This window comes from Meles meles, chromosome 12 (assembly GCF_922984935.1).
Source record: "Meles meles chromosome 12, mMelMel3.1 paternal haplotype, whole genome shotgun sequence".
NCBI lineage: Eukaryota > Metazoa > Chordata > Mammalia > Carnivora > Mustelidae > Meles > Meles meles.
In genome coordinates, this window is record NC_060077.1 from 25,012,990 (window position 1) to 25,136,651 (window position 123,662).

Below are 123,662 nucleotides of genomic sequence, written 5' to 3' on the forward strand. Positions count from 1 at the left end.
AAGACTGAGACTCTGAGAAAGGCAAGGTTTTGCTCAAGATCACTTACCTTATGAATGTTAGAGTCAAAACCAGAACTGTAAATCCAGTCTAGCACTTGCTGCCCTTTGGAAATTCCGACTGGAAGGGTTAAACCCAAGCGCCTGCACGGAACTTTGATCCAAGAGGAACTTCATAATATCCCATTTTCCTTTTGCTGGGTCTGCCAGGACGTCTTTGATTCCTATAATCTCCTCACTCCCGACTCTTGTACTATTAACTTTCTCCTTATAGATAATTTCTGATCATTCCCCTTAAAACAGTATTTCGTTACTGCTCTTTAAAAATGTCTTACTGGGAATGAGTTTAACATGACAAGCTCATATTCTAACTCTTAGGGCATTTTCTTCTTGCTCTGATAGTGATTTCATTGGATTTGGGCACATTTGTAATCAGGTATGAATGCCACCTCTGTCAAAGGTGTTTCAGCAAAGATAATAATTAAAGGTTTATAAACTAAACTTCAGGTTGAGAAAAGAACACCTATTTTTTTTTTTTAAGTTGCTTATTACTAGGGGCTCCTGTCTGTTTCAGCCAGTAGAGCATGCAATTCTTTGTCTTGGGGTAGTGAATTCAAGCCCCACCTTTGGGTATAGAGATTACTGAAAAATAAAATCCTTAAGGGACGGCTGGTTGGCTCAGTCAGTTGAGCCGCTGCCTTTGGCTGGGGTCATGATCCCAGGGTCCTGGGATCCAGTTTCGCATGCAGCTCCTTCCTCAGTAGGGAGCCTGCTTCTCTCTCTGCCTGTGTCTGCCACTCTGCTTGTGTGCTCTCTCTCTCTCTGACAAAAAAAAAACAAAAAAACAAAAAACAAAAAACTTAAAAAATAAAAATCCTTAAAAAAAGTTGCTTATTACAACATTATGAGACCATTAATGTCAGGCTGAAACACTAGTCAGTTACAATGATTTAGAAGTCTAAACATTTCCCGGTTTCTTCTATGTAAAAGGTGGCTTTACTGCTTCCTCAATTCTTTACAGGAAAAGTAAAGAACATCTTGTTTTTGCATGTGGGGAGAAAGTATTTCAATTATGAACTATAAATATATATATGAACTATAAATATATATAGCTGGAAAGTGTTATTTCTAATGTTTTAAACCACTCTGGTTAGATAAAGACATATTTGTGTTGTTCTTGAGTACTTGTACAGGGTTTTTTGTTTTTTTTTTAATATTTTATTTATTTATTTGACAGAGAGAGAGGCCACAAGTAGGCAGAGAGGCAGGCAGAGAGAGAGGGAGAAACAGGCTCCCCACTAAGCAGAAAGCCCGATGCGGGGCTCGATCCCAGGACTCTGAGATCATGACCTGAGCCGAAGGCAGAGGCTTAAACCACTGAGCCACCCAGGTGCCCATTTTTATAATTATAAATTTAGTGAGTGCTTCATTTGTGTAAGGCACTACTCTTACAAGTGACGGGCTTCACACTCTTTCTTACATTATTTACCTAAGTATTAGAAACCAATGCTTTTACTTTTTTATTATTTTTTTTAAGATTTTATTTATTTATTTGACAGAGATCACAAATAGGCAGAGTCAGGAAGAGAGAGAGGAGGAAGCAGGCTCCCCGCTGAACAGAGAGCTCCATGCGGGGCTCAATCCCAGGACCCTGAGATCAGGACCCCAGCTGAAGGCAGAGGCTTTAATCCTCTGAGCCACCCAGGTGTCCCAGAAACCATTGCTTTTAGATACATCACTATCACCAGATTATAAGCCAAATATAAATTTAAAAAAAGAATTAGTTTCATCCTCTAGATTATATAAGTAAATATGAAATTTGAAATATGTGTTAATTCAACTCCAGGGGAAGGATGAAGTTAAACATTAACCTAATGAAATTTTTTTTGCTTGTGATAATATGAAAACCTGATGATGGGGTTCCTAGGTGGTTGTTGGTTAAGCGTCTGCCTTTGGCTCAGGTAATGATCTGGGATTGAGCCCTGCATTAGGCTCTCTGCTCTGGGGGCAGTTGCCTTCGCCCTCTCCCTTTGCTCCTCCACTCCCCCCACCCCTGCTTGTGCTCTCTCGCTCTCAAATAAATAAATAAAATTAAAAAAAAAAAAAGAAAAGAAAATATGGGGGTGACTGGGTGGCTCAGTGGGTTAAAGCCTCTGCCTTTGGCTCAGGCCATGATCCCAGAGTCCTGGGATCAACCGCACATTGGGCTCTCTGCTCAGCGAGGAGCCTGCCTCGCTGCCTACTTGTGATCTCCGTCTGTCAAATAAATTTAAAAAAGAGAGAGAAAATATGAAAACATGAATAACAGCAATGCTTGCTTGCTTAGCCTTTGCTTATGTTTTTCACATGGCTTAAATATTAGATATTAAAAAGCCAATCATGGGTTCCTTTGTACCGTGATTGATATTTCTTTTCTTTTTTAAAAAGATTTAATTATTGGGGTGCCTGGGTGGCTCAGTGGGTTAAACCTCTGTCTTTGGTTCAGGTCATGATCTCAGGGTCCTGGGATCCAGCCCCGCATCGGGCTCTCTGCTCAGCGGGAGCCTGTTTCCTCCTCTCTCTCTGCCTGCCTCTTTGCCTACTTGTGATCTCACTCTCTGTGTCAAATAAATAAGTAAGATATTTTAAAAATAATTAAAAAAATAAAAGATTTAATTATTTCCCAGAGAGAGAGAGGGAGAGCCCAATCAGAGAAAAAGGCTCCCCGTGGAGCAAGGAGCCCTATACAGGGCTTGCTCCCAGGACCTGGGATGAAGACCTGAGCAGAAGGCAGACACTTAACCGACTGAGCCATCCACGTGTCCCTCGACTGACATGATTTCTTAAGGTATGTCTGACCTTTGTTTGCTTATCTTTGTGGCATATAGCCTGATTAACAAGGTAATAGTAAAAGATACATTTTTTTAAGATTTTATTTTTAAGCTTTTTTTCTCCCCCAAACTCTATTTATTTGAGAGAGAGAGAGCACAAGCAGTAGGAAGAGGCAGAGGGAGAGGGAGAAGCAGACTCCCTGCTGAGCAGGGAGCCCACTGTGGGGCTCAATCCTAGTACCCCGGGATCACAACCGGAGCCAAAGTCAGGCGCTCGACTGACTGAGCCACCCAGGCTCCCCCAAGACTTTATTTTTAAGTAATCTCCCCCAAGACTTTATTTTTAAGTAATCTCTACACCCAAGGTAGGACTCAAACTTACAACCCTGAGATCAAGAGTCTCATGCTCCACCAACGGAGCTAGCCAGGTGCACCAAAGATACGATTTTTTTTAATATGGTAAGATAAAGGCTTTTGAGTCCCTGCTTTGCTAACCCAAGCTGTTAAGTTACCTGAAGCTTTTGTCAAGACGAGAGAGAAGTATATGGCATATGTGTATAGTTTGCTTCTGTATGATTTGATTGGCCTATTTGTAAATTGAATCATTACTTAAGAATTGAGAATTATCATTTCTGGGATGCCTGGGTGGCTCAGGCTTTGAGCATCTGCCTTCCGCCCAGGTTGTGATCTCAGGTACTGGGATCGAGTCTCAGATGGGGCTCTAGTCCTACATTGGGCTTCCTGCTAGCTTGCTTTTCCCTCTCCCACTCCCCCTGCTTGTGTTCTCCTCTCACTGTGTCTCTCTCTGGCAAATAAATAAATAAAATATTTTTTAAAAAGTAAAATAATAAAAAAAGAAGGATCACTTCCATTAGATAGTAAAGTACAATTGAATATGATAATTTCTAATATTCTCTTAGATGTACCTAATTTACCAAAGGAAAAAAATATATTTACCTGATGCTCTAATAAGGAATTATGATACTGAAAGTGTGACGGCGCTTAGTTTCTTAGTCTGTTTCAAAACACCAACATTTTTATTTGGAATGATCATTGCGAAGAACAACGGTATGTCTTTTTTATCCAAGAACTTGAAATGTACCTGGAATTTACCAGTTCACGGGCCCATTTTAGAATGTCATTTCTTAAAATAATCCACTAATGTTTTGAACATTTTCATCATTTGGTTTCTCTTTCTGCTAAAGAACAATTAAATCCTAATTTGGCAGAGGATCCCTCTGGGCTGAAATCTGCGTGGGGCCAATAGCAATTAAACAGTTCTTTAATGCTCCTTCCCCACCCCTGTAACAGCACCTAGCAAGACGCCAAACTTATAACATATCTCATTAGAAATTCACAGTTCTGGGGCGCCTGGGTGGCTCAGAAGGTTAAAGCCTCTGCCTTTGGCTCAGGTCATGATCCCAGAGTCCTGGGATCGAGCCCCGCATCAGGCTCTCTGCTCAGCCAGGAGCCTGCTTCCCTTCCTCTCTCTGCCTATCTCTCTGTCTACTTGTAAACTCTGTCTGTCAAATAAATAAATAAAATCTTTAAAAAAAAAATAGAAGAAGAAATTCACAGTTCTGCCCTGTGCCTAGATATCTTCTGTGGTTTAATAATTTTTTTTTAAAAGAGTATTTATTTATTTATTTATCTGAGAGAAGCAGAAGGGAGAGGGAGGAGCAGACTCCTCGCTGAGCAGGGAGTCTGATGTGGGGTTTGATCCCAGGACCCTGAGATCATGACGTGAGCCAATGGCAGATGTTTAACTATCTGAGTCACCCAGGTGCCCCATGTTTAATCATTTTAAAAGGTGGCTGTACATGCAGGTTTTGTCGTACATAACCTCTCTGGTAAGAAAGATAATCTTTGGTAGCACCTTTCGCTTATGGTAGTTCTAGATGGTTTTGTTACTTATGGGTAACTAAAGGTAGCTCTCTTAGGCTCAGCTGAGAAACAGAATAGGAGCTTTTTTTTTTTTTTTTTTGAAGGCCAAATAGATCACAGAAGTTTCTAGGAAACTCGAGAAGGCAGTGCATATTTGCCATCGTCAAAATACTTACTTGCATTTATGGAATGTGTGTTCTGGTTTTTTAAAAAATGTGTATTTTCGTTCTTTTTTTCCATCTTGGCAGTGGAGAGTTTCATTCTCAAAGAATAAAAAATGTTTGAGTTAAGGCCTCTGCCTTCGGCTCAGATCGTGATCCTGGTGTCCTGGGATCGAGCCCCACATCTGGCTCTCTGCTCGACAGGGAGCCTGCTTCCTGCTCTCTCTCTCTCTCTCTGCCTGCCTCTCCATCTACTTGTGATGGCTGTCTGTCAAATAAATTAAAAAAAAAATTTATAAAAAAAAATTCTTGGGTTAGGGGATCCTAGCTGGTTCAGTCAGAAGAGCATATGATTCTTAATCTCTGGGTCATGAGTTCAAGTAGAGATTACTTAAATAAAACAACAGCAACAAAAATGTTTGGAGGACACCTGAGTGGCTCAGTCAGTTAAGCATCTGCCTTCAGCTCAGGTCATGATCTCAGGTCCTGGGATCACCTTTGTAGGGCTCCCTGGTCAGCAGGGAGTCCGTTTCTCTCTCTCCCTCTAACCCTCCTCCCCTACTGTGCTCTCTCTTAAATAAATAAAGTCTTTTTTTAAAAGTTTGTGTTATATGCAGTAAATAGGCTGCTCATTCACTGATGACCTGCTTTTAACTTGTCCCTTGGGTAGAAGCAACAAAGCTATAGGTATAGATCCTTGTCTGATTTTTTTTGGAAACTAGTATTTTTCTTACCTCAGGAACTATTAGTAGACACGTGGTTGTACTTAATATCCTTATATTTACCTCATACTTCCATTGCGAATAAAGTTTGAGTTCCATGCCCCTTTCCCCTTTTATTTTGGTCAGTGACAAAATCAGTATATACGTATTTTGAATGTACTGGAAAATGCAAAGATTGGTAATGAGACCACTTACTAAATGACAGGCGTGGATAATAATTAAGAATTTGTGTTTTCTCAAGTATAAACTCAAAATGGATGAAAGACCTAAATGTGAGACACGAATCCATCAAAATCCTAGAGGAGGACATAGGCAGCAACCTCTTTGACCTGGGCCATAGCAACTTCTTGGTAGACACGTCTTCAAAGGCAAGGAAAACAAAACCAAAAATAAACAATTGGGAATTCATCAAGATAAAAAGCTTTTGCGCAGCAAAGGAAACAGTCGACAAAACCAAGAGACAACCAACAGAATGGGAGAAGATATTTGCAAAGGACATATCAGATAAAGGGCTAATATCCAAGAGCTATAAAGAACTTAACAAACTCAACACCCAAAAAGCAAACAATCCAGTCAAGAAATGGGCAGAGGACATGAACAGATATTTCTGCAAACAAGACATCTGGATGGCCAACAAACACATGAAAAAATGCTCCACATCACTCAGCATGGGGGAAATACAAATCAAAACCACAATGAGATACCACCTCACACCAGTCAGAATGGCTAAAAGTAACAAATCAGGAAACAACAGATGTTGGCGAGGATGTGGAGAAAGGGGAACCCTCCTATACTGTTGGTGGGAATGCAAGCTGGAAAACAGTATGGATGTTCCTCAAAAAGTTAAAAATAGGGGTGCCTGGGTGGCTCAGTGGGTTAAAGCCTCTGCCTTTGGCTCGGGTCATGATCCCAGGGTCCTGGGATCAAGCCCCAGGTTGGGCTCTCTGCTCGGTGGGGAGCCTGCTTGCCTTCCTCTCTCTCTGTCTGCCTCTCTGCCTCTTGTGATCTCTGTCTGACAAATAAATAAATAGAATCTTTTTTAAAAAGTTAAAAATAGAGCTATCCTATGAACCAGCAATTGCACTACTAGCTATTTACCAAAAGGATACAAACAGAATAATTTTATATGTACCCACACGCTATGCACAGCTTTCTGGAGGAATATCTTTCCCTAATGATAAATGTTGGCAAATGCTATCAGCCTCACTGGGGATGTAACATGGAAAGAAAAGACTATCCATGGGGCACCTGGATGGCTCAGCGGGTTAAGCCTCTGCCTTCAACTCAGGTCATGATCTCAGGGTCCTGGGATCGAGCCCCGTGTTGGGCTCTCTGCTCAGCAGGAAGCCTGCTTCCCTCTCTGCCTGCCTCTCTACCTGCTTGTGATCTCTGTCAAATAAATAAATAAAATCTTTAAAAAAAAAAAAAGAAAAGAAAAGACTATCCAACAAAACAAACCAGCAAACCTTTAGGTAACCAGGGTCACCTGGGTGGCCCAGTCTTTGGGCATCTGCCTTCAGCTCAGGTCAAGCCCAGCTCAGCGGGAAGCCTGCTTCTCCCTCTCCCACTTGCCCTCCTTGTGTTCCCGCTCTCACTGTCTGTCTGTCTCTCTGTCTCTCTCTCTCTGTGTCAAATAAATAAAATTTAAAAAAAAAGAAAAGAACTTTAAGATTTCTAAGAAGACAAGGGTGCATGGGTGGCTCAGTCAGTTAGGCCTCTGACTCTTGATTTCAGCCCCAGTCATGATACAGGATTGTGAGATTTGGCCCCAAGTTGGGCTCTGCAATATGGGTGGAACTTGCTTGAGATTCTCTTTCCCTCTCTCTCTGCCTATCCCCTGCTCACTCACCCTCTCTCTCTCCAAAAATAAATAAATATTAAAAAGAAAAAGATTTCAGGATGGCTGGAAGCTCAGTCGGTTGAGCAGGTGCCTTCGGCTCAGGTCATCATCCCAGCGTCCTGGGATCGAGTCCGGCATCGGGCTCCTTGCTCGGCAGGGAGCCTGCTTCTCCCTCTGCTTCTGCCTGCCACTCTGTCTGCCTGTGCTCTCTCTGACAAATAAATTTTAAAAATCTTAAAAAAAAAAAAAAAAGAGAAGCTGAAGAAAAGAAAAAGATTTCCATGAAGACAGAAGTGACAGTGTTCGTTTGTTCAGGAGGGACATCCTAGGGGAGGTGGTACTGGTGCTAGGTTTCGCCCAGGGAGAACAGAGCCTCACAGGCTGAGATGGAAGGACAAAGTAACCCAGGGACAACAGAGCCAAGCCAGGAAGGCAAGAGACCCCGGCATCTGGGTCCTTCAGAAAGCATTTCACGAGTCCCTCCTCCGAACCAGGTCCTGAGCTGGGTGTTGGATAGTCACATGGGAGAGGCAAAGACCCTGCCTTTGTTGACCCTACAGTCTCTCTGGGGAGGGAGACAGAGCAGCAGACCCCGTATGATTGGTGCTGTGCTATGGGATGCCCGAGAGGCGGTGGGAGTCTAGAACAGGAGCTGAAGCTCCCTGGAGTTGGAGGGACCCAGGGAGGCCCAGACAAGTGGAGGGCATGTAATCCGGAAGTACAGAAAACAATGGATGTTTATGGAGCACTGTGGTATGCCCAGTGGTGTGTAGAGGGTCTCATTTGCCCCTTACATCAGCCCCATTTTATCTGGGGTAGGGGGGGTTCAAGGGCATATAACTCCAAGAGTTTAAGTCAAACAGTGTGTGAGTGTCAGAGCTAAGGGCCTGGTCCTAAAGCCCCAGGATACGTGCTCTTATAAGTCCCAGTCATTCACCTACAGTCTATTCATCACTCCTACCTGAGTCAGCCATAATGAAGAGACACGAACAAGAGCTGGCACAAGCCCTCCTTGGGCTACTGTTGAGTGTGGGAGACAGAGACAAACAAAGCGGCAATTATAATACATCCCAGAAGGACCACGGATGCCCAGGAGGCTCAGGTAGGAAACTCGTCCTGGGAAAGTCAGGGAAGGCTTCCCGGATGTCGTGACCTCCAGTCCAACCTACGAAGGATGATATTGCTACTATCTATAGTTGCCATTAACAAGGCACAGCACTAGGCTCTTCCATGTATGAAGTCACTAGAACCTTCCCAACAATTTGAGGTTCCATGACGGTCCCCGGGTAAAACTGAGAAAACAGACCAGTGGGCACACTTCCCTGTGGGCCTGGGCCTCCTCTCCCACAGCTCAGCCTGGCAGGAGAGCTAAAAATATAATACTACTCTTTTAAGGGCCAGCTTAACGTCAAAGTCTGGATACTTACGGCTTGCCGAGGTGGAGCCCAGCTCCACCCCCAACACCAAACCCAGCTGCCACTCTGCCTGAGTCCCATTCACCATCAAATCCTGACAGCTGCAGCTAGAACAGTCACACCTGGGTCTTGTGCACCTCACCTGGTCCTCTGAGACCCCGGGCCCAGGAGGGGACCCTTGCCTCAGGAGGGGGGCGCAGAGCCAGGTCCACCTGGATAGAAAACTGACTTCTCCCAAAATACACACTATTGCCAACACTAACATCACCTCCTGGTTGGAAGAGGGCGTTTTAAAACTTTTCTTCAAGTCCTATCCACTTTCCACCCTGCCCTGTTGGGTTGCCTGGTGTGGAACTGGTCTGTCTACCTCTTTAAGCCTCAGTTTCTCCTCCTGGAGAACCCTGCACTCAGTTATGGGCCAAGTGCCACTGTGTGCCTTTGACGTCCACCTCTTCATGTAACCTTCACCGTTCTCCAGAGGTGCAGGCTACAACAACCCTCACTTTACGGGTGAGCATGCTGAGGCCTGGGGAAGCCAAGAACTTTCCTCCTTTCACAAGGCAACGATGGACTGAGCTGGCAGTCAAGGCTGGTGACAGCAGGGCCCATGTTTCCCCTTCCCCACCCATACCGGCCTCACGGGATTTCACCCAATCAGAGGAAGGCCAGGAGTTCTTGTAGTCTCATGAAGTGACCCGGGACTGCTGCTGGTGCTGTGTGCCCTTCAACAAGTTCTTCCCTCCTTGTGACACACAGAATCTCCCAGCTTGTCCTTCCCCACCCTCCCACCACAGTGGTGCCTAATAAACAAATGTTGCACAAATTAAATGTTCTTTCCACCTATGCCCACTAGAGGGCCCCCAAGTGACACTAGCAGCCACCGTTCCCTTCCTATGTAGTTGTTAACACAGAAGTGGTGTTGTAGGTCCAGGCGCCACCAGTGACAGTTTTCCTGCAGGAGCCACAATGCCAGATCCCCAAGCTCGTCTTTTCATCTTGGTTTTGCCACAGAAGGAGCAAGTGTACTTGGCGTGCTGGCTTATCTTCATCTTCTTCACCCTTTTCCCGAAGGAGGCACCATAATGGGTCCTCTATTTGCCCACGATTCTGACCTTCTTGGTGCATTCAGCCATGTCGCCACAAACTAGGTCTGAGCCCAGTAAGGCTTCCTCCATGGCAATTTCTGTTTGCTGGCTGTTTTTATTATTTTTACCCTAGAAATTACTAAAAGTTACCTCCAATCCTTTCTGGAAGGAGGCAGGAGGTGAATCTGTCCACACTCTCATTAATAATACCAGCACTGCAAGCTGCTGATGGTTAGCTGGCTCGCTTTGTTGGGGGCGAGGGTAAGGGGCATCCCACAGGACCAGGAGAGAGGGTCCTTGGCTTCGCGAAGGATAGAAATCACATGTAAGCCAAGAAGAAGTGAGAACAGACTTTATTAAAGATATATAGAGAGGCGGGGTGCCTGGGGGGCTCAGTGGGTTAAAGCCTCTGCTTTTGGCTCAGGTCACGATGCCAGAGTCCTGGGATCGAGCCCTGCATCGGGCTCTCTGCTCAGCGGGCAGCTTGCTTCCTCCTCTCTCTCTGCCTGTTTCTCTGCCTATTTGTGATCTCTATCTGTCAAATAAATAAATAAAATCTAAAATATATGTATATATATATATAGAGAGAGAGAGAGAGAAGAGAGAAAGAGGGTAGATACATACAAGGTGTCCACAAGACTCAGGAGGGAAAGAAGAGTGAGTCTCACCTTTGCTGGGGGCCATGGGTTTTTATGGAGGATTGTGGTCTGGTACCCGTGTGCTCTCAGGAATTCAGAAACAAAGACAAGTGCTTAGGTGTCCTCCATCACTTCTGCCCTGGATCCAGGGGTCTTGGAAAATGTTCCTGACGACCCTGCCCAGTCACTCCTTAGATGTTATTTGTGGTGCTGGAAGATTCCAAAGAGATCAACTCCTTGACCTTTCCAAGAAGGACATACATTACCTGTACGAGAGGCATGTGTAGGGTGGGGGCGAAGGTCCTAGCAAGAACAGAAACAGGGAAGAGAGCAAAAGCAGTTGTTTGTGGGGTCCCCTCAGTTTCTCTGTCCCAAGGCAATGGCCGGTGTGCAACTGCCCCACCTCCCCTGGGATCCTGCTAAGCCAGGTGCGTGTGTTCACACATGTGAGAAGGGTCCAGGCTTCTCCAGAGCCCCCATGTACACCATCAAGGTTGGCAGCAGCAAGAACCAACCAGGGTTCCAGTCTGCCTACATGGGTTCCAGCTCATTCCTGTGGATCCTAGAATGTTCTGGTCCTCTCCTCCATTATCCTCCCCCTGCCCTTCCCGCCAGCCTGCCTTGCGTCTGTGAGCTCCAGCATCAGACTCAATGACAACATCCTTCCAGAGACCTCCTGCTTAAGCAGCTCCCATAACAGCCCAAGTTCAAATCCCTGAGACAAATCTCTTACTCTCTATGGTCCGGTGTTTCTGCTTGAACCCTGACTGAATCAGAGGAGGGATACTGGTTCAGAGCAGGCAGGTTCTTAGAGCTCAGGGCCTTCAAAGGCTGTCAGTGTGAGGTCCTCCTAACAGACCCACTCAAACAGAGTCCAACTTTCCTAACTTCCCCGTAGCTATGTGTGGCAGGAGGAGGAGAGACTTTTGCCAAGCTGGCACTGACAACAGAAAGCTGAGGTGACCTGCCATCCCACCGGCCAAGCAAAACAAAAGGAAACCCAGAATCCTACATAAAAACCAGATCCCCTGCATCACCTGGGGTACCAGGGTAAGTAGTAGAACTGGGACACCCGAGGGACAAAATGGGTGATGGGAGTCTGTGGGTGGGTATTAACAACCTCCACCACGAAGGAGTCCTGTGCTCCCCAGGGCAGAGTTTGGACCTCAGGGTCCAGGTTGGGACACTCTTTTAGAATTCAGTTCGGTAGGGGCGCCTGGGTGGCTCAGGGGTTAAGGCCTCTGTCTTCAGCTCAGGTCATGATCCCAGGGTCTTGGGATCGAGCCCCGCATCGGGCTCTCTGCTCAACAGGGAGCCTTCTTCCTCCTCTCTCTCTCTCTCTCTGCCTGCTTCTCTGCCTACTTGTAATCTCTGTCGGTCAAATAAATAAATTTAAAAAAAATAGAATTCAGTTGGGTAAAGAGACACGTGTGAGCCGTGCTCCCAGCTGGGGCTGAGCTGGCCTTCCCATGATGCCGACTCTGCAGCTCAAGCCCTAGATGGCCACCAGGAGGGGCTCTCAAGCTATGTCCAGGGAAGCAGTGATTTCTCTAGGCTGTGAGGCAGAGGAAGAATTCAGAGTAGAGCAGTGGGGTTCTCCAAGGTTACGCAGGTCATGTTCCATGCACAAGACTGCCAGCCCCATGTGTAGGAAATCTTGGTGCTGTAGCTCGTCTGATCCACCTTGGGTAGCCGGGGGGTACAAAGCTGGGTTAGTGCCCCTTTGGGACTCCCATTGGGGCTAAACTCATGGAAAGGCCTGAGGCTATCATTATGCAGGGTAGGAAGGCTAGAAGGTGGCGGACCTCAGACTCAGGAGTATTTCTTTTCTTTTCTTTTTAAGATTTTTTTTTTTTTTTTTTTTTTTTTGACAGAAGAGGAAGCAGGTTCCCTGCTGAGCAGAGAGCCTGATGTGGGGCTCCATCCCAGGACCCTGGGATCATGATCTGAGCCAAAGGCAGAGGCTTTTACCCACTGAGCCACCCAGACGCCCCTATTTTCTTTTCTTTTTTAAGATTTTATTTATTTATTGGAAGCAGTGTATTTTTTTTTTAAAGATTTTTATTTATTTATTTATTTGACAGAGAGAGATCACAAGTAGATAGGCAGGCAGAGAGAGAGAGGGAAGCAGGCTCCCTGCTGAGCAGAGAGCCCCATGCGGGACTCGACCCCAGAACCCCGAGATCATGACCTGAGCCGAAGGCAGCGGCTTAACCCACTGAGCCACGCAGGCGCCCCTTATTTATTTATTGGAGAAAGAGCAGAGTGGGGCAGGGAGGGGGCAGAGAGGGAGAAGCAGACTCCTCACAGAGCAGGCAGCCCAACAAGAGGCTCGGTCCCGGATCCCAGGACCCCAGGAGCATGACCTGAACTAAAGGCAGACACTTAACTGACTGAGCCACCGAGACCTCAGTTTCCCCATCTGTACAATGAGGCTGGATCAGATGGTCATTCAGCTGGCTTCCAGCCCACCAGTAATACTGGTGATGATGGTGGCAATGATGAGAACAGTGCCATTTGCCAAGAACTCGTTAACGTGCCAGACTCCACACAAAACTCATTTAATTCGACTGCCTCCCTTAATATGCGTGGTGTAGGCACATCTGTCACCCCCATTTCATTGGTGAAAACACAGAGGCTCATATGGCTGAAAAAGAGTTGGGCTAGGAGAGAGATAAGACATCTGGGAAGAGCCCAGCCCAGGTTCTGCTGTTTCTAGCTGTGTGACCCTGGACCAGTCACTCACCCTCTCTGTGCTTCTGTCTCCTCAGATCCATGAGGCTGCCACGAGGACCACAAGCAGCAATGCCAAATGCCTGGCATGCATTTGGGAGCACAATGGGAGCACAGCACATCAATCATTGTTCTGTTTTAAATGCATTATTATCCATGACTGGGATGTGAACCACAATCTACTTGGTCCCTCAGCACCGGCTCTCCACCCTCTGGGTAAATTCCTGCTGAAGCAGGAGGTGAAATGCTGCCGGGGTTGAGGACTCGGATTTCAGGGCAGGCTCAGGTCGCCTCAGCCACAGACCGGGCTTGCCAGGTGCCCAGAAAATTGCCCCGGCCCCACTCCTGAGCCAGATGGGGCTGCCCCATCTGTGGGGGGCTACACAAGCATTCTTGCTCACCTGGCCAGCAGCCTTCTGCCACCCCATCCCAGCAGGCCCACAGCCAGCCTCCGCCCCCAGGAGCTTCCCATTTGCTCCCCACTAAACTCTCCAAGCCTCCTCTGCAAGGCTCACCCACTAGATAATGGAACACCTTCTAACCTCCCATGGGCTGCCCTTTGGAAGCTATCGCTTCACTGCCCCCCCAACTGGGTCTCCTACCTGATCCCTTACCTAGTAAGCCCCAAGCTGGCTGATTCCCTTGACCCCATCTAGCTCACCTGCCTGGGCCCCAAGCAGATGCTGTTCTCGAAGAGGACATTCTGTATCTGTGTTTGGTAGATGCCATCAAGGGATTGCGCTGGCAGAGTTCCTGGTCTCCCAGGTCCCTACCATCTGGTTCTACTGAAGTCGCTGTTCTTTGCGTACAGGGTAGTGCCCTGGGCGTGGAGGGGCTGCTGCTTCTCAGTGCCTGACAGAGCCAGGCACACAGTAGGGTCGTGAGAATGGGAATGAATGAATGAATAAATAAAGAAGAAATGATGCAGGGCCAGGTTTGGTCTTTGGATGTGGGGGACTCAAGGGCTCTCAGGAGCACTGGGAGCCCTGGATCTGCATTTAGGCTCTGCTGCCACCATTCTGCAGCTCTGGGACCTTGAGCAAAGTTCTCAACCTATCCCAGACTGTTTCCTGTTCTGTAAACCAGGGAGAGTGCCGGTCCCGGCCTCCTGGAGCCAATGTGGCGACACCACGGAGAGAAGTGAGCACAGCCCGTTAAGATCACCCACCCTATGAATGCCCACATCCTGAGCCACCTGGGAGCCAGAGGTAGGTTTGGAAATCGGGTGATGCTCAGCTGGTTGGAGGGTGCTGGCGTGAAACCTGGGTGCTGAGCTTCTGTCGGCCCAGCTGGGGCAGGACGTGGGGCAGGAAGCCAAAGGTGTGAGCCCCCTGGCCGGCTGGGGGTCCAGCCCTGTTTACACTCCACCCAGTGTGGCACATGTCGCTGGGGTGGCCTCCCCACCACCCTCCCATCCCCAGCTTCCCCACTCCAGCCTCCCGTCAGAAGGAGCCTTCAAATATTGCATCTGAGACATGGTCAAGCCCCTGCCTCGTGTCACTCTGCTGGTGCTAGTCACTCTGTCCTTTGCCCCTTCTCTAGTAACTTCTTGTTACTAGCACAGTCACAAGAACCTGGCCAGGTTCTGTGCTCAGCATCCTCTCTCCAGCATTGGGGGTCTGATACAGCTGGGGAAGGCTCACTGGTGGGGGGGTTCTGATCCCAATAGCGCCTTCCAACCCCACCCCATCTCCATGCTCTAGGCCTGAATCCTGGAGGGCTTTTCTGAGCCTGGCCCACTGCAGGCACCGCGGGCAGCGTCCTCCCCAAGTTCTGCACCAAGCTCTTTCTCTGTAACCTCGAGTTCCTGGTGGCTGTAAATCTCCCGGCAGGGACTGCAGAAGCCGTGCCTGGTAGCTTGGGCAAGGCTGACTCCCTCACCCTCCTTCTAGCTCTGCACGCAGAGTGCAGTTCCTCTCCGGGCTAGGCATGATGCCCAGGACCAAGAAACCGCAGCGTCCTCACTGTCCCCCTTCAAGGCCATCCCTAGGGGCTGGGCTCCCCACTCCCCTGCCCTTCCCCTCTCAGCTTCCCTTCATCCATCAGAAAAACAAGAGGCTTGCATCTGAGTCTTTTTAAAAATTCTGATGACGCTCATAGCTACTATCCCTCCACAGTGCTCACTGCCCCCCTCCCCAGCACAATTTTGCATGAACCTTTACCTACCAATAGTTTCCCCTACCAGATTGGCCCCACATCTGCCTGGTTGGGAACCTCCGCATTTCAAGAGCTACTGTCATTTGCAAAAAGCAAGTTGCAAAACAGAATGTATCATCTTCTTTAAACCTAAATGTCAGGAGCAGCCAGTTGGCTCAGTCCATGAGTGTGCGACTCCTGATCTCGGGGTTGTGAGTTTTGAGTGCCACACTGGGTGCAGATATAACTTAAAAATAAAATCTTTTTTAAAAACCATAAACATGGGGCGCCTGGGTGGCTCAGTGGGTTAAAGCCTCTGCTTTCGGCTCAGGTCATGATCCCAGGGTTCTGGGATCGAGCCCCGCATCGGGCTCTCTGCTCCGCGGAGAGCCTGCTTCCTCCTCTCTCTCTGACTGTCTCCCTGCCTACTTGTGATTTCTGTCTGTCAAATAAATAAATAAAATCTTTAAAAAAAAACCATAAACATTAACATTTACTGGTAAAAACATAAAAGGATCTGGAAAAATATATAGAATATATATAAAACATATATATTCTCTCTATATAGAATATAGAGAGAATAAAGAACATTCCAGAGCTTATCTCTGGAGAGTAGGGTTACGGGAGTTTCACTGTCTACTTCAAACCTTTTTGTAACTGAGTTTTTTTTTTAACAAGCACAGGCTACTTTGAGGGATTTTTTCCCCCATTTAAAATATAATCCTGGGGCGCCTGGGTGGCTCAGTCGTTAAGCATCTGCCTTCAGCTCAGGTCACGATTGCAGGGTCCTGGGATCCAGCCCCTTGTTGGGCTCCCTGCTCAGTGGGGAGGCTGTTTCTCCCTCTACCCCCTGATAGTAATCTCTCCCTCTCTCTCAAATGAATAAATAAAATCTTTTCAAAAATAAAACAATAAAAATATAAAAAGGGGGAATGGGGCACCTGGGTGGCTCAGCTGGTTAAGTGGCTGACTCTTGATCTCAGCTCAGGTCTTGATCTCAGGGGTGTGAGTTCAAGCCCTGCATCGGGTTCTGCACTAGGTGTGTGGAGCCTGCTTGATTCCCTCTCTCTGGGGCGCCTGGGTGGCTCAGTCGTTAAGCATCTGCCTTTGGCTCCAGTCATGATGATCCCAGTTTCCTGGGATCAAGCCCTGCTCGGCAGGAAGCCTGCTTCTTTCTCTCCCACTCCCCCTGCTTGTGTTCCCTCTCTCGCTGTCTCTCTGTCAAATAAATAAACAAAAATCTTTTAAAAAAATACATAATCCTATAGGGGCGCCTGGGTGATTCAGTTAGTTGGGCGTCTGCTTTCGGCTTGGGTGGTGGTCCCAGGGTCCTGGGATGGAGCCCTGTGTCAGGCTCTCTGCTCAGCGGGGAGCCTGCTTCTCCTTCTTCCTCTGCCTGCAGCTCTGCCTACTTGTGTTCTGTTTCTCTATCAAATAAATAAATAAAAAACCTTAAAAAAATGTAATCCTATAATATTATTGCCAACAATCTCCAATTCTCCAGACCCCTGATCTTTTTGTTGAGCGGAATGATAATGAGGGCTCAGGGTTTTGAAATTCTGAGTGACAAGAGAGCAACAGGATTAACACCATGACTTGACCCTTAACCACTGGGTTCCTCTGCGCACGAGGTAATTAACCTATCTCAGCCTCACTTTATTCTCAAAAATGGGGTTCGTAGTAACTCCTGCACCTTGGAGGGTTTTCTTACATGAGCAAGGAGGAAAATGTAAAATGTCTTTTTCCTTCTTTCCTTCCTTCCTTCTTTCCTTCCAAAGGAAAGAATCCTGAGTGAGGGAGACTCTTAAGACCATGCCCGGGGCCCCAGTGGAGGTGCTGTGCCTTGCAACTGCTTCCATTGGCCCTGGTCAATGTCTTCCCAGCTGCTGGGTCTCACCCTGGACCCCTGGAAGGTCCCCACAGGGCCAGGAGCCCATAGGACAAATGTGGCTAATGGAACCTGGCCTGGGCTCTTGTGTCTGGCTCCAGTTCAGCAATGGGGATATAAAAAACCCAGACATCACCTCATCGCTGTTTCATCAAAAAAAGGAGACTTTCTCCCAGCCCATCCCTGCAGAGGACAAATTCTTGCTGGCTGTGTGGCCTGGGAGGGAGCAGGAAGAGAGGAAGAGGGAAGCTGGGGAGTTCTCCCCATCTTGGGGGTCACAGGGCAGCCTGGTTTGTCATCATAGGCCTGGTGCTGGCTCCTTGGTAACCATGACCACCCCACTTCCAGGCACTCTGTGGGCCCCTGACAAGCATAAGCTCCTCTCCCTCCCCCACCCTCTGAGGGAGGTACTGGATCTCCTTCTAAAAGGGGTGAGGGGCCTTGTCCAAGGTCACTGAGCTACAGCCAGGATTTGCCCCCCATCCAACTGACTCCAGAGCCAGTGCTCCTGGGAGCCAAGAAGCCTGTGGCAGAAGCACAGCTCTCCTCAGATGCCATGGGTGACCTTGGACAGGTCTGAGACCCTTCCTGAGTATCCCCTTAGGGATTTTCAGAGGAAAACTCCAGGTCAACCAACACCTTCTCCAGGATAGTTCTGCCAGGAGCTTACATGTTGAGCTTTCCTGGAAGATTTGGTCTGAACACAGGGCCTGAAAGCCTCAGAAAGAAAAGAAAACAAAAAGTCGGGGCACCTGGGTGGTTCAGTGGGTTAAAGCCTCTGCCTTCGGTTCAGGTCATGATCCCAGGGTCCTGGGATGGAGCCCCACATTGGGCTCTCTGCTCAGCGGGGAGTCTGCTTCCCCTCCTCTCTCTCTGTCTGCCTCTCTGCCTACTACTTGTGATCTCTGTCTGTCAAATAAATAAACAAAATCTTAAAAAAAAAAAGTCAACAAACAAAACCACCACAGGACCAGAGAGTCTCCAAAAGCTAGGACAGGAAGGTTCGCATGGCCCTAAATACCCAATGTGTTCTTTCTAGAGGCTGATCTAGCCCCGCCCTCTCCCCTGGCCCTGCTTGCTCTGTTCCCGTGGCTCAGGGTCTTCATGGCTTCTCCTCTGTCCCTCCTCTGCTCTAGGGGACCTGGGGTCCATTCATGCCATATCAAGTGCCAGTCAGAACACTGGAGACCCTCAGCAGGCTGCCCAAGGCCAGTGGCCCAGCATGACTAAGCAGAGGTGGACCTTACTGACCGCCATGCCCTGTTTTCCTTTCCTTTCCCAGTCTTCAGGGTCATTGCCAGAACAAAGGCCCAAAGTGTTTCAGGAAAAGCTATGAATCCAGATTTTTACGTTAAATCACCCAGCTGTTAAGTGTCAACAAGTGTACCTGCCATTTGCTATGTGATCTCAGACCCATTCCCTGCCCTTCCTTTGATTTGCTTGGCCTCCCAGGTGTTTGACCATGTGAACTACATTTCCCAAGCTCCTCTGCAAACTGACTCTAGTTAGGTTCAGCCAATGGGAGGCACTGAAGAAAGACTGGCAGGTGGGAAGAGGTCAGGCTATTCCCCATCTCTCTGTGCAAGCCAGGGTCTCCTCCAAAGCTTCAGTGCCCTCCAGACAGCCCAACCTCCATGGGCCCTGGCCACAAATTTGAGTAACCACCCCTCTACTGCCTCCTGTTTGGTCTTTCAAAATTGTCCCTCATGACTCCTCTAAGGTGGGCTCTGTTTTTCTGACTGATACAGCAATTAATTCAAATCCTTTTTTTCTTTTTTAAATTTTATTTACTTATTTGGAGGGGAGGGGGAGCAGAGAGAGAGAGCACACCTGGGGGAATGGCAGAGGGAGAGGGAGAAGGAGACTCCCCTCTGAGAAGGGAGCTTGATTCAGAACTCTACCCCAGGATTCCCGGATCATGACCTGAGCTGAAGGCAGGTGCCTTCACTGACTGAGCCTCCCAGGCGCCGTCCAAATCCTCTTTTTTTTTTTTTTTTTTGCACATTTCTTTATCATAGTAAAGTACATATAACATAAAGTTTGCCATTTTAACCATTTCTAAGTGTACAATTCAGCAGTGTTAATTACATTCATAATGCTGTGCAATGGTAACCATTTTTTCTAAATAAGATTTTTTTTTTTTTTTAATACCCTTGGGTCGGGGAGGGTCCAAGCCAAGCCAGTCCACAGGCCACATCAGCCTGAGGGCTGCCTGCTTGTGACCTTCACTTTGCAGGTGGCAAATATTCTCTCATGTATTCACCTGCCTGAGCATCCCAAATCCCACGATATTAATAGGAGAGGACAGACCACCTCCTTCCCCAGAGGAGACTGGAGCTCAGGCAGGCATGGCTACTGACCAAGACACCTGATTCCCAGCTAGCTTCCTGTTAGCCGCCTTCCTCCCAGTCTTCAAACCTGTGCATGTGTCCCCTGATGCTCTGCCCGCCCCCAACAAGGTGAACTCCTGCCAGTGGCTCCCCCTCAGTGTCACCTGGGGAGTGGGGAAGGGGTGGGGGGGTCCTTGGGGCTTTCATACCCAAGGACACCATAGAACTGGGCACCAAGTAAGAGTAATAATAATGCCAACAACAACAACAAGGCAAACTAATGTTTATTCACATTCAGTTCCTTCTGCACGTGGGAAGGAAGGAGGAGCCAAGGGTCTTGCATCCTTGCCTTCCAGGGGTCAGATAGAAGAGTGGAAAAGCTCAGAGCAGAGGCCTTCATAATTAAAGCAAGCCAATGACCAAACGAGCAGGGGCCTACTACATTTCCCGAGCAACTTCAGGTACTTTGTCTCTTAATCCTCGAGGATCCTGAGAAAACAGAGGCTCCGTAGGGAGGTCCACAGGGTTCCACAGCAGGAAGGGGCGGAGCCAGGACTCAGACCCAGGTGTCCTTGTGTACAAAGACCACAGCACTTAACACCCCTGTATTACGCGCTCACTCTGCCTCCCTGCTTTTGCCTGGGCTGTTCCTCCATGCAGGGCTGCCTCTGCAAGGGATCATAAAATGCGTGTCAGACTGGGCTGAAGGGGTCCCCCAGGGCCTGCCGCAGTCCTTCCGCCATTGCTGGGCAGGGCCCTGGACCGGTGCCCAGACTCTGCTGCAGCCTGAGGAGAGCCAGGCAGGCTCTCAGCCAACTGCTGAAGAGGCACAATGGCAGCGGGGAGAGGGGCCTGGGGCAGAGGACAGAGGCTTCTGGTGGCTCCAAATCTCTGCCAGGGCATGGTGAGCATTCTGTGTCAAGCCCTGGGCCTCAATGGGTAACAGGGCATCTCACAGGCATGGGTTTAAACCTGGCTCTGAATAACACAAACCCAGGTTTGTCTGGGAATGTACAAACCTGCTCTGAAGGACACTTGAGAATCATCCTTGTGGCCCCCAAGGGAGGGACTGGGTGGCTGGGGACAGAGAGGGGAAGGGAGACTTTTCATTGTCTACCCTTTGTGCCTTTGGACTTTTAAACCATTAAAAAATCATTTAAAAACTTTAAACTCGGGGTGCCTGGGTGGCTCAGTGGGTTAAAGCCTCTGCCTTAGGCTCAGGTCATGATCCCAGGGTTCTGGGATGGAGCCCCGCATTGGGCTCTCTGCTCAGCAGGAAGCCTGCTTCCCCCTCTCTCTCTGCTAGCCTCTCTGCCTACTTGTGGTTTCTGTCTGTCAAATAAATAAATAAAATCTTTTTAAAAAAAAAAAAAGTTTGAACTCTGGTTTGGTAAATCATTGCTGTGTGACCTTGAGCAAGTCACATAACCTCTCTGAGCTTCTATTTCCCCAAATATTAAGTAGGGTTAATCATAGCGCTTACTTCACAGGGAAAGAGTAAGGTATACATGAAAGTATTCACACAAAGTGCTTAGCATGGCGTCTGAGACACAGTAAAAGTTCTTAAAATGGGATTACTACTATCATTATTATTGTTATTTTTAAAGATTTTATTTATTTATTTGACAGACAGATCTCAAGTAGGCAGAGAGGCAGGCAGAGAGAGAGAGAGGAGGAAGCAGGTTCTCCGCCGAGCAGAGAGCCCAAAGCGGGACTCTATCCTAGGACCCGGGGGCAGTGGCCCAACGGACTGAGTCACCCAGGCGTCCCACTACTATTATTATTAATGCCATTATTATTATTATTGGCCATCTGTCTGTCAGACCCCAAGCAACGGCTACTATCACAGTCCTCCGACACCTCCCAGGATCTCTTCCTGAAGACTGAGGCCATTCTGGCAAATTCCAGCTCTTACTATTAGGTCTGTGACTTGGGTAGATCATGTTGTCTCTCTGTGCCTCAGTTTCCTCCTTTGTGAAACAGAGATACTAGAACTTGCCCACTATTCACAAGAAAATTAAAACAATCAAGATTTAGTTATTCAACATTTCCCAGTGATCTCGATCTCTGTATCACATATGATGGCAGGCATGGGGGGTGGGGGGTCGGTGGGCAATGCCAAGGTGAGGCCAAGGGGCTCACAGTCCGGTGGGAGGCAGCTAAGTTAACAGATGCTTACAACAAGGAAGAGAAGTGGTAGGTGGGGGAAAGGGAGCTAAGAGAGGCCAGACGAGGAGCCTAACCCAGCCTGGGGTAAAAACAGCACCAAGGAAGCCTTCCTGGAAGAGGAGTTGCCATAGCTAAGCACTGAGAGATGACTAGGGGTTGGTCAGTCAGATGAGAAAGAGGGTCAGAAAATGCCTGCAGGCAGGGGTAGCAGTAATAACAAGAGCTGGGAAGACCCAGCAGATTGTTCCAGAACCAGCAGGAAGTGAAGCCAGCCCCAATGAGGCCAGTGGGAAGGGGAGGAAAGTCTTTCCTCACTGACCTGAGAGGACTGCCTGGTTTCAGACACCAGGTCGACCACTCTTCTGCTGTGCAACTTGGGCAAGTTCCTTAACTTCTCTGTACCGAATGAGAAGAACAGTGTTTATCCCACTGTTGTTGGGAGGATAAAAGGGAGTTAATTCACATAAGCTGCTTAGAAGAGGGGCTGGCACACAGCCCTGTTCTGTTCTGTACTCCACAGGCCCAGGCGCACTGTGGCCTTCAGGGAGATGATGCTGACATGCGCTGAGTGGATGAATAAGTGAGCAAACAGGGCACCAAGCTCTCAGACAGCCCCATGCCCCACTTTACGCCGACCCCCAGGGTTGGAGCCTGCTCTGACCTCTCCACCTGCTCACCACTGAGCTGGGATCACACACATGGCCTGGAGGCAGCAAAGCTCCTGCCCTTCTGGCCCCACTGGGAACCCTCTCTGCCATAAAATGCCTGTCACAAGTTCATCCCCCATCTCTGACACTGTCCTCCCTGCAGCCTCCCTGGGGGCCTCAACTTGAGAGCCCCAGGCTTGGAGGGCTAGGCTGGACCTCGAAAGGGAAGGAGAATTCTATTGATGGTCACCAGTTAGTTCTGTATCTGACACAGGGGTCCACCTCCAATAACTCAGGTCTGACTCCCAATTTTACGGATGAAGAGACCGAGGTTCAGGGAGGTGAGGACTGGCCTGGGGGGAAAGGGGAGTCGTGACCAAGGTCCCAGTTTCCATAGCTGGATATCTCCACTTCTCTACTACCCCCGTCACCCAGTCTATCTTAGCTCTCTCTTGTTTGCCTGGCCTGGTTGCTGAGATCCCTGTTCAGATGCACAGGAGACCCGGTTCCAAGGTGAAAGATTCAAAGTCGGGGAGAGAGTAAGAGAAATCAGAAGGACGGATGGCAGTGCTGACACTGTCAAGATCATTCACACTGTACAAATGGGGAAACTGAGACCCAGAAGAGATTCTGTAAGCGTCTCTAAGCTGCCCAGCCCATTCATGGCAGGGCTGTGGTGGTACCTTGTCCTTCCTCTCAATGCACAACATGCCCCAATACCCCGGGTGCCCAGGGAAGCCCAGCAGACTGGGCACACTGTCTGCAGATAGGAACCAGGAAAAAAGGGAGAAGGAGTGGTTGGCAGGCACTTTTGGTGAAGAGCGCGCAGAGGGAGCTACGAAGAAGGCCCAGCGGGTCTGGAGCGGGTCGGAGCAGGGACTAACAACCATTGAGGGAAACAACACCCCTTTCTCTGTGCGCTCTGCCCACCACAGTGACAGGGATACTGCGGATGCTGCTGCAGCCCTGGCTGAGTCCCCAGGCGTGCTCACAGCTCTGCAGGGGGAGAGATGGGGGAGGAGGTGCTAAGTCGGACTCAGCCTGCTCTAGCTCCAGCTCCTGCCGCAGTGAGAGCAGAATGCCCAGAAAGGCCTGCTCAGGGGTGGTCCCGTGACTTTATCCAGCAGCTGGGCAGAAGGAGAGGCCAGACCCGCAGGCCCAGAGAAAGGGTCCTAGAGAAAGGGGGGCAAGAAGGGGGACTTGGGGCTCCCACCTTGTCTGAATTTATTCCTCACCCCATACACCTTCCTTCTAGATTCTCAGGTGGCCTCAGGAAACCATGGGCTCTTACTCTATTAATATCTAGATTATTGGCAAGTGCTTTCAAATTGAATAAATGCTATGCACATATCATTCTAAGCTTGTGGGGAAATCTTGACAAATCAAAAAGGCTCTCTTATGCAGTCAACAACCTGCACAACAGTGTCCAGCAATCTTGTTTTAAGTTCTGCTCAGCCTTGGAGTGAGAATGGTGTGAGCTAGTCCTCAACCCAACCATAGAATCATAGTGGGAAGGAAATGAGGTCATCTAATCTGGTAGATTTGAAAGCCTGACTTCCTTCATCTCCCTCCAGTCCTCCCCCCTCCCCCCAAAAAAAGAAACAAAAAATTGGCAGAAGAGAAGCTTCTTCAGGCCCCAGGGCTGGGTCTGAAAAGGGCAGTGCTGAGAAGGGGCAGCCAGGCCCTGCCCTGGGAGCAGCTGATGGTCTGGGAAGGGGACAGGAAAATGGAGCCCTGACACCATTCACTGTGTGACAAGATAGCTGAGATGGGGTGACAAAAGGCACTGGATGATCCTGATATTAATGAAAGCAACAATAATACTAACGGTTCCCACACATTACGTGTAGATGTGGGGCCAGTCACTGTGAGCCTCAGTCCAGCCCCACCTGGGGGACACGATTTCCCCCCATTTCACAGATAACTGAGGCCCAGAATGACAACATGATGACTTGCTCCATCCCAGCCCCAGAGACCCTTAGTGTGCCCCTCCTCCCAGGCTCCTCCCAGGCTCTGAGGTCCAGGCAGGCAGGGCTCTGTCTGTTATGGGCCTGCTCTGTCCTCTGCCCTGTGCCTTAAGTGCATTCTGCACTCAGTACTTAGGATCAGTGGATGCGTGAAGCCAGCACCACCCCAGGGCAGAGAGAGGGAACATCCAAACTCCTGGCCTTTCTCTGTGTAAGTGGGACACATCCAACCTCGTGTCTGTACCCAGCAATATCCAGGATCTGATCACACAGTGTCTCAAGAGGTGGCCAAGGCTTGGAAAAGCACCCCCATTTCACAGATGAGACGACTGAGGCTCAGAGAGTCACTGTACCTTACTTGGGGCCCCCCAGCCAGCCAGGGGTGGACCAGCCTCCTTCATCTCCTCCAGGAGCCTGTCAGCTCTCTCCGGGAGGGAATAAACAATGCAAGTGACAGCTAGGGCTCAGGCAGCACTTCCAACATGTCCCGCCTTGTAGCCTCTCAGCTGAGCCTCCCAACAACCTTTGTTTTTTGGTGACAGTCTATTGAGATGTAATTCACAAATCGGCCGTACAATTCAACCACTTAGTGTATGATTCAACATTTTAAGTGTATGATTCAACATTTTTTAGTATATTCAGAGTTGTGCATCCATCAGCTCAGTCATATTTAGGACATTTTCATCCCCACGGAAAGACGCCCTGTGCTCTTTAACCACCATCCCTCTATCTCCTCATCCCCTCAGCCCTAAGGCAACCACTAACCTACTTTCTTCCCCGTAGATTTCCCTATTCCTGGATATTCCCTATAACTGGCATCATATAATATCCCACATCCTTTTGAATGGGTTGTTATTTTACCCCCATTTCCCAGATGGCAGTAACTGAGGCTTAGATAGGGTAAAAACTTATGGAGGGCCTTATTTAAACGTTGTTTTTTTTTTTTTTTTTTTTACAATTTTATTTATTTGAGGTGGGGAGTGGGGAGCTCACGCAAGTGCTGAGCAAGGAGCCCGATGCGGGGCTTGATCCCAGGACCCTAAGATCATGATCTGAGCCAAAGTTGAAGGCAGACTTGAAGGGACTGAGGCGCCCAGGTGCCCCCAGGGGTCTTTAATGAAGCAATGGTGGGTAACCTTGAAACCCCAGCCCACCTGACGCAGAAGCCGTGCCCTTCACCATTAACACCACCAGTTAGTGAGTGCTGGAGCTCAAGGACTACCCCACTCCTCTCTTTCCTTCTACCTTCACCCAGGGCCTCACCCCCAAATTCCTCCATCACACGCAGGGGTTCTGCCACGAAGCCCTCTCAGCTCTCTCATGATCCCTGTTCTCCTTCCTTCGGGCCTCGGGTACGCCATCTCCTTTGGGAAGCTCTCCCTTATTGCTCACCTTTCTTGGAGCTCCCAAGCCTATGTGTATTTGCCCATGGAAAACTGAGCTGCCAGGCTCCCTCTCTGTGTGGGTAGGACACTGAGGCCCTGGGGAGGTGTCTGGGGTGACCCAGTGAGACCAAGCAGAGAGGATACTGGGGCCAGATCCCTGACTCCCACACCAATTCTCTTCCCCCTGACCTGTTCCCAAGGGGAATCCTTTATCTCCTCCATCATCACCCCATCCTGAAAGTGGCGCCATTGGGCATATGGGAAAGGGGGAAACTGAGGTTTAGAAAGGCTAGTGATCTGCCCAAGGCTACAGACAGTGAACCAGCACTCCCCTCCTGTCTCCCACAGCCTCTGGACTTGCCCTTCTATCTGCCCTTATAAAACTGGCTCCTTATTTGCTCCTGGTAAGAGGAGCTGGGATTCCCGAGTGCAGGCCTGGGCCTTGAACAGGTCTCAAGAAATGTGTGGGGGCGCCTGGGTGGCTCAGTCCTTAAGCATCTGCCTTCGGCTCAGGTCATGATCCCAGGGTCCTGGGATCGAGCCCCACATTGGGCTCTCTGCTCACTCCCACTGCTTGTGTTCCCTCTCTCACTATGTCTCTGTCAAATAAATAAACTAAAAAAAAAAAAAAAAAAAAAAGAAAGAAAGAAAGACATGTGTGACATGTGTGGTGACTGGATGATGAAAGAAGGGAAGGAAGGGAGGGAGTTTGAGGGGCGAGGGTGGGCAGTTCAGCCACTGCCCAGTCACACAATGCCATTTACTAGCATGAGGGTGTCTTAGACCAATTCTTCTGACTTCTAAACCTAAAACTTCGGCGGTGGGTGGGGGTCTTGCACCTTTTGGAGAATCACTCACACAATCGTGCACAGTTGTGGGGGCTCCTGACCCCTGGCAGCTCACCCACAGGCACCCAGGGGTAGCGTCTCCGTACCGCAGGTGGAAAATCCTGTCCTGTGTCACCCAGCCCTGTCCAGGGGACATAGGACAGATGTGAACGTGCTTCATTAAAGCCTGACACACAGCACGCACTTCAGCCGTCTCTTCTGGAACCATGAGCCTGCACCTAGCCGCAGCCCCTGGGCACACAGTGCAGCCGTCCTGACACAATTCCTTTGCCTCTTCTGTCCTCAGATGGCCTCTGCCCCACCCTGGGGCCTGCTGCCAGCCAGGAACGTGCAGGAATGCCCGTTCATGCTCCTTTGGCCACCATCAGGGCTGGTAGCCTATACCAGCCGCCTCAGGGGTGGGGGCTGTTTCTCTTATCTGGGTCCCCTGCTGACTCAGTGGGACTCTACTCCTCCTCCCTCACTCCCAACACCACCTTGGTTCCAGGGGGGCAGAGGGTGGCAGGGTCCAGACTCAGGAACTCTCCTAGTCCCTGGGACAGCGCTGTAGACACAAGCGATAACAGTTGTTTATGGAGGGTTTCTAGGCCAGAAATGGGGTCGGGTGTATCTGCATACATTTTCCACCCAATCTCCAACAAAGCTGGTATTATTAGCACCCCCATTTTACAGATGTAGAAACTGAGGCACAAACAGGAGAGGTGACTTGCTCAAAGTGCGCCGATGGGAGGTGGGGGGGCTGGCGGTCAGCCTTGGGTTGGTCTGACCTGAGCAGAGAGCTCTGAATCACTGGAGGAGTGAGACTCCCCCAGCAGTCACTGCTGATCCACTGGAGGTCGCTGTTCCCCTTCACCCAGGTAGAGGATCTGTCCTTGGAAGCCTACTGCCAGGGATGTTCTGAGTTGAGGTGGCAGACTCACATTCATTAGAAATTCTCAGGGGATGCAAGGTTTGCTGAACCTCAACTTGTCTCTTCCCCCGCAGTCATAAAATATTAAAGCCAGAAGGTGCCATTGCAATTAGGATGGTCTAGTCTCTATATTTTATGAAGGGGGAAATTGAGGCTCAGAGATACATGGAACTTGGCCAAGGCATTCCCAAATCGCAGATAACTGGGAACAAACCAGGACTCCAGACATCATGTCAATGCTACCTAAAAATCAAATTATGTGAGCTCCAGAAACAATGTCCAGGGTCTTTCTACCCAAGCCTCCCATTTTACAGAAGGGGAAAACTGAGACTGAGAGAAGAGTCAGGTCTTCTTTTTATTCGTCTTCTTCTTCTTCTTTTTTTTTTTTTTTTTTTTTTTAAAGAGTGGGATCTTGGGCGCCTGGGTGGCTCAGTGGGTTAAAGCCTCTGCCTTCGCCTCAGGTCATGATCTCACGGTCCTGGGATCGAGTCCCACATCGGGCTCTCTGCTCAGCAGGGAGCCTGCTTCTCCCTCTCTCTGCCTGCCTCTCTGCCTATTTGTGATCTCTCTCTCTCTGTCAAATAAATAAATAAAATCTTAAAAAAAAAAAAAAGAGTGGGATCTTCCTAAGAGCAATATACAGGTAGGCAGAATGCTCCACCGATGACCCAGCTTTTTAGTAGCAGTGAGACCTATGAGGACCTCTGAGCCTCATCGGTGAAGTAGAAAAAACGAAACCTATAATGTAGGGTCACTGTCAGCAGTATAAAGGTTGTTGGCCCTTAGGCCAGCACCCAATACATATTTCGTGCTCCATTCATGGTAGATATTATTAATACTGGTAGGCCACTGTCGTTTTTCCCAGTATGCCATTCTGCCTCCCAGGTCAAACATTTCTCAGAACAGTATAGGGGTAAACCTGTGGACTGCTGCTGTAGCCACTTTTTAGCTGGGAAACCTTGGACTGGTTACTATTCTGTGATTCTGGGCCTCAAACACCTCCTCAGTCAACTGAGGGTGGCAAGAACAGTACCTACCAGACAGGGCTGTGGTGAGGTGGAAATAACATGTGTGTTGGGCTTCATGTAAAGCCAGGCACACAGTAAGTGCTCAATAAATCTGAGCTGGCACTGATACTTGTTAATGGCATGGCCATGTCTCATGACTGTCACATCCTAGGCTGTGGGGCGCCTGTTCCACATGGAAGGGGCTAGTCCCCAACCGCTAGGGCTCTCCAGTCTCAGGAGTACTAACGCAGCAAGAGAAGGCGATCCCAGAGCTCCGCACGTCCACGCGGGAGAGCCTGACCCAGCTGATTTCTCAGTGCCTGCCTGGGGGAGGGGAATTCTGAAAAGTCTGGACGAAATCCCTGCTTTTGCAGTTATGGAAGTGTCGCGAGCCCCATTTTACAGGTGCAGAAACTGAGGTCTAAGGAGGGGGATGCTGCTGCTCAAAGACGCACGGACACAAGCCCAGAGCTTGACGCGCGGTGTCCTCGCTTGTGGTACTGTCCCCCAGGGAAGAGCCTCTGCCGTAGGAGCCCCTCCCAGAGCCCCGCCTCCTCGCCAGGGTGGGCGTCGGGCCCTCCCGGAAGCCCCGCGGCGTCTATCTGGGCGTTACTCACGACGAAGGAGACGACGGCAGCGAAGGCCGCCTCCACCTTCCCGCGGTCCCCGGGGATGGTTCTGACCCGAAGCCGCAGCGACTAAGGCTGCCGGGAAGTCGGGTCCCGGCTGAACGCTCTGCGCCGGGCCTCTCCGCGCCCCGACCTTTGGAGGAGCGCTCGATAATCTTCGGAGGCGGGAGGGAGAATTCGGGCGTTTCCGGCGCCGAGGGGCGGGGCTGAAAGTGGCGCAGGCGTGGCCGTCGCCGCCTGCAGGGGGCGCTGTTGCCAGCGCGATTCGTTCAAGTCGGACTGGGGGCCCGGCATTCTGGAGGCACAGGAATTGGCTCTGTAGTCCTGGGGCCTCGGGTTCTTGCTCCGGAAAATGGGTTTGATGACAAATTTGGTGAGACTTCAGTGGAACCTGGATAAATGTATGAAAGGAACTAGAAGACACATGGATAAATAAGCAGTTACTTACCTTGCCTCAGTTTGTTCATCTCTAAATGGGGATAATTGCACCTTCCTTTCCTGTGTACACTTTCCTGTGTAAACTGTGGGAAAAAAGCATGTAAAGGGCTTGGCACCTTGTAAGCACCTGGTAAATGGCAATGTTTGTGATAATAGGCAAAGCGCCCTGCCAAGCCAGGAAATAATGTCCAAGTCTTGGTTCCTGCCCTCAAGGAGCTCCAGCCACAGACCCAGAAACAAGGCAGCTAGGAGCTACAGTATATCGATTTGTTGGGAGTCAGACCGGTCACCGGCCACTGAGCCTCAGTTTTCTCCTTTCGCTGAGGGCTTTAGCTTGGCTTCCTTGGATTCTGTCTGGCTTGTGAAATACAGTCCAAGATGGATTTTAAGTATTTATTTATTTGAGAGAGAGTGTGAACAAGCACATAGAAGGGGAGGGAGAAGTACGCCCCTGCGGAACAGGTAGCCCCACGCAGGGCTTGATCCCAGGACCCTGAGATCATGACCTGAGCCGAAGGCAGATGCTCAACTGACTGAGCCACCCAGGTGCCCTAAGATGAATTATAATTAGATGCATAAGGTGGAGTAGAGATCATAGGAAGTCACCATCAATTGGCATTTATTCATACAACAAACTTTCTGGTACCAGATCTTAGGGAAGCAACATTGAATAAGAGATGGTTCTTGCCCTTGTTGGAGTTCACAGTTCCATTAAGAGCAAATAAGTAGCCCTTTTATTAGGGCTAGAATGTCAGAAAGACAGAGAGGTTGTGGGAGCCTAAAAGGAATCAGCTATCAAAACTTTGGGGGATAGGGAAAGTACCTGAAGGAGTGGGTAACATGAAGTAGCTGAAGGATAGGAAGGAGGGGTAAAGCGTGAATACTGGAGTGAGGGAAAGGGTTTCAGACGAGAAGCTCAGGGTGAAAGAGAACATGGCAGAATCAAGAACTCCATGGAGGCGACCCTGAAGGGCAGAAGAAATTTGGGCAGAGAGGGATGCGGGTGGGGGAGGGCATACAATTTCTCTCTGTCCATTCCATCCAGTCCTACCTCCACCAAAGCCACTAGCAGGGCACATTCTTGTGCCCTCCTATCTGTGCCTCACGTGTTTATGTCCCTACAGTTGGCTTGCCCACTGCACACATCCTGAGCCCCAGGTGCAAAGACCATTACCTGCACCCACAGGTCAGAAGGCATGGGCACCAGGGACCCAGGTCCATTATCTAGGACCCAGGACATACACTTAAGTAATGTGCAGGGCACAAGGCACATGGAGAAGGATGAAGGCATTGCTGGGAGAGATCCGGTCATGAGCAAAGACAGGAAGGGGGGATAGGGTAGCTTTCTAGAACCAGGCTGTGAAGTTTTGTGTTTGGTGGGTGATTTAACCTCTGCAGGCCTCAATTTTCTTACCAGAGCTTATCAGAGTGGCTGTGACACCTAAATGAGAGAATGTGTTTAAAAGGCAAGAGCGGGAGCTCAATCAGTGAACTTGGAAGATTGGCTGAGAACAGATTTGGAAGCAGTTCTGCTCTAGCAATACTGGCTCAGAATGCATCTCTCCAAACCCCTTCACCAGAGATCCTGATTTGAGGATCTGGGTGGACCTGGGAACATGCATTGGTGACCAGCACTGAGGCAGAATTTTTTAAAATTTTAATAAAAAGCATATTATTTCCACTAACTCCCCCTAAGAAAGCAAAGACCTCAAGGTCAGTTCTGTCTCTTCCTTCCTCCACCACTAACTTCCCCAAAAGCCAGAAAGCAGTCAGGTACCCAGCAGAGATTTTTCTGGTATGCGTGACTGAATCCCCAGTCCAAGTCCAGTTTGGGGTCCTGCCATGTTCTGTCTATTGCAGGTGCCTGGCTCAGGGCTGAGGAAGAGGTTTCAGAAACTTTCCTGGCATGTCTCCTCCCTGCTGGCATTTGCTGCTCTTGGATGGTCCCTTGTGTCTTCACACAGCCTGACTGCAGAGTGACAGGCTGAGTAAAGCAAGCTTCATGTCCACCAAGCCCAAGGACATGCCCACTTGCAGGATCCTCTTTTAATGCCCAGTAATACCTCATTTACCTGACAACACTGACCATCAGGAATGACTTTAAATTTTTATTTTAAATTTATTTGACACAGAGAGAGGGAGAGAGCACACAAGCAGGGGGAGTGGCAGGCAGAGGGAGAGGGAGAAGCAGACTCCCCACCAAGCAGGGAGCCTGATGTGGGGCTCAATTCCAGGACCCTGAGGTCATCACCTGAGCCAGAGGCAGATGCTTAACTGACTGAGCCACCCAGCCATCCCAGGAACGACCTTTTATCCAACTGATTGTTCTCCCCTCAAGCCCCAAAACACCCAATTTAAAGTCATTGACATATAACTTCCTAAAATTATCTATTTACTGCTTTCTCCTCTGGAACAAAGAGATAGAACATCACTGAAACCTCCCCCACCCCCCGCCCCAGCCATTGTGGAAACTGGGAAGTATAGGAGGCCTAAGTGTGAGTGACAGCCACCCCCCCCCCCAGCATTGCTCTGTGACCTTGGCAGGTCACTTTCTTTCTCTGACCTAGACGATCTACTCTTTACTAGAAGATACCCTGCAGATCTAGTGAAATTGTTGCAGATTCCACATAGGTAGGTGGCCAGGCAGGTGATCACCATGTGGAGTTTGCCAAAATCGTTTTCTGGATGATTCCAGATCAATTATGGCTCCATGGCCACTTTCTACTTAGCAGTCTCTCCTCAGGTCAGATCATCCAGAAAGCTGAGTTGGCTGTCATTTTAACTTCCTGACTGTATTGCCTGGAAATCCTCCTCCCCCAGACACAATGCTGGTTCCCAACAACCCTTTCTTCCACCAAAGTGATGAAACAGTCCCCCTGAGCAAAGCCCCAACCTGCCTGATGAAATTGGGAAAGTGTTGGGTCCATTTCTAAGACAGTGATCCTAGGGAAACCTAGCTGGGCCTTCCCATAAATGTGAAAGGTGGGAGGAGAGTCCTATAGTTCAGTATACCTGCTGCAATGGATCCATTGGACCTGCATTCCAATCCCAGCTCTGCCACTTTCTAGCTGTGCATCCTAGGGCAAGTCACTCAACCTCTCTGAGCCTCCAATTCCCAGACCACAAAGTGCAAATACAACATAGGGTTACAGGGATAAGCAAGGCCAGGGCTAAAATCAAAGATACCTCCTCCCCTCCTTAGCTGAGAACCCTCTTTCTTATTGTTGCTTAGCCCTTTGCTCTAGGTAACAAGAATATGACAACTCTAGAGCATGCGTAACACAGCAGACCTCACCTAGTTGCTAGAACTGGCCCCTTAGGAAAGACCAATGAATCATTTCATTCCTACTCTCAAGAACTGCAGCCCCAAATCATTCATTCATGATTACCCACAAAGGGAGTTGGAGGGGGGGTAATTGGGAGATCGGTAAATCCACCCACAAGCCCATGACCTTTGCTGCAGAATCCAGCTTCCCACCTGGTGCCACCCCAGGGCACAGATAAGTGGGCAGGCAGACAGGCATGCTGCAGTCTTTCATCAGCTGTGGGCCAGTCTCCTGGGGTTAACCTGTGGGTGGATACTAGGAGGAGGAGGCTTATGCAAAACTACATGTAGTTCAGTTTTTGCTGTTTCCTTCATTAAGGAAGCAGGAGAAGGGAGTCTGCCTCCCTTTACTATAAATCAAGCCCTGCAAAAATAGGACATCTCTAAGGAGGGAGAGGAGGAGGGGAAAGATAAAGAGGACAGAGAATTTGTGGGGAAAGGAGGAGGGATGTAATACAGGGAGAAGGAAAGGAGAGAGGATGGGGAAAGAAATGGAGAAAGGACAGGGCAAGGGAGACCGAGAATGTGGGGCACAATTTAAGGGAAGAGAGACAAGGAGAAAGAGAAATGCTCAGTTCTTCATAGATAGATAACACTTGATCTTAGCCAAAAGGCTGAGAAGCAATCTTCATAGATACATACAAATAATTGCTGAAGTCCAAGAGGAAAAGGAATACTAGGGGAGTCTGCAGACAACAGAGTGGACAGGCCTGTAGACCCAGCAAAACTGACCACACAGCGGGGATTGGGATGCTCCAAGCTTTGGTGGTGGGGGTGGGGGGGTGGGGGCGGGTTAAGGTGGCTCACTTTCAAGCCTTTCCCAGTCCTTCTGCAGTGGCCTCCCTAGGGGTCCACAGGGCTGGGAGCTGTCCAGATACCTGGTGCTGAAATGTCCAGGAGCTCACTGGCAAGACTGCTCAGCCATTGGACAACTACTTGTTAGGCACCTACCATATGCCACCTATTGTTCCAAGTGCCAAGGAAGTCAGCAGTGAATCAAACAGACAAATATCTGAGCCCTTATGAAGCTTACAACCCCTGGGAGAAGAGAACACAAGAGAGATAAGAACTATCCATGTTAGAAAAAGGTGACTTCTAAAATAAGAAAAAAAAAGTCTCTTCTTTTTTCTTGAAAGTTTCAATGTTATAAATTGGTATTTTCAAGCAAGTGTCGTTTAATAAAGTGTAGTCTTAGTTAAATAATAGCTTGTTCTGGACTTATACGTATATGTATATGTATATAAGTATGTATAAATATATGTATATATAAATATGTATAAATATATATAAAGAACACTTAGATATATAAATGTGTGTATATATATATATATATATATATATATATATGCTGAAGACACAGAATGTTCTATGTGATTTGTCATTTCACTTTTAACAAAATGCTAAATCAGTCACAATTTTCATACAATATTTAATGTGAGAAAAGGTCACATTTTATGAAGAAAAATAAAGGAGGAAGAGAATGAGCAACTCATCAAAAGCACCCTTAAGCGCCTGGGTGGCTCAGTGGTTTAAGCCGCTGCCTTTGGCTCAGGTCATGATCTCAGGGTCCTGGGATTGAGTCCCGCATCGGGCTCTCTGCTCCACGGGGAGCCTGCTTCCCTCTCATTCTCTCTCTGCCTGCCTCTCTGCCTACTTGTGATCTCTCTCTGTCAAATAAATAAATAAAATCTTTAAAAAAAAAAAAGCACCGTTAAACTGTGGTCACATGATGTTCCCCAGAGAGGAGACACAGTGGTGCAGGATGCCAAGCCTGGGAGTGAGTCCTTACATAAAGGATATGCTGACATTGGGTCACAGGTCACAGGGACTCTCAGTCAGATGACCCATCAGGGGCACCTTGGTGGCTCCATTGGTTAGGTGCCTGCCTTCAGCCCAGGTCATGATCTCAGGGTCCTGGGATTGAGCCTGTGTCGGGCTCCCTGCTCAGTGGGGAGTCTGCTTCTCCCTCTCCCTCTCTCCCTCCCCGTCTCTCTCTCAAATAAATAACATTTTACTTTCTTTTTTTTTTTTTGTTAAGGAGGATCCATTAGAGGCCAGACTCCAACCCTCACCTCTTCTCCCTCTGGGTGCATCTCATTCCTTCACCCTCAGGCCATCTGCGTCCACTGTGCCAGAGAAGTGGGTTCCCACTCTGGGTGTCCAACATCACTTTAGTCCTGGAAGATTTGAGACACTGGACTCACTTCTGTTTTATCAGTGGGTCAACTCAGGCAACCCACTTCCTCACTTTATTTCCTCGGTTTACTCATCTATGAAATAGCAACTATCATCCTTATCTAGTAAACATGGTTTGAGGAGGTACCAAGGGGAAAGTGGTGGCTGAGTTCTCTCTACTGTACACATGTGGCTGGGTGGATGGAGGATTTCCCCTCATTGAGGTCGCATTCTTTAGAGTTCCCAGTGCTCAACACAGGGTCTAATCCCATAGCATTGAGTAAATGAAGTGAGTGACAGCAACGTTTGGTTGATGTTCATGGAGAGCTGTATATTCCTTTATCCTTCACACTGCAGCCCTGTTCCCAAAGAGCACTGACCTTGGGGTCCACCAGAGTTCTAGAAGTTTTGCCATAAGCGTCTTTGTTGCAAGTGTTTTCACCACATCACTAATCGGCTGTGAGGTAATTTTCCCTTAAAAGATTAAAAAAAACAACTGGTTGATAGTTTGGTTTGATAGTTTTTTGGTCTCATCAACTGACAGTTTGGCTTAATTTCTCCATTGACATAGTGCTCCCATTTATATATAATATAAACAGTAGCCATTATGATGGTCTATACAGTGGTGCAGAATTTTGAACCCAGACCTCCCACAGAACTTTGGAATGTTTATTAACAACATGTGACATTATACCAAGAACAAGCAACAGTGTAGAGAAGGCTTTCACAAAGCAATACAAAACCCAGTTACAAATATATATCCTAGTGTTTGGAAATGGATACCTGTCTTAATGATGGAAGAATTTTTAGCATAAAAACGAGAAAGCATGATGTTAAATGAGAGAATCAGGAAGCCAAAGAAATGTGTAACTATGAACAATTATTTTTGAGACAAGTACAAGTACAATCCACAAAATAAAGTGAGTTAGTTGCACAGTACTGTCATGAATCTACACATAGTTAAAATGTATTCAAATATTTTGTATTTTACAACAATCTTTAAAATTTTGCTATTCAGGGGTGCCTGGCTTGCTCAGTCAGGAGAATGTACTCCTTAGGTATCAGGATCATGAGCTCAAGCCCCACACTACATGTAGAACTTACTCAAGAAAATTGTTATTCATGTTTCATTATGTCCTTTTTAATGAACACCTTTCATTTTTCATGATTTTGTCTCTTATGAGAAAAAAAGACAGATCCACAGGAACCCAGATAGCAGCCCAGGGAGAACACAGGGTGGAGCCCAATTCTAAGAGGGTCCTTCAGTGTGGGCCACTATGGGAGACACTTGAGGGCAAGAAAGTCCTATGATCAAGTATGTTTGGACAACACAGCACACTCCAATTACCTCTGGAGGATTTTCAATGTCCATTGCCAAGTCCAGGGTCCAAGAGCTGCTTCACGAGCCCTATTTAACTTCTTCACCCATGAAACTCCTCTCTTCCTCTCCTTTTTTTTGGAGGAACTCTTCTTATCCTCAAGCAGGTGCCTTGGGAAATATTGGACTACGATTTGGGAAGTATTTGAGAATCCTCATCCCAGGGACAATTTTAGAGGTTTATGGGATTCTGTAACCTCAGTGTTTTGTATGTGTCTATCACAAAGCAGGTGCTCAGTAAACAGGTAATAGATGGATGGATGGATGGATGGGTGGATGGATGAATGAATGAAGGAATATGTTATTCTATGAATGAATGAATGACTCTGTTATTCTTCTCATTTCCAAATGGTAATAATTGAGGAGAGGAAGGTGAAAGCGATTTGAGACCCAAGGACTCAGGACAGAACAATTTTTAATTTCCTCTAGATCACAAGTTTGGCTGGAGAACTGATGGAATTTATTCACCCATTCATTCATTCAACCAATGACAACAGAGTGGTTAAGGGCAGTGTAGTGGATTAGCATTAGAGAACTTGGGGGGGATAATTACGAAATGTGGAGGTAAAGGAGGCTAGAAATGGCTTCCTGGAATGGAAGTGAGTCAGAAGGGCCCTTTGGGAGAATGAACTCAGGGCTCCCACCCTCTTGCTATTTTTCCAGCCACACAAATCATGCTTGGGATTTCTTGCTTGGAATTCACAGGGATCTGTGATCCCATGGTTGTGGCTCCCTGACCTTGACAGAATTCATCTTGGCCCCCTGGCCCCCAACCCTTAAGGAGCTCCCCTCACCGCTCTCCCTGTCAGCTGCTTATCAACCATCCCACACCCTGAGGAGGTATCTGCATTATGCAAATGACTGAAAAGACCCAAAGGAACAAAGCTCTACTGGCAAAATGCCAAGCAGAATGACAAGTAAATGGGGAGCCACATGAGAGCACAGAGGCTCTGCTTAAGCCCCCCTAGAAGCCATTCTCAGAAGAATCAGACCAGACACTCACCTCCTTCCTCCCAGCACCGAATGCAAATCAGCCCTTCTGCCCCCTGCAAACTGGCTCATGACTGGATCTTTAAATGGGGGGAAAATGCTTCATCATGTTCTGCTTCTCCATTCAGAACCAGAAACTCCCTTCCCCCTCCTTCCTTCTCCCAGCGCACTCTCCTTCCAGTAAAATGTGGTTAAAGAGACAGTACCATCACTTCCTCATCTCTGAGGGTCTGTTTAGGACCAGGGGTCCTGAAATGAGGCAGAGAGCAAGGAGAAACAAACTGGCAGAGGTCTTTTCTGGGGGAAATCTGTCTTTCCCCATCCAGGGAAGCCTACAGAAGGAAAACAGTATAAACTGGAAGTGTAGTGGGGGTTGAGTAACTGCCTGAGGGGAGGCTTAGATCTGGGAGGGGAGTCTCAAGGCTCCTTCCCAAAAAAAGACGGTGGGAGTCCCAAAGGAGGAGCAGGAAAGCCCAGATGTGTATGTGGGAGAACTCCATAGAAAACAGGGAACTGGACCCCCTAGCAGAAGGCCGAGGGGCTGGGTCCCCAGCTCCCAGAGTAGTCCTACAGGATCATTCATCACCCTCCTCAGTTCCCATCTACCTGGCACATATACATACATCTCTCCTCTCCTGCTCCTAGGTAAAGGCAGAGATTAACTGCTTTCTCCCCAAAGGAGCAGGCCCTGTCCTCGGTGCTGAAGCACCAGACACAGCCCTCCCCCACTCCCAAGGCATTTCACATGAGAATGAAAGCCCAAGGAAAACTGGTATAACACCAGCATAGCACCCCAAATCCCAGGAGCCCCTTTATCTATCTGACCTCCCATTCGAGATTATGGAATAAAGGATTTTTGTGCCCTGAAAGCATCCCACCACTTAACTGGGAGCTAGAAGAGATGCCTATCACTGCACCCACTTCTCTGTTGTTGAGGTGCGGGGGGGATGGATGACAGATGACAAGTCAAAGTACAGGAAATGAGGAGGAAAGGGGGAGAAAGGACTTCCTAGTTGTGGGAAAGTGGCTGCTGCGTCCACAGGCAGTATATGGGTTCCCTTTCCCTAGTTCAGCCAGAGACTCCCCCCAAAGCAGATGTTGCTGGTGGGTCTCTAGTTGCAGCTTATCCCAGGGCAAGGTACAGATGGGGAAAATGGTGGGGGGAGGTACAACTTCTCCAAGGTCATTTAGCCAGCAAACTGTGAAGCTGACCTCAGACCATAGATCCTGACTTGAATGATTCCTAGGACACCTGTCACTTCCCCCCACCCCACACAGGCGCTAGTCCCCCCAACTTCATGCCCAGCCTCCACAGAAGCTCCACTCTGGGTTCTCTGACCCTCCCACAACCCACGTTCCTCTGGCCTATTCAGAGACCCTCTGCCTCCTTCACTGAGGGCCCTCCTTGCTGTGGCCAGCTTCGGGGTCTCCTTCCTATACTGCAGGGACCACTGTGTCTCCCATCCTGGCTTCCCTCTCTCCATCCTCTGAGATGTCTCTCATACCCCAATTCAGAGTGCCCTTGCCGCCCTTCCCAACTCCAAGTCCCCCTCCCCTATTCCGCACCGGGCTGCATTTCTTCCTAGCGGCTTCCTAGGTATTAGGGAAAGAGTATTTCTATTCAGGAGTCTTCTATCTCTACCTTCTGTAGCATCCACCATGAGTCCATTTAGGATTACTTTGCTCCCTCCCCTCTTCCGGACTGGCTCCAGACACGCTGCACCCCCTATCCTGAGTCCTAACTTTCAGGAAAATTTTATGCCGCACCCCCTCATTCAGGGGTCTCTTCATCCTACTGACTACAGAGTCATCCATCGCTCCATCCCAAAGGCACCCGGCTCCTATTCCCACCAGGACTCCTTGTCCTCTCCCTATTTTGGGTCCCTTCTCTATTTCCGAGCACAGTAGCAGGGTCTTCTGACTTGCATCCAGGGGTCCCCACCAGTCCACCCCAGGAGTCCTGTACCTCCTAACCCGACCTCGGGGTGCTCCACTGACGCCGCGTTGATTCCCCTTCATTCCTGAGTCCCCCCCCCTGCCCCGCCCCTCTCACTGCGGCGGAGCCGAGCGGCCCGGCCCGGGCAGTGGGGGAGGAGGCAGAGAGGGCGGGGCCCTCCTCCCCTGCCCCCTCCCCCCCACTGCCAAGGGGCTGGACCCGACCCGGCTGCTATAAAAAGGCCGGCATCCCGGTGCTGCCGCAGTGCTGCCCGCCCCGTCCTGGCGTTGGGTATTCCCCTTCGCCGGCGGCCGCACCTGCTCCCGCCATGATGAGCTTCAGCGGCGCGGACGCGCTGCTGGGCGCCCCGTTCGCGCCGCTACATGGAGGAGGCAGCCTGCACTACGCGCTGGCCCGCAAGGGCGGCGCGGGCGGAGCGCGCTCTGCTGCGGGTTCATCCAGTGGCTTCCACTCCTGGGCGCGGACATCCGTGAGCTCCGTGTCGGCCTCCCCGGGCCGCTTCCGAGGCGCAGCAGCCACCTCAAGCACCGACTCGCTAGACACGCTGAGCAACGGACCGGAGGGCTGCGTGGTGGCAGCAGCAGCGGCCCGCAGCGAGAAGGAGCAGCTGCAGGCGCTGAACGACCGCTTCGCGGGCTACATCGACAAGGTGAGGCAGCTTGAGGCTCACAATCGCAGCCTGGAAGGCGAGGCGGCGGCCCTGCGGCAGCAGCACGCTGGCCGCGCCGCCATGGGCGAGCTATACGAGCGAGAGGTGCGCGAGATGCGCGGCGCTGTGCTGCGCCTGGGCGCGGCGCGCGGCCAGCTGCGCCTGGAGCAGGAGCACCTGCTGGAAGACATCGCGCACGTGCGCCAGCGCCTAGACGACGAGGCCCGGCAGCGGGAGGAGGCTGAGGCGGCGGCGCGCGCACTTGCGCGCTTTGCGCAGGAGGCCGAGGCGGCGCGCGTAGAGCTGCAGAAGAAGGCGCAAGCGCTGCAGGAAGAGTGCGGCTACCTGCGGCGTCACCACCAGGAGGAAGTGGGCGAGCTGCTCGGCCAGATGCAGGGCTGCGGCGCCGCGCAGGCGCAGGCGCAGGCCGAGGCGCGCGACGCCCTGAAGTGCGACGTGACGTCGGCGCTGCGCGAGATCCGCGCGCAACTTGAAGGCCACGCGGTGCAGAGCACCCTGCAGTCGGAGGAGTGGTTCCGAGGTTCGTGGGCGCGTGGGGGAGGGGGCGCCCCCTCCTGGCCGGGCCGGGTGCAGTCTGTGTAAAGGTGGCTGGGCTGGAGGTGTGTTGTTCAGCTTTCCCCTGCAAAGTGCATTACCCTTCGTTAAATAAGAGTTTCCCCCCGGCTCTCTGGAGACACCCCTCTCATTTCCTTGAAATTCTGGGTTGTCCTTTGGCTGCCCTCCTCCAGGGTCCTTATGTCTGTCCTGAGACTCTGGGTCCCCTCTGTTGCCCCTGCCTAAGATTAGAGAGACCCACTCTGAGGCCCCTTTCCATCAGGTTCCTTCTACAGTTCCAAAGCAGTGCCAGCTTCCAGTTACAGGCACTGGGGAGCCTTTGCCCTTCAAAGTAACATGCCTTTCCTGCCCAGCACTGCTCATCCCTCTTGCCTGCACTCTGCAGGGGACCTCATTCTCCAGACCCCTATCAGGCTCCTCCCCAGTGGGGCATTCTCACATCCTTTCTCCCGGGAGATACCATCACCTCAGCCAATGGGTGCATGACGCTGAGGTGGTGCCTTAATGTCCTCTCTCCCCTTGAGAAGCTGGAAGCTTCTCAAGCTCCCCCCTCCTCCAACTCCATGGTGCTCTGAGTCAGCTAGATTGCAGCTGCAGCAGCTCTGAAGCTGTGCCCAGCAGCTGCAGGGTGACCTTGGGCAATGCTTGCCTTCTCTGATTTTCCTTTCTTTGGGGGTTGAAAGGGGAGGGGGTTGACCCACTGAGCCTCTTACTCAGGGAGAGCTACATGATCCTTCCTGAAACTGTGTAAAACTTCTGCATTTTCCTTGGGAGAGGGTGCAGAGGCTCCAGCGATTTTCAGATAGGTCTGTGGTCCACAGGCGTAAGAAGCCTCACCCACCTTGATGGTTTCTAAGTCTTTGCCAACACTAGCAGGGAAAACCAGGAAAGCCGGGACTCAGATGCCTGGTTTTCCCCATTTTCCTTTCCTTTGCAGTGGCAGTACCTTCCCTTCCCCCATCTCTGCAGCAAGGCACCTCCCAGAGCAAACCTCTCTGCTCTCTTGGGCTTTGCCCTTTACACAGACAAACCATCCTAGGACTTCTATCCCACCCAGCTGGCTTCCTTTCTCCCTTCTTCACCTTCCCAAGACTCAAGCCCTGGCTTTTACTATCTTGGGATTCACGATATTCACTTTCAGGAGATGTGGACTAGTCTCCAGACCTCCACCGGTCCTAGAAGTTCTTCTGGGAACCAGCAGCCCATTGTTCACAGGGCCCAGGGTGTGGCTGCCATTGACACAAGGACTCCTGTGCTAGAGAATGCACAGCCAGGTGGGGGAAGGGACAGAGAAGCTGGCATGTGGGCCCCAGGCTCCACAGTGACCTTGGGCTCTGCAGAAGCAAAACCTGCAAGGAAGGGGCTATGACTTCTAGTGGCTCACAGCACCTTCACGCCTCTAGAGATCACAGGCTCTTTACCTTGTTCCACCACAAGCTCAGAGTTAAGCCCTGTCAGCCAAGTTTCACATCTGAATTCCCAGCATTGACAGCTGTGTTCAACCCAGCTGAACTGGTATTAGGACCAGAAATGGGAGCGTCCTCTGTCCTGTGGGGTTTCAGATCTTGAATTTGAGGAGACAGTCTGACTGTTGGAAGCAGACAGACACTAGATTTGAATCTACTGCTTATTACTAGCTGTCTTTGAACAGTAGTAATTTGCCTATCACAAAGGAGAGTGTAGGTTAAGAATCCAAGATGGCACTGGGCACTCAGTAGGTCTTCAAGCCATGAGTGTCACCTTTGGGATCTGGGCTCTAGAATCCAAATCCGGGTGTGTCTAACTCTGTGCCCTGTCTCCTTCTCCCACAGTGAGGCTGGACCGACTGTCAGAGGCGGCCAAGGTCAATACAGATGCCATGCGCTCAGCACAGGAGGAGATAACAGAGTATCGCCGCCAGCTACAGGCCAGGACCACAGAGCTAGAGGCTCTCAAAGGCACCAAGGAGTCACTAGAGAGGCAGCGCTCTGAGCTGGAGGACCGTCATCAGGCTGACATCGCATCCTACCAGGTGGGCAGGGATGGGGCAGATAGACTACCTTCCCTGCTGAGGTGATCCTGAACAAGTCACTGTCCCTCTCTCAGCACGGTTGTGGTGGTGAAGATTGTGGGTGGGTCTTGGAGTCAGACATGCAGTGGGTACCAGTATGTCTTTGTAGCTGAGTGGCCCCAGGAAAGTTATCTGCCTTTCTGAATCTGAATTCCTCCAGTGCAATGGAGGAAAAGAAAAGGCATGTCCGCTTGCCTGTAGGTTAAAGAGATGGACAGACTTTCCATGAGATGAGTGTGAGCCTGCTCAGCGGGGGGTGGGTCATGGTGGGCATTTGGTAAACTATAACCAGCATCTGCGAATGTGGGTAGCCTAGGGAAGGCCTTGGCAGATTCCTTCCATTAAAGATAGCTGGCAAAAGAAAATGACTCTTGTATTTTTTTTTTTAAGATTTTATTTATTCACTTGAGAGGGAGAGAGCATGAATAGGGAAAGAGGCAGAGGCAGAGGGGAAAACACACTCCCCACCGAACAGGGAGCCTGATGTGAGGCTCAATCCCAGGACCCTGGGATCATGACCCCAGCTGAAGGCAGACGCTTAACCATCTGAGCCACCCAGACACCCTGAAGATGACACTTCTAAAGACCTTATGCGAGTTAATATGTGGGGACTGTGGATAAATTAGGAAATGGAAAAAGCAACAAAGAGGCAACAAAAATCAGCCTTAATGGGTCACTTTCAGCAATGGCTAAGTGAGCCTGGGGACAGGGGAGAAGTTTCCATCGCTATTTAGCGGGTTTCTGTGTATGGCTTCGGTCGTCAGCCACAGGTATTTCCTCAGCCCTTACTGTTCAGTAGGCACTTAGGAGCACCAGGAGCCAAAGCAGACAAGGCTCTGCTTTGTCTGTTCCTGCGGAGCGTTTTCTAAGTTCAAGAAATCTGTAAAACTTCACCTGTCATCCCACTGACCGTTGGTAACTGTTGACCATTGATAAACCACTCCCCAGGCTGAGGTTGTATAGACATGCAGCAGGATTTTTGCTCCAGGTGGTTTTCACATAGCTTTGGCAGTGTGGAGGTTGGCCCCAGTGAGTCTGGCTAGATGGGACTTCTTTGGGTTTGCATGGTGTGCTCCAGCTTCTCCGGTGCTGAGGGCCAGGCACTGGCTGGTGCGTGATGTGTGTGTGACCTCACCTCCCCAGGAAGCCATCCAGCAGCTGGATGCTGAGCTGAGGAACACCAAGTGGGAGATGGCGGCCCAGCTCCGAGAGTACCAGGACCTGCTCAATGTCAAGATGGCTCTGGATATTGAGATTGCCGCTTACAGGTGGGCTGGGGGGCCTTTGGGATGGTGGGGAGCCCTTGTGTTCTTATGAGAAGCTTTGTACTGAGTTTCAGGTTCCCAGCAAGATGACCTGCTTATCTTAGAGACAAAAAAGAATTTTTTTTTTTTTGGGGGTGGTAAAATGTATAGGATATGGAATTTGCTATTTAACCATTTTTAAGTCTACCATTCAGTGGCACTAAGTACATTTACCTTGTGCAAACGTCACCACCAGCTACCTCTAGAACTTTTTCCATCTTCCCAAACTGAAATCCTGTGCTCACTAAAGAATCACTCCCCACTCCTTTCCCTCCTTTCCTCCGGCCCTAGCAACCATCATTCTACTTTCTGAAAGAAGTCTCGAGGGTGGCTTCTTTTCATTCTGCCAGTGACTTAGAGAATAAACGTTCCTCACCCCTCACCAAATCTGGCCAGGGAGAGGCCTGCTTTGGAGGGAAAGGAGGTACCTGAGTTGTCAGAGGGACAACTCACTTAGCGCTTTTTTGTTTTTGTTTTTTTGTTTGTTTGTTTTTCTTTTTCTTTTTTTAAGCTCCCTGAGCTTTTGTTTCCCGGGGAAATGAAATGGAGATGGTAACAGTACTCCTGTCACAGGGCCATGGGGAGGAGGAACTAATCCAGTTCTGAAGCAAATCTGGGTACAGCTGGGTGGCCGAAGAGAAAGCCCTCAGTAAATGGTACCCAAGCGATGGCCCTGAGACCTCCCAGTGTAGCAGTTTGTTGCTGCGGAGCAGGCTGACCCAGTGATCTCTCCCAGTTGCTGGCAGGTGACCCTTCATGTCCCACCTCTTGGGTCTAGTCTGTAATCTTGCTGCTTAGAATGCAGTGGGTGAACCAGCACAATCGGCGTCTTCACAAACGTGTTGGAAAGGCAGATTCTCAGGCCCCACCCCAGACCTACTGAATCAGAATCTGCATTTTAACCAGATCCCTGGGGAATTTGTATGCTGTTAAGTTTGCAAAGCACAGGTGTAAGGTAATCCCTACACCTATTGTGAGCCAGACACTGCTGGGTCCTTTTTATTTATTATCTAATAGCAATTTTTTTTTTAAGATTTTATTTATTTATTTGACAGAGAGAGATCACAAGCAGATAGAGAGGCAGGCAGAGAGAGAGAGAGGGAAGCAGGCTCCCTGCTGAGCAGAGAGCCCGATGCGGGACTCGATCCCAGGACCCCGAGATCATGACCTGAGCTGAAGGCAGCGGCTTAACCCACTGAGCCACCCAGGCGCCCCATTTTTATTTATTATCTAATCAAAACAACCCTCTGAGGGAGGGACTCTTATGACCCTCTTTTTGCCAATGAAGAAACTGAGACTTTAAGAGTCAGAATGGCTTGGTTGAGGTCACATACCTGCTGAGTAGGAAAGGGCAGACACTGTTGTCCCCACCCTATTGCTAAAACTCAAAGGATGAGAATATAAGTGACTGGGAACTCTTGAAATTCCAATGGGAATTCTAAGGCCTCTTAATCCCAAATTTATAAATGTGGAATTGTTTGCTCAGGCTCCCACCTTCCTCTTGAACATTTAAGTTGAGGGACAGTTACTGTAATTTTTGCTAATACAGGTGTTCTCTCTTGAGGGCCATTTTGGGGTGGGGGCGTTGTTAGAAGTTGCAGCCTTAGCTGCATAAAACAAGAGCAGTGCCATTGGGGTACAGATTCTGGATTGTCCCTGGGATGATTTGCTAAGTGACTTTTTCCAGACTCAAATTGGCCAGCATTCACATTCGTTCCTCCACCAAAATCCATATCATTGGATTCTGTGGATCTTCAGAGTAACTCAAGAAGACCCCCAACTCATCAATCTGCTCTGAGTTAATAATAGTAATGTGTTCTGTAATCCATTCTGCAGAAAACTCCTGGAGGGCGAAGAATGTCGGATTGGCTTTGGCCCCAGTCCTTTCTCCCTTCCAGAGGGACTTCCCAAAATCCCCTCTACATCCACTCACATAAAGGTCAAAAGTGAAGAAAAGATCAAGGTGGTAGAAAAGTCAGAGAAGGAAACCGTGATTCTGGAGGAACAGACAGAAGAGATCCAAGTGACTGAAGAAGTGACTGAAGAAGAAGAGAAAGAGGCCAAAGAGGAGAAAGGCGAGGAGGAGGAAGCAGAAGGGGGAGAAGAAGAAGCAAAATCTCCCCCAGCAGAAGAGGCTGCATCTCCAGAAAAGGAGGAGGCCAAGTCACCAGTTGGAGCCAAGTCCCCAGAGAAGGAGGAAGCTAAGTCCCCAACTGAGGCCAAGTCCCCAGTGAAGGAAGAGGCCAAGTCCCCAGAAAAGGCTAAGTCCCCCATGAAAGAAGAAGCAAAATCACCAGCTGAGGCCAAGTCCCCAGCTAAGGAAGAGGCTAAATCTCCAGCCGAGGTGAAGTCCCCTGAGAAAGCTAAATCTCCCATGAAAGAAGAAGCAAAATCTCCAACTGAGGTCAAGTCCCCAGAGAAGGCCAAGTCCCCAGCTAAGGAAGAGGCGAAGTCACCTGAGAAGGCCAAGTCCCCGATGAAGGAGGAGGCCAAGTCTCCAGAGAAAGCCAAGTCCCCAGAGAAGGCCAAGTCACCGGTGAAGGAGGAGGCCAAGTCTCCAGAGAAAGCCAAGTCCCCAGAGAAGGCCAAGTCACCGGTGAAGGAGGAGGCCAAGTCCCCTGAGAAGGCCAAGTCCCCAGTGAAGGAAGAGGCCAAATCCCCAGAGAAGGCCAAGTCACCAGTGAAGGAGGAGGCCAAGTCCCCAGAGAAGGCCAAATCCCCAGTGAAGGAAGAGGCCAAGTCACCTGAGAAGGCCAAATCCCCAGTGAAGGAGGAGGCTAAGTCGCCTGAGAAGGCCAAGTCACCTGAGAAGGCCAAGTCCCCAGTGAAGGAGGAGGCCAAGTCACCTGAGAAGGAAGAGGCCAAGTCACCTGAGAAGGCCAAGTCCCCAGTGAAGGAAGAGGCCAAGTCCCCCGAGAAGGCCAAGTCCCCTGAGAAGGCCAAGTCCCCAGTGAAGGAGGAGGCCAAATCCCCAGAGAAGGCCAAGTCCCCAGTGAAGGAGGAGGCCAAATCCCCAGAGAAGGCCAAGTCCCCAGAAAAGGCCAAGTCTCCATTGAAGGAAGAGGCTAAGTCCCCTGAGAAGGCTAAGACTCTTGATGTTAAGTCCCCAGAAGCCAAGACTCCAGCAAAGGAAGAAGTAAGGTCCCCTGCAGACATCAAATCTCCCGAAAAGGCAAAAAGCCCTGTCAAGGAGGAGGTCAAGTCCCCAGAGAAGGTCAAATCTCCTGTGAAAGAAGAGACCAAGGCTCCTGAGAAAGAGGTCACAAAGAAGGAAGAGGCAAAGTCCCCCATAAAGGAGGAAGAGAAACCCCAAGAAGTGAAAGTCAAAGAGCCCCCAAGAAAGGTAGAGGAGGAGAAAGCCACACCAAAAGCTGAGGAAAAGAAGGACAGCAAAAAAGATGAAGTACCAAAGGAGGCTCCAAAACCTGAGGTCCAGGACAAGAAGGAACCAGCTGTGGAGAAACCCAAAGAATCCAAAGGTGAAGCCAAGAAAGAGGCTGATGATAAGAAAAAAGCAGTGACTCCAGAGAAGGAGGCTCCTGCCAAGGTGAAGGAAGAGGCCAAACCCAAAGAGAAGGCTGAGGTGGCCAAGAAGGAGCAAGATGATGCCAAGGCCAAAGAACCTAGCAAAGCGGCAGAGAAGGAGCCAGAAAAGCCAAAGAAGGAAGAGACGCCAGCAGTACCTGAGAAAAAAGATGTGAAGGAGGCCAAGAAGCCTGAGGAGAAACCCAAAGCAGAGGCCCAAGCCAAAGAAGAGCCCAGCAAAGAGGCCCCCACACCTGGCAAAGCCAAGACAGAAAAGGCTGAGAAATCCTCTAGCACAGACCAGAAAGACAGCAGGCCTGCAGAGAAGGCCATGGAAGACAAAGCTTCCAAGGCGGAGAAGTAAGGCAGGGAGAAAGGACTCCAGAACAGCCAAAGAAACTCAGGAGGGCCCAGGAGCTCAAGGGTCAACATAACAAATTTTCATTTTTTTCTCCCTTTCTTTATATAAGAAGAAACTTTGCTTAGATGATGGGGCCCTTCTTCACCAAACAGGAATTTCTATTAGCAATAGGTTAGCAAGAGAGGGTATTCCCAGTCCCCGGCCCTACACCCCAAACTCTCCGCAGGCGATGGACAGTTATGTTATGATAGCTTATGTAGCCGAATGTGATATATGCCGAATGCCATATGTAAACTCTTGACTATAAAAACTGACCCCCTCCTTTCCAAGTAAGTGCATTTATTACCTGTATGTGCAATTGACGATGATCGCAATAATGAATGAGCAGTTAGAAACACATTATGCTTGAGATGTCTTAACCTATTCCTGAATGCCTTCTGTTTTCCAAAGGAGTGGCTGAGCCCTTGCCCAGAGCTCTCTATCCTGGAAGAGCTGGAGCAGGTGGGGCTGGGCACTGGCCACTGGATCATGCCAGGGCGCACTTTTCCACTGAAGTCCACTTTCAATTGCTTCTGTGCAATAAAACCAAGTGCTTATAAAATGAATATGTTTCTGCTGTTATTTATTCTCTTCTCCCCAGCAGGCTGGGGGACAGGGCAAAGGGAAGTCTAGATGTCCTACTCAAGGCTGCAGAGGACTGAGTGAGCATCAGAGGTCCCGTGCAGGTATGGGACCAGTTAACATGGCCTCTCTCGGGCTGATTCCCGGACACAAACCATGTGCCAGGCAACGTGCTAGGTGTTTTATCTTTGTGATTTTATAGCTAGGTGGCCTGGCACATGGTTTCTCAGTGTGGTTCATGGATCACCTATATTTACATCATCTGGGAGCCATAAGAAATGCAGATTCCTTGATTCTGCCCTAGACAATTGAATCAAAATCTGAGGCGTAGGTCTGGGAAAGTACATGCTTTACCAGCTCCCGCTTGATTCTGATGCACACTGAAACCTGGGAATGGGTGAGGTCCTGTGGCTATTAAACAGTCTATTTTTTAAAATATTTTATTTATTTGACAGAGAGAAATCACAACTAGGCAGAGAGGCAAGCAGAGAGAGAGGAGGAAGCAGGCTCCCTGCGGAGCAGAGAGCCCGATACGGGGCTCGATCCCAGGACCCTGAGATCATGACCTGAGCCGAAGGCAGAGGCTTTAACCCACTGAGCCACCCAGGCGCCCCTAAACAGTCTATTTATAGAGCTCTACTATGTCCTCTTTTGTAAGGAGGGGTGAGCCTTCTGAATGAGGGGCCATAGGTGGCTAATTCACCTGTTGTGAAGACTACTACAGTCATCACCATTGGGAACAATGTCAGTAGTCCCTTAATTGGATTCTAATATACTTAAGAGACGATTTTGGAAGCTGTATTCTTGTGAATTTACTCTAAAATTCTTGTGTGGTTTCCAACTTTGTGTTTGCTTTTAGCACTTTTCCTGGGAATTGCTTCTTTCCCTGCTCCAACCAGGTGGTTCTCAGAGTCACCATGTTTCCTAATTGCCCTGTACCACTGGTCACTGGTGATTGATCCAAGAATGGCCACTCGATTCTAGATGAGCCAATGAGAACTCTTGGGATTTCAAACTTAGACCAGATTGACTGTCCATTTCCTCCTTGTCGGGGGTAGGTGAATAAGGGAATCAGTAGCTATAGGCCACCATTTTTCCATCCTTGTGGAAAAGTTAGTCTGTGAGAAAGAGAGATGGACCGAGAAACGATACCTAGAGAATTATTGTAGATTTCAGGTCCTTGATCATGATGTTCCTCTTCATGGCTTATTGGCCATTCTTTGAGCTGATAAAGTTTTGCCAAAGCTCATTTAGGATATGGCTCTGTCATATGCAACTGGAAGGGTTCTGAATAATGTAGTGACTGGGGGCACCTGGGTGGCCAAGTCGTTAAGCGTCTGCCTTTGGCTCAGGTCATGATCCCGGGCTCCTGGGATCGAACCCCCCCATCGGGCTCCCTGCTGGGAGCCTCTCCCACTCTCCTTGCTTGTGTTCCCTCTTTCACTGTGTTTCTCTCTGCCAAATAAATAAAATCTTTAAAAAAGTAATGAAGTGACTGAGGGGGGCTCGTAACTATGCTGGAAACCAAATGGTCTACTTGGGACACTCTCTGGCCCTCTCCTTCCCTCCCCCATTCTTTCTCCGTCTCAAATAAATAAATAAATCTAAAAAATAACAAAAGCATGGATTATATGGATTATACCAAAAAGTAAGACAAACATAAGGGGAAGATGGGAAAAGGAAAAATTGAGTGTGTAATTGATCAAAACCACTCATCTCTCATACCAGTCTGGAGAAAATGCTTAAAATCGATGAAAGGACTGAGAAACTACCAGACTAGAGGAGACTAAGGAGACATGATGACTCAGTGCAATGTGGTGCCCTGCATTGACTTCTAGAACGTCAGTGGAAAAAGCAGTGAACTACAAATGCAATCTGTCATTCAATTAAGAGCAATGTACCAGTATTAATCTCTTGGTTCTGACAAATATACCATGATCACACAGGTGTGAATATTATAAGGAATTGGGAAAGGGTATTCAGGAACTTACTATGCTGTCTTTGCAACTTTTCAGTAAATTTAAAATTACTTCAAAATATAAAATCTTAAAAAAAAAAAAATAAGGGGGGGCGCCTGAGTGGCTCAGTGGGTTAAGCCGCTGCCTTCGGCTCGGGTCATGATCTCGGAGTCCTGGGATCGAGTCCCGCATGGGGCTCTCTGCTCAGCAGGGAGCCTGCTTCCCTCTCTCTCTCTCTGCCTGCCTCTCTATCTACTTGTGATCTCTCTCTGTCAAATAAATAAATAAAAATCTTTAAAAAAAAAAATAAGGGAATGGGGGCACCTGGCTGGCTCAGTCAGTGGAGCATGTGACTCTTGATCTCGAGGTTGTGAGTTCAAGGCTAATGTTGGGTATAGAGATTACTTACAAATAAAATCCTAAGAAAATATAAATAAAATTACTTCAAAATAAAGTATTTTAAAAAATGATGTATCAATCAATGGATGCCTAGGTGGCTCAGCTTTCTGTGTCTGACTCTTGGTTTTGGCTTAGGTCAGACATAATCTCTGGGTCTGGGATGGAGTGGGCATTGGGCTCTGTGCTCAGCATGGAGTCTGCTAGAGATTATCTCCTTCTCCCTCACCCTCTGCTCACACTCTCTCAAATAAATAAAATCTTTTTTAAAAATTGATATGTCAAGAAATTGCACAGGAATAAAAACAAAGTAAGTACCAGATATCAGAACCTAAGACCTGGAGTTGAAGATAAAGTAGACGAAGGTCAGGGAAAGGCAGAGGCCCCTATGTGTCATTATAAGCAGATCCTTACCAGTCAAAGCCAACAGGCCCCAAACAGCTTCCAGCCCAATCTCCTTATACAGATGAGGAAACTGAGGCCAGAGGGGCAGGAGCCTGCCTAAAGCCAACTTGGTTGCAGAGTTTACTTTCCTATTTGTTCTATACAGAAAATATGAATAACCTGGATATTAATTTTTTAGAGTCTGATTTTTAAAAAATTGCTCTCAGTGACCCTTATTTAGAAAATTTATACTTTCTCAGTTTTGAAATCACAGGGAAGACATGATAAGCAGTAGAAATACAAGGGCTCTTAAATATCTCTGATTCAGCCAATGTCCACAGGAGAAAAGGAGGGGCTTGTCTAGATTAGAATCCAAGCCATCAGCTTTGGTACCATCATATCAGCACTTTCCAAGGACTAGATGCTAGGCTGCATATTTTATATCCATAGTCTAACAACAGCCTGATGAAATGAACACTATTGAACCTGCATTTCTCCATCGAGAAAACTGAGGTTTGGAGAGTGACTTTGCCTGAAGTCCCAGAGCCAGGAAGATGTGGAGGCTGGATTTAAATTTGAATCTGTCTGAGCACGGAGCCCGGGCTCCCTTTCTTTGGCATTCTGCCTCCTGACATATTCCATGGCCACCCCAGACCAGATGTTGTAGGTATTAGGAATGCGAAAAACCCCAGCCTTCCACAGTGATATCCTTCTCATGGTGACCCCACGTGGCACAGGGAGGGTAGGAGGATCTGACCCAGACATTTCTCCTCTATGCCCTAAGTGGGCATGCTCCTAGGGCTGTAGGCAGGATTAACCGGCCAGATACCAACTAGGACTAACTTTAACTATCTGCCAAACAAAATAATTCTCCCTCTGGGAGGATAACAAACCTTAGGAAAAACGAATAGAGACAATTTGCTAAGAAATTGCTTGTCAGATGTCAAGGGCCTGGGGGATACAGACAGTACATGGAAAGGAGCTGACTGCTTTGGGATGTGCCCTTCCTGTGAACTAGTTTTTGGCTCAGCAAACTTAGTTGGGTTGATGAAAAACATCCTTCATTTTTTTCCCCAGGGGAACTGTTTCAGAAAGGCTAGGTTAGGCTCTTTCTATGATAATAAACAACCATATCTCAGCGGTTTAATCCAAAGAAAGCATCTTTCTCATGCACGCTACATACCCAGTCTGGGTTGGCATGGGTCTCTGTTCATAGTGGTCACTCAAGAACCAAGTAAATAGGTGATCCATCTGGATCCATGTTTCCAGGCTCATGGAGGCAGGGGAGAGAGAACTCGACAAACCGTGCCCAGGCTCTTAAAAGTCCTACCTGGAAGTGAGGCAGGTCTCTTCTGGCAACATGGCACCAGCTAAAGCAATTTACACAGTTAGATATCTAACGTCAGAGGAGACAGGCAGAGCAGTCTTATTGAAGTGCTAGAGGGAGAAGAGGGGGGACCTTTTTTAGGGGGAGCACTGATAACTCTACAGCAATGTTCCAGAGAATTCTGACCAGCAGCTCCTGAGGCAAGGCCTTGGAGGTTCCCATACTCATCAGCATTACTTCTGCTGCAAGTAGTCAAAACAGAATCAAATGAGTTTAAGCAAAATACTATTGCTACCGATAATTAATAATGATAAATATATCAGCTTATACAAGCAAGGAGTTCAAGAATGTTGACTGGCTTCAGATAAAGCTAGACCCAGGGGAATTCTCAAATGATGTTCCTCAAGATGCTGCCAGTCCTTTCTCCCCTCCTGGCTGTTTTCTTTTGTGTAGGCTTCATTCTCAGGCAGGACCTCTCCCTGTGGTTTATGTGCCAACAGTTGAGTCAACTCAGGGTGGGAGGAGTGGGAAGAGAATCCTTGTTCAATATTTCAGGAAAAGTCCAGGGGTTGGTTCTCATTGGGCTGGCAAGGTCATGTGCATGCCCTCTCTGGGCATGCACAGGACATTGATGAGCTAAGCTGTGGTCACTTGCCCGTGCCGAGCTGGGGAAATACATCAGGCTCCTCAAACTGAAACAGAGAGTTTGGGAGGTGTGGTTCCCAAAGGCAATTAGAGGTACTGTTATCAGAAGAAAAAGGAATCGATGCTGGGCAGTAAGAATGATAAATGTCCACAATACCTGTAGCAGAAGATCCAAACGAGCAGTAATACCCAGTGTTAGAGGGTATGCAGAGAAACCTGAATTTTCTGGAAATAATGGTTGGAATGAAAATGGACAAAACCTTCCTGAAAGGCAATCTAATGAGATGCATCAGAAGCTTAAAAAGCTCAGATACTCTAACCAAAGTTTGCCACTTTGGGGAATGTATCCGAAATTAATAACCAGATCTATTATAGAAATATTTAAATACAAAATATATTCACTTCAGCTTTCTTTATATTTTGGAAAAATGGAAAGTACCCTGAATATACAATAATAGGAAAATGGCTAAATAAAATTACATTTATATTAGTAAACATTCTGCAGCAAAAAAGAAAACTAGTTTTTTTTTCACACTTGATCTTAGCCAAAAGGCCAAGAAGCGACTAGTTGTTTTTTTTGTTTTTTTTTTTCAATTAAAAAATTTTTTTGGGTGGCTCAGTGGTTTAAAGCCTTTGCCTTTGGCTCAGGTCATGGTCTTAGGGTCCTGGGATCGAGTCCCGCATCCGGCTCTCTGCGCAGCGGGGAGCCTGCTTCCTTCTCTCTCTCTGCCTGACTCTGCCTACTTGTGATCTCTGTCTGTCAAATAAATAAATAAAAATCTTTAAAATTAAAAAAAATTTTTTTTAAATTTATTTGAGAAAGAGTGAGAACGAGAGAGATCACAGTGGGAGAGGGAGAAGCAGACCCACTGCTGAGCAGGGAACCCGAAGCATGGCTCAGTCCCAGGACCCCAAGACCATGGCATAAGCCGAAAGCAGATGCTCAACTGACTGAGCCACACAAGTACCCCGAAAACTAGTTTTTAATGTTAAAAATAATTTATATCAATGGGACCTGGTAGACATCTATAGAACATTCCATGCAAATGCACATGAACTGTTCTCCAGGACAGACCATATATTAGGCCAAAAACAAGCCTCAGAAAATTTGAAAAGATTGAAATAGGACAAAGTCTATTCTTGACCACAATGGAATAAAATTAGAAATAACAAAAATTTATTGAAAGAAATTTAAATAAAGAAATTTAGAGGGTGCCTGGGTGGCTCAGTAGGTTAAACCGCTGCCTTCAGCTCGGATCATGATCTCAGGGTCCTGGGATCGAGTCCCGCGTCGGGCTCTCTGCTCGGCAGCGAGCCTGCTTCTCTCTCTCTCTCTCTCTCTGCCTGCCTCTCTGTCTACTTGTGATCTCTCTCTGTCAAATAAAAAAAAAAAAATCTTTAAGAAATTTTAAAAATTCACAAATATGTGGAAATTAAACAACATACTTTTTTTTTTTAAGATTTTATTTATTTATTTGACAGAGAGAGATCACAGGTAGGTAGAGAGGCAGGCAGAGAGAGGGAAGCAGACTCCCCGCTGAGCAGAGAGCCAGATGCGGGGCATGATCCCAGGACCTTGAGATCATGACCTGAGCCAAAGGCAGAGGCTTTAACCCACTGAGCCACCCAGGCACCCAAACAACATACTTCTTAATTAACCAAAAGATCAAAGAAGAAACCATGGGGGAAATTGGAAAAAAAACTTTGAGATGAATGCATATAAAGACACAACATATGGAAACTTATGGGATGCAGCTAATTACTTAGAGGCAAATTTATAGTTGCAAATGCCTACATTTAAAAGGAAGAAAGTTTTCAAAATGATAACCTAATTTTCCACTTGAAGGATAGAAATAGAAAACTAAACTCAAAGCAGGATTAGAGTGGAACTTAATAATGTAAAAATAAAAAAATAAGAGAAAAATCAGTGAAACTAAAAGTTGGTTCTTTGAAAGATCAACCAAACTGACAAAACTTTAGTTAGACTGATGAAGGAAAAAAGAGAGCATTCAAATTGCTAAAATCAGGAATGAAAGAGAGGACATTAATATCAAACTTAGAGAAATAAGGATTATAAGGAAATACTGTGAACAACTGCATGCCTAATAATTAGATAATTTGGATTAAATGGACAAATTCCCCAAAAGACACAAACTACTGAAATTGATTCAAGAAAAGAATAGCACATCTGAATAGATCTACCACTAATAGAGATTAAAATAGTAATTTCAAAACTACTCACAAAGAAAAGTTCAGGCCTAGATGGCTTCCAAAGTGACTTCTACCAAACATTTTTGTTTGCTTATTTTTGTTGTTATCATTTTTAAAAAATTGTTTTAAATTTAAAAAAATTTATGTATTATTAGCCCCGGGGGTACAGGCCTGTGAATCACCAGGTTTACACGTCACAGCACTCATCATAGCACATACCTTCCCCAATGTCTATAACCCTACCACCCTCTTCCACCCCACCCCACAACCCTCAGTTTGTTTTGTGAGATTAAGAGTCTCTTATGGTTTGTCTCCCTCTTGATCCCATCTCGTTTCATTTATTCTCTAACGAACTTTTATTTATTTTTTAAAAGATTTTATGTATTTATTTTACAGACAGAGATCACAAGTAGGCAGAGAAGCAGGCAGAGAGAGCCCGATGCGGGCTTGATCCCAGGACCCTGAGATCATGACCTGAGCCAAAGGCAGAGGCTTTAACCCACTGAGCCACCCAGGTGCCCCTCTAACGAACTTTTAAAGAATTAATGCCAATCCTTCTCAAATTAAAAAAAAAAAATAGAAGAGAGAATAATCCATAATTAATTCTCAGAGGTCTCTATTACCTTAATACCAAAACCAGACAAAGAACAACAAAACCACAGAATAATATCCCTTACGAATGCAGATGCAAAAATCCTCAACAAAATACTATGCAAATTCGATTGAGCAATATATTAACAAGATTATACACCATCATCAAGTAGGATTTATCCCGGAAATGATGGTAATATAAGGAAAGCAATAAATCACTGAATGATTCACTTTAAAATGGTTAATTTTATACCATGTGAATTACAACTCAATAGATTTAAAAAACTGTGGCAAAATACACAGAAAATTCACCACTAGTGATATTTAGTATATTCATAATGTTGTGCAACCAATTACCACTATCTAGTTCCAGAAGGATACCCCTTACCCATTAAGCAGTCTTTCCTATTTCTCCCACCCCTGCTTCCTGGTAACCACTACTCTGCTTTCTGTCTCTATGGATTTATGTATTCCGGACGTTTATATAAATGGAATCATACAATACATGACCTTTTGTGCCTGGCTTCTTTCTGGGAATAGTCTATCCTGAAGGTTGTAATACCAACCACAAGGAAGATAGGGGGAAGGAGGTGTTTTTGCTCCTTGGTTTTCACTAAAGCCTGAATATTCTTTAACAATCATATATGTCAGCCTTATAAAATGCATTAATAATGATTATAAAAATAGCTTTCTGCTTTTCTTGCTGTCCCAAACAGCAAGTTTACTTACTAAATTTAACATTTAACTGTAAATTTAACATTAACGTTTCACTTTAATCTTCTCTTAACAGACTTTATGTATTGAGCACCTGGGTGGCTCATTGGGTTAGGCCTCTGCCTTTGGCTCAGGTCATGATCTCAGGGTCCTGGGATCAGGCCCCACATGGGGCTCTCTGCTCAGCAGGGAGCCTGCTTTCCCACCACACTGCCACACCCCGCCTGCCTCTCTGCCTACTTGTGATCTCTCTCTGTCAAATAAATAAATAAAATCTTAAAAAAATAAACTTCATGTATTAATTCATTCAAGAAATGTTTATTGATCTCCTGTTGTGTATCAACCTTGTGCAAGGCCCTAGAGATGTAGAGGCGAGCAAAATAGAAGTGTGTTTCTGCCTTTTCTGGAGCATGCAGTCTAGTGAGAAAACAAGCACTGAAGAGTAAAACACAAATGGTTGCATAATGAAATATGTTACATGTTCCATCTTAGTGGGTCTCCATTAGCTTTTACTTCTCTAGCCTCCATTCTTTTTCTGATGAAAAGAGAAACCACATCTTCCCCACGGAGGCCATGCAACAGGGTGAATAATGGACCTCCAAAGATATCTATGTCCTAATCCCTGGAACCTGTGAATGTTACCATGTATGGCATAGAAGACTTTGTAGATGTGATTAAATCAAGGATTTTGAGATGGGAGATTATCCTGGATTATCCAGATGGACCCACTGTCATCACAAGTCTCCTTACAGAAGGGAGCAGGTGTCAGAGTTGGAGGGGGAAGTGATGTGATGACAGAAGCAGAGACTGGAGTGATGCACTTTCAAGATAGAGGAATGAACCACAAGTCAACTCTGGAAGCTGGAAAAAGCAAGGAAATATTCTGTCCTTGAGACTGCAGAAGGAACCAGCCCTATCTGTACCCAAATCTTGACTTTAGCCCAGTGAAATTGATTTTAGACTTCTAGCTTCCAGAATAGTTAAGGGAATCAAATTGTGTTGTGTTAAGCCACCAAATTTGTAGTAAATTGTTACAACACCCACAGAAACCTAAGATAGGCCATGTGGTTTGGGTGTCCATGGTCCCAGGACCCAGAGATATACATGTGTCAGACATGGCCCCTCATATACTGTCCCCTGGCCTCTGTGACTAGTTCAGAGATTTATAAGTGATGCAAGTCTATCCAGTGAAATTCCAATACTGTTGTAGAAGCTACTGGTAGAGAGAAGTTCTGCCAAAGGCCACCCTGAGAATAAACAATAGTGAAGAAAGCACCTTGGAATTACTGCTAGTGTTTAAGTCCTGATGACACCATTTAAATAGCCACATTAGGAGCACCTGGGTGGCCCAGTTGGTTAAACGACTGCCTTCGGCTCCAGTTGTGATCCCAGTGTCCTGGGATGGAGCCCTGTGTCAGGTTCCCTGCTCGGTGGGGAGTCTGTTTTTCCCTCTCCCTCTGCTGCTCTGCCTGCTTGTGCTCTCTCACTGTCAAATAAGTAAATGAAATCTTTAAAAAAAATAAAAAATAAACAGCTGAATTCAGTTGTGCCTGAAGTCATCCAGTGAAATTCTTAGTCACTTGAGTCAATAAATTCTTTTTGTTTAAAAAATATGTATCAAGGAGAGCATGGGTGGCTCAGTCTGTTAAGCATCTGCCTTCAGGTCAGGTCACGATTCCAGGGTCCTTGGATCGAGCCCTGTGCCAGGCTCCCTGCTTAGCAGAGAGTCTGTTTCTCCCTCTCCCTCTGCCCCTTCCCCTGCTTGTGCTCTCTGTCAAATAAACAAACAAATACATAAAATCTTTTAAAATAAACCTCATAAGTTATGGTACATCCATTGAACGGAATAGTATGCAGCCGTAAAGGATGAGGAATCTCTTTATATCTGTACTGATACAGAAGAATGTCTAAGATATGAAAAAATTAAGGTGCAGAACAATGTATGTAGTATATTTTGCAAAAAAATGGAAAAACCATTTGTGTTTGCTTACAGAATTTGAAAGGATACAAAAGAAAGTAAGCAAGTTGGTTGCTTATTGAGGGAGATAGGAACTAGGCAGGTCGGGATAAGATTGACAGTAAAACCTTTCACTGTACTTTCACTTTTCATGCTTTCTGGTTTTATGAATCTTTTGAATGAGTTATTATTCTAAAAATCAAATTAAGAATTTTGTGCACTATGGTCTAATTTTTGTGAGACAACAAATAAATACATATGAGATTGGAAAATACAAAACACCCAGCCCAGGAGTGTTTATTCTGTATACAGTAGGAAATAAACACTGTACTGGTCCTGTGATTGGTTTTGGGTCCTTCGTGTAGGACTTTATATCTCAACTTGTTAGATTGGGTCTATCCTTTTTTTTTTTTTTTTAAGATTTTATTTATTTATTTGAGAGAAAGCAGGAGGGGGTAGGGTCAGAGGGAGAACCAGACTCCTTGCTGAGCAGGGAGCAGGATGTAGGACTCGATCCTGGGACTCCAGGATCATGACCTGAGCCAATGGCAGTCACTTAACCAGTTGAGCCACCCAGTCACCCTAGATTGGGTCCATCTTTAAAATGTTTTGGGATACTCCCATCCATTCACTCATTGCACAATTATACTCTGTGGGTCTTCCACCAGCCTCCAAGGTAGGTGGAACACTACCACCAGGTAGTGTTGCTGTTTCCTTTCATTTAGGTCATCCACGAAGGTACTGAGAAAGCCAAGTTAGAAGAGGGTGTGGCAAGAGCCCAGGAAGTTGAGGTGACTCTCTGGTGGGAACCAGGACATAGGCCCATAGACAGCAAGGAACAGATGTGTGGTTAATGGACTGTGGTTAGCCCAATAACAGGTAATGAGAACACGGCTCCAGTTGAGGAAGAGGTCTCCATTGGCTTCTACTTCTCTAACCTCCATTCTTAGCCACAACTGATAAAAGTGCTGCTGGCAAGGAGGGACTGGACCAGAGAGAGTGGATTCCACAGTCTGGGAACCCTCTGGCCAGGGAATGGCACACCAGGCAGCAAAAGTCTTCCTCATTTAAGAGGCCTTTTCTCCAGGCTGAAACTGGGAGGGCAAGGGTAAGAATCCCTCTCCTTGGGGCGCCTGGGTGGCTCAGTGGATTAAAGCCTCTGCCTTCGCCCCAGGTCAGAGTCCTGGGATCGTGCCCCGCATCGAGCTCTCTGCTCAGCAGGGAGCCTGCTTCCCCCTTTCTCTCTCTGCCTGCCTCTCTGCTGACTTGTGATCTCTGTCAAATAAATAAATAATCTTAAAAAAAAAAAAAAGAACCCCTCCCCTTTGGTGAGCAATGCTAGGTGCTGGGCATGGTGCTAAATTGATGCTTAATCCCTACAACCACTCCCAGCTGCACGCAGGGACCCCCAAAGCTTAGAGTCAAGCAACCTGCCCAAGTTGCTCAAGTGTGGAACAAGGACCTGATAGGTTAGCCTGACACTAAGTTGTACCTTTTTTTTTTGTTTTAAGATTTTATTTATTTACTTGAGAGAGAGCACAAGCAGGGTGAATAGCAGAGGGAGAGCAAGAAGCAGGCTCAACCCCAGGACCCTGAGGTCATAACCTAAGTCCAAGGCAGATGCCTACATGACTGAGCCACCCAAGTGCCCCTAAGCTGTAACTCCTGACCACCACAGTGCTCTTGGTGTACTTGTGTTGCTGAAATGGACAAATGGCCCAGCAAGAGTGCCAGTCTGAAACTGTGCTGGGCCTAGAGCTGTTCTTAGAAAAAGGAAAGTCTTGGAGGCAGATAGACCTGTTGAGAGCTCATCTTGGGTGTGTAGCTCAAGAAAGCCGGTGGGCATGGACACGTCATTTAACCCTCTGAGCCTGTTTTTTCTTCTGTAAAAACGAAGGGACTGTGTATTCTTGGTAGTCTGTTGTAATTAAATAGGACAGTGAATGGAAAATTGCGACTAGCACCAGGTTTGACCCAAAATAGATGCTTAACACCTGGTCTCAACAGAGTCTGCTGAACACCATGGAAAGGACAGAGGTGGGGCTACAGACCTGGAGAAAGTTCCTTTGGCAGTCTGGCAGCTCTGCTCCTTCCCATGGATAGGACTTTTAGCCATTTTCCCCACATTGATCAGCAGGAACACCCTTAAAATAAAAAGAGGCTTTTAGGGTGCCTGGGTGGCCAGAGGGTTAGGCCTCTGCCTTCGGCTCGGGTCATGGTCTCAGGGTCCTGGGATCGAGGCCCAAATAGGACTCTCTGCTCGGTAGGGAGCCTGCTTCCCCCTCTCTCTCTGCCTGCCTCTCTGCCTACTTGTGATCTTTCTCTCTGTGTCAAATAAATAAAATCTTAAAAAAAAAAAGAGGCTTTTAGATTTATTTGTAGAGAAAAGAGGAGAGAGCAAGTTGGGAAGAAAATAAAGGAGAGACTAGCATATACTAAGAAACCAAGAACATGAATAGTAGCTTTAAAAAGGCGAGGAGAGGGCGCCTGGGTGGCTCAGTGGATTAAGCCACTGCCTTCGGCTCAGGTCATGATCTCAGGGTCCTGGGATCGAGCCCCACATCGGGCTCTCTGCTCCACGGGGAGCCTGCTTCCTCCTCTCTCTCTGCCTGCCTCTCTGCCTACTTGTGATCTCTCTCTCTGTCAAATAAATAAATAAAATCTTTAAAAAAAAAAGGCGAGGAGAGGGACACCTGGGTGGCTCAGTTGGTTAAGCAGCTGCCTTCGGCTCAGGTCATGATCCTAGCATCCTGGGATCGAGTCCCATATCGGGCTCCTTGCTCGACAGGGAGCCTGCTTCTCCCTCTGCCTCGGCCTGCCTCTCTGCCTATTTGTGATCTTTCTCTGTCTGTCTCTCTCTCTCTGACAAATAAATAAATAAAATCTTAAAAAAAAAAAAAAAAAAAGGCGAGGAGAGGGGCACCTGGGTGGCTCAGTGGGTTAAAGCCTCTGCCTTCGGCTCAGGTCACGATCCCCCGGCCCTGGGATCGAGCCCTGCATTCGGGCTCTTTGCTCAGGGGGGAGCCTGCTTCCCTATCTCTCTCTGCCTACTTGTGATCTCTGTCAAATAAATAAAAAATATTTTTAAAAAAAGGCTAGGGGAAGCACCTGGTTGATTTAGTCGGTAGAGCCTGTGACTCAAACTTGGGGTGGTGAGTTCAAGCCTCATGGTTGGGCATAAAAATTACTTTAAAAAATTTCAATTCAATTAAAAAATAATAAAAAGATAAGATAGATATGAAACATAGGCTGGGTCCTAGGTGTGGAAGGATGACAGAACAGGACTGCTCTCTGGGGTGTGCCCCAGGGAAGGCCAAGGCCAATTCTGGTTGAGGAGGAAGCTTCAAGGTCTTCCCAAGCCAGAATCTTCTAATCTGCTGACTGGAAGCACAAGTGCCTTTTAAGTAGCTCAAATGGGCTGGACTGTCCTGGGCTTCTCACTAGTTTGAAAACCCTTCTCCTTACAGCCAAAGGATTCCTTTGTTCAGCCAGCTCCTTTGAAGAAGGAAAATTTCTTCTGGAGGGTGACAGACTCTGACATCCCCAGCCCAGAAAGCAGAGCCTTTCCCCACTGCTCACAAGCCATCTCTGCAACCTTGTCCCAGCTGTCGGAGACAAGCTTTTGTGCTGAGTCAGTTTGGCTGTCTTCCAGCCAAGAACAGTGGAGGCTGCAATGCAGGGCCATTAAAGGAACTATTTTTAGACCCTATTTCAATCTTATTCAGCACAGGCGGTGAGACACAGGGCCTGAAGGTGGCCAGACCAAGGGGATGCTGGCAGGGACAGAGTCCAGGCAAGTAGGTCAGGAAAAAGACAAAGAAATCACACCATGTGGAAAGAAAGAAGCACACAGAGGGAGGTTCACACTGCTCCCCAAGGTAGGGAAGACAGAAGATGGGGAGCTGCTTGCAAAGAATTGGGCCCTCTGCGTTCTATGAGGAGTCACCAAGAAAAATGAGAGAAGGGAAGAAAGTACAACCACTTCCAAAAAGAGACTAGGGCAACGTGCACCTGGGGAGCTCGTTAAAAATATACTTCCCTTCCTGTGCCCATCTTAGTTCAACGGAGACCGAATATTATAGTGAGGCATGAGAATCTGTAAATTTCTTCCTGGGATTGGGGATTCACATACTGAAATTCAAGGATCACTGGGCAGAAGAGTCTCCACCTCTCTGAATTCAAAAGAATGACGTAGGCTGAGAACAGGGAGAGGTAGTGGCAGTCATTAAAACAGCCACCAGAGGTGACATTTTCCTTTTTTCAAGGGCTCAGGCTTCCATCTATAAAATGGAGGGCCTGGCAGTCCCAGGAGTCTCCTAGTTCTTTCTCGGGAAATCCTTATCACTCGGATGCTCAGTGATCAGCCACAAGAACAGGAGGAAACAACTCTTATACCAGATGCCCATATTATCCAAGGAAAATCAGCAGAAGTCCAATAACGGGGAACAAAGTTCAAAGTATACTGTGGGAGAAAAAAGCCACTTGATCAAAACTATCACAAAAACTGGGACGTCTGGGTGGTTCAGTTGGTTAAGCATCTGCCTTCGGCTCGGGTTATGATAACAGGGTCCTGGGATTGAGTCCCCCATCAGGCTCCCTGCTCGGCGGGAAGCCTGCTTCTCCCTCTGTCTGCTGTTCCCCCTGCTTGTGCTCACTGGCTCTTTCTCTTTGACAAATAAATAAGTAAAATCTTAAAAAAAAAAAAAAAGACTATCACAAAAAATAAATTTATATACATTAAAAATGGCTGCAAGAGTAGATTTTGTAGATTTTCATCTTGTAGTTGAAAAACTTTATAGGTTATTCTTAGAAGTATGTAATAATTTCTTTTTAAGATTTTATTTATCTATTTGACAGAAAGAGACATCACAAGTAGGCAGAGGGGCAGGCAGAGGGTTCGGAAGGGGAAGCAGGCTCCCTGCTGAGCAGAGAGCCCATTGCAGGACTCTATCCCAGGACCCTGAGACCATGACCTGAGCCGAAGGTGGAGGCTTAACCCACTGAGCCACCCACATGCCCCTATAATAATTCTTTTTTAGGTTTATTATTTTTATTATTATTATTTTGGTAATCTCTACACCCAACTTGGGGCTCTAATTCATGACCCTGAGATCAGGAGTTGCATGCTGTTCTGACTGAGCCAGCCAGGTGCCCCAAGTATATGGTAATTCTTTTTTATTTTTACTTTTATTTTTTTTTTTAATTTTTTTAAAAAGGTTTTATTTATTTATTTGACAGAGGGGGAGAGAGATCACAAGTAGGCAGAGAGGCAGGCAGAGAGAGAGAGGGGGAAGCAGAGTCCCTGCTGAGCAGAGAGCCCGATGCGGGGATCGATCCCAGGACCCTGAGATCATGACCCAAACGCAGAGGCTTAACCCACTGAGCCACCACGCGCCCCATCTTTTAAAAATATTTTAATTGAGAGAGAAAGGGAGAGAGAGGGAAAGAGATAGTGGGGGGGGGGGGGCAGCAAGGGAAGGGAGAAGCAGGCTCCCTGCTGAACAGGAAACTGGACATTGGGCTCAATCTCAATAACAACCCAAGCCGAAGACAGACGCCCAACCGACTGAGCCACCCAGGTATGCCTGTAATAATTCTTGAATATTTTCCAGCTTTGTGTCTTATTTCTTAAACAAATAATGAATTGAAAACTGACTTTTTTTTTGAAGAGACAGGGAATAATTTTTCTGACAAAACTGTCCAAGAACACTTTATGCCTTCCTTCACTTTGACTTTTGCAGAATTATAAAGGAGGTTATTTTGAAAATATTTTAGAGGGTTTTATTGATTTTCCTAGGACCTCTCTTAATTCCCTGAAAACGAACCATTATTTTTGAGGCACTTATCATATCCTCACCATGAAGATTCTCCTCAAATGGCTCCTGGTCTCACTCTGCCAGAGCCTCATTAGATGGTGGCTCTACGTGTGATTTTCCAACACCATTCTCACTGACTTCACACAACGGTGCAATATTTACAGTTACTCCTTGTACCTGTCTTCTCTTTGTGCTGCACAGTCAGATGTTTATAAAATCCAACAATCAGAGAGAATCTGGCCAATGAAGGTACTGAAGTTAGTGGAGGGAAAGAGGAGAAGGGAAAGAACTTTTGTTTTTTGGGCTATGCTCACTTGGGCTTTCCCTGCCACCTCCTAACGGCATGGACTTAGGGTAATAAACACCAAAATAATGAGGCCCTCCCAAGGCAAGAACAAGAAAGATGAATGGGGATAAGAGGGCAGCATCTTTCTACAGACTCAGAATCTTCTGCACTCTGCTTTTCTTGGCCACCTAGAGAAAGCCTGTCCACAAAAACTCTTTCACACTCTGCTGTGGCCCCCAACTGCCCTTCCAGACTGCAAATCCACCCCCGTCGTCTACAGGAAGCCACAAGACAAAGGCCACTTGGTCAAGTGATACTTTAATAAGCTAGAAATAAAAAAAAAAAACCTGTCTTTGGAGACTATCAAGAGCCACATGTGGGCCAAAGCAGAAGGTAGAGGCATAGCACTTTGGTCATGGGTGGGAACAACAGGCTGAGTGGAAGGTCAGCGATGGCTGAAGAATCCTTGAGGATGGTTATATTTAAACGGCTTCATCCTGCTGGGGCCCCTAAAGAAACAGGAGAAGGGAGATCAGTTAATACCATGTCCTTTGGGCTGACAAAATAAATTACAATTCATCCACACAAGGGAAAACTATGCAGCTGTTGGGAGGTGAAAAACGAACGAAAAGCAGACTGTAAAACAATATGTGTCATACTGTTTTGGCGAAAATGTATGCTTGCAAATGCATGAACACAAACCTGGAAAGGCCCTCACCAACAACAGCCACTTCGGAGACCCTCACTTTTTAGTGTTTTTACAAAACTGCTCACTGATGTTTTTATGTTTAACAACAAACATATTTCTTTCTCTCGCTCTCTTTTTTTAAAGATTTTGTTTATTTGAGAAAGAGAGGAGAAAGAGAGTGAGTGAGCGCACAGGAGCAGGGGGTGAAGCAGAGGGAGTAGCAGGCTCCCTGCTGAGCAAGAAGCCCGATGCGGGGCTCAAACCCAGGAGCCCAGGATCATGACCTGAGCAAAAGACAGATGCTTAACCAACTGAGCCACTCAGGTGCCCCTATTTTATTTTTATAATAAGAAAAATAAAGAAAAAAACTTAAAATCCTCCTTTGCAGGGAGATTCCCATGTAAACAGGAGTGAAAAGAATCAGCACTAAGTGTCTGCCAAGAGCCACGTGCTTTATACTTACTACCTCTGAGATACTATTTCTCCCATTTTATAGATTTTACTGATGAATAAACAGTCTCGGGGAGGTAAATTGTCTGCCCGAATGTTATCGTCAGAAAGCACCAGGCTCAACTTCAAAACCGGGACTGACACTAAAGCCTATTGGCCACAGGCAGGCTGACAATCATGGCCAAAACCTCAACGCTCTGAAGCTAAGGTGCTTCAGCTATAATGCTAGGGATTCTGGGATCCCAGGCAAAACTTCACAAAGGGGCCTCTTCTACCCAACTCCACAGTGAACGATTATCTGTCTAAAGGGCCACTTTTGTCTGCTATGGTTGATATTCAGTGGTAACTTGAAAGGTGACACCCTGGATATCAGTCTGAAGGGTGTGTGTGTGTGTGTGTGTGTGTGTGTGTACAGAGATGAGAGATGAGAGAAAGAAGGTTTTTATTTCAACACCGATGCAACCACTTACTTAATGCGTGCCATTGTATTTGGCATTTCACACACTACATCTCGTTTAATTTCATCTTCCCTATAGTACCTGAGGGGGATGCTGTTTTGCTTTGTTTTTAACCAATGAGGAATCTGAAGCTCAGGCAGTTAAGTGTAGACCCTCATCACACAGGCTGGAACTGCAATGTGAACCACATCTTTTTGGGCCCAAAGTCCTTGCGCATAACCACAATGACATATACCTCCCAACATCACAAGGGCACAGAATCACCTGGGCAAGTCTAGGCATATGGCTAATGGAGAACCCACAGTCTGAAGGTAGCCAGCTTCAGGCAGAACTAGACCTCCTGTCTCCTGCTGCCAGGCCAGCACTTTACAGCCCAGCCCCTTGGCCTGATACCAGTGGTCAGCTGGACTCTAGGCTGAGAAACTTGCATCTCCCCAGTCATGGGGTTAACTGGATCTAAGTAGCCAAAGGAGCACCAACCCAGAATGCCCTGATGGAGGACCTCTGCCTGGGTGACACAAAGCACTACAGGAAACGGATCCTTCGGGAACCATTAGATAACAGAAAATAAACACTGGCCGTGTGAGAGCTCCCACCCTGGAAATGTGTTACAGCAGGTAGGGAGGGTGGGAAGAACGGAGTTCTCACACAGACCCACTAGGGAAAGCAAGTCCTAGAAGCTACCAACATCTAGCCACCAGCTCCGCCTCCAAGCAGCCACTTGGGGACTGTAACTGGTTATTATCAGATAACAGGAAGAACCAGGCCAGGTGGAGGTGCCAGATGGAGGCGGGAGGATGCTGGCACAGCTTCCAGGTGCTGGGACTGGCTATCTAAGGTGAGGGGCAGGTAAGGGACCTTTAGACTGATAGGGAATACAGGGATGCCCCAATTAGAAACAGATTATAGCCCTTCCTCTCTCCGGGCCACCATTCCTCCCTAGCTGCTTACTCAAAAGGGAAGGGATGCCTAACAGCACGGACTCTGGAATTTAAAACTGATTCTTTAAGAACAAGAACATGTGGGGTGCCTGGGTGGCTCAGTCAATTAAGGATCTGCCTTTGGCTCTGGTGTAATCCCAGATCGAGCCCCATATCGGGCTCCCTGCTCAGTGGGGAGCCTGTTTCTCCCTCTCCTTCTGCTTGTGCTGTCAAACAAACAAACACAAAAGAACATGTGTTAGGGGATAAAAGGGAAAGAAAGAACCTCACCAAAGTGAAAGGAAAAGTAGCTAAAAATGCCATGAGCACAGACATACTGAACACCAAGTCATCAGGACCTAATGGCATTTTGTGAGCCCTGTCTGTGCCAGGAACCATTCTCATAGTTTATATGAACTATGTCTAATTCACCATGAGCCAGACAATATACTTCCATGTCAGCCTTTAGGAAATAGGTCCAGAACTAAAGTGATTCTGACAAGATCACACAGCTGGTGAACAGCAAAGCAATGATCTGTACTTGTTATTTGTCTTACTTCAGAACTGGTTCCTTCCATGATGCCCAACTGCCTAGAGCTGCCATTCTCATAGACTTGGGAGCATCCCAGGAAGAATATGGCAGACTCTGGGACTGGTGCGGCTTTATGTAGTTTTAAAAGCTTATTTGGACGATAAAAAGCAAACCCTGTTGTTTTCCAAAAGCAGCACAGGAAGTTCTTCACAGGAATCCTTTTGGTTCTGGTGGGGCTCACTCAGTGGGTAGCCCACCTTCAGGGGTGCTCGAGAAGAACAGCTGGACCGAGATGGTAGGAAGTGGGTTTCAGGAAAGAGGGAGCAAGCCCTCCTCAGAAAATCTGGCTACAGAATTTTTATTTCCACTGTGAACAGAGACAAGCACAAGTTGAGTACGAGCACGCCCTCTATGCCAGGTTCTGATCTCTGCCCTGAGTCCCTGAGAGAGGCAGGGCTGGACACCTCCAGAGCCCCAGTGTTCCCACCTGTCGCCTCACCTGAAAAGCCGCAGACACATCTTCTCCTGGGGAAACTCCTTGGGCCCCTCCACACTGTCGTCATGGCTGTCAGTCTCCAGGTAGACATCCAGCAGCACACACAGGCGCTGCAGCTGGTTGGTCAGGAGCTGATGGCTGGGCCGGGGACCACATAGCTCCTTGTAACAAACGTTGACCTCGCTCTCCATGGCCTAAGGAGTGGGAAAGCCAGAAACTCAGCACTACCTTCAGACTGCCTGGATCTGACAGCTCCACAGGAACAGTAGCCAGACCTCTACAGGAGCTAGGTCACACCAGATCAAACCAGATGGGTTTATCCTGAGGCTCAGGACAACAGCGTCTTCCTGATTCTGACCTGTAACTTTCCCTAGCCAACATTATCACGGCCAAGAAGATGGAGGTGTGTGGAGAAGAAATCTCAAGATCTAAGTCAGAAGGTATTTGCATTAAAAACATGATCCATGGCCAGAAGGCCACTACAGAATCAAATCAGCAAGTATAATGATATGTACTAGCTATAATAATCTCACACACCACGTCATTCCAATACTTCCATGCTTCCCAGTTTATTCACATTTCCACCGAAGCCACAAGACAGCAACCTTTCAAGGCAAGGATTTATAGTATCCCCATTTTAAAATGGGGTGACCCCAAGCTAGGTAACTGGTTAATATGGGGCTAGGCTTTTTCTTCTACTATACCAAAAAGCCTCCGGCAAATTCTACAAATCCTGGCAGGCCCCTCTGTCCCTGGAATTAGACCAGTGGCTAAGCTCTCAGTTGCAGCAGGTCCTGCCACCGCCCTCCCTCCCTCAAAGAGGCTCTCCCTGCTCTTTCCATCACCTCCAGCAGGGTCTTACCCGAATGTTGTCATCATTGCTATTGGTTTTCTCCCCTTTCCAGTTCAGACAGAGCTGGAAAACAGGTGGGATGGAGGAGTAGCCAGGGTTTAGCACCACAGCAGCCTGGAGTTTGGCTGGGAAGGGAGTAAGGAGGAAAAATCAGTTCTGAGACTAAGTTTGCCAGTCATGGACCCTCCCCGCTGGGCCCCTGAAAAAAGCTCTGTCTTGTATTAATCCGAGTGTTGCACAGCACATTCTGGTACTTTTATTTTTGTTCTAAAATCTCATAAGTAGAACTATCAGGTTGCAGAATGTGAGGTCCTGTGACTCTGGTCCCTCCAAGGATGCAGAGGTGTGTGGACTCCCCAGAGTCTGGTCCATACCGGGTCTGCCCAAGAGTTTTATTTGCTCCTTTGACAGAAGTTTGTTTTAACTGGCATTTCTTTCTCTGCCAGCAAGTTAAGGATTTTCCCATGTGAAAGCTATCTGTTTTTTCTTTCCAGCAATATTGTGTATTAGCTATTACATCAAATATATTTTCTCTACTCTATTCCTTTTCTTTTTAGGTATTTTGTTATGTGAAACTTTTTAATAGCCAACAGAGAGAGTACTTACTGTATTCCAAGCACTGTGTTAAACTCCTGACACACATTTTATTTCATCCTACCAATGATTCTATGAGATGGGTACCATTATTACATGCCTGTTTTATACATAAAGAAAATGAGGCTCTGACAGAATCTTCCTTAGTATCAAACAGTTGCAAAGCAGCTGTGCTGAGCTTAACTAGAACAGTCTGATATCAAAGCTATGTTTGGACTCCTTATAGGAAATAGTTGTATTTCTTTTTTATAGACTTTAAGAGAGAGGAGGAGAGCAAGCACGAGCAGGGAGGAGGGGTAGAGGGAGAGGGAGAAGCAGACTCCTCGCTGAGCAGGGAGCTTGACACGGGGCTTGATCCCAGGACCCTGACATCATGACTTGACACCTGACTGGGCCACCAGGTGCCCCTAAAAGTTATATTTTTTAATATATTCATTTTCTTCTCTGGTGATAGCCTTTGCATTTCTCCACAGGACATTTACCCTTTCTACCGATGGGTTAAGTATGCCATTCTTTTTTCATTATTTATGGGGGGAAGAAAAAGAACTGTGACACACCAGTAATTCAAACAACAGAGAATAAGAGAACATAGATTAAGACAATTCTTCACGGTGCCTGGGTGGCTCAGTGGGTTAAGCCGCTGCCTTCAGCTCAGGTCATGATCCCAGGGTCCTGGGATTGAGCCCCGCATCGGGCTCTCTACTCAGCAGGGAGCCTGCTTCCTCCTCTCTCTCTGCCTGCCTCTCTGCCTACTTGTGATCTCTCTGTCAAATAAATAAATAAATAAATAAATAATTAAAAAGACAATTCTTCCCTGACAGCTGCAAACACATTTATTAGAAAGTGAGTCTTACCCAAAGGATAAAAACACAGTGATCTGAAGAGGCACCTGCACCCCAATGTTTAGCAGCAATGTCTACAATAGCCAAACTATGGAAAGAGCCCAGATGTCAATCGACAGATGAATGGAAAAAGAAGACGTGGTATATATATATATATATATATACATATATATATATACACACAATGAAATATTACTCATCAGAAAGATGAAATCTTACTATTTGCAATGATGTGAATGGAACTAGAGAGTATTAGGCTAAGTGAAATAACTCAATCAGATAAGGAAAATTGTATGATTTCACTCATATTTGGAATTTAAGAAATAAAACAGGGTCATGGGGAATGGGGGAAAAATAAGATGAAATCAGAGAGGGAGACAAACAGTAAGAGACTCTTAAGTATAGGAAATAAACTGAGGGTTGCTGGAGAGAAGGTGGGTGGGGGGACAGGGTAACTGGGTGATGGACATTAAGGATGGCCTTAATAAGCACTGAGTATTATATGTAAGACTGATGAATCACTGAACTCTACCTCTGAGACTAATAATACACTATAATTAATAGAATTTAAATAAAATAAAATGAAAAAATTAAAAATAAAAAGTTTAAGTCCTTTCTCTGCTGCCATATTGTTTGTGTCCTAACAGCATATATTCCTGGATTTATCTCTATTCAATTTTTTTAATTCATCAGTTTTCAAACTGATCTGTTGTAAAGTGATTTAAATTTTTTGGAACTGCTGTCCACTTACTCATTTAAATTTCACTCTTAAATTTTCAAATTCTTCAATGCATCTTAGGAAAATTTTATTTATCATATTCACTCTGATGAATCTAGGACACTTACTATCTTCCAAGCTTTCATCTTGTTCAAGCAAGAAACAGAGTGATATCTACCAGTGACTTTTCCCACTTGGGGCTTTATAAATTTCTTGGACTCGGGGCACCTCAGTGGGTTAAGCCTCTGCCTTCGGCTCAGGTCATGATCTCAGGGTTTTGGGATCGAGCCCCACATTGGGCTCTCTGCTCAGAGGGGAGCCTGCTTCCCCTCCCAACCCCGCCTGCCTCTCTGCCTACTTGTGATCTCTGTCAAATAAATAAAATCTTTTAAAAAAATTAACGTCTTGGACTACATATTTTGTGTCCTTTTATTTAAAAAAAATTTTTTTTAAAGATTTTATTTATTTGACAGAGAGAGAGATCACAAGTAGACAGAGAGGCAGGCAGAGAGAAAGAGGGGGAAGCAGGCTCCCTGCTGAGCAGAGAGCCCATCCCAGGACCCTGAGATCATGACCTGAGCTAAAGGCAGAGGCTTAACCCACTTAGCCACCCAGGTGCCTTTTTGTACCCTTTTAAAACAGTATTCTATGTTATTTAGGGACAAGGTAAAAGTATTTTCTTAAAGGGAGAAGAATGGGAAGCAAATGTACAAATTCCAAATGTACAAAAAAGTGGTCAAATTCCAAATTCCTATTCCAAATAGCAGTCACCTATCCTGAGGGAGAGAGAGAAGTATAAAGCAAAGGGACCTCAACTATATCTAAAATATTTAATTTCCTCAGAATATTTTAAAACCATACAAAGGAAAAAAGAAGGGAAGAAACCACAGGGTAGAGAAACTCTAACATCAGAGAGTGCAAACTTTCCTTATGTTTCTCCCACTAGCTTATAATCACAGACAATCCCCTAGCTCTGCAGCCACAGAACCGAGCCGCAGGGGTCCGATCCTATGGGCAGCGCCAGGCTCGCCAGGGCAGGAGCCAGAAAACAGCTCCAGAGGCAGCACCTGGTTGGCTCCACGGGAAGCCTTGGCAAATTAGATGCCAGGATAGCTGTGAGAAATCATAGCTTGCGATGCCTCCAAAGTGAGTATAGAAACAGCAGACAGGGAGGAAGGTCCTGCCACCTTGCGCTGCACAACCTGAGAACATGTCAGCCCTTCTGTGAAGAGGAGGAAGAACAGGTATCTGCTTTTAGAGAATGGTAAAGAAAAGAGCCAAGAGCTCAGGCTCAGAGGTCACACTGCACTTGGGACTGAGCCTCAGTGTGCTTTCCTATAAAGTGGGAATACAGGTTTCTCCTATTATCCAAAAGCAAAACGTTCCTATGAACCCTTTCTTAAGCCCAAAGGGCATAAATAAAAGGGCATCCCCCACATCCTGAGCATTAATGCCACTTTACTTTTACAAAAGACCTACATTAGCACAGTAATGACTTTTTTGGTAAAAGTGAAAATCCTCCTTTCTTTCAGTTAATGGAAACAGGTATTCATGTAGGTTTTTTGTAAAAGCAAAGTGGAGGCATGCAAACTTAAGGAAAACGGGGGCTACCTTTATTACCACTCCCAGCACTGTCATGAGGATTAAATGCGATAAAATATGGATGTGGCTGTGTTACATAGCAAGTCCTCACCGAACAGTGGTTCTTCCAATCATTACTTTTGCTAAGTCACCCTGGCAGGATCCTAGGATCTTTTGCTTTTCTTTGGGCAACCCTCAGGAATGTTCTATTCCTTTTTTTTTTTTTTTTTTAACATTTTTGTCAGAGGGACAGAGACTGGCAGAGGGAGAGAAGCAGGCTCCACACTGAGCAAGAAGCCTGATGTGGGACTTGATTCCAGGGCTCTGGGATCAAGACCTGAGCCAAAGGAAGACGGTTAACTGACTGAGCCACCCAGGTGTCCCAGGAATGTTTTATTCTTACTAGCTCCCCTTGTCTACTACCATGATCAGAAAAGAGATTACCTGTGCCCCTTTCCACGAGTGCCATGTAGTAGAGATTTGTGTCCTCGGCCAGTCCTGCCTCCACAATGTCCTTGGTGAAATGCAGCTCCTAGAAGTCACCACAGCGGAGTGAACTCCTAGATCCTCCAGTCAAGTCCCCTGCTGGAAGGGCAGGAGCTGAAAAGTGACAGGAGTCTTTGGGATGGCAAGGGTGATCTGGCCCTCCTCCACTTACCATGTAATCCTCATGGGCAATCGTCACCCACTTCACCAGGCGGGAGACAACCTTTGCAGGGAAGAGGTACTGGCAATCACTAGTAACTGGTACGATGCCATGTTCTAAAAGACAGCAAGATATGTGGTATCGCAGGTAGCAATCAGGCGCCACACCGGGTAACTAGCATCTGGAGGGCTCAGACTGCCCTGCCAGCTGTGCAGGTACAGGAGGCATTTCATAGATACCCTGGTCAACGTGTGCTAGGATTGCAGGTGCACTTCTTGACCTTCCCCTGGTGCTAAGTGCTTGTGGCCAGACCTAGCACCAGCTTTCACGGTGCTTTATCTTTAATGCAAATGATGGTCAGCAAAACAAAACCCCGCTGGCAGCCAGAACCAGTGACTGTCTCTGCAGCAGGGACTGTTAATTAGATCAAATAGCCAAGAGGGCTGTTTTCATAGCTGACCTTGATGGAGGAAACGACTGAAGTGTTCTGTGTCAGTTCCTCTAAGGGAGGAGAGCTAGAGAACTGCTCCAGGGCAAATTCCTGCTGGCACTTCAATCTGCAAATATGCCAACACAGTAAATGCTGTCCAGGATGAAAATCATCCAACCTTGGGACAAAACAAGTGGAGCAATGCTGATGGGGAGCAAGCCTGCCACAAGCAATGCTGCCCTGGGGACACTTGGGTCCACGTAGATTGCAAGACGTCCCTGACAGGGGAATGATCTCTAGATGGGTCCCAGAAACCCAATGCCTTTCCTGAGAGTGACTATTTCAGATCAGAAAGATCTTAACTCTCACTATCCTACAAGTGCCTTATGCATGGTAAGCCCTTGACAAGTATTTAGTGAATGAAGAGAAACATCCAACAGGGCACCACTATGGTCAATGGCTCATCAGAATCACCTGAGAGCTTATGAAAAACACGGGTTCAGCCTCACCATGGAAGACGTTAGCTCAGGAGGTCTCAGGGGAGGGGTGAGGGCATGGATACCTAAACAGCTATACTCAAATAAGCTAAATGTAAGAATTGGGCTTCTACTAAACTAAGTATCAGTAGAATGGACACCAAAGGCTGACATATGCTAATCTAAAGTAAGTTGTTCCTGACCAGTCCACTATCTTGGCCCACCAAGACGGTTCTGGGCCTCTTTTGTGAGCTAGGACAACCATGATGACCCTGAGGGGAGCTCAGACCTCTGCGTGGATGGGCCTGTAGCTCTCCCTAGTGGCCCTGCCACCAGCTCTGCTCAGCAAGAGCCAGGAACCAAGCCCTCTCTGATGTGTCATCAGAACTGGAGAAATCTGAATGAAGGATAAGTCATCTTTGTCTCTGTGTTGTCCAAGTGGCTCTTAAGCCACAGACCTAACACCAGCTTACCCAGGGATGCAAACTGTTTGTGAAGGGCCAGACGGGACTGCACCCTGGTCTTCAGCAGTTTCATGGTGGTCTCCATGTGGCTGGCGCTCAGCGAGTGGTCAGCAATCACCGTGTGCTGTGGACGACAGAGAGCAGCACACCTGGGTGCTCTGTCCCTTCCTCCAGGCACTGCCTCTCTCCTAGGCCCCGCATGTCTATGGCAGCCGGGACCACCCACACCGAGATAGGTTTCTTACTGAAATTGCAGGAATTGACTGCTGTGACAAGCCTGATGCTGAGTTCCAGCAGGAACAATATAAACTACTAGGTTCTTGAGAGGCTTGGCCACCTCTTGAGAAAGACTTCTGCTAAGATGCCACATCCCCTGGGGTTCTGTTGACACCTAATTTTTGGCATCTCTGTACACAAAACTGAAGGGTGGCCAAGCCTGGAGCCCTGCTGTACCCAGGGCAAGGATTGAAGTTATGATCAAGAGAGATGCTATGCTCAGGGAGAAGGCAAAAGGTACCAAAACACTTGTAGGCCTCAGACATTTTAGTATCCTGAGTGGAGGGAGGACAGATCATAGTCTGGAGGGAAAGCATTCTGATCATTCAAAACCCCCAAAGGACATCAGAAGCCTTTCTGGAGTCTGCACAGGATATGAGGAAGTAGAGATCTTCAGCCAAGGAGAAGGGACTAGTGAACACACCTGGGGCTGCTCTTTGGGGAAGTGGAGGCCACCCAGCTTCTGTACCCACAAATAGGGGTGACCTAGGTCCAGTACGTAGTCTCTCAAAGTCAGGATGCTGCAGAAAAGAACACAGCATAAAAAGATTTTATAGGGGCACCTGGGTGGCTCAGTTGGGTTAAAGTCTCTGCTTCAGCTCAGGTCATGATCTCAGGGTCCTGGGATAGAGACCTGCATCAGGCTCTCTGCTCAGCTGGGAGTCTGCTTCCCCCCCACTTCTCTGCCTGCCTCTCTGCCTACTTGTGATCTCTCTGTCAAATAAATAAAGGACTTATAACTTTTTTTTTTTTTTAAGATTATTTAAGTCCTTTCTGCAGTGGTCCCAGGATAAAGCCTTTCCTATCCCCCCACCCCCCAAAATGGGCTGGTCCTGCAGGCTCAGCCACTCACAGCCAGGATCTAAACTGCATCACCCTCCCTACTATGAATTTCAGCTCTCCCATGTTTGCTTTTCTCTTCCCCCCCTAACTCATAAGCAAATCTCAATAAGAAGGCAGTGCCTTTGAGCTTTTCACCAGCCTACCAATTTTTAAAATTTTTTAAAGTTTTTAATCCTCAGAGAATTAAAATGATAAACCATGTTATTGTATCATATGTTATGTCTTCCAAGTTTGATGCTTCCACCCCTCCTTACCCTTCGATGACCTCCATTTGCCCCTGCGTTCCCTTCTCTTGAAACCACACTCCCACCCCACCCCATGGTCTCCCCTCCCCACTGAGAGGCCTCTTGCCCTAAATGGTGAGCTGCCAGAGGCACTCCAAAGCAGAGAGGCTGGGAGAGGAGGAGACACTGCTGACTCACCCGACTTTATCAAACTGATACTGATTGGCTGGATTTGGAGTTTTCTTTCCGTGATCTCCTGGATACAAACAGCTCAAGACTGAGTCAGGAGACAGCAAGTCACTGGCAAAGGGAAAAGACCGCAGTGAGAATGCTGGCCAATGCCTTGTCTCAAGGCAGACTTGGTGATCTGGGGATGGTAATGCCACCTATCACTGACGATCATGCTACTATTTCCAGAATGCTTCCTATGGACCAGACCCTTTATACCTGAGGTCACCAGACCCCTATAACCCTAAGAGGGAGGGAGTATAACCATTTCTATTTTACAGAGAAGAAACTCAAAGCTTTGAACAATATGGCTCATCTAAGATCATACTACTAATAAGTGCTGGAGCTGGGATGTGCACTATCTGATCAAAGACAGTAGTTGTTCTAAGCACCGAATTTTTTGAAAATCCTATCCCTTCGAGGTCATATAGTGACCAGGGCCTTACCTCAAAGGCAGCAAAGTCCTGTGACACTGGAGATAAAATAATCACAATTTTCTTAAGAGCAGAAGAGAATCCTTTCTACCCCAAAAGAACAAGTGTGCAGTTTTGATGGTGTGTCTATCTTACTCTGGCCAATTTTTGTGCTATTTACAGAAAAAGGTCCCCTTTTATGTTGCCAGAGAAAGACATTATCGCATGTGCTGGAGACAAGGTGACCCAGGGCTATAAGCAGAGAGACGCCATTGCCACCCACCTGGAATGGTTAGGGCACAGCCTGTAATTAAACATGACAAGTGGAGAAGAAATGGGAAGGGAGAAGAGGATAATGGAGTAAACTAATCGCAAAGGACAAGGCTCGTTCTTTCCCTCAACCAGTGTGGGGGGCAGAGAGGGGTCCTCCTTCTCCTTCACCTTTCCAGGTATAGCAACAGGAGCAACTCAATTAGCAGAACAGGCTAATTCTGCTGCTCAGAGCCCTGGCACACCTTCAAGAACTTAGCAATGGGACAGTGGCAGCTTCTGACTCTTCCCTGTTCCCTGTCTCTCCTACAGACTCTCTGCCCTCCTCTAGATCTCTGCCCCTTCACTGCCTTTCATGTAGGACTGACTAGAAAATACATAAGAATTGTCAGTCTTTTGGGGCAACTTGGTGGCTCAGTTGGTTAAGTGTCTGACTTTGGCTCAGGTCATGATCTTGGGGTTCTGGGATTGAGCCCTGCATCAGGCTTCTTGCTCAGTGGGGAGTCTGCTTCTCCCTCTCCTTTTCTCCCTCCCCCTACTTATGCTCTCTCTCTCAAATAAATAAAATCTTTAAAAGAAATTTGTTGGGGTACCTGGGTGGCTCAGTCGGGTTAAGCGCCTGCCTTTGGCTCAGGTCATTACCTCAGGGTCTTGGGATCGAGCCCCATCCTTCTCTCTCTCACTCTCCCTCTATGCTCTCCCCTCTCAAAAAAATAAGTATCTTAAAAAATTTTTTTGTTGGGGCACCTGGGTGGCTCAGTTGGTTGAGCCTCTGACTCTTGGCTTCAGCTCAGGTTGTGGTCAAAGGTCATGAGACTGAGCCCTGCACTGGGCTCCATACTCAGCAGGGTGTCTGCTTGACATTCTTTCTCTGTCTCCTTATGCCCCCTCCCCACCTCCAATAAATAAATATATCTTTTAAAAAAAATTGTCAGTCTTTTGGCCAATATTTAATAACTATTACTAACAGAATGAAATAGCTAAAGCTGCACAATAAAGGTTTCTAATTAACAAAACCTGATGGAAGAAACAAATCTTCTTGACAAAATTATATCTGAAATATGTGGTTCAGGCTAACAAAATAATGGACATAAAAGGGGAGGTTATATATAGTCATAAAACTATAAAACCAAGGGGCTCCTGGGTGGCTCATTCAGTTGGGGATCTGACTCTTGATCTCAATCAGGTCTTGATCTCAGGGTAGTGACTTCATGCCCTGCAATGGGCTCCATGTGGGGCGTGGGGTCTACTTAAAAAAAAAAAAAAAAAAAAACAAAACAAAAAACACTGGGATGCCTGGGTGGCTCAGTTGGTTAAGCATCTGCTCTCAGGTCATGAATGGAGGGTCCTGGGTTCTAGTCCCACATCAGGCTCCTTGCTCAGCAGGGAGCTTGTTTCTTCCTCTGCCTGCTGCTCCCCCTGCTTTTGGGCTCTCTGACCAAAAAACAAAAACAAAACAAAAAACAAAAAAACCCCACAACACTGAAACAAAAAATACTCAATTACTCAAATCTTTTTTATAAAATAATAATAAAGGACTAAAAATTTGGTAAAATAAAATTGCAAAATAATTAAAAATGGTTTAATGGCTTAATGAAAAACTGATCAGTCAAATGCCCTAATGGAAATCATTCTGGAAAATAATTTCTCGAAGAATATTCAGCAAGGTTGGTTAAACGTTAAATTGTTTGTATTGGGGCGCCTGGGTGGCTCAGTGGGTTAAAGCCTCTGCCTTCGACTCAGGTCATGATCTCGGGGTCCTGGGATCGAGCCCCGCATCGGGATCTCCGCTTGGCGGGGAGCCTGCTCCCCCCACCTCTGCCTGCTTCTCTGCCTACTTGTGATCTCTCTCTCTCTCTGTCAAATAAATGAATAAAATCTTTAAAAAATAAATAAATAAATAAATAAATAAATTGTTTGTATTAAGAACATCAATTCCCTAATGAAACAGATTCTGGCAATGGTTGTCAATGATGCTAATGCCACAAAAACAAAGAAGCACCTATGCCTCCTGATAGAAATACTCCACATCTATGATGCCGTCTTGCTTTCCTGTCTCCCCAGCCAAAACAATCAAAATAAAATCTGATCAAGCCTCTAAATCTAATTTACATGAAATACACAGGGAGGAAGTAACTCATTAAACTGTGCTGCAGGGATGCAAGCATAAAAATCCAGACCAGGGAAACCTATAAACAACCCATTCCCTTCAACAAATAAACAGATGGCAGGGACATTCAGTTGAAAAGGAGCTTGAGAGAAGCCTCACCCAATTGCAACATTTGGACTTTATAGAGATCCGGATTCAAAACTCAATACAAAAACAAAGCGACAAAACAAAACAAAACAAAAAACCCATAGAACCACGACAAAAAACATGTACGCGAATATCAAGGTAATTTGAACTCTGACTGGATATTGGGTGATACTAAGGAATTAGTGTGAGACTGTGATTATATTGGGGGGAAAAAATATCCTTATGTTTTAGTAGATAAATAAATAGAACCATACACCAGCCTGGTTTCAACCGGGGCCAAAGTAGCCTGTACTTGAGCAAAGGCCTCTAGGCTGGAAGTCCAGAGCGCGAGGCTTGGGGCTTCCATAACTGGTCACATACTCTTTGGACCTCAGTTTCTCCATCCAGAAAACAGGGGGATGAGCTAAGCTCATCCTGAAGGCCCATAAAGATATAATCCTGGTTTCAGGGTGGTGCTTTCTTTCTCATCTCCTCCCTCTTCTGGGGCCACAGCCCATCTTTCACTGACAGTCACATAGGCCTCAGTTTCCTCCCCTTGTAAAGTTACTGTGAAGAGCTAAGCAAATTCATGATAAACACAGCTATCATTTATCAAGTGCTTCACCTATGCTGAGCACTGGACCTGGTCCTTCACAAACACCCTTGACGGAGATATTACAGTTAAACAACCAGAATGAGGAAGCCGACTCAGAGGCCAGGAGACTTGGCTCAAGGTGCACACACAGCTGTAAGTGGCAGACAGGACAGGCTGGAGTTCGGAGCCCAGCTGGTAACCAGTCGGCAGCACTGCCCCCATTGTGGCACATGTGGAGCTTTATGAGGAGCTAGAAGTGTGCACCGAGGCCAGCCGGCAGCCCTGTTCTTACTAGGTACGGTGTCTGAGAGGCGGGCAGGCAGAATGCTGGTGACAAGGAGCTCCACCATGGCCTCAAGCTGCCAGACTGAGAGCTCTAGCTGGTCAGTGTAACTGGATGCTCTGGGCTCCCTCTGCTGGGGTCTGGTGAGAATAGGGTCAATTTCATCCAGAGTGCCGTAGGGTAACCAAATAACACTCTCAAGTACAGGGACCAGGGCTGTAGCCTGAAGAGGGTGTGGATTTTAAGTGCGGGGTAGAGAACCCAGGGACAAGGCACCAACAGACAGCCATGGGAAGAGCCCCAGTCCACCAGGCACCAGACCTGTGCTTCCTCCCTCGGTCTCTGTACAGCCAGCATGAGCACTCAGTGTGCTAGAGTGCCAGGCCAGGCTAGTGCTTTTGTAAGTGAGGCTATCTGAACCCCAGGATCTCTTGGGTCCTCCTCCGTTCTTCCCACTCCTAGCTGTGAAACAAGACAGCCGCAGTAAGTGGCTTCCTGGGGATCCCTGACCTGTGTCCTTGATTACTCTGCTTCCACTCACCCTCCTCAAAACCTTCTCTCATCTCCAGGTAAGAACAATCTGGGACCCAGCTAAGCTGTCAAGCAATAATCCCAGCACCCTGGGGCAGAAAAAGTAAAAGGAGAGGGCGGCCTAAATTTGTCACCCTAATAATGTCTGCCAAACTCCATTTCTCCATTAATGCTTTTCCACTGTTCATAAAAAGCGGAGCTCTGCCCCACCTACTCAATTTGCCATACATTGTAGTCATTTCATCATCTGCTGTGTAGCAAGAAGACCAACTAAGTCAGTTAGTGCTTCCTAAATACCAGTGACGTGCCAGGACTCCTAGGCCATGTGGACACGATAACAGAAATCAACACAGCCGTGCACCTCCTCTGAGTGTGAGGAACCAAGACCAGCCACACTGAGGCTCTTCTCACACCCACCCCATGCCCCACTCTCCACCACGCCTGCCCAATACCCTGCACTGATGGGGGTGATCAGCTCCGTGGCAGTCGTCACTTTGGCTTTCACTGTCATGATGTTGAGGTTCATGAGGTAGTAGAAAGTCAGGTGAAGCACGCTGTCATCTGGAGGGGGAGGAGGAAAAGAAGACCATGTACAATCTGAACATGAGAGCAGAGTTCATAATGTTAGGGAACAGAAAGTCAGCAAGGCATTTAAGAGCTTTTACTGTAAAAAAAACAAGAACTCAATGTTAATTTCATACTGAGTTGAAAAAGAAGAACGTCTACAAATTCTTTGCAACTCCTCTCTCCAAGACGGGGAGATTCATTTCCCACCTCTTGAGTGTGGGCTGGACTTAGCTGCTTCTAACACATACAATATGAAAGGAAGTGATCAAACGGATCCAGGTTCATATGATCGGTAATAAGACAGAGTGACACCATTTACCCCTGATATGATGTGATGATGAACACCACGTCTATGGTATTCCTCCCCCAAACCCATTAACCTCAGTCTAATCAGGAGAAAGGACCAGATGAACCCAAACTGAGTCTTTCTACATAATAGAACTTGTCTGCAAAGGTCATGAAAGATAAGCAAAGACTAAGGAACTATCACTGCCTGGAAGAGACTAAGGGGCAAGACAACCAAATGCAATGTGAGATCCTGCACTGGATCCTGGAACAAAGGACATTAGCGGAAAAATCAGGGAAACCTGCATAAAATCTGTAGCTTAATTAGTAACATTATACCAGTGAAATTAACATTGGTTTGGATCCTTACACGGTGGTTAAGTAATATGCTGACATCAGGGGAAGCTGGATGAAGAACATGAGAACTCTATTACTGCAACTCTACTGAGTCTAAAATTATCTCAAAATAACAAGTTGTTTTTTTTTTTAAAGTAAAGAGAGGACCAGTGAGTAGAATATGTTTCCACCTGAGAAAAACTAAAAAGAGAAGGGGATATACAAACACTAGTATAAGAGCTTTCAAATGCATAGAATAGTTCTAGAAAACACATAGAAATCTATCACAATGGTTGTCACTGGAGGTAAGACCAATGACCACAGTCTGGGAGTCTTAGGTGAGAGGGCAACTTACATGTAATGGTTAACTCTTACCCTGCTAGAATGCTTTATCATATGCTTCTTTATCCAAACAAAACTAGATTCAAAACATGCATTCTCTACAGAATACAAACCTCTACTTATATTTGTTATATTAAGCACATTGGTCATATTACTCAAAACCTGCATACTCTTGCAACTTGTTCTGTGTATCTGATTTAACAAATTCAGAAATTGGTCCAATTTTACTGAGCATCCATTATGTGTCTAGTTTTGTACTGAATTGTTATAGTTATGACTTAGGGGGGCGGAATCAAACAAACTTCATGCCAAACAATGAGGCAAAATAGAGAAATATGAAACCAGAATCTTTTCTCGGTCAAACAGGACTTGGCTTGCTGGACCTTGGGCACCTGCAGCTATGGGATCGCCCAGAACAAGGGAAGCCAGACCTTTGCACTTCAGGTCCAGCATGACAGACAGTGGGTGCCTCTTCAGCATCTCCTTGCGTTTGTCATCCAACTGAACTCCCAGTGTGGGTCGCCGGCGTTTCTGGATAAAGGAAAGATCAAAGCAGATAAGCACTGGTCATACGAATTTCCCCCTTCCTTCTCCCTATAGGCCAGGGACTGCTGCCTGGGACCTGCTGCTTCAACCATCTGGCTGCCAGGCCCCTAGTAGCCCTTTCTTTCCAACCTCTTTCTTCTGCTTCTAGGGATCATAGCACCTGCCAACTAGCAGACCCCGGGGGTGGCTGCATGGCACACTCATGTGGGGCAACAGCTCTCACCGTGGTCTGCTCCTCCTCAGCGTCTGAGTCGCTCTCATCATCTGCAACCACAAAGAGAAGGCATCTAGAGGCGAGGGGCATAAAGGCGCCAAGACTCTGTGTCATTTGTAAATGCGTTTCTTTAGAATACACAATGAACTGATTTGCTGCTGTTTATGCGGTACAGAAAACATGGTGGCCCAAGGAAAAAAAAAGGAGGAATGCCTCATAATCTCACTACCCTCTTCCTCCCATTTCTGAAAGTGCTTTTTAATGTGGTGGTAGCAGTAACAGTAATATAAGTAATAACAACAGCGGCAGCTCATACAATTTGAGGGGCTGCTATGTGCCCAGAATGATGCTTAAGGACTTTGCACACATGACTTCATCACTTAATCCATGTACTAATCCTACACAAGTAATTATTATCCTGTTTTGACAGGTGAGTAAACTGAGGCTCAGAAATGGTAAAAAGCTTTCCCAGGATCAGTGAGCTAGTGAGTAGCAGGGTTGAAATCCACAAGCACTGTTTTTTCTTGTCTATCCGGAGCATAAGGACGTTAAAGTTAAGCTCCATGATACTCAAAACTAGTACAGCTAATTTCCAAAGACCCAGCACTGCCTGTGAGTGGTGACCCTGTGTCCTGGGAACCAGCTACGGAAAACTTGGGGAAGAATCTGACTACATTACCTTGGGAGTCTTCAGGAGGCTTAAACAGAGCTTTGGCTTCATCCACACTGCCTTCGATTGCCACAGACAATGTCTTATCTGTGAGCAAGAAAAAGCTTCATATGACAGCTGCTGAGGGAAGGAGCTAAGCTATACAAACAGGCTAGCTCTGGGAATGCATTTCTTCTGCGTTTGTCACAGGTCCTTACTGACTGGGCAGTGGAAGGGCAAAAGCCCTTTCTCCAAATGAAGAGGAACATGATAGGATACTTAAGTCTTTTTTTCCAGTGTTTACTGAGAACAAAGAACCCAAAGTGCAGATTTCTGGACCAGCACCACCTGAAACTACGGGGAACTCCTCTCTTTTCAGGCTTATTCCAATGCACAATACCAACCTAGGGCCTAAAGCTACAAAATACTTTGTTGCCAACTGTCTTAAAGATTCTCATCCAGAACCTATCCACTGTCCACATCCTGGAAATGACAGCTCTCAGCTAAGTGCTTAGTCTCCATTCTGTACTAAACCAAGCATCTCGCTGGTACTGTCACATTTAACTGGGAGCCAAGACAGTGGATAGGAACTTGGACCCTGCAGTCTAGACCCAAATCAGAGTCCCTGCCCCAATTTTTAAATATCTGGGAAGTTACATCACTGCTCTGAGCCCCACTTTCTGCAACGATGAAGTTCTGTCTTGACAAACAGCAGCTGCCCAGTTGGGTGGTGAGGACCAAATGAGCTAATCCTTATAATTATAAAATTATTTTTTTCAAATTAATGTTTAAAAATAATTTTTTCAAATTAATGTTTAACTTTCCCAACAACCCTATGAAAGCCATACAATTATTATAACCATGAGATGAGAAAATTAAGGCTCAGAGTTGTAGGCTATAATGGGCGGAAGTCGCTAAGCTAGGATTCAAGACCAGGTCTACTCAACTTGAGCCCAGTGTCTCAAGCACAAATATAAGTGGACTGTTCTGCACACTAGGACTGACAATTCCCTGGCTCACGCCTGGCCTGCCTTTGTGGAACTCCAGAGGTCTAGTGCTGGGAGATCAAGACAGCCCACCACCCGTCTTGCTCCATTCAAAAGGGTATACAGATTACAGATAGTCACAGGAGCCTGAAATGGTTTGCCCAACTGTACTAAGGAGGGATGGCAAACTTCCTCTACCTGGCAAGCCACTGAGATAATCCTCCCAGGTGGCTGGCTACTGCTTTGACAGCCCTTCATAAACATACCTCACCCCAAATAAGGTGGTTGCTCCCACCAACCACTGGCAAATGCCTAACTGTTCTTTTGGGTAACTTAATCCTGAAATTCTACAGTAAAATGGGAAAGGAAACACGATGGGTTAAAACACAAAAGAAAAGAAAATTACTCACCCTGTCTAGGGGGCTGGGAGGATTTCATATGAGCTGATGATGGAAACAAGGAGGAGAACAAAAGGGAGGGAGCGGACCAGAAGGACCAGGAAAACACAAGAAGAGAGACAGTAATGTGTTGGTGCCCATGGCTGGGAGGAGAGGCATGCACTGGTGCAATACATATCTGCCTGATGCGATGGGGTGAAGAAGAAAAGTTTAGGTGCTGGGTAAAACTGCAGTAAGGCAAAAGTTAGGGTCTCCAAAAACTCTTCAAAATCCTAGTGAAGTAAAGGGCTGCCCTTAAGCTTAAAGCGGAGACATCCTCACACTTAGTAATCACTATAATAGCATGCAGCTTGTTTGGGCTTGGTGAAAGTCTGGGAAAGCTGCCTGGGACCTGCGTTCACCAAGTCCCCTCTCTGAAGCAGAGCAAGAGGTGCCGATCCCCCTGCCAAGCGTGCCTCGATGGAGTGAGTGTCTGGGACCCCAGACAAGCTGCCTGGGCACTGCACCCAACAGCTGCCCAGCCAGGCTCATCAAAGATTCAAAGCCATCCACTCTGAAATGCCCACCAGGTTAGTCTAGCCTCAGGCCAGCTGGTCAAAGCAGCCATGCTGGGTGGTGTGGCAGGGAGGCAGCATCTGTCACCTGTGGGCTTCTGGGCAGGACCAGGGAGCCTTCCTCAGCAGGCAGGGCTTCCAAATGACTCAAACGGCCAAGACTGCTGCTCCCACAGCCCCCTTCCTTACCCACCCCCCATACTCACCACAGGCCTGACCATATGCAGTGGCTTGGACAAAGAGGACATAGAGGGGAGGTGGCAGGTGTCTAGCTGTCTCATATTGCTTGTGAGCCTGGTCGAACGGCATGAACAGGTACTCTTGAACGGGGAGGGAAGCCTGCATGCAACGAAAGAAGGGTTTTTGTTTTCTCTTCTTAGGCAGTCCACATGTGAAGAGGTGGCTTTTTATTTACTAAATAGCTTTTTATTTACTAAAAATATATGACAAACTAAAATAGGTAGACAAAAAGTCAGTACCAAAAAAATCAATTTATACAAGCAGCGAACAGTAAGAAAATGAATTTAGAAAAAGAGCCATTTCCAATAGCATCAAGAAAACATCAACTACTTATGAATAAGTAACTGAAAGGTACGTAAGCCTCCACACAAAGGTCTGAGAATGAAAGATCTAAATGAATGGAGATACACGCCATGTTAAAGGTCTGGAAGACTCAATATTTTCTTGAAATCAATTCTCCCCAAAGCGATCTACAGATTCAATGCAATCCCAGTCTAATCCCAGCACATGAAAATCGACTCGCTGATTCTAAAATTTACTATGTTAAATGCAAAGGGCCAAGGTGCCTAGGTGGCTCAGTTGTTTAAGTGTCTGCCCTTAGCTCAGATCATATCCCGGGGTCCTGGGACTGAACCCCACATTGGGCTCCCTGGTCAGTGGAGAGCCTGCTTCTCCCTTTCCCTCTGCCTCTCCTCCCACCCGTGCTTTTTCTCTCTCACACTTGCACTCTCTGACAAATATATGAAATCTTAAAAAAAAAAAAACAAAAAAAAAAACCTATGGTAAATAAGCCAGTGTGGTACTGGTGCCTGGATAGACAAACAGACCATTAACAAACCTACAGGGACATTTGATTTAAGACAAAAGTGGCACAGCAGAGTGGGGAAAGAATGGTCTTTTCAATAAATGACCTTGCTAAATACCAACACGGGGGAAAAAAAATGAATCTGACCCTTAACTCACACTACGCACAACATTCCCTTCCAGGAAGCCTAGAGATCTAAATGTGAAAGACAAATAATAAAGCTTCTATAAGAAAAGAAGAGAGTATCTCCATTACCTTGGGACAGAGATAAATTTCTTAAATAAGACACCAAAGCACTAACCATAAAGGAAAACACTGATAATCAGATCATATAAAAATTAAGAACATCTGCTCATTAAAAGATACCATTATGGGGTGCCTGGGTGGCTCAGTGGGTTAAAGCCTCTGCCTTCAGCTCAGGTCATGATCTCAGGGTCCTGGAATCGAGCCCCCTCGTTGGGCTCTCTGCTCAGCAGGGAGCCTGCTTCCCCGCTCCCCCACCACCTGTCTCTCTGCCTACTTGTGTTCTCTGTCTGTCAAATACATAAATAAAATCTCAAAAAAAAAAAAAAAAGGATACTATTATGAGAGTGAAAAAGAAAATCAGAAAATATCTGCAAAAGATTCATCTCCAGAAAATATGAAGAAGTCCAAGCAAAAGATGTGAACAGGCCTTTCACAAATGAGGTAATCCAAAAGCTAATAAGCATATAAAAGGGACTATGTGCAACATCACTGGTCCTTGAGAAAAGGGAATTGAAAACCATAAGCAATGCTCTCCAGAATGGCTAAAATTAAGATGACTGACAATATCAAGTGTTGGTGAGGATGAGGAGCAATTAGAACTTTCATCTGGTGCTAGGGGAATTTTATAAATCAGTGCAATCACTTTAGAAAACTGTTTCAGTGTCCACCAAAACTAAATATATTCCTAGCATACTCTATAACCTAGCAATTTCATTCTAGGAACATATTCAACAGAAATATGTACACACAAGCAGCAAAGGACAAAGAATGCTCATAGCAGGATTATTCATTAGCCCCAAACTAGAAGGGAAACACACTAAGTATCAATGAAAATAAATGAACTCCTGGTGCTCACGACAGTACAGACGTATCTCACAAACATAATGTTGAGCAAAAGAAGCCAGACACAAAAGTATAGGGCACCTGGGTGGCTCAGTTAGCTGACCAGCTGCCTTCGGCTCAGGTCATGATCCCAGGGTCCTGAGATCGAGTCCCATATCGGGCTCCCTGCTCAGCAGGGAGCCTCCTTCTCCCTCCCTCTGCCTGCTGCTCTGCCTACTTGTGTTCTCTTGCCATCTCTCTAATAAATAAATAAAGTCTTAAGAAAAAAAAAGAGTATATATTATATGATTCCACTTGTTTAAGTTCAAAAATGGGCCCAACTAACCTATGACATTAGAAGTCAAGATAATGGTTCCGGGGGTGGGGTGTGTGTGAGAGGAGACAGTGACTGGAAGGGGAAATAAAACTGCTTCTGAAAAATCAATGTTCTTTTTCTCAATCTGGGTGCCTGTTACAGAGATGTGTTCACTTGTGAATATTTTTTTTTTTAAAGATTTTATTTATTTATTTGACACAGAGAGAGATCACAAGTAGGCAGAGAGGCAGGCAGAGAGGCAGGCAAAGAGAGAGAGGGGGAAGCAGGCTCCCCGCCGAGCAGAGAGCCCGATATGGGGCTCGATCCCAGGACCCTGAAATCATGACCTGAGCCGAAGGCAGAGGCTTAACCTACTGAGCCACCCAGGCACCCCCACTTGTGAATATTCACTGAGCTATACATTTATGCTTTTCTATGCACAAAATTATTTTTTTAAATGTCATATATGTTCATTGTTTTAAAAATTTGTATCTGGGGCACGTGGGTGGCTCAGTCAGTTAAGTATTCAACTCTTGATCTCAGCTCAGGTCTTGATCTCAGGGTTGTGAGTTCAAGACCTGTGTGAAATCTACTTAAAAAAAAAAAAAAAAAAAAAAAAGGTTGTATTCAAGTTTATAAAGCAGAAACCCTCCAGAGGCACCTGACTGGCTCAATTGGTAGAACATGTGACTCTTGATCTCAGAGTCAATACCCCACATTGGGCGTAGAGTACTTTAAAAACAAAACAAACATCCCAGTTCCCAAACTCCAAAGTAACTGTTAATGATCTGGTATAAATAATGACTCTTCTAAGCATACACTGGACTCACACATGTATATATGCATCTGAATACTTTATAAACAAAGGTATACAATCAAATAGTACTTTATGTCCTACAATGGGCATTATTTTGTTTAATTAGAAGATAAATCTTTGTTCTGTCCAATTATTTCATCAGTGATATGATATTCTCTATTTCCATAGAGCTCCTTAGCTATATGACTGTACCATGCAAAAATTTATTTAACCTGGGGCGCCTGGGTGGCTCAGTGGGTTAAAGTCTCTGCCTTCGGCTCAGGTCATGATCCCAGGGTCCTGGGATCTAGCCCCGCATCGGGCTCTCTGCTCAGCAGGGCGCCTACTTCCTCCTCTCTCTCTGCCTACTTTCTCTGTCAAATAAATAAAATCCTTTAAAAAAATTTTTTTTAAACTGTATCCTATTTAGGCATGTTTAGAGAAACTCCAATTAACAGGAAAAATTAAGGGGTGCCCAGGTGGCTCAGTCCATTAAGGATCTAATTCTTGATCTGGGCTCAGGTCATGATCTCAGGGTCAAGAGATCAAGCCCTGCACTGGACTCTGCAATTGGGGTAGAGCCTGGTAGTCCCTTTCCCTCTGCTCCTCCTCCCCCCACGCTCTCTCTCAAATAAATAAATAAATAAACAAAATCTAAAAAACAAAAACCAACCAGGAAAAATTAAGTACAACCAAAACTTTCCATTTTCTTTTTGTCCTATTATGAAGTGCTACTGAGAATATTTGTTAACAATTCTAATTCTATGCTGAGAGTTGAAGGGAGGAAATGCGGATCTTGCCAAATCCTAGAAAAGGGAATCTCTGATTTTTCTAAGGTCCTTTTGCAAAGTTCCTCCATGTTAACCATTTACTCTGCTACATAAAACTATGAGGATTTAGAGGGGTGCCTGGCTGGCTCAGTCAGTAGAGCCAATTTGTGACTCTTAATCTTGGCGTCTTGAATTCATGCCCCACATTGGGTATAATGTTTACTTTAAAAAAAAAAAACAAACAAACTACAAGAATTTAGAGCAGAGGTGCCTGGGTGGCTCAGTGGGTTAAGCCGCTGCCTTCGGCTCAGGTCATAATCCCAGGGTCCTGGGATCGAGCCCCATGTCAGATTCCCTGCTCAGCGGGGAGCCTGCTTCCCTTCCTCTCTCTCTCTGCCTGCCTCTCTGCCTACTTGTGATCTCTGTCAAATAAATAAAATCTTTAAAAAAAAAAAAAAAAAAAGAATTTAGAGCAAATCTGGCCTCACGGAGCAAATAGAAATCAGGTCACCTATACAGAAAGACATGACATTTTACATTACATTCTAAAGTGGGGACTTTTCCTCCCAAAGGCACCTAACAGCTTTCAGATGTGAATAAAGTTCTTTTCAGAGAGAGTACCTCTACTGAACATCTGCCCCCAAGGCATAGTCAAGAGTCTAACAGACAACCACAGAAGCAGGCTTAGAGGCTTGTGGGGCTAGTGGAAACCATTCTGGGTAAATTAAACCCAGAGTTTGCAAAAGTATTTTACCTGGAAGCAGCTGTGGGTGAAAAGAAAAAATTCCAGATAAACGTGTGTATATGTTCCTGAACCCACCTGGCATCTCTTCCACCCAGGACACAACCTTACCGTACTGGCTTGGCAGAAGCTCTAAACAGGACCATCCTTGCACTGGGCTCTGACACCCACTAGGGTAACATACCTGGCAAACCCCAAACGGAGACAAGGCTGCTGGAGGCCTCAGGTTAGCAAGGTCTCATTGGGTGCTGAGGGCAAAGCAAAAGGTCAATGTTGGGGAGGATGGGGGAGAGTCCTACCTGCATGATGCTATTGAGGCGAGGCTGGAGGCTGCTTAGGTACTCCTTCTTGACCTCAATCTCCTTAAGGATCTTCTCCTTGTTGGACAGGCACTCTCGGTACTTCTCCGCCAGCCTATTGGGGAAGGACAGACCACTGTCACTCGAAGCTCCTCAGAGATCTCCTGACACACTTACTGACTGTTACAACCCACCTAATGACAGTTAGTCATGAATAACTAATGTTTACCTAGTACTTACTATGTGTCAGGCACTTTGAGAACTCTTTATAAGCATTATTGCATTTAATCCTTATAAAAATCCTGGAAGATAGGTATGGACCCTTCTTTTCCCCAAAGGAAGAGACAAAGGCTCAAGGAAGTAGACAACTTGCCCAAGGTCATTCAGCTAAAAGCAAGTACAAATCTGGGCTTTGAATCCATGCCTGTCTGGCTCCAGAGGCTCTGCCCATTAACCACTAGGGAATATCCCTGTGTCATTTCCTATTCCCTTTTTTGCCTCTAGGGTCTACAGCCAAAACTTTCACAAACATGTGGACCTAGCAACAACAGAATCCAAATGAGGCACATAAACTGGCCTGAGTGAGGCAGAGTGGTGATGGACTCTGGACTACAGGAATAGAACACTCATGATTTAGCCTGTGCCAAGGCAAGCCATGTACTGGACAGGGAAGTGATGGGCCAGCCCCATCTGCTCAACACCTGACACTAATTCCATAACAACCACACTTAGTGCTTATTAAATTCATAACATGGACCAAAAGCATAAAATACATTTTATAACAGGAAAAAGAAAAGAAATAAAAACACCTGCTTCTTCAATGGAAAATAGAGCAAATGTGTCAACAAAAGCCCTAGAATTCTCATACAAATATGGGGAAGAAAGTCACTATTAATGAAAGGAATACAGTCATGAAAGATCTGATATGAAAAATACACTATCCCCTTAAAAAGACCTCAATTAAATTACACAGTATATATGTTCTATTTACAATTAATAAATAAAAGATCTTTATTAATACAGGATTTTTTTATGTAAAGGTGTACCTTGAAGCCTAATTTATGATAGCAAAAAAATAACTGAAAGTCCAATCCAACAGAGGAAAGATTATGTAAATTATCATTTGTCTATGCACATGAATGTTGTATATAACCTTCTAAAATAATGTCTGCAAACCTTTAAAGTACCACAGAGGCAGAGGAAAAAGAAAAAGAAAAAAATTAAATTTACAGTACAAAAGGTATTTAGGTCTCAGGTGTTAAAATTTTAAAGAAAAAGTTACTCCAATCTTCTATTAACAGCCTTAATTCCAGCCCCACCCATTATACTGTTGGTCAAGTTTGAATTATCAGGTGCGAATTAATTTGGTCTTAAACCAGTCTACTGGTTCCACAGAACTCTGCTGTATCATTGTGGGTCATGCATCACAAAGCACCGTCCCCATAAATGTCTGTGTCGGCACAGATTAACAAGGTCAGGAAGGATACACAACCTTTTTCGCTGTTCCAGCTCCCAGTCCAGACGTGCAAGGGTTTGCTGGTGAGGGTCTCCCATGGTGACTTCAGCCTTGCTAATATCTGGAGGAGCCTCCTTATAAAACTCCTCTAAACTGACCAGATCAATTTCTTCATGCTTTGACCTGCAGGGAAGAACTAGATGTCAGATTGATCTTCTCAGGATCCCAAACCATGGATTAAGTGGGCCCACAGTTCCCTCCACATATGCTTACTCAGCCCTGTTTTACAACTACCCAGGAACCTAGAACCCAGTCTTCTCAGCAAATGCTCATTAGTAAATGTTTCATTTTGAAGAGATGTAGTTGGTGACATACGATAGGATCCTTATCCATCGTGTCCAACGTTTTTATCCATGAATTAGCTGAAGACCTGGAAGGGATGCTTATAAAACTTACAGATGTCCAAGTTTAGCAAAAGAGGTTAAGAACTGAAGAGTGAATAAAAATACTATAGGGCGCCTGGGTGGCTCAGATGGTTGAGCATCTGCCTTCAGCTCAGGTCATGATCCCAGGTCCTTGGATCAAGTCCCGTATCAGGCTCCCTGATCAGTGGGGAGCCTGCTTCTCTCTCTGTCGCTCATGAATAAATAAAATCTTCAACCAACAAACAAAAAACACTACAGTCTAGACCTAGACTGCCAGGTTGAAACCAAGAATTGGAGACAGGAAAAAAAAGTAAGGGTCTGCATTTAAGTTCAAAATATTAACTGCATTAAGCATAGGATGGGGAAGATTCAGCAGGGTATAATGATTTAGAGGCTTCAACTGGTGCATATACAGTGACTCACAAGAAAAGAAACCCAATGCTTTCTCCTGCATTAACACAGTAGTGCACAGGCTGTGGACAAAAGATGACAGTAACAACAGTTACCAGGTATTAAGCACCCACTGTATGCCAGCCTCATCTCACTTATTTCTCATGATAACTCTTATCAAATGGGGATTTCTATTTCCATACCTCAAATGAGATGAAGACTTCTACAAATGAGCATCTTGCCCAAGGTCACACAGTGAGTGGCAGATCTGGAATGTGAATCCAGGCTGTCTGACCGAGGCCAAGGGTGGTCACCTGCCTCTCCATAGGCCAGGGTTCTACTGCATTCTGCATTTGTCAGTTTTCATCTGAGTGATGGTTATAGCCTGGGGCATCACATTCTTTTGTATTTAATACCTTTTTATTTTTAAACAGTTTAAGATACACAGGAAGTTTCAAAAATAGTACTGAGAGTTTATTTCCTCTGTGTACCCTTCCCCTGGGTTCCTCCAATGATAACATCTATACACAGTACATTATGAAAACCAGGAAACTGACAATGACACAATACTATTAACTGAGGTACAAACCTGATACAGATCTCACCTCTATTAATATTTAACTATTATTACATGATGAATTTGTACAGCAGATAAAGATACCTCCCCCAAATCAGCATAATTATCAAAAATACACCAGACTCAATGACTGATATGCCTCTCTCATCCCAAGTTTATTATAAATAAAACCTACCTCGGGGGTCTGGGTGGCTCAGATGGCTAAGCATCTGCCTTCAGTTCAGGTCAGGATCTCAGGGCCCTGGAACCAAGTTCTGCATTGGGCTTCCCACTCAACAGGGAGTCTGCTTCTCCCTCTCCCTCTGCTCCTCACCCCCACTCTTGCTTGTCCTTTCTCTTTTTTAAAGATTTTATTTATTTATTTGACAAAGAGATAGAGAGCAGAAGTAGGCAGAGTGGCAGGGAGAGGTTGAAGCAGGCTCTCTACTGAGCAGGGAGCCCAACTCAGGGCTCAATCCCAGGACCTGGAACCATGACCCTAGCCAAAGGCAGCCACTTAACCTACTGAGCCACCCAGGTGCCCCCCCCAAGCAAAAAACAAAAACAAAAACAAACCCCCCAAACACCTGCCTCTTCTCAATCTGCACAAATAGGTCTGACCAAGCAAGAATATATTCCCTTCTCTTCCTCTGTCTACTCCTTCTTCCTTCTCATCTCTCAGTTTGGATTTACCAAGAGTCATTACATTTTAAGGCAGACACTGACAGATTATAGTTTGTTCACCTGAAGGCAGCTAAGTAGCAAGAAGTTTAGCTTCTGAAGAATAAAATCCAGTTGCAAAAATGAATGGCTGGAACTTTAGAGAGGAAAAAATGGGCCAAAAGGTTAAAAGGATTTGACTGGAGAGCAGCTGCTCCTATGCAAGGTGCCCAGGAATCAGACCGGTAATGTAAAGGCCCCTGCTGGAGAAAGACAACTGCTTTCGACCAGGTGCAGAGCTCAAAACTTTGAAAAGTCAGACAGGCTTCCGAGGTTCTTTATGGCATTGATGGTTCGGTGGTAGAATTCTCGCCTGCCGAGGTTCTTTGTGCAGCCTGAAAACACTGCCTCCAATTCTCCCAATCAAAGTGATCTACTCACCCTTGTCCCAGATCCTGCAGTCTCCAAGCCCATCTGATTTTTTTAAGGAGAGTAGTTCACACTGAGCTACGTAAGAAAAGCAGTTACTAACAGACTATTTTGCCAAAGGCTATTCTCTGAAACTCACTTGAACTCCAGACACTTGGTGATCTCTTTCTGCAGGTGCATCACCTCATACAACAGGTTCTGCAGCTGCAGGTGATAGGCGTCTACTTTCTGCTTGGCCTGAAAGGAGGACAAGGTCAGAGGAGAGGGGGTCAAGTCAGGTCAGACAGAGCAGAAGCAAACTCAGGGAAGAGATAAAGGGGATTAAGAAGGGAATGTGGGGAAAAGAGAGGAGGAGGATTAAACCTCTCAATTTCTACCTCATGGGTCTGATCTCTTCCTTTCTTCAACCTGATGTGGGCTAATCGATTAAGTTTCTTCAGGGTCATGAAATGCACACAGCTCTGGATCCTCCGATCTTCTATCTCAACTGCCTATGGGCAAAGAAAACTGGTAACAGTCCTGTCAACAGGTGCTGGTTTAGCTTCCTTCAGCACCTCACTTCTGACCCATCCCCATCCAGGACCAAAAACAAATACTGGAAGGAACTCAGAACCAAGAGAAATGTCAGTGGGAAATGGAAGAATGACTGTATAAGGGAAATCCGGGCCAAAAAACAATTTCTGCTTGGACTGAAGTAATAGGAATTGAAGATGGAGCAAATACAGCCGATGCACAATTAATCTGCCCCTACGTATGACTACAGAGATCCTAACGATAGCAACACCCTGCATACCATCGGTCTCTGAAACATTGCAGAATAACATAAATGAAAAGTTTGGCTACATTAAAATATGATATAATTATCATAACAATACTGGCTAGTATAAGCACAAATTGGTGAGATTCTTGGAAAAATATGGGTTTTGTTTTTAGCTACTGTTTAGTTTCTTTGCCCCAAAGTCTGTTCCATTCATTTAATGTAAAATAATTTCATTTCTGAAATTATTGTGAAATGACATACTTGTACATATTCATCCTTAAAAAGCAAAGAAATTTAGACATATCATTTCTCAAAACCTAGCAAAATGCCCAACACGTAATACCAGTTAGATGAATTGTCAAATTACAGTTATGAGAGAAATCAGTTGTCCTGTACTTCTGTTACTATAACTGGTAGTTGGGTGGTGATGACATGTTCCCGTAAGTTAACAGGCACGTCTCTGGAGCCCCCAGACTCCAACCCCCTGATCACAGCTAGGACAGAAGACCAAGATGAGGAAGGGCTTTGATGGGTGCAAAACAAGGCCACCCGTTCAAACCCACCAGGTTCTTGTCTGCCCAATCCCAGTCCCACTCCTTACCACATCCTTGCCTCCTCTGCTCTTCAGGTCCTGGATCTCAGCCATGAGCCTCTGCAACTCCTGGCATGTGTACTTGTACAGCTCATAGTCTCTCCCAGGGTCCCGCAGGTCCACTTCAGCCTCCTCACTATAGTATTTACCTTCCTGTGGAGGGAAGGAAACAGGCCTTGGGTGGGGAATAAAAGTCTCCCTGTTGGGACCAGGGACACTGGGCTGAAATCAGTAACGATGAAACCCCAAATCAGGTGTCTAAAAAATCTGGTCCTCAAATCAAAGGTTTTTGTTCTTTTCAAAATGGAAAAGAATTCATTCCTCTTTTCTTATTTCTAACCATAAAGTAATGTGTGCTTGGTGTCAGAGACTCAGAACACAGTGAGAAGTATCAAAAGCAAAATGAAAAGTTGCCTGTAATCTCACCTCCCAGCCTGAAACAACTATTTTTAATACTGCGGATAAACACAAATTTTATTTTTAAACAAAATGGGATCATACTGTTCATGAAATTTCTCATCCCAATAAATTTAAATATCCATTAAAATGGCTGTGTTATAATCCACTATGTAGATGAACTAGAATTCATTTATCTAAGTTCCTACTGATGAGTGTTTAGATGGTCAAATAAAGCTTTAGCAGAGGTTAAAATTAAGAAGGGAATGTGGGGAAGAGAGAGGAGGAGGATTAAACCTGTCCATTTCTACCTCATGGGTCTGATCTCTTCCTTTCTTCAACCTGATGTGGGCCAATCATAATTGGTCACTCAGCCTTCGAAGTGAACAGAATGCATTCCTTAAAGAGGGAGTCCACTATAGTTAATAATACCGCACTGCATATTTACTAGTGGCTAGGAGAGTAGATCTTCTAAGTTCTCATCACAGGGGTGCCTGAGTGGCTCAGTGAGTTAAGTGTCCAACTCCTGACTTCAGCTCAGGTCTTGCTCTCAGGTTTGTGAGTTCAACCCCCATGTCAGGCTTGACACTAGGCGTGGAGCCTACTTAATTAGAAAAGTTCTCATCAGAAGAAATAAAAATTTTAACTATACATGCGGATAGATGTTAACTAGACTTTTGTGGTTATCATTTCACAATATATACAGATACTGAATGTTGTACACCTTAAATTAATATAATGTTATATATCAATTACATCTCAGTAAAAAAAGAACCAGTGCCTGCAGTGGATAAGGTATTTTTGTTAATCTAGAGTTCCTAAATCTGAGGAAAACATCATTTTCTACTTAAATTCAAATTCTTATGTTTCTCTATTCTAGTTAGGAAAAAAAAAAAAGTAGAGTGTTGGGGTGGCTGAGTCAGTTAAGCATCATCTTTTGGCTTAGGTCATGATCCCAAGGTCCTGGGACAGAGCCCCGCATCAGGAAACCTGCTTCTTCATCTCCCTCTGCCTCTCCCCTCATTTGTGCTTGCTCTCTCTCCTGTACTCTCTCTCAAATAAATAATTAACATCTTAAAATTAAATAATAAAGTAACCAACCAACCAACCAAAACAATTAAGTCATAAATTAGCTTGACAGAGTCAAGGAGAGAGAAACAGTAAAAGGAAAAACCTGCTGACCACATGAGCTCTCAGGCCACAGAAGAGATTCTGTGGGGATGCTGTTCTGATACTAATTCAGCAGCAGACCAGGGATGCCACATCTCCAATCACACCAGTGGTGTGCTGCAGATCCTGGCTTCTTCTGACCTTCAGGAAAAATGGAGACATACACCATACTAGAACGAGGTCTCTGTTCACACACTACTTATGTCTAATACAAGCTGGTAGGTTCTTGGGATGCTGCAGCTAAACCAGATGTAAATACTAAGGTCTGTAGAACCAAGGGAAGTCCCAGCACCCGGTCAAGCAGAGGCCACCTGGGCGGTAGTCCCTGTGACCCTCAGCTGCTGCAAACTCACAGCCAGGTGCTTTGGCCACAAGCTATAATTTCTCAGCAGTGTGGCAGCCCTGGCTGATCTCACCTGCTCTGTATCAGAGCGGGTACGCTTCCCTTCAGCTGGAGCTCCATCACTTCGGATCACTTTGGGCTTCCGTTTTTTGCTCGATTCTGATGACATGGTTGTTTGATCACGTCAGGAGGAAATAGCAGAGACCTGTTAAAAGGAGGAAACTTTTAAGATTTTTCAGAGCTGGAACTGGGAGATTTTCCTGGAGTCAGAATACTGAAGTCTAACTAGTAGTTCTGGCCATGTATGCCCTTGTTACCTCAAAAAAAAAAAAAAAGTCACTTAACCCTCCAAAGCCTCAGTTTAATCCTCTATAAAAGGGGAGAGGGATGCCTGAGTGGCTCAGTCAGTTAAGGTGATGCCTTCAGCTCAGGTCATGATCCCAAGGTCCTAGGATCGAGCCCCTTGTTGGGCTCCCTGCTCAGTGAGGAGACCACTTCTTCCTCTTCCCGCTGCTTGTAATCTCTCCCTCTCTCACATGAATGAACAAAATCTTTTAAAAAATAAAAAGGGTGGGGGCGCCTGGGTGGCTCAGTGGGTTAAAGCCTCTGCCTTCGGCTCGGGTCATGATCCCAGGGTCGTGGGATTGAGCCCCGCATCGGGCTCTCTGCTCAGCAGGGAGCCTGTTTCCTCCTCTCTCTCTGCCTGCCTCTCTGCCTAGTTGTGATTTCTCTCTGTCAAATAAATAAAATATTTGTAAAAAAAAAATAAATAAATAAAAAGGGTGAATGAGGCACCTGCATGGCTCAGTTGGTTAAGTGGCTGACTCCTGATCTCAGCTCAGGTCTTGATCTCAGGGTTGTGAGTTCAAGCCCTGCATCAGGTGTGGAACCTATTCAAGATTCTCTCTCCCTCTGCCCCTTGCACCCCGCCCCCAGCACCCCATGGGAACACTGTCTCTCAAAGAAAAGGGGGGAATCATCCCTCAGCCTGTCCAAAATGAACTCATCTTTTCCAGCTCTACCTTCTTTAAAAATACCACAACCGCATCTCTGACTAAACTCCTCAGCCTAGCATATATACCCATTCCCAGTACTACTGATTGATCACTGCATGCTGGACCTGATCTAAGCACTTTAAGGGTATGTTCTCACTTGATCCTTATATGAAACTTTTCAGATAAAAACAAGTACCATTTTATGGATAAGAACACTGAAGTTCAGAAAGGAGAATGAGTAGGGGTGCCTGGGTGGCTCAGTGGGTTAAAGCCTCTGCCTTCAGTTCAGATCATGATCCCAGGGTCCTGGGATGGAGCCCCGCAGCCGGCTCTCTGCTCAGCGGGAAGCCTGCTTCTCATCCTCTCTCTCTCTCTGCCTACTTGTGATCTCTGTCAAATAAATAAATAAAATCTTTAAAAAAAAAAAAAAAAAAGAAAGAAAGAAAGGTGAACAAAGTGTTGAAGCTCACACAGCTGATATGCTAAAGCTTGGGTCCATCTGACACCACATCAGTGCTCTTGACAACTACATTATTGTGACACAAGTGTGTCTTGCTGCCATCTCACTGGGCAATGCCATCAACTCTCTGGTTGGCCCTACAGCTCAAAAGAATAGAACCTACACTTCATGGAACTTGGGTCCCAAAGCATCCTCCCTCTGCTACCTCTCCTGGTTGTCACTACAGCCCCAAGGTAGGCAGCACGATCTCTCTAACCCCCCAAAATCAGTCACAAACGCTTACTGAAGGAACCAATGGCTCACAGTAGTGAGTCAGAGAAGCCCAGAGTTGGGAGTCTCCACTCTATTTTACTGCTATGAGTCCTGGGACTCATAGTTGCTTCACTGTTCTCTGGGCAGGCTTCCTTACGGATCCAATGCGAGTAACAGTCCCTACCTCCGGGGTTGCCCTGGTCATTGACACAGGAGGCACTCCACCAGGGAAGGTGATGAAGATGACTGGGGCTTTAGGTGGTACATGGGTGATCTGAAATAATGCTGAACACCTAAGGAGAAAGTTCATCCCTTTCCAATTATTTTTAGAAACTTCTGATTGCTTCAAGGAGAACATCTCATTTTCCTAGCTTGTCTTTAACACCGCTGAACACCAATGTTCCTTTGTTAACAAAAGGGCTCTGAGAGCCTTAGACAATGAAATCTAGCCAGAATTTAAAATGTTTTCATGTTAAATCCATTAGTTTTTATCATTATCTCCTATATCGGACAAATCTCCATTTAGGGGAGAGACTTAAATTTTTCTCCTAAAGGAAATTCACGTTTAAAATGTAAAAGGTGACTCGATCGAAAACCTTTAGCAAAGTCTTAAACGATAAATTGTACAAAACCCACAACGTTGGGACGCGAAAGGCTGGATTCCTGACTTCGGAAACCCAGTAAAAACAGCCTGGCACATGTAAGCACACAATAAATGTGAGCTATCATCACCACCACCTTCGACATCGACATCGTCACCTAGAGGCTACCCTGTGGGGCCCGACGCTGCGGCAGCGAGTATTTTCACCTGAAGAGACTGAGCGCCCCACGCCCAGCGGCTGGAGACTCCGGAGATTCCGGAGAATGAGCACGGAGAACTCGAGTCAGCCCCCAGCCTGGAGACGCCCTCCGGGAGGTCTGCACCTAGTCCCGGAGCGACCAGCCCCGCTCCTCCAACCCGCCCGGCTGCACAGCACCCTCCACACCACTCCGAGCCCTGAATCCACGACCGCAAGGCAGCCACTTCCGGCGGCGGAGAGGAGTCTTCCTGCACACCATAGAGAAGCGGAAGGAGAGAGCGGCTGGCCGGAAGCGAGGCACGGAGGCCGGAAGCAAAGCACAGAGGTCCCGCCCTGCCGCTGGCGCGTGGTGACAGCTACGACCGACTGTCGCGGCTCTGAGGTCGTCAGGGCGGGAATCAGCGGCGAGCACCTTCGCGCTGCCCTCTAAACTAGGAAACTGAGGCTTCAGGGGACGATTCTTTGCCTTGTTTCCTCCTTTCTCAGCGCCTAAAGCAACGTCCAGCAGCTAGTAGGCGCTCTGCCTACTATTAGTTGAATGAGTGTCGTGTGCCCAAGATAACACGAGGGCGTGGTAGTGCCAAGACTTGAAACCCTGTGGATTTACCTTCATAACCTGTATATTTAACCACTGTCATATTCACCCAGACATCCCACACTACTGAGGGCAGCAAGTTAGGGAAGCTATTCAATTCCCTTACAGTTTTTTTTTCCCCATGGATGCATCAGTGGTTTCCCCATTTGCCTAGAGCAGAGTCACAATTCTAATGCAGCATTTGACAGCCTCAAGTGTTTTCTACCCCTGGCACGAATTCTACAGAGTTCAGGGCTTTTGGTGTAAATTCTGCTTATCTGGAGGTAGAAACACTGATGTCCCTTAGTCCTTCTGCCTAAGGGGGAGGCCCTCCGTGATTGTGGCTCAAGGAACACAATACAGGGCAGGGGAGGTAAATCAGCCAGGTGGAACTAGGAACCTGGCTCTGCTTAGCCAAGGCTAAGTTCCTTGCAGATGAAGAAAAAACATCATGGTTTATAGTAAATGTTTAATTGGTTCCATCCGTGACTCTGGCACAAGTTTTCCTGAAAGGGAGACAGAATCAAGCAACCTAGAGGTTCATGAGGTGTAAGGATCACCGAGGAGCCTCCCAAAGTCACTATCCCACTCCAGATACCCAGTGGCACAGTAGAATGGGGGTTCGGCTCATAGAATGTGAAGAGAGAAAAGGAATGCTGGGTGAGGGAAATAGAGGCCATGGCCTTTTACTTCGCCTGCAGGAATGAAAAAGAAAGTGCAGGAGATTCTCCTTACACCAAAGGGCTGAAACAAACAGTCAAGTTCTCAGTCTCACGTAGGGAGAAAGAGATGAGCCTTTCCAACCATCTTGTATTAGGAACCTCTCCCCAGGTGGTCTTCTATAACCTCTGTTCTGTATTCCTGATTCCGGATTCCAAATTCTGTAGTTCAAATCCAAGTTCTGAATTCTACCTTCTAGGTTCATGTCCCATCCCTTTTCCCAGTCTGAGTGGAATATGTAGGACCTCATCCTGACTGTGCTACCTTGACAGTTTTCCCCTTTTCTTTTTGAGGCAGTTTTAGGCTTTTCCCTGACAGGAGGGCCTTGGTTCAGGAGGGACTTGGCTCAGACTACCCAGCAAGTGAATGGTCCAGTGGAGACCAGGGAATTCCAGAGAGCCAGGCCTGGTCTGACCTCCCTTCCCATCTCCTCCCTAACCACTCAACATCCTACCTTTTGCACAACTAAAGCTAAACAGAGGGCTTCCATGGTGATAAATGGGGACTGGTGGCCTTGAGATGAGGAATCTTAGGGGGGAATGTAGGAAGACATAAAAGGTTGCTGTTCTTCATTCAGAGAAACTAAACACTGCTTCCAGCACAGGGGAAGGGGTGAGCAGGGAAGTTGGGAAGGGTCTGGGCAGAGCTGTAAGTCCTCAGAACCCTGTCATCCTTCAGCTTCCCCTTGTCTGAGCTGAGCAAAAACCCCCAGAGTCCTCCCAATCCGAGAGAAAACCAAGACAGCAGGACTGGGAGCTCTGCTGTCCATGGTGGCCCTGAGGGAGAAGGGGAAGGAGGCAGAGGCAGCATCACTGGAGAGGTGAGATCTTCAATGGGATCATGATCCGAGACTCCATGTGTCGCACCAGTGGGACTGTGGAAAGAGAGGCAGAGGTCACAGAGGGTGCAGTGGCAAGCGAATCCCAAAAGTGAACATTGAAGGAGGAGGCCTGGGATGCTGAAGTGGGGAAAGCCCCTCTGCCCTCCTAGAATGGAGAGCAGCCAACTGTGGGATAAGAGGGGACTTGGGTGTCGCTGAGATACAACATTTTTAAACATTCATTGTTATCTGTTTATGTTTCTATGATGTGAAAGAATAAGTAGCATAGCAAAAAGTGATTTCACAGATAATATTGCTTAGGACAAAGCTAGGTGGAGAAGAAAGTAGGAGGACTTAAAGAAAAATATCAAGAAAAGAATTACAGTCCTAGTATACCAGTAGGACAAAAGCTATGAGGGTGTCCTTCAAGGGGCTAAGATTTGAAAAATACTGACTTAGTTCAAATTATTCATTTTACAGATGGGGAGGCTGCAGCCCATGGAAGGTCAGCCCAAGGTCACCCAGGAGGTCAGACTCTTCACTCTTGCTCAGAGCTGTTCAAACATTACCACACATACAAATTACCCACAGCTCTTGTTAAAGTGCAGATTCGGATTCAGCAGATGGGGTGGGAGTTGAGAGTCGGCATTTCTAACAAGCTTCTAGGAGATCCTGATACGATCATTCAACATCACGCTTTCAAGAGTGAGGCTCCTGCTAACTCCTTCAGGAAGCATTCTCCCCCACACCAGCTGGCAAGTGCAGACGCTTAACTGTAAGCTCCTCAAGGAGCTCCTGTTCATTCTGTGTCCTCTAGCCACCCACCCACTGCAGTCAACACCCGCTGACTCCAAGCGGTTCTCAGGGGTCCCAGCAAGGTGGCAAACACAAGACAATGAAAACCTTCTCAAAAAAATGCGCTGTGTACTTCCTCTGTGCCGGTCCGGGTGAAGCACTTTTCCTAACTTAGCTCCTAGAATCTTCCCTTCAGCTCTCTGAGGGAGGCACTATCACTGTCACCATCTTACAGATGAAGAAACAGCCTTGGTGTGGTGAAGAACCATGCCTGAGGTCACAGTGCCTGGGGACCACCTGTGTTTTCGTCACTTTGAGCACCTACCTAGACCCACTGCCTAGATCATGTGGAGCGTGACACCAGACAGAAACCCACTCATTGTCTTAAGAGTAAGTTCCCCATCACTGGAGGTAATCAAGTAAGGCTTGATCCCATTGCAGAGGGGATTCCATCCTCAGACTGGGCTCTGGGCAGATGACCTCCAAGGGCTAGGCTGACCCCTCAGAGGAAGCACTCACCTGTGTAGTAGACATTTTCGTCCCAGCCCCTCTTCCTCCAGGCAGCATTTCGAGTCTCTTCCCGAGACTGTAGGTCTTTATAGGCTGTGGGAAATGCATTGGCTCATTCCGGGGAAATAGAGGATCTGATCTTATACCTAGCACAGGGCCCTCCTATCATTACCCCAAACCTTGTCCCTCTATCTCTTCCCAAAGTCTCGAACTGTTAGCCAACACTATCTGCTTTGACAATCTCTTTCCATCAGTACATTTGTTGACAACTCCCAGCTTTCTATTTCCAGCCCAGAATTCTTCTTCTGCTCCGTACCCATGTATCCAGTGCCCACGTGACGTCTCCACTGGATGTGTCAGCATCTCAAATGCAACATTTCCGAGGGCCAAAATCACACTCCTGACCCCTTCAACCTGCTCCACCTAGGGTCTCAGTAAAAGACACACAGCTGCTCAAGCAAGAATCTGGAGTTCTGGGGCACCTGGGTGGTTCCGATGGATAAGCATCTGCCTTTGGCTCAGGTCATGATCTCAGGGTCCTGGGATCAAGCCCCACATTGGGTTCTCCGCTCAGCAGGGAGCCTGCCTTCTCCTCTCTCTGCCTACTTGTGATCTCTCTCTCTGTGTCAAATCAAAAAAAAAAAAAAAAAAAGAATCTGGAGTTTTATCCCTATCTAGCCTCACATAGACAACTCATCCACAAGGCCCACTGGTTCCACCTCCAGATTAATGAATCTATCTGTGGCCTTTTCAGCATCCTCACTGCCACCACATTAGGCCAGGCCACCATCCTCCCAAACTCATCTGCCTGAAAAAGTTTAACCATGCTCCACTTCCTCTCTTGCTCCCCTACAAAGCATTCTTGGCAAAGCACATGGCAAGCAGAGGAATCCTACTGGAACACAAATCAGGTCATGTCATGCTGCTTAAAATGCTACATCAGTCTCCTGTTGCATTTAGGATAAATCCCAACTCATCCCCACAGCCTGCAAGGCCCAGCCCAATCTGGTATGTCCCTGCATCCTCACGCTCTTCACTCTCTCCACACTGGCCTCCTCTGTACTCTTCAAAGGCCTTTTCTCCACTTCAGGGCCTTTGCACATGTCCCCTCTACTTAGAATGACCTTCCCTGGCAATTCACAAGCTGGGGCTTATTTAGCATCTTTAGCTTAGTTAACATTTTACCTCCTCAGAGAGGCTGTCTTTGTCTATCCAAGCCATTCCCGTGTATTTCTTTATCATTTTTCCCCTGTCTTTTTATTATTTGTAGTAACTGGAAATTATGTTTCTGTGTTAGTTTATACCTGAGGTGGTATCTCTCCCTACTAGAACGCAAACTCCAGAAGGGCACTAATGTATTTGCATTGTCTATACAGAGTGACAGTGGGGAAATGGGCTAGCAGAGGGCCCCTGGAGGGTCCTCAGCCTACCCCAGAGATGATGCACAACGTAGAGCTCTCCTATCTGTGAGAAGAAGCCGCCCACCGCCTCCTGGTTCTCTTGCCGGTACTTGATGGCCCGAGCCCTAGGGATGGCAAGAAGAGTGTGGAACAGAGGCTGGGGTCGGTGCAAAAGGCTCTCTGAGGTGTCCCCAGACTGATTTCTCAGCCACACTCCTCCCCAAGGGAGGAGCCAGAGGTAGGACCCTCAGCTCTCAGAGATGATCAGGGAAGAGGATGACAAAGGTACAGCCAGGGGCTGGGTATTCTGCCACTAGGGGAGGCCTCACAATCGTCTAGGAGGTCCTCACCTCCTGGCTGGATCCTTCTCCTGGATCCATGAGGGGCAAAGGATGCCAGGCTCCCTGCCATGTGGCCCTGGGAAAGGTGGCATGCCAGGGAACTGGGCAGGGCAGGTAGGCAGGGTCCCCCAACCCCTGGCACTGCCACTCACCAGTTGTTCCCCCACTCAATCATGGTTCCTGGCTGAAAGAGAACCAGAGGAAAGAATGGAAATGAGCCCCCATCTCAGATTCCAAATGTCAAGCTAGGTGGAGATGGCAAACTGTTCTGTCTCCCCAGCCCCGGGAGCCACTTGGCCTCATTCAGGGGCCCTGGATCACACCTGGGTGTGCATGTGTACACATGGATGTGAGTGCATAGGGAGGGAGAGGCCAGAAGTCCCAGTCCAGGTGCTGGGGCACAGGACCCCCATACCCCCCAGGTCAGGGTACCACAGCAGGGAAAGCAGGAGGCAGGCAGGGATACGGTGGAGGGAGGCACCTTGAGCTTGTATGTCCTCAGCTCATAGATGTTGGGGCCTGCTCTGGGCTGTGGCTCGTTCCAGAAGCTGAACTCAAGGAGCATCTGGTTTCTCCTGGACAGCAGCATCTGGCTCCGCTCCTTTCGGAACTCCAGGTACTCCTGTGGGCACGGCAGTCTGGCCGTGGTGGCCATGAAGAGCACCCCCTCCCAACGGCTGTCCCCATGGGGTAGTGCTGGCAGCCCCCGGCACAGGGCTGAGCCAGAGCCAGTGTTCAGAGAGGTTTGTGGAGCAGAGGCTAACATACCTTGTTGCTTTTGAGCTTGTTCATGCAGTCCATGAGGGCTGGGTAGCCGCCTGAGAATCGCCACAGGTGTACTGTTATGTGGGGGAGAAAATAGGAGGTACAGGTCAGAGGGCTGCTGGGACTCTGTCCCGCATACCCCAAGGCCAGCTAAGGGCATATGAAATGGGGCAGTCTCCAGCTAGATCCTCTTAGCCCCAGGACTCTCTTGAGTTCCCTTTGCCCTGGTGGGAGATAGCACTGGGCAGGGGATAACCCCAGACACAAACCCAGGAGGCCTGGGTTTGAGCTCCAGGTCTGCCAGGTGGCCTTTGACCCCCTCCAGGCTCAACGTCCTCATCTTAAAAATGGCAATAATATTTCCACCCAACCTTCCTTAAATAGCACAAGAGGATCAGATGTGTCCTTGTACCCAAAGTATAAAAGCACACATGAACCTGACCACAAAGCTTAGGATGGATAGGTTGGATAAAAGGTGAGTAGAGGGGCGCCTGGGTGGCTCAGTGGGTTAAAGCCTCTGCCTTCGGCTCAGGTCATGATCTCAGGGTCCTGGGATCGAGCCCCGCATTGGGCTCTCTGCTCAGCAGAGAGCCTGTTTCCTCCTCTCTCTCTGCCTGCCTCTCCGCCTACTTGTGATCTCTCTCTCTCTCTCTGCCAAATAAATAAATAAAATCTTAAAAAAAAAAAAAAAAAGGCGAGTAGATCTGATAGGCTAAGATGGAACATTCTAAAACTGTGAATTCAAAACAAAACAAGGACCAGAAAAGGACGCACAGTGTGCTAGCACATCTGTCTAGGGGTAAGGGGGCATATCCAGAGATGCTAAGTAAGCAATGCACCATCTCTCAATGGAGACCCAAGAGATTGTAACAGGAGATGCCTCTGGGGGAAGACAACTGAGGCCTGGGGGCTCATGGGAAGGAGGGAGGCCCGTTTTTCACTGAAAATTCTTTGTGTTGTTTGAATTCTCTGTGCTGCTGGGTCAAATGGTGTCCCCTTCCCCCGAAGTTCATGCCTACCCAGAACCTCAGAATAGGACCTTATTTGGAAACAGAGTCTTCATGGATACGATCATGCTAAGATGCCATCCTACTGGGTGGGCCCAAAATTCAGTGACTTGTGTCCTCATATGAAGACAGTGATTTGGACACAGACACCAGGACACCATGTGAAGACAGAGGCACACAGGGAGAATGCTCTGTGGCAACAGTCTGATGATGGGAGGATGCCTCTACAAGCCCAGGAAAGCCAAACATTTCCAGCAACCGCCAGAAGCTGGAAAGGACAAGAAAAGATTCTCCCCTAGAGCCTTTGCAGAGAACATGGCCCTGCCAACACCTAAATTTCAGACTCCTAGGCTCCAGAACTTGAGAGAATTGATTTCTGTTGTTTTAAGCCACCCAGCAGTTGGAACTTTGCTATGGCAGTCCCATAAACTACTATTCCTTACAATAACCAAGGGGGAAGAGAAGAAAGGAAACAGTCTTGCCATCCCCGGGAGAGGGAGGAAGGTCTCCAAAGGGTGCGTCAGGCAGGCTAGAGCTGACCAGCAGTTTGGAAGCCCAGACGTCTCTTCCTTCCCATCCCTGTCCCTTACCTACCTCTGATTCCATCTGTGCCTTGATTTTCCTACCTGCAAAATGGTCTGACCCTAGAGCTTAAAGACTTCTTTCCCAAGGGAAACAGCAAAAATACTGTATGGATGGAAGTCTACCAAGACCATGAATGCTGGCGGGTGGCAAAGGGATAAACCTCATACTGAGGACCAATAGGGGAAAGTTACAGGCAGGGAATCCTAGGCCCTTGACAAGAAAGAGCAGTGGAGTGAGCTAATGAGGATTGCATTTAGAAAGATTCCTCTGGAGGGCGCTGTGGAGAGGGAGAGGAGGGTGGCCAGGCATGAGGGGTGCCAGAGACCTGGGCTGGGTGGCAATGGCATTGGGAAGGTGGGCACCTCACCTGCCTGGTCCTGCTCCCCGTACCATGTGTTCCAGTTGCCCACGAGCGAGCAGGGGTAGTCCTCATCCAGGTGCAGCTTGGGCAGCACAGCCTCCCTGGGGTAGGGAGAGGGCAACAGAGAAGGTGGGGAGGGCTCGCACCAGCCACCAGGGCCCCTGAGATAAGAGTTCCAACTCAGGCCCTCAGGGCTGGGCCTCAGTCTCTCCATCTCTAAGATACAGAGACTGGACAATTCATCCTTAGGACTTTTGGCTCTGAAATCACGTCTCCTAGATTTCTGCAAGGAGAATGGGACTGGGACGGAGGCTTGCGCCCAAGCAGGGGGTGGGACCAGCAGACGGAGGAGGGTGCTCACGTCAGGCTGTTGTAGGCATCCAGACACTCAGGCTTCACATTGTGAACTGCAACAGAGGAAAGAGAGTGGGAGGTGAAGCAAGGGGCCTATGTACCTGTGGGGAGCTGGGATGGGAGGTTGTCCCCCAAGGGCCAGGGCTCCCAGGAGAGCTCAGGATGTCCCAGCCCTTCTCGTGTCCCAGCGGAAGCCTCACATGCCCCTGGAGGCTCCAGGAGGGCGGACTGCCTCAGCAGCCACTCACACTGGATCTTGTAGAGGTTGCTGGTCTCCTTCTTTGATAGCAGGGTGGAGTGGGCATCCTTCCGGGGATCCACCTTGTGCACAAAGAGGGAGCGGAACCAGCTACCTTCATTGTCCTTGGAATAGAAGCTGCAGGGCAGAGGACAAAAAGAGGTGGGGATAGCCCTGGCTCTTCCACCTGCTCAAATATCCTGCTCCCCCATCCCTCAGATAGCCGGATGACCCACATCTCTAGGAATGGGGTCATGGAATCCAGTGGCAGCTCCTGGGTGTAAAACATCACTGGAGGGCGCCTGGGTGGCTCAGTCATTAAGCGACTCTCTTTGGCTCAGGTCCTGCCTGATCCCATCCCTGCTCAGTGGGGAGTCTGCTTCTCCCTCTCCTGTTCCCCCTGCTGTGTTCCCTCTCTTGCTGTCTTTCTGTCAAATAAATAAAATAAGATCTTTAAAAAACAAAACAAAACAAAAACATCACTGGAGCCAGCTGAACAGAGTGGTCCCTTTTCAAGATCATGGCTGCCCAGTTTGCTTCCTGAAGCTTTGCAAGGGCCTCAGGAGGCTGGAAAAAGCAGCCCCACCTCCCACCTCTCTCCAGCCTCCCTGCCTCCATTTATCCACCACATCTGCTCCACTTGGGGCACATATTTGCAGCCCTCTGCCGAGAGGCTCAACCCTAAACCCACCTTGCCTGATTTTCAAAATCCCTAACAGCCCATCCGATCTTACCAGCCTTCCTTGCTGTCCCCTCCGCCCAACCTGTGTACTCCACTATCCAGATCTGCTCCTCTCCGAACATACCAGACTCTTCCTCAGTGCTTTATTTGCAATTTCTGTTCCCTCTGGCAGAAGCCTATACTCACTGTCCTCTCCAGGGCTCACACTCCACTTGGCTTGTGACCCTTTTCCAACCTCCACAAATGGAAAGCCAAAGAAAAATAAACTTTGTCCTTGAGGAAGTCACAGTCCACTACAGGAAGCAGGCTTTGAAACATAATTGTAGCCAGAGGGATCCAGGAGACCCTAGGTTAGCAAGCCTTTGGCAGTCTAGGCAAACTCTCCAGAGGAGGTGATCTGACCAGTCTCTGAATCTCCAGGGCTGATTTGGCAGATAACAGCAGATAGAGGGGGTAAAAAGGCATTCCAAGGCAAGATTCATTCATTCATCCAGGCCACACTTAATCGACAAATTATCTACTCTGTGAACCCGGCTAAGGTGCTTTGAAAGAAAGAGAGAGAGAGAAGGAGAGAGGGAGAGAGGGAGGGAAGGAAAGGGAGGGGGGAAGGAAGGGAAAGAGAGAGAGAAAGAAGAGAAGAGAAGAGAAGAGAAGAGAAGAGAAGAGAAAAGAAAAATCCTGTTCAGAGCAGGGGACCTGTTGCACGTCCTGCCAGCTGGAATTATACTTCCCACACAAGGTCCCAGCAGGGGCAGGGCTTATTTTTAGACTGCCAGAGGCTATAAATCTTCTTACTTAGCAGCAGTGATACAATTTGTAGTTAGGCCTGAAGACCAGTCTGCTGCTAGATGATTTCTAGCCAAGGAGCCTGGCAGCGGGAGCCTTAAGGGCCCACAAGTCCTCTCCTTTTTCAATCCTTTTCTATGACTAAAATAAAAAGAATTGTCTTGCAAATCAAAGTACTATTTTTTCCCCAAAAAATGAAGCAGCCACTGAGATTGATGAAATAAAAAAAAGTATCTTAAAGTAGTAAAACAGTTGTGTGAACACGGAGAAAAATGAGTGAAGATTTGTCCCAAGCCTAATATTGCTTACCTGGGAAAGGGGAGAGGGAGATGGTTAAATTTTTATTTATTCACTATAGTTCTTTGTACAGCTAAAAACAAACAAACAAACAAAAAAAAAACACTCAAAAGTTTCTGAATTCATAGGTTTTCTGTCACTGTGCATGTATTTTTTTCACGAACAAAAACCAAGAAGACGATTATCTTCCGATCATCAGTGTGGTTCTGTGAAATCTGGCTACCACAGTAAGGGAGCTTTGCTCTCGGTACTCCAGCTGAGAACATCCTCTGTCAGGGATCCGTGATGAGCTTTTCAGACATGCTCTGTCTATGCAGTGTTGACACAGTTTTGATAACTATTAGTATCGCCATTTTTGAGAAGAGAAAATAGGAGGTTTAAGGAACTTGGCCAAGGTCGCATAGTAAATCAGGGGCAGAGCTGAGGCAAGAACCCACCCAGAATTCTTTCCTCCCAAATCAGCCCCCACTTGGGATTGAGCACTGACTGGGGGGGCATCAGGCACATACGGGGAAGAAGCAGGTGTTTCAACAAAGCCACCAGCAGAGAGATCTGACCTTTGGTTTGAAAGTATGGGGGATGCTTCCCTTGGAAGGGGTGGTGGCAGAGAAAACAGTGGCTCCTACTTACTGTCAGCCAAGACCTTTGCTCCAGGACTGGACTTTGAGTAATTTATTAACATCAGTACTGACCAAGATAAACAGCCAGGAGGCCAGCCCTTGGAGAAAGAGTGGGGGGCTAGAATGTTCTCCACTCTGGGGGAATGGCAGGGGAATCCCAGAGCTCTGATGGGCTCCCATCTCTTCTCCCCACTCTCTAATCTGTCATGCCTACAGGCCTCTTTCCTCATGTGTCAAATGAGCAAGCTGGAGTAGCCTATCTCTAAAGATCTTTTCTCCAGGTAAAACCCAAGATGGGACCTGTCCAGGATCCCAGGTCAGGGTCTGAACTCCAAGCCAGTGTCCATAGGCTCACATTCTCAAGAATCCAAATTTCACTTTCTCAGTGAAATCACAACATCCTCCTTCCCTTGAACTCCCCAACCCCTCTCACCCTGTGCTCTATTTTTCCACAGTTCCTTCTAACACATTATACCTTGTTTTTTTTCTTTGATTATGTGCCTGGTTTATTGTCTCCCCATTAGAAGCAGCCCCACAGGGACAGGGATCCTGTCTGCCCCATGTAACCCAGTGCCAGGAACAGTGCTGGGCAGCTGGCGTGTGCTCAGTCTGCATGTGAGAAATTAATGAAGGCGGCGGGGTGGGGGAAGGAGGGAAGCTAAGACAGAAAGCTGCTTAAAGACAATAAAAGCTGGAAGATAAGTAAGTAGAGAAAGGGCGGCTCAGAGTGTGGATGCAGGGCTCAGGACCCCTTACGCCCCCTCCCCCCCCCCCACCATCAGGAGCAGAATTAGTGCTTAAGGGCACAGATTCTGGATGAATCCAGGTTCTAATCTCAGCACAGCTTCGTCTCTCTGAGCTTCATATTCCTTCTCTGTAAAATAGGGGCATTAGGATGGGTCCTCTAGAGAAAGGGCCTGACATGAAAGTGCAGCTAGTATCACGGTTCCTACCAAACTTCTCACAGATCCCCAAGCTCCTACTCTTTCCCCACTTTTCCTAATCTGCCCACCCATCTTTGTAAAGCACAATTTGATAATGTTATTATTGCTCGGCTCAAAAGTCTTCTGTGGCTCCCATTGTGTACAAAACGAAGGCTGGACGTCTCCACTTGGAATTCTAGCTCTCGTGTACTTTGCCAAGCTTTCCACAGAGCCAGGATTCACTATCCCGGTGGTTCTGAAACCCACAGCCTTAATGTCACCCGAGGAATTCTCAGGCCCCATCCTAGACCTATGGCAACAGAAACTCTGGGGGCGGGCCTAGCAATCTGGGTTTTAACAAGCCCACCAAGGGATTCTGATTCCTGCTCAAGTTTAACAATCACTGATCTCAAGCAGCCCCCAATTTCTTTCCTCTTTTTTTTCCCATGTCATCTCAGGAATGCCAAAGATTCCGGTATCTCATTAGGCCTAGAAAAACACCATGCAGCTTTGCCCAATCTATGGGAAGGAGCTGCCCCACATGGACCAGTTTAGCCCCTTCCACAAAATACCTCTCACATTTCCCCATCAGCCTTTTCATTGTTTTCATCTGTCTAATCTCCCCAGGCACACCAGAAGTCACTAGCTAATGTCCTCCCCCCGCCCCCCGCCATGGTACACAGCACAGTGCTTTTGGCATGGGAATTGCTCAACAAATGTTTGTCCCAGATGAGAACTTTTCAGTAGATGTCACATTTGCACTCTCGACAGGGGTCAACAGTCTGATGCCCTGCCCCCCCCAACATGAAATTGCTCCAGAAAGTTCTCTAGATTTAATATGCTAGGAAGCTCAGCTCTAGGCACACTCCGAAATACACTTCTGTTTAGAGTTGGCTGACTGCAGGAAGGGACCATGTTTCTGCTTACTACTGCAGAAGTGTATATTGAAAAGACACACCAGGAGAACTAAAAGAATTTGAAGTTCTGGAGTGCCTGGCTGGCTCAGTCAGTGGAGTATGTGACTCTTGATCTCAAGGTCGTGAGTTCAAGTCCCATGCTGGGCATAGAGCTTACTTAATAATAATAAAAATAAAAGAACTAAAGTTCTGTTAACAGGATTACTGGTGCAAGAGTAGCAACTCTATTTATTGAACAATTACTATGTGCTGAGAACTAATCCTCACAGTGTATTTGTTTGTTTGTTTGTTTTAAGATTTTATTTATTTATTTGACAGAGATCACAACTAGGCAGAGAGGCAGGCAGAAAGAGAGGAAGAAGCAGGCTCCCCGCTGAGCAGAGAGCCCCATGCGGGGCTCGATCCCAGGACCCTGAGATCATGACCTGAGCCCAGGGCAGAGGCTTTAACACACTGAGCCACCCAGGTGCCCCCTCACAGTATGTTTTTGAGAAGAATGAGGTTTTCCATGCCTTATTCAAAGAGGGTTGATTAATGGTCAAGAGGATTCCAGTCCACATCCATCTGACTTCAAAGCCCACACTCTGTCTCCATCCCAGCAGCCCCCAAACCTCAGAGGTCAGAAAGGTTGCTGTTGACCCTCTAGTGACTCCAGGGAGATATGGGACCAGCTAAAGGTCAGCAGGAGGGGATGTTTCCAGGTACCCAAGTGAGACCAGGGCATAAGTAACTCAGATGCAGTTCTTGAGTGACTTTTTAAGTATCAACCCAAGTGCCTTCACAGCAATCCTGCAAAAACTCCCAGCAGGGACTATCATCCCCACTTTACAGAAAAGGAAACCAAGGTTTACAGCGGTTCAGCACTTCATCCAAGTGAATTAAGTGAAGAATTTCAGGTGGCCTCTATGTCCCAGGCTCCTTTTGCAGCCTCTGGACACTTGCCACACAAATGGCTCTACCACCTACTGATTCTGTTACCCTGGGGAAGTGAGGTCCCATCCCCAGCCTCAATTTTCTCATCTGGAAAACAAAAGCCTTATAGAAGATCATCTTCCCAAGCCCGTTTCAGCCCTGCTGTCATAAGGGGTTCATGCAGAAATTGTCCGAACAAGGGCAACATCTGTTGCATGTTCACCAGGAGCTAGAAGCCTCACATATGTGGTGTGGCTTTTTAACCCTCAACAGCTCTAGGACATACATACCATTTTATCACTCCTGTTTTACAAATGAGGAACCTGATACTTCAAGAGGCCAAATGACTTGCCCAAGGTCACCCCACTAGCAGGCTGAGTTAAATTTGCCCATGTCAGACAAACTCCAGGCTCTTTTCATGATAGGAGGGTTCTCCCCGGTTATTGGGCAGGTAGAGTAGGGGTGCAGGTCTGGCTCCTCTTTCCCAACAGCCCAAGAGCCACACTGCACAATGCTCTGAGATCCCAGGCAAGGCTTAACAGAACTCTGCAGCTTCATGCCTGGGCTGCTGGACAGCAGAGCCCCCTGCTTCCTTTCCACAGGTGGGGAGACAGGGGTCTTCACTTCATTAGCAATATGTTCTTGTATATACTGTCTTGAACCCCGTGCTAGGGGCTGGATTAACAGAAAAATGACGTGACACGCTAGTCGGGGAGATACGCAAGTGCGTCTACAGGGTGATGAGGAGATGGGGAAAGTACAGGGTCCTGGAGACAGAGGAGGGAAGGGCCATCCAGGCCCAGTGAGGGAGGTCAAGCCCTGCCTCAGTCCAGAGCAGCGCCCCCAAAAAAGCCCAGGCTGAGGGCATGGCCAAGCCAGCCTCCTCCTCCCAGGATGCCACCAGTCGTGGCGCAAAGAGCACTGTTTGTCAGGAGACCTGTGTCCAGACCCAGTGCCACTTCGAAGACCAGAGGGAGTGACCTTGGCAACTCTCATCCCCTTCCAGGCCTCCTTTGCCCCACTTGTAATGTTCAGGATTGGGGAGCAAAAGGTCTGTGCAACCATGGCCTTTGGGGGTTCCCCAGTGCTCCCCATATCTCTTCCTCCGAGAACTTCCCGAGGGTGGAGCTGCCTCTCCTAGAAGTCCCCAGTGGGTGATATTTCACAATCATCCCAAAGGCCTAAAGAAGGAGCCACACCTGCCCTCTGCCCCGTTCCTACTCTCCAGGGCCCAGGAAATGCCCCTCCCATTCACCCCATCTTTCATTCTGTGCCCAGAGCCAAGTACCCACTTGGACAAAGACCCTGCGCTTTATCTTACCCATCTCTCCCATTCCCTGCCGAGAGCTCCTCCCCAGGCCTAGATCTTGCCCCCGCCTCTAACCCATAGATTCCAAGCCCGAGCCTGCCCATCCCCCAGACCCAGACCCTGGCCCCCGCCCCTGCACCCACCTCGCGCGCGCGCCTTTCCCCCACCCTCCGCCCGGCTCTCACCGCGCAGCAGCCGCAAAGTCCCCGGCGCTGGGCCTCGGGCCCCCCAGCAGCCGCCGCGCCGCCGCAGAGATGCTGCACAGCCGCGAAGCCATGTTGGAGCGGCGCAGGTTGGAGAAAGGTCCCGCCCCCGAACCCGGCGGCAGGGCGGGGCGTGAGTAAGCCCCGCCCCACCCAGCTAGCCCGCCTCCTTCCGCGAGCAGTCAGGTGGGCGTTGCCGCGAGACATCCCTCAACTCCATAACCGCTGGGCTGAAGACAGTTTCCTGTCCTCAGAGTCCCTGCAGCTCTGGTACTGACTTGCTCTGTCACCTTGACGAAGGCCTTTGTCCACTCTGGGCCCCAGTGTCCACCTCGGTAAAATGGAAGCGTCGAACATTGATACTGCGGGCTCTTAATTGGGCACTCAATTAAGCAGAGGGTCAGTCAGTAGGTCCCCCTGAAATTGTGCGTTTTTCTGGGGAGGAAGGATCCACGGGCAGTATTTAGCACATTATCAAAGGAACAAACCCTTGGGCGCCTGGGTGGCCCAGATGGTTAAGCGCCTGCCTTTGGCCCAGGTCCTCATACCGTAGTTCTGGGGTCGAGTCCCGCATTGGGTTCCCTGCTCGGCAGGGAGCCTGCTTCTCCCTTTGTCTCTGTCTCTCATAAATAGATTAAAAAATCTTAAAAAAAAAAAAAAAAAAGGAACAAATCCTTAACAGTTGAACTAGGCTCTGGGCCACTAGTACTTTCTCTCTTCATCTCCTTTTCTTTTTTTTAAAGATTTTATTTATTTGACAGAGAGATCACAAGTAGATAGAGAAGCAGGCAGAGAGAGAGAGGGAAGCAGGCTCTCTGCTGAGCAGAGAGCCCAATGCGGGACTCGATCCCAGGACCCTGAGATCATGACCTGAGCCGAAGGCAGTGGCTTAACCCACTGAGCCACCCAGGCGCCCCCATCTCCTTTTCTATCTTTATCACGTTTTACCATCTCTACTTGAGCATCCTGGGCCCCATGCCTTCTCCTGGCCTTGTCCTGGCTCTTTTGCCTGCCTTCCAAACTAATCCTTTCTCAGTCCACAATCCCCCAAGTCACAGACCTCAGCAAGAGCAGGGAGTTTGCAGATCCCACGAGGGGCCCAGGTTCCTGGATGCATGCATGGATACTTGCATACATACCCCCAAAAGAATATTCACCCTCTGACCGCTGACCAGTGGCCCCCTTCTTCTACACTCGGCAAGGGGGGTAGAGGGCAGGCATTCATTTTGTTATTCCTCCAGCAAATACTGAGTCAGCCTGGCTCTGTGTTAGGCTCTGAGACACTAAAGATGGGCAGGACAACAAGCCCCCAGCCCTTTTGGGACTTGAGATCTGGTAAGGGAGACAAAATCAAGTCAACACTGACTTTGAGCCCCTTCAGGACAGATGCCTTAGGCTGCTCTCCCCTCACTTCTCCTGCCTGATACATTAAATATTTACTGAGTAAGTGAAAAATATACACTAAAGTATTTTGTCAATTACAGTGCAGACTAGGGAGAAATAATGGGAGGTTGTGAGGACTTACAATGGGTGGGGAAGAGGAAAAGGGAGATCCTATATACACTTGAGGGTCAGTAATGATTTCTATAAGGAAGTGAGGCTTGCACTGTGCTTTTTTTCCCCCCTCTGCTTTCTAAAGGCACATGTATTATATGTATGATTTATTTAAAAAGGAAACTATATTCTCATGATAAATGGAAAACCTGTCATAAACAGGCAGAACCATCGAAATTATGCTGTGGACACAACACTGCGGCCACTGCCTTGCAGCTAGGGCAGAAGGCTGTGAGCCTAAGGCCTTCTCTCTGTGTTACCAAAGAAGAGCACGAGGGGCACCTGGGTGGCTCAGTTGGTTAAGTGTCTGCCTTAGACTCAGGTCGTGATCCCAGGATCCTGGGATGATGCCCCCATCGGGCATCTTGCTCAGCATAGAGTCTCCTTCTCCCTCTGCCTCTGCCTGCTGCTCCCCTGGCTTGTGCGCATGCTCTGTCTGTCAAATAAATAAATAAAATCTTAAAAAAAAAAAGAATTAAAAAAAAATGAAAACAAAAACAAAGAAGAACTCGGACATAGCTGTGCCCAGTGGCTCCTTGGGCTTATCCAAAGGACCAAGAGGAAATAAACTCCCCCTTCTGGAAGCTGGTGTGATCAGAAGCTCCCCAGTCCCAGTCACTCAGGAAAAGCCCAGATGGGTAGATGGAGGTGAAACAAAGGGGATGTCACTTGCCTCATGTGATAGAACTTTTCCTTCCCTTAGGCTCTGACTGTGGTAGACCTCGAGAGGTGGAAATGCCAGCCCCATCGGGCCTCCCAGGAGGCCTGACTTTGAACCTATGCTTGAAAGGATAAGTGGAGAGAGTTTGCCAGGAGAAGGGAGCAGGGCAAGGGGAAACTTGGGCAGAGGAAGCAATGTGAGCATAGTATGTGAAAAGGATGCTAGGCTGAAACAGGTTAGAAATGTTTAGCACAATCAAATATAATCAAAGGGTGGAGGTTATGTGGAGCCAGCTTCTCACCGAGTACAAAGAATACCTCTCAAACGATGGAGGGGGCAGCCTTGGTGACCTGTGACTGAATTATGCCAACGGAGACTACAGAACAATACATTGGCCAAGCGGTAGAGGGCATTTGGTAATGAAACCATGGGAAGCCAGAACACGTGGACAGGAAGGGGCTGGCCCTCCTGGTCTAGGATGAGTCTTCACCAAATTCCAGATGTTTCTGGCCACTTCTGCTGGGGAGAAGGAAGGAGGGCTGACCTGTAGCCTCCTCACACTGGTCTGACATTTCCGAGAGGGTTTCCCCATCTCCACCCACTTAAGTGGGGCAAGAAGATAACACTAGGTGGTTTCAGAAGCATCTCCCACCCCAGACCAGGAGAGAGGGGAGATGGATCTTCTTCCCCACATCCTATGAACCACAATGTGGGAGCCGACTGGAAGTACAGCTTCAAGACCCCAACCCCAACCCCAGCTAGGGTGACCAACTCATTCCAGTTTACCCTAGACTTTCCCAGTTTTTGCACTGGAAGACCTCCATTCAGGAAACCCCTCTCTCCCAGGAAAACCAGGAGATTTGGTCATCCCAATTGTGGCCCTATCCCTCTCATCATAACACATGCCCACTTCATCCCAGAATCTTTTCCTTGCTTAACTAACTCCATTTACCTTGCTTGAAGGAGTGGAGCACAGGGTCTCTCTTTGTGACATTCAGTGACATGCAGTGCTGGTTAACTGAGCAACTGATAGGAGTGGGTCCCTGACCCATAGACTGGGCATTCTGGGCAGCAAACCAGGTAGATATTGGACAATAATTCTACAAATAAGGAATTAGACCATTTCTAATTACTGTAGAATAAATCACCCCCAAAATCTAGCAGTTTGAAAAAATAATTATCACACATGGTTCCAAATGGGTCAGAAATGATTCAGGATTGAGTAGTTAGCTGGGCTGGTTCTTCTGGCTCCGCGTCTCCCACAAAGGTGCAATTAAGATGTCAGCTTGTTGGGGCACCTGGCTGGCTCAGCTGGAAGAGCATGGCCTCTTGGCCTTGGATTTGTGAGTTTGGGCCCCACATTGGGTAGAGAGGTTATTTAAATAAATAAACTAATATGTATTTGTTAAATATATATGTGTGTCAGCTTGCACTGTGGTCACCTGAAGGCTTGACTGGGATCTGCTTCCAAGTAGGCTGTTCACACACCTGGCAAGTGAGTGCTGGTTGTTGGCCATGGACTTCTCTAGACACTGCTTGGGTATCTTTACTACATAGCAGCGGGCTTCTCCTAAACCAAGTGGTCCAAGAGAGAGTTAAGTGGAAACTTCAAGGACTCTTGTGACCTTGGAAATCACACTTTTCATTTCTGCCCGTCATATTGGTTAAACATGTCAGCCCTGCTCAGTGTGGGAGGGGGTTTTACAAGGGTGTAAATATCAAGATGCGAGAGTCATGGGGGCAACCTGGCTACCGTGATTAGGTTTTGTACTAGGCCCAACTTAATTATTGGGACTGGACCTAGCATTCTAAACCATACTCTGTGAGCAGGCCACCCCAGTATCATTGCCTTCTGTCCTAGGATCTCTCCCTCCTCCTCCTCTCTGAGCTCCCTTCTTGCCCCCCCGAGTCTGTGACATCTCTTTCTCCCAGACCTGTCCATCCCTCCCCTCTCTGCGGAGAGCTGACCCATTTCTTCTCCTCCCTCCTTTCCCAAAGCTGCCCGCACAGAATCCACCTTCATAACTCATGGCCAAGGCCTGCTGCCCAATCTGTGAAATGAAATGAGAGGAGCAAGGGACAAAGACAAATGGGCAGAGGCAGGCGGAGAGGAACAGGCAGGTTCATAAGTGTAAAATATGAACAAACCTGCCATCATCTATTCTCTGGGACAAATACATCATCACCAAATGGGCCGCAGAAGAGCAAAGAGACAAATTACCAGCTGTGGCAGTGTCACCTCTTCCTTATCGATGGGCTTCTTTGCTCAGGCCCAACTGCTCTCTGAGAGCTGCATCCCCCAGCCCCTATGGGACCCCAAACAGGAAGGACAGGTATACGAAAGCTTTTATGTTTCAGCGAGGGCACGAGCCACACTGCCAATATCTAGCCATCATAGGCAGATAGGAATTCGGTGACTCCGACACAGTGCCACAAAAATGTTAACAAAATGCCACTCCCTGTGTAAATTGGAAATCACACAAATGCCAGAAAAAGAAAACATTTTTATTCCTTAGGAATTGAACAACATCAAAGGCACGGGGGATAGAATGATTGAAAAACTGTTAAAAAAAACAACACAAAAACTTTATGCTGCTGCCACAAGGCGGCGCCACTTTAGCGGGGGGGGGGGGGGGGCGGGTGTGTGTGTGTGTGTGTGTGTGTGTGTGTGTGTGTGTGCGCACAAATGACCACCTGGGCCATTATGGAGCAAATCACACTGTTGTTAACATGTCTTGGACTCTAGCAACTGTTTTTGTGCCCATTAAACTGTTATTTTGCCATAAACGGTCATTACAAACACTTTATTTTAAATTTTTACTTATTCATTTGACAGGAGAGACCCGGGATGGGGAACACAAGCAGGGGCATGGGAGAGGGAGAAACAGGCTTCCTACTGATCAGGGAGCCTGTTGTGGGGTTCGATCCCAGGACCCTGGGGTCATGACCTGAGCCAAAGACAGACACTTCAGGACTAAGCCACCCAGGCGCCCCTACAAACCACTTGAAAAAGCTATAACAACATCATCCAAGCATTTACAAAGTAGAGATACTAGTGCCGAAAAACACACCCAGATCAATACCTTTGGAGTAGACACTTGATATGTAAAAGCACTACAAAAGAAGACTTAATCAACTCCTCGACAGGTGTTGCTGTTGATTTAGAAGAGTCCCCACCGGTAGAGAGAATGCTGCAAAGATACAAAGCAGCATCAAAAACAAATATTTAGTAAGACGGTCCTAGATTAATGAACTGTGGGAGCACAGTCCATCACCTACTTTACATTCATTCCCAGGGCGGGATAACGGGTCTTGGAATATGAAGTTTTGAATCATGAGAAGTTTACAGAAGGCATCCTTCCTGGAAAATGTGACTTTCCTGGATCTCCCGGCTATACTGGCCTAAATGCAGCTCCTTGGGCCTGCTCTTGGAAGGGGAGTCTTAAGGGTTGAATTGTGTCCTGTGAGATTATAGAAAATATGTTTCATCTGTACCCTCAGTTCCTGGCACAAATCTCCCTTGTTATTTCTTAAGTGATAAGAGTGTTACCAGCGCCTTTTGTTCAAATATTTGGTCTTTGACCTGGTTCTTGATGCAGGGCTCTTAAATCCCTTGGAACTTTCTGGGTGATAGGAACATCTTTTGTTCTAATGAGGCAATGCCTTGTGGGATTCTGTATGGGGGTGGGTTGTCAGAAAGAAGAAGCCATCATTAGAAAATTGAATCTTTGAGCTCTAGCCCCTTCCCTCCTGGAAGGGGAGAGGGGCTGGAGGTTGAGTTAATGACCAATCATGTCTACAAGATGAAACTGCCATAAAAATTCCAAAAGTAGGGGTTTAGGAGAGCCTCCAGCTTGGTGAACATATCCATATATTTGGAAAGTGATATATCCCCAACTCTGTGGAAACAGAAATTCTTGCTCCCTGGATCCTCCTTGACTTTGCCCTATATACTTCTTCATTTCACTGTTCATCTGTATCCTTTATTATATAAGAAAACAACCCAAGTATTCCCCTGAATTCTGCAAGCCATTCTAGCCAATTACCAAGTCCAAGGAGGAGGTCACAAGAACCCCAAATTGTAGCCAATAAGTTAGAAGTACAGATGACAACCAGGACTTAGGACTGGTGTCTGAAGGAGGAGTAGTCTCATGGGACTGTGTCCTTACCCTATAGGGTCTGCTTTAACTCTAGTTAGTGTCAGAATTGAATTGAATTGAATTGAATTGAATTGAATTGAATTGAATTGAATTGAATTGAATTGAATTGAATTGTGGGACATCCAGCTGGTGTCCCAAAGAATTGTCTGATGTGGAAAAGCCCCAGATTTAGTGTCAGAAGCATAGGGAGAGTGACAGTAAAGGAGAAACATGAGTGTTTACCCATTCATGCCCCCTAAATAAAAGATATTGAAGTCCCACTCCCAGGCCCTCAGAATGTGACCTTATTTAGAAATAAGGTCTTTACAGAGGTAATCAGGTTAAAATGAGGTCTTTAGGGAAGGTCCTCATCCAACATGACCAGTGTCTACATGGAGAAGGGAGATATGAACACAGGCCAGGAATCCACAGAGGAAAGATGATATGCAGACACAAGGAGAGGCCATGTACAGGCTGGAGGGATGCTGCCACCAGCCAGTAAACATCTGGGGACACCAGGAGCTGGAAAAGGCAAAGAACGAGCTTCCCCGCCAGGTTTCAGAGGGACCTTTGCCCTGCTGACTTCTGGATCTTGGACTTCTAGCCTCAAGAACTGTGAGATAATAATACATTTCTATTATTCCAAGCTGCCTGGTTTGTGTTACTTTGTTATAGCAGCTCTGGGAAGCTAATACATACTGTTAGCTTGAGATTCAAAAGTATCTACCACAGGAAGGAACACAGAAACAGTATCAAATGCGAGTTAGGCAAGTCATAAATTTTAAGCCAGACAACAGCCATTTTTCAGTACCTGCTGTAGACAAAGGGATGCTTGCTACCGGCAGTTTGCTATCCTTGGAAGACCATGGGCTGGGAGCTAGAAACCTGGGTTTAGGATCCAGTCTCTCTGTTATGTTTGGCCAGCTTTGGGCTCTTCAGTTGTCTTAACTTTCATGAGCATAATAACCTATTTAACCATGAGAATTTAATGAGAATGCATGGGTACAGAAATGATCACTCAGTAAAAGTGCAATAAATGTGTGCTTTGAGGTTTTGCTACTTGCAACCCCATTTCCTATTCTCCCATTTTAAGTGATGGTAAAATGGAGATCCAGAGATGATAAAACACCTTTGCAAGGTCACATAGCACTTTAGACCTAGAGGGCGCTCAATAATTATCAATTCTTATTTTTTATTTTTATTTCTTTATTTACTTTTTTTAAAATAAAGATTTTATTTATTTATTTGACACAGAGAGAGAGTGATCACAGGTAGGCAGAGAAGCAGGCAGAGAGGGGGAAGCAGGCTCCCTTCTGAGCAGAGAGCCGGATGCAGGGCTCCATCCCAGGACCCTGAGATCATGACCTGAACTGAAGGCAGAGGCCCAACCCACTGAGCCACCCAGGCGCCCCTTATTATTATTATTATTATTTTTTTAAGATTTTTATTTATTTAGGGGCGCCTGGGTGGCTCAATGGGTTAAAGCCTCAGCCTTCAGCTCAGGTCATGATCTCAGGGTCCTAGAATCAAGCCCCGCATGGTGCTCTCTGCTCAGCAGGAAGCCTGCTTCCCTTCCTCTCTCTCTGCCTGCCTCTGCCTACTTGTGATCTCTTGTCTGTCAAATAAATAAATTTTTTAAAAAAAGATTTTTATTTATTTATTTGACAGACAAGAGATCACAAGTAGGCAGAGAGACAGGCAGGGGTTGTG

General features: G+C 47.2%; 3 protein-coding genes and 1 long non-coding RNA gene across 14 annotated transcripts; 1 reads left to right on the top strand and 3 right to left on the bottom strand.

Moving 5' to 3' along the window:
* Positions 1–10,407: 10,407 nt before the first annotated feature.
* Positions 10,408–29,583, bottom strand: LOC123953801. Its single transcript, XR_006820975.1, has 3 exons — positions 29,190–29,583; positions 10,583–10,855; positions 10,408–10,449 (listed from the first exon to the last, which is right to left on the bottom strand). It is a non-coding gene; the product is annotated as an uncharacterized LOC123953801 (long non-coding RNA).
* Positions 29,584–39,700: 10,117 nt separating this feature from the next.
* NEFH (neurofilament heavy chain) lies at positions 39,701–48,534 on the top strand. Of its 7 annotated transcripts, XM_046024050.1 has the most exons (6): positions 39,701–40,654; positions 42,501–42,700; positions 43,883–44,007; positions 45,880–46,693; positions 46,838–46,879; positions 46,964–48,534. In XM_046024050.1, the coding sequence occupies exons 1-6, from the start codon at positions 39,772–39,774 to the stop codon at positions 47,930–47,932; spliced, it is 3,033 nt and encodes a 1,010-aa protein (XP_045880006.1). In that variant the 5' UTR covers positions 39,701–39,771; the 3' UTR covers positions 47,933–48,534. The 7 variants fall into 7 exon arrangements, with proteins under 7 accessions (XP_045880006.1, XP_045880002.1, XP_045880003.1 ...); XM_046024046.1 differs by having other exon boundaries at positions 45,880–46,879; XM_046024047.1 differs by lacking the exon at positions 46,838–46,879 and having other exon boundaries at positions 45,880–46,819; positions 46,904–48,534.
* Positions 48,535–65,136: 16,602 nt separating this feature from the next.
* Positions 65,137–101,365, bottom strand: THOC5 (THO complex 5). 4 transcript variants are annotated; one of them, XM_046024511.1, is made up of 22 exons: positions 100,488–101,365; positions 99,864–99,972; positions 98,046–98,177; positions 96,073–96,216; positions 95,089–95,202; positions 94,851–94,948; positions 92,288–92,434; positions 90,796–90,910; positions 85,966–86,098; positions 85,218–85,250; positions 83,852–83,929; positions 83,182–83,222; positions 82,844–82,943; positions 81,335–81,443; positions 76,525–76,626; positions 75,684–75,780; positions 74,993–75,107; positions 73,626–73,729; positions 73,412–73,499; positions 69,242–69,357; positions 68,383–68,573; positions 65,137–65,344 (listed from the first exon to the last, which is right to left on the bottom strand). In XM_046024511.1, exons 3-22 carry the CDS (start codon positions 98,139–98,141, stop codon positions 65,281–65,283), a joined length of 2,085 nt encoding a protein of 694 aa, XP_045880467.1. In that variant the 5' UTR covers positions 98,142–98,177; positions 99,864–99,972; positions 100,488–101,365; the 3' UTR covers positions 65,137–65,280. The 4 variants fall into 4 exon arrangements, with proteins under 4 accessions (XP_045880467.1, XP_045880466.1, XP_045880468.1 ...); XM_046024510.1 differs by lacking the exon at positions 99,864–99,972; XM_046024512.1 differs by lacking the exons at positions 99,864–99,972; positions 100,488–101,365 and adding an exon at positions 99,164–99,241.
* Positions 101,366–101,508: 143 nt separating this feature from the next.
* Positions 101,509–115,713, bottom strand: NIPSNAP1 (nipsnap homolog 1). Of its 2 annotated transcripts, none has more exons than XM_046024515.1 (10): positions 115,581–115,713; positions 108,960–109,087; positions 108,719–108,764; positions 108,364–108,458; positions 106,408–106,478; positions 106,121–106,261; positions 105,792–105,823; positions 105,329–105,423; positions 103,908–103,991; positions 101,509–102,647 (listed from the first exon to the last, which is right to left on the bottom strand). In XM_046024515.1, exons 1-10 carry the CDS (start codon positions 115,670–115,672, stop codon positions 102,583–102,585), a joined length of 849 nt encoding a protein of 282 aa, XP_045880471.1. In that variant the 5' UTR covers positions 115,673–115,713; the 3' UTR covers positions 101,509–102,582. The 2 variants fall into 2 exon arrangements, with proteins under 2 accessions (XP_045880471.1, XP_045880470.1); XM_046024514.1 differs by having other exon boundaries at positions 108,912–109,087.
* Between the last annotated feature and the right edge of the window lie 7,949 nt (positions 115,714–123,662).

Bases quoted from the DNA above. Each gene is read 5' to 3' on its own strand.
- NEFH (XM_046024045.1), top strand. From the start codon at position 39,772: ATGATGAGCTTCAGCGGCGCGGACGCGCTGCTGGGCGCCCCGTTCGCG. The intron at 40,655-42,500 runs GTTCGTGGGCGC...CTTCTCCCACAG, and splicing joins GTCGGAGGAGTGGTTCCGAG to TGAGGCTGGACCGACTGTCA. The intron at 44,008-45,879 runs GTGGGCTGGGGG...TCCATTCTGCAG, and splicing joins ATTGAGATTGCCGCTTACAG to AAAACTCCTGGAGGGCGAAG.
- THOC5 (XM_046024510.1), bottom strand. From the start codon at position 98,141: ATGTCATCAGAATCGAGCAAAAAACGGAAGCCCAAAGTGATCCGAAGT. The intron at 90,911-92,287 runs GTTGTGTATCCT...CTTCCCCAATAG, and splicing joins GAGCTGGAACAGCGAAAAAG to GCTGGCGGAGAAGTACCGAG. The intron at 73,500-73,625 runs GTAAGTGGAGGA...GGTGACTTCTAG, and splicing joins TTGCCCATGAGGATTACATG to GAGCTGCATTTCACCAAGGA.
- NIPSNAP1 (XM_046024514.1), bottom strand. From the start codon at position 115,672: ATGGCTTCGCGGCTGTGCAGCATCTCTGCGGCGGCGCGGCGGCTGCTG. The intron at 103,992-105,328 runs GTAGGCTGAGGA...CATTTCCCACAG, and splicing joins CGTTGTGCATCATCTCTGGG to CCTATAAAGACCTACAGTCT. The intron at 102,648-103,907 runs GTGAGTGCTTCC...CTCTTTCCACAG, and splicing joins CGAAAATGTCTACTACACAG to TCCCACTGGTGCGACACATG.